Here is a 130462-nt window from a genome sequence, read left to right as displayed (position 1 = left end):
TGCGGATGATTTATTGCTGTATAATCACAGACCTGCTCCTTTATGTGGGGAAGATAATGAAGGTGCTTAGAAAGTTTCATTCCTTCTAAGGATATAGATTGAACGTGGACTGAACCCTCCGGGGAAGGGAGCTGATCTGGAGAGGCTACCGTTTCGAATAGCTAGGACTAGTTTTAGGTACCTGAGAATACGGGTGGCTCATGGTTGAGCCTTGTTCCATAAGTAGAACCTGACCAATCTGGTACGGGGCTGAAGCCGGACTTGAAGAGATGAGATGCCCTCCCCTTGTTCTTGGCGGGAAGGGTTCAGACGGTTAAGATGAACATTCTTCCACGGTTCTTGTTTGTTTTTCAATGTCTTCCAGTCTTTTTTCCTAAATCCTTTTTTTAGTAGGTTAACGAGTTAATTTTGACTTGTGTTTGGGCAGGTAAGCCCCACACCACCGCCACCCTCCCCTCGGGTTTCAGGACACTTGTTACTGCTCCTCTTCCGTTCTCTCTGCAAACCCAGTGGTAACAGCTTCTTTGAGAATCTGGAACCAATCCATACAGAGTCTATGGGTGCGATCTACTGGCTGCGTTGTGCCTGAAATGAAACGTGACGCAGCCGTTAGATGCCAGGAATCCCTCATCCGGGATCTATCCGGTTCACCACACCTCGCAAGATCCAACACAATCTCACAAGATGTTGCGATCTGAATCCCATCCATTGCGGGCAGGATCACTATTTCGCAAATCTGCAATTTAGAGTGAGACAGCTCTGAATGTAGGGAAAAGCGAGGTATTCCCGGTGAATGAGCTGGCACAACAGGCTATTTAGGGGAGATGCCATTTACGGCAGCGAGGGATAGGTTTAGGTATTTGAGAATTCAGTCGTCATGGGAATGGACGGGGCTCCATAAGTGGAACTTAACGAAACTGGTGGAGGAGGCGAGAGTGGATCTTAAGAGGTGGTAAAAATTGCACTTAATATTGGCGTGGAGGGTCCAAATGGTGAAAATGAATATTCTGCCAAGGTTCTTGTTTACCTTTGAAGCTCTTCCGATCTTTATACCAAAGGCCTTTTCTCGGAAAATGGACACGATCATTTCTGACTTTGTATGGGCGGGGAAGGTGCTGAGTGTGTGGAGGAACCTGCTACAGAGCCAGAGGCAGCAAGGGGGATTGGTGTTGCCGAACTTGCTTCATTATTATTGGGCGGGCAATGTGGACAAGGTGGGGCAGTGATGAGAAGGAGAAGGTGTAAAGTGGGTTAGGATGGAGGAGGAATCTTGTAAGGGATCCAGTTTGAAGGCTATGGTGATGGCTGCGTTGCCAATGGCTCCGAGTAGGTATTCGGGGAGCCCGGTGGTGAGGCCCACGATGAAGATATGGAATCAGTTGAGGAGGCATTTTAGGGTGGAAGGGATGTCGGTGCTAATGCCGCTGTGCGAGAATCATGGGTTTGAGCCGGGGGGGGGCTGGATACTGTATACATGAGGTGGAGGGAAGTGGAGCTGGTCAAGGTGAGGGATTTGTATTTGGAGGGAGGGTTCACCAGTCTGGAGGAGCTAAGGGAGAGGGTAGAGCTGCCGAGGGGGAGTGAGTTCAGGTATCTGCAGGTTAGGGACTTTGCGCGAAAGGTCTGGAGGGTGTTCCCTAGGTTGTCGGGATACACCCTGCTGGAGCGACTGCTGCTTCCAGATGTGGAAGGTGAGGGCAGAATTGGGGGTATATACAAGTGGCTGGGGGAGCAGAGAGGTGAGTGAGTGGTGAAGATCAAGGAGAAATGAGAAGTGGAGTTGGGAGGGGAGATCAATTGGGGAGTATGGAGTGAGGCACTGCGTAGGGTAAACGGGACCCCCTCTTGTGCAAGGATGAGCCTGATAGAGTTTGAGGTGGTGCACAGAGTCAATATGACTTGGGCGAGAATGAGTGGGTTCTTTCAGGGGGTAGCAGATAAGTGTGAGAGGTGTGGGCGGGGGCCAGCGAATCACGTGCACATGTTTTGGGGCTGCAAAAAATTGGGAAGATTCTGGGAGGGAGTGTTGGCTGTCTTAGCCAGGATAGTGGAGGAGGAGGTGGACCGGACGCTTTGATGGCGATATTTGGGGTTTCAGAGAAGCCGGAGCTCATGGAGAGGAGGAAGGCCGATTCTTGGCCTTTGCCTCTCTGTTTGCACAGCAGCAAATTTGCTGGAGTGGCGGTTGGCATCGCCACCGGGGGTAGCGGCTTGGTTGGGTGCCCTGTACAACTTCCTGCAAATAGAGAAGATAAAGTATGAGTTAAGGTGCTCTTCAGGGGGGTTTGAGGAAAGGTAGGGGATGTTTGTGACCGTGTTTGAGGAGCTATTCGTCGCGGGGGAGGGGGAGTGAAAAAGGGGAAAAATCTGCCCAGACTGTATTGTTGATTGTTGGGAAGTATGTTTATTTGCTGTAACCTGTTTTGATACATGTTTGTAATAAAATACATTTAAAAGAATAGAGTGATATAGCTCGTCTTGTTATAATGTGCACTCCCACGATCTATCCAAATGTGGGATCTAACTCCCTTGCCTCGGAGATCTCGGGCGAGTGCTGTATAGCGATGGTCCGCAAAACAGGGTTCAGATGGAATGGCACTTGTGGGGGTCTCGCAGGGGATCGAAGGCCCCCAGGTATTTGCCGTCTGGGCAGGGTGGCAACCTGCCACTGCTGGTGCTATCCGGGTACACTTGCACTGCCAGCCTAGCACCCTAGCACTGTCAGCCTGGCAGTGGGGATAGTTTACAAAAGTTGTATAATTCTGTTTGACCTTTTTGTATGTTATAAATTGAGCATATTCTGAATAAGAATATTTTAAAAAATAATTACTTATGATGCTTGAAGTTCACCAAGTTTTAATTGAAGTTCAACCGTTGCGAAGTTTGCTTTTTCAAGTTTATTCTTTAGACGGTTCAAGTTCTCATCAAATGTTCCACTTTCCCTGACTGATTCTCAATGTTCTCACCTTTTTTCATTTGCAAACTCTTCTTTCATAAACGAAAGTTGATTTTCTGTCGTAATCAGGTCTTCCTTCAATTGTTTTTATCTACAATATTTTCTTCACAGCAGTTTTCAAACATTTATTAAGATCGTCATTATTAACTGCCTGTTGCAATACAGTTGACATCACATTTATGTCTCCACAAGCCAAATCATTACCTAGAGTGAAATCTATTCCTCCAATTGGTAATTTAGGAATAAATTCCACCATAACAATTCCATTTACAAAGTTACTTATTAAAGACTGTGATGGGGTGGAAATGTTTATTGGACCATGCTTATGTTGTTGTTATTGTTATTATTATAAAAATTGCAAATACCCTAACAAAAAATATTTTAAAAAGATTGTCCACCATCATTCACGGCTGGATGTGGCAAGACTGCAGAGCTTAGATCAGATGTGTTCGTTGTTGAATAACTTAACTCTCCTGTCTAATACTTGCTGCTTATGCTGTTTGGCACACAAGAAGTCCTGTGTTGTAGGTTCACCAGGTTGACACCTTTGTTGGTATGCCTGATGTTGCTCCTGGCATGCTCTCCTGTTCTCTTCATTGAAGTGGTTTAGTAGTAATGGTAGAGTGGAGGATATGCCAGGCCATGAGGTTGCAGATGGTGGTTGAATACAGTTTAGCTGCTGTTGATGGCCCACAGAGCCTTATGGGAGTGCAGACTAGTCATAGAACATACAGGCAATGCTTCAGACACCACTATCACCATTCTTGGATACAACATTGACTCTGGGCCCGATGAAGTATCATGGCTTCAGGTTAAACATGAGCAAGGAAGTCTCCTGCTGATTACCACATACTGGCCACCATCAGCTGATGAATCAGTATTCTTCCATATTGAATACCACTTGGAGGAAAGACCGAAGGTGGCAGAATATGCTCTGGGTGGGGACTTCAATGTCCATCACCAACAGTGGCTCAGTAGTACCACTCTGGACTGAGCTGGCCGGGCCCTAAAGTACATAGCTGCTAGACTGAGACTGCAGCAGGTGGTGAGGGAACCAACAAGAGCGAAAAACATACCAGACCTCATTCTCACCAACCTGCCTGCTGCAGATGCATCTGTCCCTGACAGTATTGGTAGAAGTCACAACCGCACTATCCTTGTGGAGACAAATTCCCATCTTCACATTGAGGATACTCTCAATCATGTTGTGTGGCACTACCACTGTGCTAAATGGGATAGACTTCAAACAGATCTAACAACTCAGGACTGCTCATCCGTAAGTTACATTTGCTCCACACAAGTGCCAGGCAATGACCTTTTCCTACAAGAGAGGATCAAACCATCGCCCCTTAACATTCAATGGCATTACCATTGTTGAATCCCCCACAATCAACATCCTAGGGGTTACCATTGATCAGAAACTGAACTGGACTAGCCATATTAGTACTAGGACAGGTCAAAGTCTAGGAATCCTATTGCGAGTAACTTATCTCCTGACCCCCCAAAGCCTGTCCAGCATCTACAAGGCACAAGTCAAGAGTGTAATGGAATACTCTCCACTTCCCTGGATGAGTGCAGCTTCAACAACAATCAAGAAGCTCAACATCACCCAGGACAAAACCTGCTTGATTGCTACCCCTTCCACAAACATTTATTCCTTCCACCACTGACGAACAGTGGCAGCAGTGAGTACCACCTACAGGATGCACTGCAGAAACTCACAATGGTTTGTTAGACAGCACCTTCCAAACCCATGACCACTACCATCTAGAAGGTCAATCTCATGATTGAGAGTATCAAGCAGATACCTAGGAACCCCACCACCTGGAGGTTCCTCTCCAAGTCACTCACCACTCTGACTTGGAAATATATCAACGTTCCTTCACTGGCGCTGGGTCAAAATCCTGGAACTCCCTCCCTAGCAGCACTGTGGGTGTGCCTACACCTCTAGGACTGCAGCGGTTCAAGAAGCCAACTCACAACCGCATTCTGAAGAGCAACTAGGTATGGGCAATCAATGTTGGCCTAACCAGCGATGCCCACATCCCATAAATGAATAAACAAAACAAAAAAATTAGCATCACTTATTAATATTTTTTCCTTCATAAAGCTTTCTGGAATACGAATTGTATCATCAGTTGACATCAGCAAGTGATTTGCCCCAGTATCTCTTTGAAATTTTAATTTGTTTACTTAGGCACAGACGCAGAGGGAGGTGGCCCAGTCCCATAGGGAAATGGCTGATGTGACACAAACACAGAAGGTTTTGGCACAGTCACAGAATGATGTGGCACAATCCCAGATGGAGTTGGTCCACTCCCTGTGCTCCATGGCTGCCAGCGTACAGACTATGGTGGAGACCAGAGTGGGCCTCCAGCACTGCCAGCTGTAGTTGGCGAGGCAGCCTCTGCTTGCACCCACATCCCATGGAGTAGTCAGGCAGCCCGAGGGAGTAGGAAGTGATGGGGCCCACGCCAGTCACTCTGTCAGGGGAGGTGCTGGAACGCTGCAACACCTCGAACTCCTCCCCCCTTCCCCATCTTGTCCTTGGTGCATCTGGTGGGCAGCGGGCAGAATGGGATGGCACCTCGCCACCCGGGACACCCAAGCAGCAGCCAGGTCCATCCAGGCCCGGTGGCCCCAGATGTGCCCACTAACAGGCATTCAGGTCGCAGGGCAGGAATCACAGCATGCCGCCTCTACTCCTGCTGTACCACCTGAGGAACCACCTAGACATAGCTTTAGGGCCTGTAAGGCCAGGACATTAGACACGAGTTAAGTTGCCACAGGTGCAGGGCACAGTTTAGTAATGGGGCTAGGGCACAAATCTGTAAATATTCGTTCACGTTAAACACCTGTTCACACCATTACAATCTGTCTCGGTGATCTGTCGGATGAGTGTGAGGGGTGTGCTGGTCTGGGTTGGTCGGCCCGGGCGCGGGGGGGGGGGGGGGGGGGGGGGGGGGGAATAGGCAGACATTGGGGGAGGGAAGAGGTTGAATTTGGGTGACCTGGGCTCCCCACCCTCCCCTGACCATCAGCACCACCGCCACCCCAGGGATCCGATTGGACCATGTGGTGGAATGGTCAGCTCGCATGCAGGGATCACCCAGGTGGACGGTGGAAAGTGCTACCTTGGGCAGGAGTCAGTCGTTGTCAAACGATGTGAAGCACCAGAGCTCATTGTAGAGCGGGTTGTCACATCCTCCATCCTATGGACCAGACCCGCTGTTACTGCCAATCCAGGGGCCCGCACCCCATAGTATGGCCTGTAGGTAAGTATGTATCACGGACATAATTGCAGACGGGGGGGGATGGCCAGGCAGAGGGGGGATGCGGATGAGTGAGGGGGTGTGGAGTTGCGTGCGGTGTACGTGACCCTGGCCAGTTCTCCCCCCAGTCAGTAAATTGGAGGCGAGAGTGTCCTGTCATGGGGCCTTTTATGCCTGCCAGGCCTCATGTCCTGTCCAATCTCCCCCTCCCCTGCATCCTCTTCGACGGACGAGGCCTGAAGTTCCTCTTGCTCCAATACATCGCCCCTCTGCTGTACGATGTTGTGGAGGACACAGCAGGCCTCCGTGAGGTGGGAGATCCTCTCAGCTTCATACTGGAGGGCCTCTGTAGAACTGTTCAGGCACCTGAACCGCATCTTCAGAAGGCCGAAGCACACTCGATCACTTGCTGATCGCTGCATGGGCTTCATTGTAGCGGGTCTCCGTGACGGTCTATAGCCTCCGGACAGGTGTTATCAGCCACGACATCAGGGGATGGCCCGGGGGGGGGGGGGGGGGGGGGGGGGGGGGGGGGGGGGACATGGGGGCTTCTCGAACATGTCAGGAATTGTCGAATGTGCCAAGATGAAAGCATGAAGGCATCGACCACACAGCCCGGATATCGGGTGCATACGTGTATGATGCGCAGTTGATGGTCACTTATCAGTTGAATGTTCATCAAGTGGAACCCCTTTCGGTTAGTGTAGCGTGGCCTGTCATCTGCAGGTGCTCGCAGGGGGGACATGCATCCCGTAGATCACTCCCTGGACCCGGGGCATCCCGGCATCGGCGGCGAACCCCGCTGTCTGAGAATCCTGGTGGGCTCGGGCCACATTGAAGTGGATGTATTGGGCCAACTGTGCATACAGGGGCTCCGTGAAGGCGCATGTGCACCTGCGCACCAAGGTCTGTGAAATTCCGGACAGATGCCCACTCGGAGCCTGGAAGGACTCCACCACATAAAAGCTCAGAGCAGCCTTCACCCTGATGGCCACCAGGAGCAGATGTCTTCCTCATACCCACGCAGTGCCATCACCTGGCAGATATGTCGCACTGTCTCTCTGCTGAGCCGCAGTCGCCGATGGCATGCCCAGTCAGGCAGCTCCTCGAATGACAGGCGGTGCCGGTCAATAAAGTCCTCAAGCGGCGCCTCCTTGACATCTCCTCTTTGGCCTGTTGGCCGACTGGCTCTCCAAACCAAGCGACTGCCTCCTGTCCTTCTGGGACATGCTCCACTGCTGCACGCTCTGCGGCTACAGTTTCCTCCTCCTCCTCGAGCAGCTCCAGCTCGTAGAGCCGCAGGATATCCCCCAGGACTGCAGCGATTAGCAGGAAGGCCACCATTGCTGGTTGAATTCCAATATCCATTGTCTGCAGGGGGTTAAAGGCCGACATGTCAGCATGGTGCATATCCCCATGCCCAACCAGATCCAACAGGCTACATGGTGACCCCAGTTGGCACTGCGGGCTCTCCCCCGCTTGTCCCCCCTCCCCCATCCTCGCACCCCTGGCCCCATCGGTGGTCGGCACCGTGGGGGCCTCTAGCCCTGGTGTCCATCCCTGATGCCAGGGATACCGTTGCTGGCACTGCCCTCACCAGGGATCTGCACCACGTCCTCCATAGGGGCTACTATGGATGCCCTAGATGTGCCGGTGGTGGGATTCAGCTGGGTGGTGGGGGGTGGGGGGGGGGGTGGCATAGGGGTGTGGCGGAGGGAGGTGTGCGGGGATGAGGGCACCCATGCGGCCAGTGTCACTCTGTAGAACCAGGGGCCAAGTTGGATGGTCAGTGGGTATGCAGCAAGATAGCTGCGGTAATGGCGGTCCGTGCGTGGGCACTTCCCCGGTCTCGTGGGGGGGGAGGGTGGGGGTCACCTCGGCCTGTTCCCCCCCCTACCCCGCCTGTTCCCCCCTACCCCAACCAGCCCGGCCAGTGTCCGGCCATGAAGCCTGCAGTCACTCCACTCTGTGTCTACCACCTCTCTCACCGTTCGCAGCCACCATGCCAGTTTCATGATTGTTGAAAGCACAAGTGAACCACGCTGTCGGGAACTCGGCCCATTGCAGGTGGAGAATCGCGGAGGCCCTGGAGAATACTGGGTCGGGCCCAGTGTTTGCTGGAAGTACGTTCCAGTATGCATTTACGCCGCCATTGAGGTAATGGAGAATCACGATTTGGCGTCAAATTACACCCGCCGCGATTTTGGTGCCGGAATCTATTCTCCACCCAATCGCATTTTCCGATTTGGACATTGGCAAACTGAGAATCGTGCCCTCTGCTCTCCTGCTAGAGCAGAATTGCTACTGATTTGCGCTCCCATCACAAAGCAATTCAGTATCCCTCACCATGCAAATGTATGCATGCCTTGGAATATGAGGGAATCCCAAACGAATCCCAGTATTGGGCCACCATTTTGGGCAGCCCAATTGTGAAGACGCAAGGCTGGTCATCCTCCACCCCTGCACACCCCCCACACACCCCACACCCCCCGCAACGCAAATCAGCCCCGCCACATCAAAACCGTCCCACCCCTGGATTTTCTGTGTGAGCTCCCCCCCCACCTGCAAGTACAGGGTGGCATGACCCCCCCCCCCCCCCCACCCCACAGGGACTCCTTAAATAGGGGGACCCACAAAGGAACCTCCTAACTAAAAGGACCATCCCAAAACCACCTAACTAAAGGGACCCCCAAAGTGACCCCCAACTTAAGGGAACCCCCACAGGGATGCCCTAACTAAAGGGCCCCCCTCCTCACAGACCTCCTCCTAAAAAGGAGGTCCCTGTCTGGAAGCTAGCAACTCGTCCAGACTGGGGCAGTGAAAGAAATTACAGCTTTAACATTCATCTGGGAGCACCGCCTAGAAATAGTGGATGCATTGGTGGTCATCTTCCAAATTTCTATAGACTCTGGGACAGTTCATACAGATTGGAGTGTAGTTAATATAACTCCACTAGTTAGAAAGGTACGTAGAGAGAAAACAGGGAATTCTAGACCAGTAAGCCTGACGTCGATAGTGGGGAAATTCTAGAATCCATTATTAAAGATTTTATAGAGAGCACATAGAAAACAGTGGCTGGATAGGACAGAATCAGCATGGATTTATGAAGGGGAAATAATGCTTGACAAATCTACAGCAATTCTTGGAGGATGTAACTAGTAAAGTTGATGAGGGGGGCCCAGTTGATGTGGTTTATTTGGACCTTCAAGGGGCTTTTGACAAAGTCCTGAATAAGAGATTAGCAGTAAAAGTAAAGCGCATGGGATTAGAGGTAGTACATTGAGATGGATAGGAAACTGGTTGGCAGACAGGAAACAAAGAGTTGGAATTAATGGGTATTTTTCAAATTGGCAGGCAGTGGCTAGTGGAGTACCGCAGGGACCTGTGCTTGGACCCCAGCAATTCACAATATATGTATTAATGATTTAGATGAGGGAACAAATGTAATATCTCCAAATTTGCAGATGGCACGAAGTTGTGTGGGAGGGTGAGCTGTGAGGCGGATGCAGAAATCCTTCAGTGTGATTTGCACAAGTTGAGTGAATGGGCAAATGAATTCCAGATGCAATATCATTTGGAGAAATGCGTGGTTATCCACTTTGGTAGCAAAAACAGTAAGACAGACTATTATGTGAATGACCATCAATTAAGAAAGGGGAATGTGCAACAAGACCTTAGCGTCCTCGTACACCAGTCACTGAAGGTATGCCTGTAGGTACAGCAGATGGCAAAGAAGGCAATTGATGTTCTGCAGAGTTCAGAGTTTGCGGGCTGATGCGGAGGCATTCGGGCTTGAACCGGAACTCCATCTTCAAAATTGTAGTTTATTAAATTGATGAGCCATCAATTGTACGAGAGACGAGTTGCTTTACAAAAGTTAGGCTTTAATAAACTAGAACTTAGCCCTGCGGTCGTCTACAATAAAATGGACGACCGCCGGGCGTTTGACTATTTATACCTTGGCAAGGAGGCGCGGTTAACTCAGCCTCTCGACCAATCGGTCGAGAGGCACATGACCGACCAGGGCCAATGGTAAGCCGGTGTTCTGCCCCAATGGCAGACAGGTATGCAAATCATATCACCACAGCAATGTTGTGCTGTCCTTCATTGTGAAAGGATTCAAGTATAGGATCAGGGATGTCTAGAAGCAATGATACAGGGCCTTGGTGAGACCATACCTGGAATATTGTGTGCAGTTTTGGTCTCCTTATCTGAGGAAGGATGTTCTTATTATAGAGGGCGTGCCACGAACGTTTACCAGACTGATTCCTGGGATGGAGGACTGACATATGAGGAGAGATTGAGTTGTTTAGGATTGTTTTTGTTAGAGTTCAGAATGAGGGGAAATCTCAGAGAAACCTGTAAAATTCTAACAGGATTAGACAGGATAGATGCCAGAAGGATGTTCCCAATGGTAGGGGTGTCCAAGAACAGGGGTCACGGTCTGAGGTTACGGGATAGACTAATTAGGACAGAAATTAGGAGAAGTTTCTTCGCCCGGAGAGTGGTGAGCCTGTGGAATTTGTTACCACAGGAAGTAGTTGAGACCAAAATATTGTACGTTTTCAATAAGCAGTTAGATATGGAAAGGGGATCAAAGGATATGCGAAGGGGGAAGGTGGGATTAGGTTATTGAGTTGGATGATCAGCCATGATCATAATGAATGGAGGAGCAGGCTCGAAGGGTTGAATGGCTCCTATTTTCTATGTTTCTATGTGTCCATTCCTGGAAAGATAACAGCTGTAATCTGTGTTTAAACCCCTCAGATCCTCTAGCTACAAGTCACGCCCTTCCATGCTTGAATGATTTGAAAGTTCTGAGCTGGAAATTGACAGCACTTAACTCTCTTTGATGGGGGCCAGAGCAGGGGGCCAAAGCATTGTGGTTGGTTCGGCACCAAGCGTGAACTTCGATTTCGGTCAGACTCCCGATTCTCAGCCCAATCACGATTTGTGTTGCGGGGCGGAGAATCCAAGCAAATATATTTTAAACTATACAAACATACAAATTAGGAACAGGAAGAGGACACGAGGCCCTTTGACCCTGCTCTGCCATTCAATAAAATTATGGCTGAGCTGATTGTAATCTCAACCCCACATTCCTGCCCATCCTCAATAAACGTTCACCCTTGTTAACCAATAATCAATAATCTACCTAGCTCTGCCTTAAAAATATTAAGGACTCTGCTTCCATCACTTTTGAGGAAGAGAGTTCCGAAGATTCGTGACCCTGTGAGAGAAAAAAATGTATCCTCATCTCTGTCTTAAATAACCAACCCCTTATTTTTTTAAACATTGTGTTGGATTGTTCGCTTGTTGTTCCCTACTACATACAGCCAAAAAATGACTTGCGTTTCTTCTTTGTAAAAAGAATGACGAGAGAGCAATTAAATTTGAAGCAGAAAATACTTTTTTAAGGTGAAGAATGTTTTATTCAGATAGAACTGTCATTAATTAGCAATAAAAAGTATGTACAGGCCTCCCCAGATGTTGGGCTTTAAAGCTCATTACAAGGTGCAATCATGGATCAGAATCTGCAGCTGAAGTGTTGTGTATTTTAGGACCAATGCCAGAGTCACAGTGACGCTTCACGTAAGTGAGTCTGGGGTTCATGGGTTAGATCTGGGAATGAAGGTTGAAGAATGGCTAATAGTGAGGTGTGGAGGAGGAGGAACATGAGCTGGTAAGGAGATGAAGATGGGGGAAGATAGGGGGTCATAAACTGTAGTGATTGAAGGTGAGGTTAAATGCAGAACTGCTTCTCAGAGAAACACTGTATTGCAATGGGTCCTCAATCAAGATGTATGTCTCCTTATTTGCATATGTAGAAGGGGTCGTGCAGTCAAAATTATCTAATTTTGTTGTTTCCAATTTGGCAGGTAGTTGCGAGCTCAGTAGGCCAGTTTATGCCCATCTAATTCGATGGGCCAAGTTCTTATCAGAATAATAGTAATCTTTATCAGTGTCACAAGTAGGCTTACATGAACACTGCAATGAAGTTACTGTGAAAATCCCCTAATAGCCACACTGCAGTGCATGTTCGGGTACACAGAGGGAGAATTTAGAATGTCCAATTCAAACTACTCTTATGATGGTAATTGAGGTTGATCCCAAAGCTCAATAGAGTACATTGAAGTACATCAAGTGCAGTCATGGTTCTATTTCACCAACAGTAGGATTTTGTTTTCAATCAGTGTCATGGACAGAATGTATTTGCTTTGATACTGCATTTAATCAGTATGTTTTGTGTGGAAATAGGAATGTCTCTTCTTAACCTTGGAGTATATTCCAATTAAATCATTCAGCAGCAAGCCTTTGTGAGTTCAAAATAAAGGAGGTTATTTATTCTCACACATTTACCTCAATAATACAATGTTACATTATCCATCTCATACACAATACACTCACACACAAAGATTTGAGACAAATAAAGATAACACACTTTTAAAAAGTACAGGTAATTCAATCTCCCATGTTACAGGTTTCTTGAATGGATTTGGTGAATTAAAGTTGAAGTGATGGTCTTGTGAAGCAAAAGGTTCATAACAGGTTGTGAGGTACCTTGTAGGTGAATATCCAGGAGGTTGATTCAATTACAATGGAATGAAACTTAGTTCAGTAAAGGGACGGCATGGTAGCACAGTGATTAGCACTGTTGCTTTGCAGCGCCAGGGATTTGGGTTCGATTCCCGGCTTGGGTCACTGTCTGTGTGGAGTCTGCATGCTCTCCCCGTGTCTGCGTAGGTTTCCTCCAGATGCTCCGGTTTCCTCCCACAAGTCCGAAAAGATGTGCTTGTTAGGTGAATTCTCCCTCAGTGTACCCAAACAGGCGCCGGAGTGTGGCGACTCGGGGATTTTTACAGTAACTTCATTGCAGTATTGATGTAAGCCTACTTGTGACACTAATAAAGATTACTATTGGGCAGCACGGTGGTGCAGTGGGTTAGCACTGCGGCCTCACGGCGCCAAAGTCCCAGGTTTGATCCCAGTCTGGTTCACTGACCATGTGGAGTTTGCACATTCTCCCCATGTTTGTGTGGGTTTCGCCCCCGCAACCTAAAAATGTGCAATCTAGGTGGATTGGCCATGCTAAATTGCCCCTTAATTGGAAAAAATGAATTGGGTACGCTAATGTTTTTTAAAAAAGATTATTATTATTATTAGCTTGAAATAGCAGTGATTTAGTAGATAGATATAATGTGTTGAAACTAGATAATAGAGTAGTTAGAATAGAACCCAGGGAGGGAAAATAATGTTCCTAGAGGAAGTGTAGTTGAGGTGTGGAATATTTGTGGTTGTACAGAATGTGCACTGTGGTACAGAAAGCTTGTGACATGATTAAGAGCACACCCTCCTGTGGAATGTGTTTGCCAGAGTTCCTGATGTTGCTTTGGAAGTTGGAGCTCTCCTAATGTACATTTGAAAAACATTTTTGCACTGTACCAAAGTCTCTGCTGAGTCCTGTTATCACCACAACAGTTCTCAGGTGATCTTTGAAAACTGGAACAGGTTAAGTACTTTGGCTGCTTGATTGCCTGAAGCATATTTCCAAGTCTGGTTCACAGATACACTGAACTGATGGCTCTGTTGGATCTAATCATCAAATTGCTCTTAGCTGACCTTTTAAACAGTCAGAGAAAACATGGCTGTCTTCCCATCTGTCTGTTCGCCAGTTTAAAGTATTTTCCAAATAAGATGTGTTGTTCATCTTGACTACGCATCTAGCGTCATGAGTTAACATTTCTGAAGCCCACCCAGTTAAGTTTGGATGGTGGAGGCCATCATGACACAATGGAAAGTTGATAGTGGCCATTCTCTTCTGTCTTTCCTTTTGCCCAGTATCAAACATGAAACTAGGCACTGGAGAAAAGTGTTTTGTGTTGGCCCAACCTTAAACAATGAGGTGTGTGAATTCTATGGATGGCTGTGAGGTACCCTCACCTATGTCTATGTTTAATTAGGCTAAATTTCACATGATTCTATGATTTGCAGCAGCCATCTTAGCAGTTTGATTGTGCCTAATTGTCTAAAAATTCATAATATGACATGCCAGTTCTGGGCATGACACCAATTTATACCCTTGTCTCCAACTCAAGTTTTTTCTTGTGTTTATTTTCAATATTTTTATGGATTTAATAACTGAATCTTGTGGATTTAGTAACATTGGACTGCATATTTTCATTTTAATAAAGGTGAAAAGGGGACAGAAGGGTAACATTAAGAAGATGTTTATTTAAAATACAAACTATGTATAAAGGGGGCCCGGTGTGATGTTACCAGGTCCTCTCTCTCTCTGTCGATCAGTTCCTATCTGGCCGACCTTATATACACATGGTAATAGCCTCGTAATTAGTGGGGAAGCTCAAACCACACTGAGGAAACAATCAAGCGCTGTGTGCAGATTACAAAGTCCGAAGACCCCCAAGGGGAACGATGAGAAAGATGAAGATGAGGAGTGGATGAATATAAAGAGGAAGAAGAAGAAGTTAAAAATACCAACAACGAGGAAGACTCAGAAGAAACTGGTGGAGCCCTACAGTATGGTGGGCAATGCAGACGTTTTGGTCATGGTACATTGTTGGCTGGTGGTGGAACCGGATTAGCCGGAGTATTACGATCCAGAGAGCGACACTTGCGGCTGGACCGCCGAGGCGGAGAATCCTTCAAAGGTGGACAAACGATGGCATTTGAGTCAAAGATTCCTGACATTTGTGACTCCATCTTGGAATCAGATGACCAGACATCAGGCATTTTGGTATCACAAGAAGAAAATTACATAGTCGGTTGTGTATGCTGAGGAGCAACCAACAGAAATGGATCGGCATGCCCCCAAGGAGCCGTTTGAGGGACTGGCCAGAGAGGAGTATATTTCTCTTGAGGAATCTCCAGAGTGGAAGACTGCCAAGCACGAAGATGGTGAGGTGACGCTTCACTAGCTGATCTTGAACACGCATCTGGTACGAAACAGAACCAATTTGATGAACTACGACCCCAGAAAACCAACGTGCACCATCACCAAAGTTACAAACACTGACCGTCTGGTCAGATGTGAAACGCGGGAAAAACTACGCCTAGTCGGGCAACACCCTTGAAGGTCCCGCGTGCGGGGCTCCTTTGCACCTATGACGGATAGCAGCAACCCCAAACAAGTGCAGAGTCCACGGTCCATCAACATTTTGGCCAGGACCACGCATTTAACAAGTCATCCTGTATGAGAAAAGGCTAGTCGTCAGGGAGCAGAGTTGGCGAGAACTCGGGGAGGAGTAGTTTCGTAACAGTAATCATAAATAACTTACCTCAGGAATTTGCGGGGAGGAGTCAGCAGGGAGCAGAGTTGCTGTAAACTCGGGAGGAGGACCTTCATAACAGTAACTTACCTGTTGGGTACCAGGGATTGGAAAACAAAAACTGAAAAGTGACATCACAGTAAAGCTGATTGGCTGGTTGGGAATCTTGTAAATTTGAAAAACTGGAGTAATTAACTAAGTAGAGGAGTAATGAGGAGATTAGTGCATTCAATATTTATCGGAGAAATCTAGCACAAGGGACCATATAGTTCATTGTAACTTAAATTTAGTATTTATTTGAACATAATTGCTTAATTAGTGCTAAATTTAATTAATATTTATTTTGACATAATTAGTTAATTAGTGCTGAAAATGTCAGTCAGCGGGGTGCAGTGCTCTAACTGCGAGATGTGGGAGGTCCGTGGGACTTCCAGCATTCCGGATGACTACATCTGCAGGAAGTATACCCAATTGCAGCTCCTCACAGACCACGTGGTTCGGTTGCAGCAGTTGTTGGATGCACTTAAGAGCATGCAGATGGCGGATAGCATCATAGACAGGAGTTATAGAGATGTGGTTACATCCAAGATGGGTGACCGCTAGAAAAGGGCAGGCAGTCCCTCCATAGCTGTCCCCGTCTCTAAGAAGTATGCCGTTTTGGATACTGTTGGTGGGATGGCCCAAAAGGGAAAACAACAGCAGCAGCCAGAGCAGTGGCACCATGATGGCTCTATTGTTCAGCAGGGAGGGTCAAAGCACAGAAGAGCAATAGTCATAGGGGACTCCATAGTCAGGGGCACAGATAGGCGCACTTCTGTGGTGATGAACAAGACTTCAGGGTGGTGTGTTTGCCTCCCTGGTACCAGGGTCCGGGATGTAATTGAACTGCTGCATGGCATTCTGAAGGGGAAGGGTGATACGGCAGAGGCCATGATACATTTTGGTACCAAGGACATAGGTAGAAAGAGGGAGGAGGTCTTGCATCAAGAATTCAGGGAGTTAGGTAATAGACTAAAAATCAGGACCTCTAGGGTTGTAATCTCTGGATTACTCCCCTGCCACGTGCTAGTGAGTACTGGAATAGGAGGATAGCACAGATGAATGCATGACTTAAGAGTTGGTGCAGGAGGATGGGTTTTAGATTCCTGGACCATTGGGACCATTTTTCGGGAAGGTGGGGCATGTCTACATCTAAAATAGAGTGAGGCTAACATCATAGAATCATAGAATTTACAGTGCCGAAGGAGGCCGTTAGGTCCATCACGAGTACGCCAGCCCCTGAAAGAGCATCCGACCTAGATCCACACCTCCGCCCTATCCCCATAACCCAGCAACCCCAGCAATTTAACGTGACCAATCCTCCTAACCCGCACATCATTGGACTGTGGGAGGAAACCGGAGCACTCGGAGGAAACCCATGCACACATGGGGAGAATGTGCAGAGTCCGCACAGAAGTGATCCAAGCCAGGAATCGAACCCGGATCCCTGGCGCTGTGAATCAAAAATAATTGCACTCAGCCCACAACCTTGATTTTAAGCGTCTCATGCTCTACCGACTGAGCTAACCAGGCCCACCCGGTTTGTTAGTGCTTTTGGGAAGGGTTTATACTAGTTTGACAGGGGTGGTGGGGGGGGGGGAACACAGACTAATAGCAGAATAGGGACATAGTATAACATAGAAAAGCAATCAGGTCAGAGGGAATACAGCAGTACTAAGTTTCAAGGGAGTAAGAACAAGGCTGGATGGCCTCTGCTTTAATGCCAGGAGCATAAAAGATAATACGGATGAATGAAGGGCGATGATTGACAGGTGTGATTATGATACAATAGCTATCACAGTGGCATGGTTTAGTGAGGGGCAGGATTGGCAGCTCAACATCCCGGGATATAGAATCTTCATACAAGACAGAAGAAGGGGTAAAAGAGGAGGAGGCATTGTATTATTCATTAAGGAGACAGTTACTGCAGTAAGGAGAGATGATATCTTGGAGTGGGCATCAAATGAAGCTTAGGAATAAAAAAGGGGCAGCTACAGTGCTAGGTGTTAATTATAGACCCCGAAATAGTCAGCGGGAAATTGAGGAACAAATATGTGCGCAATTCTCAGAGGAGTGTAAAACTAATAATAGGGTAATTATATTAGGTAATTTCAATTTTCCCAAAATTAATTGGGATAATCATTGTGTTAAGGGTTTAGATGGAGTAGAGTTCTTAAAATACAGGAGAACTTTTTAGCTCACTATGTAGAAGATCCAACAAGGGATGGTGCAGTCCTTAACCTAATTCTGAGGAATGAAGTCAGACAAGGGGTTGATGTGTTGTTGGGGGAGCATTTTAGTGATAGCTACCCCAACGTGGTTCAATTTAAATTTGTTATGGGCAAAGAAATAGACAAGTTGTCAAAAAAGGTTTTGGATTAGATTTGAACAAAATAAGGCAGCACGGTAGCATGGTGGTTAGCATAAATGCTTCACAGCTCCAGGGTCCCAGGTTCAATTCCCGGCTGGGTCACTGTCTGTGCGGAGTCTGCACGTCCTCCCCGTGTGTGCGTGGGTTTCCTCCGGGTGCTCCGGTTTCCTCCCACAGTCCAAAGATGTGCAGGTTAGGTGGATTGGCCATGCTAAATTGCCCGTAGTGTCCTAAAAAGTAAGGTTAAGGGGGGGTTGTTGGGTTACGGGTACAGGGTGGATACGTGGGTTTGAGTAGGGTGATCATTGCTCGGCACAACATCGAGGGCCGAAGGGCCTGTTCTGTGCTGTACTGTTCTATGTTCTATGTTCTATCTGGCCAAGGCAGACCTGAAAGAGTTACCAGTGGGGAAATCTGCAGAAGAGCAGTGGGGGGCATTCAAAGATGAAATGGGAGGGCAAGGCCCAATATGTCCCCTCCAGGGTAATAGGAAGATGTAAAAAAAAACAGAGAAACATGGATGACCAGAGACATTCAGGATACGATGAGAAAGAAAAGAGAAGCTTTTAGCAAGTATAAGGGGAGCAAGTCTGCAGAGGCATTCGGGGAGTACAGTAAACGCAGGATGGAGCTTAAGAAGTCAATTATGAGAGCAAAGAGGGATATAAGAAATCTCTAGCTGGTATTCTATAAGTATATCAATGGGAAGAGGATAACCAGGGAAAGAATAGGGCCCATTACGGACCAAGGGGGAAATCTGTGGGTTGAGTCAGAGGACATTGGTAGGGTGTTGAACAAATATTTTATATCTATCTTTATCCAAGAGAATGAAGAGGCAGATATGGAACTCGCGGAGAGAGACTGTGAGGTTCTTGAGCAAATTGTCATTGAGAGTGACAAGGTATTGGTGGGCTTAAAAGTGGACAAATCTCCAGGTCCGGATGAATTGTGTCCCAGGCTGCTGTGGGAGGTAAGGAAGGAGATTGCCAGGCTCTGACCCAAATTTTTTATTCCTCTATGGCCTAGGGGAGGTGCCAGTGGACTGGAGAACAGCTAATGTGGTCCTACTATTTAAGAAAGGTTGTAGAGATATGCCAGGGAACTCCAAACCAGTGAGTCTCGCCTCAGTGGTTGGGAAAATACTGGAGAAGATTCTGAAAGAGAGAATCTATCTACACTTGGAGAGGCCAGGTTTGATCAGGGATAGTCAGCATGGCTTTGTCAGAGGGAGGTCATGCCAAACAAATTTGATTGAATTTTTTGAGCAAGTGTGTAGATGAGGGTAGAGAGTTGATTTTGTTTACATGGATTTCAGCAAAATGTTTGACAAGGTTCCACATGGGAGACTTATTAAGAATGAAAATGCACAGGGATACAGAATGATTTGATAAGGTGGATTCATAATTAGCTTAGTGGTAGGAGACATAGAACATATAGAACATAGAATGCAAAAGGAGGCCATTCAGCCCATCGAGTCTGCACCAACCCACTTAAGCCCTCACTTCCATCCTATCCCCGTAACCCAATAACCCATCCTAACCTTTTTGGTCACTAAGGGCAATTTATCATGGCCAATCAACCTAACCTGCACGTCTTTGGACTGTGGGAGGAAACCGGAGCACCCGGAGGAAACCCATGCAGACACAGGGAGAAAGTGCAGACTCCGCACAGACAGTGACCCAGCAGGGAATCGAACCTGGGACACTGGTGCTGTGAAGCCACAGTGCTAACCACTGTGCTATTGTGCTGCCCATCGACAGAGGGCGATGATATATGGCTGCTTTAGTGTCTGGAAGTCAATGATGAATTGCGTACCACAGGGATCCGTGCTGGGCCCCTTATTGTTTGTCATTTATATAGATGGTATAGATGACTATGTGGGGGGTAGGATCAGTAGATTTGCGGATGACACAAAGATTGGCCGGGTGGTTAACAGTGAAGTTGAGTGCCTTGGGTTACAGGAAGGTATAGACAAGATGGTCATTGGGCACTTAAGTGGAAAATGGAAATTAACCCTGAAAAGTGAGGTGAAACACTTTAGAAGGAGTCAATGACAAGGGAGAATACTAAGAAAGGTCTGACATTGGGACACTTGTTTTTGTCTATCGGGGCATAGATTACAAAAGCAGGGAGGTCATGATGGACCTGTATAGAACTTTGGTGAGGCCACAGCCAGAACACCTGTGTGCAATTCTGGTCACTACATTATAGGAAGCATGTAATTGCACTGGATAGGGTGCAGATTCACCAGAATGTTGCCTGGGTTGGAACATTAAAGTTATAAAGAGAGGGTGGATAAACTTGGGTTATTTTCTCTGGAGCAGAGAAGACTGAGGGGTGACCTGATCAAGGCGTACAAGATTATAGGGTCATGGACAGGGTGGATAGTGAGCAGCTATTCCCCTTAGTTGAAGGGTCAGTTATGAGGGGACACAAATTCAAAGTGAGGAGTGGGAGGTTTAGGGGGGATTTGAGGTAAAATGTTTTTACCCAGAGAGTGGTGATGGTCTGGAATGCACTGCCTGGGAGGGTGGTAGAGGCGGGATGCCTCACATCCTTTAAAAAGTACCCGGATGAGTACTTGGCACACTATAACATTCATGGCTATGGGCCAAGTGCTGGCAAGTGGGATTAGGTGGGCAGGTCAGGGCCTTTTATGCGGCGGTGCAGACTCGATGGACCGATGGGTGTCTTCTGCACTGAAGTATTCTGTGATTCTGTGAAGCATGCCAGCCTGGTAGCCATCATACCCGCAGTTTGTTTCATCAGGCCTCGCTTCATGATCTGTACGGCACATTCTGCCAATTCATTTGACACCAGTTGATAAGGCATATTGCGAACGTCACTCGTCTTTATGGAGGCAGCGAACCCCTCGCTAGTAAATGAGGCCCCATTGTCTGTAACAAGCACCTCCGGTAATCTGTGGGTGGAATAGGATTTGCATAGCCCTTCAGTGGTTATGCGAGAGCTGATGGACATCATTTTGTGGACCACCAGCCGCTTCAAATGCACAGCCATCAAAATGAGGAACATGGAGTCCAAGAATGGGCCAGCAAAATCTGCGTGAATACGGGCCCAAGGACATCCGGGCCACTCCCAAGATGCAAAGGAGCTGCTGCCATAAGCTTCTGATGGGCTTGACACACAAGGCATTGCCGGGCCACTAGCTCAATGTTCGCATCGATGTCGGGCAACCAGACGTAACTCCTAGCCAGCATTTACATTTTGGAAACACCCGGATGTGCAGCGTGAATGTCTTTCAAAACTAAGGGTTGGCTTTTCGTTGGCATGATGACTCTTGTGCCCCACAGGAAAACGGTCTTCAACGGTCAGTTCCTTGGTCGTAAAAGCCTTCAATTCCACTGGAAGCTGTTGCCGTGGTCGACCGGATAAAACCAAATGTTACACCTTCGCTAACACCAGATCATACTGCTCCAATCGTAGACGCAAGTAACCATCACTGGCAAAGTGTCCATGAAATTGAGTACTACCACAATCTCGTCGGCCATGAGCAGATCTAGCAAGAAGACAACTGGCAACAGTATTTGCATCATTATTGCCTGAACCCAGATGGTGACTGGGTGTGGGGCTGTCCTGGCCTACCCGGTAGCCTAAATATACCACCTCCTTCGCAGACGGACGCCATATTCTGAAAACCGCTGAGAAAATGGCTCAAGGTTTTTGAGGTGTTCCGTCTCCGTTGCTCCATTAATCAACACATCGTCAATATATACAGCAATGTGCGAGAGACCTCACAAAATACTCTCCATGACTCGTTAAAACAGAATACATGCTGAAAGGAAGTCAGGGATACTCATATAAGCCATTGTGGGTGTTGATCGTAACATATTTTTGTGAGGCCTCATGCAGTTTGAGCTGCAAATAAGCATTGCTCATATCCAATTTTGTGAAGGTAGAGCCACCTGGTAGTGTGATGTATGGGTCTTTGATACAAGGGAGTGGGTAGTGCTCCAAACAAGAAGCCATATTTATGAACAGTCCGATCCAGTTTCATGACCGGGACCACTGGCGCCGCCCAGTTGGCAAAACAAACCGGCTGAATGATACCGAGACTTTCTAACCCCTGGAGCTCAGATTCGACCTTGTCCACAATGGCGTAGGGGACTGGTCAAGCAAAAAAGAAAATGAGGGTGGACCTGTGGATCCACATGAATTTTCGCTATGGCTCCTTTTATTTCCTGAAATCCGAGCCTGAAAACTGTATATAAACCGCCTGTTTCAATCTTGAGGATACGTTGGCAGTCAAGCTGCAAATGGTACAGCCAATCCCGACCCAGCAGGTTGGGACCACGCCCTGCACATGATAAGGGGAAGACTCAAAGACTGGCACCCGTAAACCACCTGGGTGAGCGTGGAGCCCACAATCACCAAATGCAGCGGGCAGCTGAATCAGCTAGCGACAATTTACTCGCTCCATGTCAGATTCGGTCAAACATGTGGTGGGTATCACTGAGACGGCAGCACGTGTATCTAATTCCATCTGAATTAAGTGCCCGTTAACTCGCACGGGGTTTTGGATGGGAGCCTCTCATGGTGCAGCCACACAGCTCAGCTGCATTTTGGACTTGTCTCCCACTTTGGGATCATCCAAATTAAGGGCCAATGTCTACCTCATCCTGAGTCGTCAGGCACTGTCCCTCACAAAGCCAGAGGCTTCGACGACCTGAAGCCCACACTTCTCACAGGGGTCAGAGTTCGTCCCTCCCAAATCCAGGAAAGGGTGGGTGCCATGGCCTATGTCCTCGAGACATAGGACCTGCTGCGTTGCAGCAGTCTGGTCTAGCCAGAGAAAGGTGCTGGGGAGCGGGTGGGATGGTATCGAACAACATTAATTTTTTTTTAAAAATAATTTTTATTGAAATTTTTACAAAATATAAACATCTTAACTCTATTAACAAACAACCGCGGTCACACCCCAAGAACAATACCCCCCCATCTTCAAGAGCAACTTCAAACAAAACGAAAAAGAAAAACAAAAGAGCACCCAAACAACAAAAGGGAAAGAGATAGCACCCGCCACATCCCGCAGACCCATATACACAGTTCTTCCTCCCCCCAATCCAGACCCCCCCCCCCCCCCCCCCCCCCCCCCCCCGGGTTGCTGCTGATGTCGGCCTATTTCCCTACCGTTCTGCCAGGAAGTCCAGGAAAGGCTGCCACCGCCTGAAAAACCCTTGTACTGATCCCCTCAGGGCAAATTTCACCCTCTCCAATTTAATGAACCCCGCCATATCATTGATCCAGGACTCCACGCTTGGGGGCCTCACATCCTTCTACTGGAGCAAGATCCTCCGCCAGGCTACTAGGGACGCAAAGGCCAGAACACCGGCCTCTATCGCCTCCTGCACTCCCGGCTCCACTGCCACCCCAAAAATTGCGAGTCCCCAGCCTGGCTCGACCCTGGATCCCACCACCCTCGACACCGTCCTTGCTACCCCCTTCCAAAACTCCCCCAACGCTGGGCACGCCCAAAACATATGGGCGTGGTTCGCTGGGCTCCCCGAGCACCTAGCACACCTGTCCTCGCCCCCGAAAAACCTACTCATCCTCGACCCAGTCATGTGGGCCCTATGCAGCACCTTGAACTGTATGAGACTAAGCCTCGCACAGGAAGAGGAGGAATTCACTCTCTCCAGGGCGTCCGCCCATGTCCCCTCCTCAATCTCCTCACCCAGTTCCTCTTCCCATTTACCCTTCAGTTCCTCCACCGCGGCCTCGTCTACCTCCTGCATTACCCGGTTTATGTCCGAAATCCTCCCTCCTCCAACCCACACCTCCGAGAGCACCCTGTCCCGTACCCCACGTGGGGCAACAAGGGGAACCCCTCCATCTGTCGCCTGGCAAACGCCCTAACCTGCATGTACCGAAACATGTTCCCGGGGGGAGCCCAAACTTCCCCTCTAACTCCCCCAAGCTCGCGAACCTCCCCTCCACAAGCAGGTCCCTCAACCTCCTAACCCCTGCCCTGTGCCAGCCCAGAAATCCGCCATCAATGCTCCCTGGAACAAACCGATGGTTCCCCCGTATCGGGGCCTCCATCGAGCCCCCCATTTCTCCCCTGTGCCGTCTCCATTGCCCCCAAATTTTGAGGGTAGCCGCCACCACCGGGCTCGTGGTATACCTCGTTGGAGGGAGCGGCAACGGCGCCGTCACTAGCGCCTCCAAGCTCGTGCCCACACAAGACGCCGCCTCCATCCTCTTCCATGCTGCCCCCTCCTCGTCTATTACCCACTTACGCACCATCGCTGCGTAGGCAGCCCAATAGTACCCACAGAGGTTGGGCAACGCCAGCCCCCCCCCCCCCCCCCCCCCCCCCCATCCCTGCCTTGTTCCAGGAACACTCTTCTAACCCTCGGAGTCCCATGCGCCCACACAAATCCCATGAAACTCCTGTTGACCCTCCTAAAAAAGGCCTTCAGGATAAGGATGGGAAGGCACTGGAACAGGAACAAAAACCTCAGGAGCACCGTCATCTTAACGGACTGCACCCTCCCCGCCAGTGACAGCGGTAACATATCCCACCTCTTAAACTCCTCCTCCATCTGCTCCACCAACCTTGTGAGGTTGATCGAACAACATTAATATCCATACCTGGAGCTTCAGTATGCTTCAAGCGGCACTCTCCTGTGAAAAAGCAATCTTCAAAGCCTGCTGGAGTATTAGGGAAGTATCTCCTAGGAGCCTTTTTTTAATGTCGAGATTATTAATACCATAAACCAAGTGGTCGTAAAGCACATCCACCAATACAGTCCTATATTCACAATACTCTGTGATTTTCCACAACCGGGAAACATACTCGGCAACCGACTTCGCTTCCGACTGTTCCATTGTATTAAATCTGTAGCATTGCGGGGCAGCATGGTGGCTTAGTGGTTAGCACTGCAGCCTCACGGCGCTGAGGTCCCAGGTTTGAACCTGGCTCTGGGTCACTGTCCGTGTGGAGTTTACACATTCTCCCCGTGTTTGTGTGGGTTTCACCCCCACAACCCAAAGATGTGCAGGGTAGGTGGATTGGCCATGATAAATTGCCCTTCAATTGGAAAAAAATTAATTGGGTACACTAAATTTATTATTTTTTAAAAATCTGTACCTTTGCACAATGATAGACAGTGTCAGGTTGAAATTATTCCCCATCAGCGCGATGAGCTGGTCAAATGCTACCGTATCCGGTATTGCTGGAAACGTGAGGACCCAAAATGTGCCGAATGTGTGTGCACCACAGGCCATTAACAATATCCCAGTTTGGCACTCATTTTCAGTTATGTTGTAAGCCCAGAAAAAGTATCACAAACATTCTGTGTACTGGTTCCATAACTCAACCGCAGAGTCAAAGCATCAGTTCACCAAACAAAGGCATAGTGAAGACTGCAATGGCATGGAGGGATGGTGTAGGCGGCACAGTAGCACGTTGACAGTTCCAGTTTATCTTTGTCACCAGTTTAATAAAGGCGAAAAGGAGACAGACTAAGAAGACATTTATTTATAACACTTACTATGTACAAAGGGGGCCTGGTCAGACCTTACCGGGTCCTCTCTCTCTCTCTCTCTCACTGTCAGTCGGTTCCTATCTGGATGACCTTATGTACACATGATAATAGCCCCATAGTTAGAGGTGGAGCTCATACTCCTTGAGCCACGTGGGGAAAACAATCAGGCCAGCCCCGTGTGCTCCATGCAGGTTATTACACCTGCCAGGTGTGTTTCTGGCAGAGGGAGGGCATATACAATTGGGCAGGTGACTACCCCACCACCCTCCCTCCCAACCAACCCCCCCCCCCCCCCCCCCCACACACCACCGTAATAATGCTGGGCATATGTCATCCATAATAAAATAGGTAGCCAAGGAGAAGTTAGGCTTGTTGCCAAGCCAATTGACCCTGTTAATACGCTGCCCACATCATAAAATGTCTGGCATGGGCAGCCGGGCAGGGGGAGACAGCCAGAATTCTTCAGGGAACCTTCAAAGGGCAGGAGAGGGGTGTTCAATCTTCAGGGGCATCCCTTTGTGAATCAGTGGTAGTCACCCTAAGAATGAGTCCCCCTTCTTCCTAAACCTTCCCTCTGGTCTTAAACCCTCTCGCCCTCCATGACCAGCTGAAAGACAAAGACCTCGGATAAAGCAGCTTCAGGGGACTCTGGGACATCTCCATCTTCTTCTTGCAGTTCCGGCATGGCCATTCACACTCTATTGATGCTTCTAGGACTGATGGCGCCGCCAGCCAATTGGATTGGCCAGCAGCTGCAGAGGGAAGGACTTCCTCCCAAGTGAGGGGCAGAAGTCCACTTCGCCCTTTGTTATAACCCTACTGGAGGTCACATAGTCTTGACCATTAGGTTCCCCGTGGCTTCACCTGAGTATGGTCTCCCCAGATGAGGAGGTGGGGTTACACCCTTAACCAAGAGTGCCATGGGACATAAATACCCCGGCCTGAGTTTGGGTCAGAGTGCAGAAGTAGAGTGTAGAGTGAATAAGTCAAGTAAAACATTTTTGTTCTTATCCGTCATCGCTGCCTCTTGGTTGCTTGCCTGGCGACGAGAGTAAAGTGGAACTACAGGAGACTCTATTTCCTCAGGACCCAGCCCACTTCGGACAGGCCTCAAGAGGCTTCCAATCAGGCAATAGATATGCCACTTATTGGAAGATTAGAGGCGTTTGACGCCGAGACGGGCGATTGAACCAAAATACTGAGAGGATGCAGTATTTTTTTTTGTTTCAATGGCATTGTCAGAGATGAAAGACAGATGGTGACCTCACAGTTTGTGGAGCCACTACGTACAGCACTACGTAAGGTTTGACTTACTTGAAATCGCCCCACACATGTTCATTCGCAGAGTTGGTCTCATTGGTGAGTAATCACTTTAATCCATTGCAGCCCATCATATAGAGATGTTTTTGTTTCCACACTGCCAACTAGCACTAGCGGGAATTGGTGACTGAATTCCTGGCCCCTGTGCAAAAACTCGCCAAAAATTGCGAGTTTGACCCAACTCTATTGGAGCCACTCAGGGACCGGTTGGTCTGTGGCATCGGCTGGATTTACAAAGAGAAACCGCCATCGCCTTGTACAGGGAAGGAGCGGAGAAAGGAGTACAGGAGCTATGCAGGATGCCCACCCTGAACCTGGGTTGCCAAACGGAGAACAGAGCCCCCCCCCCCCCCCCCCCCCCTCCTCTCCCGGGCTGCTGAACGGGCTTCCACTTTTGGGGGGGGGTTTTCCTGGGACCTGAACTATCGTCAGCAGACTCCCGATGAGCGGAGCCAGAGTTCTCCCACTCAGGAGGACCTGTGGGCTGATAAAGTGCGGCTCCAGAGGGGAAGCCCACTTACCTGCTGTGATGCCTACGATCCCTTGGACTATGAAGGACAATCTGCAAATCTGCCATTGGTGGTAGTCCAAGGAATGGGCCCAGCCTGTTGGGATGAGATTGGCTAAAGCGTCTCCAGTTAGATTGGCAGAAAATGTGCCAGATGGCCACCGATGGCCCAGATGTGGTTCTGGCGAGATTTCCAGCTGTCTTTAAGGAAGGTTTGGGGGACCATAGAAGGGATCGCCAACAAGATATTTGTGCATTTTCACGCCTGCCCCATGCCCTATGCCTTGAAGCTGAAAGTAGATGCGGAGCTGAACCAATTGGAATAGTTAGGGATCACCAGCCCGGTGCAGTGCGTGGAGTAGGCGCCACCGCTAGTGCCTGTAATTAAATACGATTGGACCATCAGATTGTGTGGGAACAACAAAATGACAGTGAACTGTTCATCCTGTCTGGACCATTATCCGGTGCCCAGAATTGAAGACCCGTATGTGTGACTCAGAGAGAGACGCACTTTTACAAAGCTTGTTATGAGCCAGGATTACTTGCAACTAGTTCTGGACACTGCTTCACGGAAATACGTGATGATGAATATTCACCACGGCCTGCGCAAATATACCAGCTACCTTTCAGAGTCTTGTCCACCTGTGCAATATTCCAGAGAGTTATGGACAACATACTTCGGGGTTACCACGTCCGTCGCAGTTTACCTAGACGCCATTTTAATAACTGGGTCATCAGATCATGAGCACATGAAGAACCTCGCAGATGTACTTCGGCATTTTAAGCAGCAGAGGTCATGCTGTGCAGGGAAAAGTGCGCATTGCATGCTCAAGAGGTTCAGTCCAGTCAGATCGTGATAAGTTCATAAGATAGAGGGGCAGAATTAGGCCATTCGGCCTATTGAGTCCGCTCCGCCATTCTACCCTGGTTGATACGTTCCTCATCTGCTACGTACAATGTTACAGACCTGATTCCTTGGCACTATGTCTGAACACTGCAGGAAGCAACACCACAGATGCAGCAGCCAACATCTGAACATCCAGGGGATGGGCCCCAGCACTGGGGACATCTCTGCGACCAGAGAATTGGTGTGTGCACCAGAGAGGAGACCAGCGCCTGGTGCAGGTAAAGTTACATGCAGATGTCTGAGGTACAGGGTCTGGGGTCTGGTGACCAGCGGCCCCCACTGTGGCTGGGGGTGCTTTGGCAGGGTGTGTCGGATAGCAGGGGATATATGTGTATGGGGGGGTGGAGCCAATGGGGACTGGAGGATCCAGGTGGAAGACACCACTGGTCGCCAGTCTCATACTCTTTCCAATTCTTTCCAGATATTACACGGGATGGATGGTATCTTGGACCTGTGGAGTCTGCCCAACGCAGTGCTGCTGGCAGGCCAGGTGGCCAGATGCCAGAGAAGGCAGTGGCAGCAGCATCGACAGAGGCTCGAGCCGGTGGCTCATGGACAGGGCCCCACCCCACACCTTGCGGACCCAGCCGCCAATCAGCCCAGGGAGGGTCCCAGAGGGGGAGGCCGGCGATGACTCAAGGTGTACAAGCGTTGCTGGTCTTTCAAACAGATGACAAACAGAGTGTACCTCAGGAGGCTCTGCCTCAACAAGGGGACAGTGTGGCACCTGTACCATGTCCTTGTAGAGTGGACTTGGCACCACGTGGAGGAGGAGGTTACCCACTTCAGGTGGCCATTAAGGTCACAGCCGCACTGACCCTTTACACTTCAGGTTCATTCCAGGGCGCAAGCGGGGACTTGTGCAACATTTTACAAGTTACAGCCCACGAGTTCATCAATGAGGTCACGCCCTGTTTGCCCGGGCAGCAAACTATATAACTTTTAACATGGACTAGGCCCAACAAGATGCCTGTTCGTGGCCATTTTGAAGGCCGCTTGAAGCCGGCATTTTTAACAGCCGGCTGCTGTGGCTGTTGTGTGCAGATATGCACGATTGGGAGCACCGCGACGGACGGCTCCGCAACCCTCCTGACACCCGCCCGCGACCCACACGCGGGTCGCGCCCGTTAGTTTGACAATGCCTGCCCTAGAGGGTCGTCTACTTCATGGTGGTCTGCTGTGCCCTCCATAACCTGACACAGCAGCGGGGCGATGTGATGAAGGGGTAGGAAAATGTAGCCACATCCAAGGAGGACGACAAGGAGGAGCCAGAGCAGGAGGGGCTGGAGGACGAGCTCGGGGAGGACCCACAGGGCCAACTGGAGGATGGAGAACAGTCAGCAGCGGCGAGGTCCAGCCAGCCTGGAGGGTCAGGGAGGCCCTCGTCCGCTTCACATAGGATGTGACTTGTTCCTCCCTTCCCCATTCCCTGCCCCTGTTCTATCATCCTGTTCTACCCTCCCAGGGTCTGTGTGACATCACTGTGCTGGGACTGTGCGCTGTCAACGGGTCACTGTCAAAGGCAGTGGGGGTGATGATAACCCTGAGCGCTGGTGTTCCTCAATCTATACCATAGTCTGACTACTGCCTGTCTGCTGAGTGCGTGCTCACACCCATCACCTGCATGTGGTATCCCTTGGGAGGAAGGGGAGGGGGGAGAAATCCAGGACCGCGATGCCTGGGGGGCTGGGGCAGGGGATTGAGAGTCGGCCACTTTGCAGAAAAAGTGCCAGAGGCATTATATTTCTCGGGTGCAACTTCTCGTGCTCTCCCCCTGCGTCGAGGTGTGACCCCAGGATGCACATCAGAAGTGGAGGCACATCAAGTGGTCTTCGATGCCCCGGCGGGCATCCTCTAGGGTCCCTGGGGCCAGGGGGCCCACTTACCGGCAGCACGTGCATCGCCGTGACACCCTGTTCCGGGATCTGACTCCAAGATGCGCCATTGTCGGGGTGGGCGGGCAGGGGGCACTATGGGGAGCTGGTAGCCACCATTGCCACTTCATAAGATGGCTCTGGGTTGGCACCCAGCACCTCCTAGTCCTGGTTGGTGCCCTTTGGACCCTAGGGGTCACCTCGGGATGGAGGGACAGCTAGATTTAGCCATTACTGCCATTTAGCCACATGCTGGACACCTCCACCCGTTCTGCTGACGTCGTGCACCAGGCCCTCCACTGCTGTTGCCACCCTAGCAGTGTTGACCTCAGTGCCACGCATTACTGGTGCAATCTCCTGCACCCATAGCCTCTGGGACTCCTCCAATTGGCTATGACCCTGCTGGAGTGTCGTTGACATTCCCTGTGAATATCATGGCTGCACCCCATGTACTGCATCAGCTCCGGCTGAACCTTGTCCAGGGGCTCAGCATCTGACTGGGACCCAGCTGGGCGTTCCTGCCTCCGTCTGATGTGCATTGGCAACTGTGTTCTGCTCACCAGAATGTGCCCCAGAAACCAGAACTGGTGCCACGGGGCCAGTGCCAACCTACCCATGCAGCGCGGTGGAGGTCGATAATCTTCTTACGGCGCCGGGTGCCGGTGTTCCTGGTGACGCTGCCTGAGCTGACGGCCATTGCCACTTCCTCCCAGGTGACACTGGCTGCCCTGTGGCTGACCCTCTGAGCCCCACGGGGAAACAGGGAATCCTGCCTGCACTCAACTGTGTCCAACAATCTGGCCAGGTCGACATCCCCGAATCGTGGGGCTGGTCTTCTTGGCGCGCTATGTGGTGTTAACTCTGCAGGAACTGCTCCCACTTGATTGCAGGGAGTCGGCTGGCGCGGTCCCGATGAATCAGCTGGCGGGACCATCATTTGTGGAATGAAGCCCATGGGGATTGGGTAAGTGGACCAATTAACATTTGATACTGGTGACGGCCTCAGTGGGTCGAGTGACGGGAAGCTGGTGGCAGTTCCTGATCGCTACCACACTTTCCATTAAATCGTGCCCCCAATCTTCAACTGAGATCCATTTTGGATCAGGTGCAGAAGCTAGGTCAGTTTTTTCTTTCCCAATTCAGGAGGTTAAGACTTCTTATGCAGCACTGCAATCATGACTTAAATCAGTTAACTCAGCGAACATTCGAAATCAAACCTGTCTTTCAGTTCGGATGGCTCAGCGACTCGTTGCCTACTGGAAAAGTTGTGTTAACTTTGCAGCCTGCAATCAGTTACCCTCAGTGCGTAAAATATGTCACAGATATATTCCAACAGCCTTCAGGTGCATGAGATGCTCTTCAATTTGTCAAGAAGCTCAGTCAACAATTCAGATTTTCAAAGAACCATGATTTATTTAACTACTGAAAAAATTGGCAGAGGTCAGGTAACACTTCTGCATCTAGAACACTTCTATATATTTGTTACCTTTACAGATCAAAGGAACAGGAAGATTTCCTTTATGTGGTCTCCCTGTTAGGATGGGATATAATTTACACTTATGTTCATCCATAAACACCTCAGGAGCTCTTCTTCCCATTGCCCCTTTATATAACTTCCACTGTAAGTCCTTTAAACCAATGAAGGATTCATAATGTATTGCCCCTGAAAGTGAACAGAAACACATTAAATTAATTGACAGAAAACTGGGAATTTCCTCTGGGATTCTTCCGATTAGACACAATGAGTGGGATTTACCGACCAACCCACCACGTGTTTTTCAGCAGCGGACACGGCCCGTCAGCGGAATTTTCAGGTCCCGCCGTTGTCAACGGGATTTCACGTTGACTGCACCCCTCGTTCCCGGGAAACCTGTGCACCATCAGTGGGACTGTAATATACCACTGGCATGAGTAGCCGGTAAATTCCATCTAAAAATGTCTCTGTCAGATCAGTGTAGAGGTTGCTCGATCTATTTAACCTTCTAGGGGCTGGTTTAGCTCACTCAGCTAAATCGCTGGCTTACCAAGCAGACCAGCAGCACGGTTCAATTCCCGTACCAGCCTCCCCGGACAGGCGCCGGAATGTGGTGACTAGGGGCTTTTCACAGTAACTTCATTGAAGCCTACTCGTGACAATAAGCAATTTTCATTTTCATTTCTTTTATTTTTTATTTTTTAATAAACAATTTTATTGAGGTAGTTTTTGGCTTTATAAACAGTTACAGACATCATCAGAAAGAAAGCAAAAAAGGCAAAAATGTGAAAACATCCACGTACTTTCAATACTTCCATCGTAACATATTGCACAAGCCCGCTCCCCTCCCACCGGTACTACCCGCCATATTTTCCCTCCTACTCTACTCTACCCCCCCTTCCCCCCCCCACCCCCCTGCTGACGCTCACTCTCCCGCAAAGAAGTCAATAAATGGTTGCCACCTCCGGGTGAACCCCTGCACAGATCCCCTCAAGGCGAACTTAATTTTTTCCATCCCCAGGAAACTCGAAATGTTCGCAAGCCACCACTCAGTCTTCGGGGGCTTTGAGTCCCTCCACGCCAATAATATTCGTCGCCAGGCTATCAGGGAAGCAAAGGCCAAAACATCGGCCTCTTTCTCCCCTGGACGCCCGGGTCTTCCGAAACCCCAAAAATTGCCACCCCTGGACTCATCACGACCCTTGTTTTTAGCACCTGGGACATGACCCCCGCAAATCCCTCCCAGGACCCCCTCAGCTTAGGGCATGCCCAAAACATATGAACATGGTTCGCTGGTCCTCCCGCGCACCTAGCGCATTTGTCCTCTATCCCGAAAAATTTGCTCATCCGAGCCACCGTCATATGGGCCCGGTGAACGACCTTAAATTGGATCGCCCGAGCCTAGCACATGTCGCGGTCGAATTTACCCTACTCAGGGCCTCTGCCCACAGCCCATCCTCCATTTCCCCACCTAGCTCCTCCTCCCATTTAAGTTTCAGTTCCTCTGTCTGGGACCCTTCCTCCCTCATGAGCACCTTATATATACCCGAGACTCTGCCCTCCCCTTCTTCCCTCCTAGAGACTATTCTGTCGAGGATCCCCATTGGCGGGAGGCGTGGGAAAGATGGGACCTGTCTACGAACAAAGTCCCGCAACTGTAGGTATCTAAAATCATTTCCCCTTACCAACCCAAATTTCTCCTCCAAGCTCCTCAAACTCGCGAAGCTCCCTTCCAGGAACATATCACCCACCCTTCCCGCCCCTGCTCGCCGCCATACTCGGAACCCCCCATCCATACTGCCGGGGGCAAACCGATGGTTGTCGCAGATTGGCGCCCAGACAGATGCCCCCATCTCCCCCACATGCCTCCTCCACTGGCCCCATATCCGCAGGGTCGCCACCACTACCGGGCTGGTGGTGTACTTGGCCAGCGGCAGCGGTAGAGGAGCCGTGACCAGGGCTTCCAAGCTGGAGCCCCTGCACGAAGCCGCCTCCACCCGCTCCCAAATAGACCCCGTACCCACCATCCACTTCCTTATCATAGCGATGTTGGCCGCCCAGTAATAATTGATCAGACTCGGCAAAGCCAGCACTCCCTCGCTGCGGTTCCTCTCCAACATCGCCTTCTTCACCCGCGGGGATTTTCCCGCCCAGACAAAGCTCATGATCAGCCCGTTAACTCTTTTGAAGAAGGACTGTGGGATAAAGATCGGGAGGCACTGAAAAATAAACAAAAATCGAGGGAGGATTGTCATCTTTACAGTCTGCACCCTCCCTGCCAGCAACAGCGGGATTGCATCCCATCTCCGAAACTCTCCCTTCATTTGCTCCACCACCCTGGCCAAATTTAACTTATGCAGCCTGCCCCAGTCTCGTGCCATCTGGATTCCCAAATACCGGACATTTTCCTCAACCAGCCTAAACGGTAGCCCTCTCAATCTGTTCTCCTGGCCCCTTGCCTGGACCACAAACATTTCACTCTTGACCGTATTTAATTTGTATCCTGAGAACTGGCCGAACTTCCTCAGCATTCCCAGTATAGTTCCCATCCCGGCCACTGGGTCCGACACGTACAGGAGCAGGTCGTCTGCATAAAGAGAAACCCTGTGTTCAACCCCGCCCCTCACCATCCCCTTCCATCCCTCTGCGGCTCTCAGCGCAATCGCCAGCGGCTCTATGGCCAGCGCAAACAGCAGCGGGGAGAGCGGGCAGCCCTGTCTGGTCCCTCGGTATAACCTAAAGTACTCCGACACTTCTCTGTTAGTCCTGACGCTGGCCCTCGGGGCCTGATATAATAATTTGATCCAATCCACCAATCCCTCCCCGAACCCAAACCGTCCGAGCACCTCCCATAGATAGTCCCACTCCACCCGGTCAAAGGCCTTCTCGGCGTCCATTGCCACCACTACCTCCACCTCCCTACCCGCCGGGGGCATCATTATCACATTGAGTAATCTCCTCAGATTGGCCGCTGCCTACCTTTCACGAACCCCGTTTGATCCTCCCCAATCACCTCCGGTACACAATCCTCCATTCTACCCGCCAGTACCTTTGCCAGGAGCTTGGCGTCTACATTAATCAGGGAGATTGGCCTGTAGGACTCGCACGCCTCCGGGTCTTTACCCCGCTTCAATATCAGAGATATGGTGGCTTGTGACATTGTCGGCGGCAGGGTCCCTCTGTCCCTTGCCTCATTGAAAACCCTCGCCAAGACCGGGCCCACCAGCTCAGAGAACTTCCTATAAAACTCTACTGGGTATCCATCCGGCCCCGGGGACTTCCCCGACTGCATAGCCTTAAGGCCCCCCAATACCTCCTCTACTCTAATCGGGGCCCCCAGCTCTTCCACTCGCCCCCCACCAACTGTTGGGAATGTTAACCCGTCCAGAAACCTTTTCATCTCCTCCGGTTCTTCCGGCGGCTCCGAAGTATACAGCTTACGATAGAAGTCCCGGAATACCCTATTCAATTCTGCCGGGTCCTCCACTTTGCGCCCCCCCCCTCGTCCCTCACTCTACCTATTTCCCTGGCCGCCTCCCTCCTCCTGAGTTGCTGCGCTAACAGTCTGCTAGCCTTTTCCCTATGCTCGTACACCACTCCCCTCGCCTTCCTAAGCTGTTCCACGGCCCTACTCGTGGATAGTGCCCCCAGTTCCGCCTGTAGTCTCTGCCTCTCCCTGAGTAAAACCTCCCCCGGGGACTCCGCGTGCTCTTCATCTATCCGACCCATTTCCCTGACCAATCTATCCATCTCTGCCCGGTCTGCCTTGGCTCTGTGGGCCCCAATTGAAATCAGCTCCCCCCGCACTACTGCCTTTAGCGCCTCCCACAGGGTCGCCGCTGAGACCTCCCCCGTGTCATTCACCTGCAGGTAATTTTTTATACATTTCCGAAGCCTCTCGCAGATCCCCTCCTCCGACAGCAGTCCCACATCTAGCCTCCATTGCGGGCGTTGATAGCTCGCTCCCCCGAACTGCAGGTCCACCCAATGCGGGGCATGGTCTGAAATGGTAATTGCTGAGTATTCCGTGTTCTTTACCTCCCCCATACAGTCCCTGCTTAGTACAAAGAAATCTATCCTGGAATATACTTTATGGACGTGCGAGTAAAACGAGTAGCCCCTTCCTGTTGGCTGTCTATCTCTCCAGGGGTCCACTGCCTTCATTTTCATTTCTGACAATTTTCTGCTGAAGTTATCAAAGCTAATCGGCAGATCCCTCCCCCACCCATGAGGGAATTATTTTATTAAATAAATGTACTAGCCTGGAATTTCCTGGAATTTTGGTGTAACTATAGGACGATAGTTTCAGAGGAAGTCATGTATGTTTTTATTTTCACCAAGGAATTCAACCCATAACTGATATACTTTGGTTTTATATCAAATTCTCACTATGGCTGAATTTCCTTCATTATTGATCATTGAAAATATATCACCATTCCTTCACCATTGCTGGGTCAAAATCTTGGCACTCCCCTCCTAACAGCACCTAAGTAATGATGCACCTAAGTTAAAGAAGGCAGCTCACCACCAGCTTTTAAGGACAATTAAGGATGGGCAACCAATGACGCCCACATCAAGTGAACAAATGTTTAAATATTTGCATTGAGACTAACAGTGGTGAAGAATATACTCATTTGTAGTGCCTTTTCTGTGAATTTTTTATTATTAATTTTATTTTAATTTTATGAAGTTTACAATAGTCTTTTCCTTCCCACATTTCTCCTTGTTGCCCCTGTGTTCCTAATTGGGTTACTTAAGCAAGCAGCAAAATAAAACATATGAATAGTGTATATTTTAAAAACAAAATCAAAGGGATTTCATGTAATGCAAGTTTTATTGAAAAACCTTTCGGCGCCTTGAAAATCTATTCTCATGATGCACTTCTATTTTATAGTAATGAAGATTTGCAGATGCTGTTAACACTGCATATATTTTTTTTCTAAAAATGCAACTGAACTTACAATCAACTTTTTTTGTATGTATTTTCCTGGCGCCGGAATGTGGCGACTAGGGGCTTTTCACAGTAACTTCATTGAAGCCTACTTGTTACAATAAGCGATTATTATTATTATTACAAACATGTATCAAAACAGGTTACAATCAATAAACACCCCAGTAACATACTTGCCAGCAATCGACTATATAGTCTGTACCAATTTCCCCCCCCTTTTACACCCTCCTGCTTTCCCCCCCTGAGACGAACAGCCCCTCAAACACCATCACAAACATCCCCCACCTTTTCTCAAACCCCTCTGCTGAGCCCTTAACTCATACTTTATCTTCTCTAATCGCAGGAAGTCACACAGGATATCCAGCCATGCCGCTACCCTGGTGGTGATGCCGACCACCAGTCCAGTAAAATCTGCTGTCGTACAATCAGAGAGGTGAAGGCCATGACATCGACCTTCCTCCTCTCCATGAGGTCCGGCTTTTCTGAAACGCCAAAAGTCGCCAGCAAAGGGTCTGGGTCCACCTCCTCCCCCACTATCCTGGCGAGGACCACGAACACTGTGGTGAATGTATTCACCTAAGTATGAACTGTCTGTATAGTGCTGTGACCTATGACCTTGTACTGGAACCCTGGTGGGCTCCGCCTCATGCTCCGCCCTCCCCGGAGCGACATATAGACCGGCCACCTGTGGGTGACACTCATTTGTACAGCAGATACTGGCAGGCAAGTTCCTGAATAATAAAGCCTTATATTCACTTGTTCTCACAGTCTCACAGTGAATTGATGGTATAACAATTTATTATCTAGCGACAGCACCATGGAAGCCACTCTAAAGCCAGATAAACTCGAACTCGACGCACGAGCGACAGATGCCAAGGAGATCTTCTCACATTGGCTTCGCTGTTTCAAGGCCTACCTCGACTCCTCCGCAATGCCTCCCTCTGAAACCCTCAAGCTGCGACTCCTCCATGCTCGGGTGAGCCATCGAATCTCCGTGATGATAGAGAAAGCTGCCACGTACGAGGCGGTGGTCTCGTCCCTCAAGGCGCATTTCGTGAAGCCCGTAAACGAGGTGTTCGCGCAACACCTCCTCACTAATCGCCATCAACGCGCCGGGGAATTGCTGGACGAGTACCTGGAAAATCTGACCCTACGCGCGAGGAACTGCAGCTATCGAGATGTGACGGCGGAGGAACACATGAAGCTACAGATCCGGAACACCTACGTGGCTGGGGTCCGATCAAACTACATCAGGCAGTGCCTGCTCAAAAACTGGACCACTGACCTGCAGGACACGGTACAACTAGCCACCTCGTTAGAGGTGGCCTACCAGAGCTTCAGTGCGATCCCCGCGACCTGGCGAACCCCTCGTGGACACCATTGTCGCGGCCCCCATCGGATCCGACTACTTCACAGGCACGGCTGCCCGTCCAGACCGCGGAACCGCTACTTCTGCGGCCAGGGTCAACTCCCCCGGCAGCGTTACCCAGTCCGCACAGCGACGTGCAGCGACTGTGGCAAAAAGGGACACTTCACCAGAGTCTGTCTGGGCCGACCTAAAGCCCAGAAATCGAAAACCCACCAGGCCCGACCCATGGACTCACAGGCCCTCAGACCCCACAATGTAGCTGCATGCCAGTCGGGAACGCCCCCTTCAGACGCGTCATCAGCCTCGTGCGACTCGTGGGGGCCGCCATCTTGGCCACCGGCTCCAACACCGACCGACACATGCGACTGATGGGGGCCGCCATCTTGGACGCCATCTTCGACCCAGCCCAACACGTGCGACTCATGGGGGCCGCCATTTTGTGACCCCAATACCGCCGACCACACAGGCTACCCGCAGCTTGGCGCAGTCACCCTTGACCAGTCGCAGCCAAAGCACCTGAAAAATTCCATGATGGTCGTCCGGGTCAACGGGCACAAGACCCCCTGTCTTTTTGACTCCGGGAACACGTAGAGCTTTGTTCACCCTGACACGGTAAGGCGCTGCTCCCTTCACCTCTACCCCACATCCCAAATAATCTCCCTTGCCTCCGGATCCCATTCGGTTCAAATCCGGGGGTACGTATCACGGACCTCGCGATGCAGGGCACCAAGTATGCTTTTTTAAGCTGTACATCCTCAGTCACCTCTGCGCCCCCCCCCCCCCCCCCCCCCCTACTGCTTGGATTAGACTTCCAATGCAGTCACCGAAGCCTGACCCTACAGTTTGGCGCACCCTTACCCCCCTCACGGTATACAGCCTTGCGACCCTCAAGGTTCCCACCTCTTCGCTCTTTGCGAGCCTGACTCCCGACTGTAAGCCCGTCGCCACCAGGAGCAGGCGGTACAGTTCCCAAGACATGATTTTTTATCAAGTCGGAGGTCCAGCGACTGTTGAAGGAAGGGATCATCGAGGCCAGCAACAGACGAGCACAAATGGTGGTCGTCTGGACCGGGGAAAAGAATCAGATGGTTGTGGACTACAGCCAGACCATTAACCAGTTCACACAACTGGATGCGTACCCCCTCCCCCGCATAGTGGAGATGGTCAACCAGATCGTACAGTACGGGTGTTCTCAACGGTCGATCTGAAGTCGGCCTACCGCCAGCTCCGCCCGGAAGAGCGCCATTACACTGCCTTCGAAGCAGCCTGCCGACTCTTCAACTTCCTCAGGGTTCCTTTCGGCGACACTAACGGGGTCTCGGTCTTTCAGAGAACAATGGACCGAATGGTGGACCAGTACAGATTGTGGGTTACATGCCCGTACTTGGATAATGTTACCATCTGTGGCCATGATCAGCAGGACCATGATGCCAACCTTCAGATGTTCCTCCAGGCCGCCCAATCCCTCAACCTCACATATAACAAAGAGAAGTGCGTTTTCCTCACTACCCGACTAGCCATCCTCGGTTACATCGTGGAGAACGGAGTACTGGGGCTCGACCCCGACCGTATGCGCCCTCTCATGGAAATTCTCTCTCACCACAGCCTCAAGGCCCTCAAACGATGCCTGGGGCTGTTCTCCTATTATGCCCAGTGGGTCCCCAACTATGCGGACATAGCCCGCCCACTTATTAAAACCACAACATTTCCCCTGACGGCTGAGGCCCGCTCGGCCTTCAGCCGCATCAAGGCCGACATCACTAAGGCCGCAATGCACGCGGTGGATGAGTCCATCCCCTTCCAGGTAGCGAGTGATGCGTCAGATGTCGCCTTGGCCGCTACCCTCAACCAGGCGGGCAGGCCAGTAGCATTCTTCTCCAGAACCCTCCACGCTTCCGAGATCCGAAACTCCTCCGTCGTGAAGGAAGCACAAGCCATAGTGGATGTTGTGCGGCACTGGAGGCACTACCTAGCTAGTAGGAGGCTCACCCTCGTCACCGACCAGCGGTCGGTTGCCTTTATGTTTGACAACACACAACGAGGCAAAATTAAGAATGACAAAATCTTGAGGTGGAGGATTGAACTCTCCATCTATAAGTACGATATCAAGTATCGTCCTTGGAAGCTTAATGAGCCCCCGGATGCCCTGTCCCGCGGCACATGCGCCAGCGCGCAAGATAGCTGACTTCGGGCTATCCACGATGACCTCTGTCACCCGGGGGTCACCCGGCTTACCCACTTTATTAAGGCCCGCAATCTGCCCTATTCCACTGAGGAGGTCAAGGCCATGACCAGGTCTGCCAAGTCTGCGCGGAGTGCAAACCGCACTTCTACCGGCCAGACAAGACCTACGTGGTAAAGGCCTCCCAGCCCTTTGAGCACCTCAGTATTGTCTTCAAAAGGCCCCTCCCCTCCATCAACCGTAATGTATACTTCTTTTTTCAAATAAATTTAGTGTACCCAATTCATTTTTTCCAATTAAGGGGCAAATTAGTGTGGCCAATCCACCTAGCCTGCACATTTTTGGGTTGTGGGGGCATAACCCATGCAAACACGGGGAGAATGTGCAAACTCCACACGGACAATGACCCAGAGCCGGGATCGAACCTGGGACCTCGGCACCTTGAGGCTGCAGGGCTAACCCACTGCGCCACCGTGCTGCCCTTAATGCATACTTCCTAACCGTCGTTGATGAGTACTCCCGCTTCCCCTTCGCTGTCCCCTGCCCCGACATGACCTCGGCCACGGTTATAAAGGCACTGCACAGCATCTTCACACTGTTCGGTTTCCCTGCGTACGTCCACAGCGACCGGGGCGCATTGTTCATGAGCGATGAGCTGCGTCAGTACCTGCTCAGTAAGGGCATCGCCTCGAGCAGCACTATGAGCTATAACCCGCAGGGAAACGGGCAGGTGGAGAGAGAGAACGCGACGGTATGGAAGGCCTCCAGTCTAGAAGTCGCCCGATCCCCCGCTGGCAGGAGGTCCTCCCCGACGCCCTCTTCTCCATTAGATCACTCCTCTGCACAGCCACGATCGTGACCCCTCACGACCGTGTGTTTTTCTTCCCTAGGAAGTCCACCTCCTGGGTCCCGCTTCCATCTTGGCTGACAACTCCGGGACCTGTCCTTCTCCGGAAGCATACGAGGAGCCCAGCTGCTGCACGCCAACCCCCAGTACGCCTACGTCGCGCACCAGGACGGACGTCAAGATACAGTCTCCCTACTGGACCTGGCGGCAGCTGGTTCCCCTGCCAACGCGACCCCTCCCACTGCCTACCGTAACCCCCAGCACCCCTTACGGCCTCCCTGGGTTTCCTGTATTGTCCCGCGCCTGCACTGCCACCACCCAACACCCCCTGCCAACCCCTACCCCTCAACCATCTCCGACACGCCGGACTGAAGCTCAAGCTCCAGACACCACACCCCCCGAGTCACCACCTACAACAACCGTGCCCGCCGCATTGCCAGAGCTGAGGAGGTCGAAGAGAACGATCCGGCCTCCAGACAGACTGAATATTTGATGACCCCACGTCACCCCCGCTGGACAGGGGGTGAATGTGGTGAATGTATTCACCTAAGTATGAACTGTCTGTATAGTGCTGTGAGCTATGATCTTGTACTGGAACCCCGGTGTGCTCCGCCTCTGGCTCCGCCCTCCCCGGGGCGATATATAGACAGGCCACCTGAGGGTGGCACTCATTTGTACAGCAGACACTGGCAGGCGAGTTCATGGATAATGAAGCCTTATATTCACTTGTTCTCACAGTCTCACAGTGAATTGAAGGTATAACAAACACATCTGCCAGAATCTACCCAATTTTTCCCAACCCCAAAACATGTGCGCGTGACTCGCTGGCCCCCGTCTACACCTCTAACACTCATCTGCTACCCCCTGAAAGAACCCACTCTTTCTTGTTTGAGTCATATGCACCCTGTGCACCACCTTAAACTCTATCAGGCTTATCCTTGCACAAGAGGAGGTCCCGTTTACCCTACGCAGTGCCTCACTCCATACTCCCCAATTGATCTCCCCTCCCAACTCCGCTTCCCATGTCTCCTTGATCTTCACCACCCTCTCGCCTCCCTGCACCCCCAGCCACGTATATATCCCCAATTCTTCCCTCCTCTTCCACATCCGGAAGCAGCAGTTGCTCCAGTAGGATGTATCCCGGCAGCCTACGGAACCCCCACCAGACCTTTTGTGCAATGTCCCTAACCTGCAGACACCTGAACTCACTCCCCCTCGGCAGCTCTACTCTCTCCCTTAGCTCCTCCAGACTGGCGAATTCTTCCTCCAAATACAAATCCCTCACCTTGACCAGTCCTGCTTCCCTCCACCTCCAGTATACACTATCCACCCCCCAGACTCAAACCCATGATTCTCGCACAGTGGCATTAACACCGATATCCCTTCCACCTTAAAATGCCGCCTCAACTGATTCCATATCTTCACCGTGGTCTGCACCATCGGGCTCCCTGAATATATACTTGGAGCCATTACCATAGCTCTCAAACTGGATAGCTTGCAAGATTCCTTCTCCAGCCTAACCCATTCTACCCCTTCTCCTTCCGACTATTATCCACATTCGCCACTCAATAATAATGAAGCAGATTCGGCAATGCCAACTCCCCCTGCTGCCTCTGCAGCAAGGTCCTCCCGAATCTCAGCACCTTCCCCACCCATACAAAGCCTGAAATGATTGTGTCCAATTTTTGAAACGAGGCCTTTGGTATAAAGATTGGGAGAGCATGAAAAATAAACAAGAACCTCGGCAGAATATTCATTTTCACCACTTTGACCCTCCCCACCAATGTTAAGTGCAGTGTATCCCAGCTCCTGAGATCCCCCCTGCTTCCTCCACCAGCTTTGTTACGTTCCATTTATGGGCCGGGATTCTCCGCCCCCGTGCCGGATCGGAGAATCGCCGGGGGGGCGCGAGAATCGCGTCACACTGCTCCGATGCCGGCCTGCCGATTCTCCGGCGCCGAATGTCGGGCGCCCATGGGTTCGCCGCCACGCCAGTCAGGGGCCTTTGCCTTTGAAAGCGTCCCCCCCCCCCCCCCCCCGGCTATTCTCCAGGCCTCGACAGGCCGAATGCCCGCCAAGTTCAGCCGAGTCCTGCTGGCGTGGGTTACGTATGGTCCCACACAGCGGGACCTCAGAGTTTTGGCTGAGAGGGCCGTCCTGGTTGGGGGGAGGATATCCAATCCTGGGGGGGCCTCCACAGTAGCCTGGCCCACGATCGGAGCCTACCAATCGGTGGGCGGGCTAGTTCTGTGGGGGGCCTATGTTCCTCTGCGCCGGGCCTCTGTAGGGCTCCGCCATATTGCCCGGGGGCTGGTGCGGAGATGGGAACGCACGCGCATGCGCGGACCCGGGCCGGATGTGCCGGACCCGCGCCGGCCGTGGCGCGCCGGTTTTCGGGCGCTGAAGCTGCGGACAGCACTCTGGCGCCGTACTAGTCCCCTAGGAAGGGGTGGATACCTGCCGCTTGAAGCCCGTTGACACCAGAGTGGTTCGCGCCGCATTTTACGCCAGCGTCAGAACTTGGTCGCGAGATTGGAGAATCTCGGCCATGGAGTCCCGTCCATTCCCTCGCAGCTTGATCCCCAAATACCTAAACCTGTCCCTCGCTACCATAAATGGCACCACCCTAAATTAGCCCGTTGTCCCAGCTCATTCATCGGGAAAATCTCGCTTTTCCCTTCATTCAGTTTATACCCCAAACATCCACCAAACGTCCCCAGAAGGCCCATAATCCTTCCCATACTCTCCAGCGGATCCAAAACATACAGCAACATGTCATCAGCATAGAACGACACCCAATGCTTCCTCTGTCCCCTCATAATACCCTGCCACTCCACCGGCCCCCTAAAAGCCATTACTAATGGCTCTATGGCAAGTGCAAACAGCAACAGCGACAGCGGGCACCCCTGCCTCCTACCCCTGTGTAAGTCAAAGCTTCGCAAACTCATATTATTCATCCTCATACTAACCCTTGTTGTAACATACAGCAACCGCAACCATGCTACAAATCCCGGGCCAAACCCAAAGCTTCCCAAAACCTCGAAAAACTGCTGCCACTCCATATGATCAAATGCCTTATCCGTGTCCATGGACACCACCACCTCTGGTTCCAGATCCCCCGACGGATTCATCACTACATTCAACAAACTCTTATAATACTCGCAAGCTGCCTGCCCTTCACTAAGCCTATTTGATCTTCTGCCTCCACCCCAGGGACACAATTGTCCATCCTCCCTGCCAACAACTTAGTCAATACTTTCACATCTATGTTCAATGGTGATATGAGCCTATATGACCCACATTCCACTGTGTCCTTCCCCTTTTATTGGGATTAGCGTGACTACTGCCGCTGCCATCGTCTCCGGCAGTTCCCCCTTTTCCAGTGCTTCGTTAAACGTCCCCAACAGATGTGGTGTCAGGATCATTGCAAATTTCTTAGAAAATTCCACTGGGTAGCCATCCGGGCCTGCAACCTTCCCCAACTTCATACCCCTGATTCTATCCAGCACCTCCCTCAGCCCCAGGGGCTCCTCCAATGCCTGCCTCTTTGCTTCCTCCATCTGGGGAAATTCCAGCTCGTCCAGAAACTGCCCCATGTCCCCCTCCTTTCCCTCTGTGTCCGCCTCGTACAATCCCTGGTAGTACTCCCTAAATGCCTTGTTTATCTTCCCCAGCTCCGACACACATCCCGAACCCCAGTATCTTCAGTAGTTCCCTGGACGCAGCTTGCCTCTGCAGCTGGTGCGCAAGCATGCAGATCGCCTTCTTCCCATACTTATATTGCACCCCCTTTTGGCCTACGCAGTAGCCCAACCACCCTCCACATTGTCAACCTGTCAAACTGCCCCTGCAACTTTTTGCTCCTTGCCAGTCCCTCCATGGTGGGCACCCTCGAATACTCTGGATCCACCTCCACTATCTTGCTCACCAGACCCTCATATTACTCCCTCCTTTCCCTATCCATATGAACCTTAATCAAAATAATTTCCCCCTGACCACTGCCTTCAGTGCTTCCCAAAGAATGGCCACTGACACCTCCCCATTATGATTCAACTCCACATGCTTCTTAATCGCCGCTCACACCACCTTATCACAAAAATCTCCATCGACCAACAACCCCGAATCAAACTTTGTCCCGATCTAAACCAAATCTCCAGCCAATGGGGTGCATGGTCCAAGGAAACTATCCTCGCCTACTCTGCCCTCTCCACCCCAACCAAAATCTTCCGGTTCACCACAAAGTAATCAATCCTCGAGTACACCTTATAGACGTGTGAAAAGAAGGAATACTCCCTTCCCCCTGGGTTCTGAAAACGCCATGGATCCACCAAACCTATCTTCTCCATAAAACCCCCAGCTCCCTTGCCATTCATACCCTACCCATCAACCTAGGGCTCGACCTATCCACCCTCGGCTCCAGAACACAGTTAAAATCTCCTCCCAAGATCAACTGGTGTGTGGCCAAATCCGGGATCACTGCCAGCAACCTGCTCAGAAAACCCACATCATCCCAATTTGGGGCATACACGTTTACCAACACTACCGGTGCCCCTTCCAATACCCCACTCACAATCAAAAATCTCTCACCCGGCTCCCTCATCTCCTTCGCACTCACAAATCCCATTTTCTGTTCATTAAAACAGCCACTCACCTCAATTTTAAATCACCCCGAGTGGAAAATCTGCCCAACCCACCCCTTCCTTAATCTAACCTGATCCTTCAGGCGGAGGTGCGCCTCCTGCAGAAAGACTACCCCCGCTTTCAAGCTCCTGAGGTGCGTGAACACCCACGACCTTTTAACCAGCCCATTCAGTCCCCGGACGCTCCATGTTACCAGCCTTACCGGAGGCTTAAGCCTCCAATCCCCTCTACCATCCGTCATCTTCCCCACTTAACTCGAGCCCCCTTAGTTCCACCCTATACCTAGCCCATCCCAGATGGCCCCCTACTCCGCCTCTGACCATATCATCTCTCACCCCCTGCCAGGTTGCAACAACAACTCTCCCCCCCCCCCCCCCCCCCCCCCCCACCACCCCTCCTGGCCTTCTTCCCCATCACCTCACTTCCGTTCGCCAGCATTACTTGCTAGCATGGCAGCCCCTGCCCAAAGGCACCTCCCAATGACTTCCCCTCCCCACACTCCTCAGCTCACGGAAGAAGGCTCCCTGCTGGCCTTACCCTTCCCCACCCAAACAAAGACTCCAATGAACTCCAGGCCACCTCCCCCAAAAGCGAACAAACAAATGCAAAACACAAACAACCCCATAAAACAGGAGGGGAAGATGGGAACATCCACATCCATCCATCCCCACATAAATGCTTCACCCTTACCCTTACATTGGGCAGCACGGTAGCACAGTGGTTAGCACAGTTGCTTCAGAGCTCCAGGGACCCAGGATTCCCGGCTTGAGTCATTGTCTGTGCAGAGTCTGCACGTTCTCCCTGTGTGTGCGTGGGTTTCCTCCGGGTGCTCCAGTTTCCTCCCATAGTCCAAAGATGTGCAGGTTAGGTAGATTGGCCATGATAAATTGCCCTTGGTGTCCAAAACAGTTAGGTCAGGTTACGGGGATAGGTTGGAGGCATGGGCTTAAGTGGGGTGCTCTTTCCAAGGGTCGGTGCAGACTTGATGGGCCGAATGGCCTCTTTCTGCACTGAAAAATCTATGATTCCAAGATCCCAACAATAAACGGCAAACTCACGCACCCACCATCCACTTCCTTATCATAGCGATGTTGGCCGCCCACTAATAATTCAGTGCCTGACACTTTTGAGGCGATGCCTTGGATGAGGTGCACGCTACAGTCGTGGCTGATGACACGTATCCGGAGGCCTCAGACCGATGCGGAGAACCGCTATAACGATACCCATGCAACGACCAGGGGTGTCATTAAGCAATACACTGGCGTACTGAATGTGTGTTTCAGGTGCTTGGACCACTCCCAGGCTGCTGCATCCTCCACAACATCATGCTGCAGAGGGGGGGCATGCTGGAGGTGGTGGAGGAACGCAATGCCTTGTCCGATGAGGAGAATGTGGAGGAAGGCTTGGATGGGCAGGACATGCACCCGACCAGGCACAGGAGGCCACATGACATGTACGCCAGTGCCAATGTGCTTTCTGTAACTTGGATCGCCTCTAGGTTCTCGGCGAAGAGGGGGCCTGGCCACTAGCAGCTCAACAATCCCATCCCATCCCCACAGCCTCCACTCCCCCTCCTTCCTGCACTCCATTCCCCCCCCCCCCCCCCCCCCGCCACCTCAGCACCCCGAACCCCCTTTGAGCCCCCCACCAGCTGCGCCACAGGTTGCTGACCCTGGGTCGGCAGTATCAGCAGGTCTGGTCCATGGGGTGGAGGATGACGACGACTCATTCCACACTGAGCTCTGGTGCTCCGCATCCTATGACAGCATCTGACCCCACGCCCCAGTGCCACATACCACTGTCTTCTGAGTGATTTCTGCATGCATGCTAGCCATTCCATCACACGGTCTCAGGTCCTTATGTGGGGAGTCGGCAGTGGTGAGCGGTGATAGGCTCTGCCACACAGCGCAGCCACATCTCTGGCCCAGGCCCCTGCCACATCTGAGGACGGCGATTGGGGGTACCCCAACTGCCCTGGAAGCCCTAACCCATGCTGGCCTCTCATCACCCCCTCCACCACCACACACCCCCAACCAGCACAACCTTTGCACCCAGCCCAATGCTTCCCCCAAACCCTGCAGACAGAGGGCCGAGGCAGTTCGGAACATCGATATACAGGTGTTTATTTGTGACAGTGCTATGTACAATAACTGTGCCCTAGCCCCTAACGCTATCCTATGTGCTGCACCCATGCCAACTTAACTGGTGCCTGTCTTTCTAACCTGACGTATCCCAATGCTCCTTCTAGATGGTCCCCCAGTTGCTACATTAGCCGTGGAAGTGGTCTGCTGCGTTTCCCGCCCTGTGACCTGGGTCCTCCTTGGCGACCACCCTCTGGAGCTACTGGGCCCAGCAGTCTTTCAGGTGTCACAGGTGGCGTGGTGCGATCCGTTTTGCCCACTGTTCATCGGATACGTCAGGGGCAGTTGGGGGTATTCAGAGGTGCTGCGGTGTTCTGGCAACTCCCCTGCGGATGCCAATGGCATTGGCTCCATCACCTCCTCCATCGGGGTGCCCAATGGCCCCAGGGCTACACCTTGGGACGGTGGCGCGGCTGGAGTGAACTCCAGGAGCTCTGCCGTTAGCTGACGTTGTCGGTCATGGAGGCCCGCTTTCGTTTGAACAGGGTGTCCATGCTCATCGCCATGGAGCACAGGGACTGTGCCACATCCTTCTGGGACTGTGCCACATCCCTCTGGGACTGTGCCACATCACTCAGCGATCGTGCCAGGTTCCTCTGGGACTGGTTCAGGTCAGCCAATGTCAGGACAATGCTTTTGACGCCTGCAGCCATGGCCCGTTATGACTGGGACGTACTCCAGAGTGCTGCAACAATGTTCATATGGCCCTGGTATGTGGCTACCTCTGACATCGCTGTCTTCTCCTGTGCCTCGGCCACCACCCGCACAGCATGCCTCAGGTCTTGGACATCCTGACATCAGGGGCGACATATTCGCACCCATGGCCTCTACCGCAGATGCTACCCTTGCGGGGTTGGCCTGTCGGCACATTGTTGGACTCCTCCAACTGTACATGCAGGTGCGGATGGTTGCTGACACTCTCTCATGTAGTTCCCGAGTCTGCAGCTGCAACTCATTGATGGGACCGCCCAGAAATCTGACAACTATCTGGACAGCAGCTAGTCTCTGGGAACAGGCCACCTTCTGGCCATCCACCCCCTCAGGGATTTCTACCTCCACCTGATGCACAGCTGCATGTGTGTGGTTATCTGTTGGAGTCAGCTGTGACAGAAAATCTGCGTCATCCTTGGACTCAGGCTCCAGGGTGTCTTGGGTCTCAGGTCTATGACCCGCGTCCGTGCTGCTTCCCTTGTACTGCTCGGCACCTGGGGCTCCAGCTGTAGCGCTGGCTCGGGGCGCACCATCACAAATCACAAGACACAATACATGATTAGACTTTGGGCGGGGTGGGGGGGGGTTGTTGCTCATTATACTTTCCCTTAATTTGCTCTGTTCCAATTACCTTTGCTCAAGAGTCGACAGGTATCTTTCTGATACCACCACAAGGTTCAAAGCCAAATACTGATCAATGACTCGATACACCAGTTAGTAAGTTTGAAATCAATGCACATTTATTTACACACAGAGACAATTATTACTCATGCATAAACTCTACTCGCTAAACTACAACTACGACTAGAAGCCTATACTTAGCTTCGAGTGGCCCACTCAGGAACAATGGCCGTTGTCCGGTTCTGATACTGTTGGCTTCGAACTGGTATGGAATAGTAGCTAGGAGCGTCTATCTTGTAGTGTACGTTGACCTTAGACTTACTTACTTGGCTGGTGCTTGGTGGGCCTCTCGTCGCTGAGAGCCAAATGCCAAGGTGAAGATGACGAAGAGGAGTAAGAGTAAGAGAGCGAACTGACCTTGGAAACTCTGTTTTATAGCCCCCAGGGTTTCGCGCCCTTCTGGGCGGACCCTGGACTTGGTCCCAATTAATTGGACCATGTCCCAATCGTTTGTATTGTTTCTCTCCAATAACGGGGTCGTTCCCCCATCGTTGGGCTGGCTCTAGGTAACCGATGGCCTGCCTTTGGTTTAGCTTCCACTAACGCCGGGGAGTCTGTCCTGGTTCCGATTGTTTCAATGTTTCCTTTTTGTCCCCGGAGATAGCTCATTACTATGCTAATGACTTGTAGTTTCAGTTCTGTCTGGGTTCTGCAAGTTCCAATCCACAGGAAACCTTGCACCTGCTTGTTTTTCTAGTGCTGTCCATTTTTCCCGGCACTCTTTGCGAGTATCCATTTTGGAATCGGGACGTGGCCACCCCAGGTGGCTACAGGGGGAATTGCGGGTTCTGTGGGATGGGGTCGGTGTTGCTGGTGGCGCTCACCGCCTCTGCCACCTGCGCCCAGGTACGGTGAATGGCGGTGGGTGGCACCCTCCTTCATGGGCCTGGATACAGGGTGGCCTGCCTCTCCTCCACTGCGTTCAGCAGGGTCTCCAGCTCGCCGTCTGTAAATCGTGGGACCGTGCATCTTGCTGCCACCTTGTTGGCTGGGATGGTGTGTGTGAGGAGTGAAGTGCGTTTATGCGGCTGCAACTTGTCAGCCTTCTGGGTGTCAATCGCAAATCCTGCACCATTTCTTAATGGTATCGATTGTGTTCCATGTGGTGCCGGTGCTAGCCCCTCAAGGGTCACTGAATCGGTCCAGGTGTGGCCCCAGTTTTGTTGTTGTTGAACTCCAGGAATCCTGCCCCGGCGTCAACATTTAGTCTCAGGAATGGAGAATCCAGCCCAATGTATTGACAAGGTTAGATGAAGTAGATTGGAAAAAGGTTCATGTACAACATAAATACTAACTTGGGTGAGTGAAAAGAACAAAGAGGAGCAAGTGGAAGAGCACAGAAAATTCTCCTTGAGTTCTGAGGACACAAGGCACCTGGAAGAACATTCTAGTATTTCAGGTTTCCACTGCACTACATTACCTTGGAATTTCTGTAGGTAATTCTACGCCTCTACATTACGTGCAAGCCAAGCAATGGCATGTTAATAAGGTGAGGAGGTGAGGAATTACACAATCCTCCAACTTTAGTTTCCTCTATCTGCTCTTGGATGGTAATGTGGTGGTGTGGTTTATACCAGTTACTTATGTTGACTGGAAGGACTGCAGGTATTTCTGAGGCAATTTCAAGAAGAAGGCTTGCTAAAAATAAGTTCATTTCTTTGCTAATGAGATTGTCTTTGGGCCCAAGATGTTTCTGCAGTGGCCTGAAAACTGCAATACTGATGATCAGAAGCAAAACCGGAGACCTGTAAAATTTGCTATTGTAACCAAGTATTTTCACCCAGGAGTGGACTTCTGCTAACACCCAGACTGAAATCATAGAATCATAGAATTTACAGCGCAGAAGGAGGCCATTCGGCCCATCGAGTCTGCACTGGCTTTTGCCCACGCCATCATCCTATCCCCGTAACACAGCAACCCCATCTAACCTAAGGGCAATTTATCATGGACAATCCACCTAACCTACACATCTTTGGACTGTGAGAGGAAACCGGAGCACCCGGAGGAAACCCACGCAGACAGAGAGAGAACATGCAGACTCCGCACAGACAGCCACCCAAGCGGGAATCGAACCTGGGACCCTGGCGCTGAGAAGCCATAGTGCTAACCACAATGCTACCGTGCTGCCCTAGTTAGTAAGGGTGAAATGATAAGTGTCAGTAAACTTTCACCTATTCCTTCCTCATTATTTGTCTGATGCTTGATTGTGGAGAGGGAAGGAGCAAGGGAGGCAGATGGTAATCAATCCTATGCTTGATAGCTATAGTTTACCTGCTAATGCTGACTGTTTAAAATGGCGACGCATTAGAAATGACCTAATGTTTGGACATGGGCTTCGGACTTGACGTATCTTTTCAGCTTCTGGCTTTTGCTTTCTAGTTTTTTCTGGTGGAAATGGTATTAATTGAGATGGATGAATGTTTTCTCCACCAACTACATTCAAAAGTTTCTTCTTTGATGACCCAATTGCACGATCAAATACATTGTCCAATTTAGGTTTCTGGGGCCAATCACATACAAGCTTTGATTTTTTCTGAACTTGCAGCTTTGTGTCTATGTTCCATTTCAGAGATTTTGCATCCAAACTGCATTCAAAAATGCTTTGTTGACGGCATGATGCAAAAGTCAATCTTTTGGATGAGCCAGATCTGACATTGTTAAGTTCTGGCGATTTTGCGGTTTTTATAAGATGATTCTCATTTGTAGTTGGCAGTTCCATATTGGGTAATTGGAGCCTCTGTGCTTCTATTATTTTCTTCACATGTTTCTGTTCATTGTACAACTTCAGCCATCCCTTGGTTAAACTTTCCATAGCAAGCAACAATTCTGATACCTAAAGAAAAAAAGATAAACAGCAGGCTTTCCATTAATTAAAATCTTGATAGCTGTGCAAATTGTTTTGAGATTGCAAATCTTTTGTACCAGCTGTGGCATTATAAAGAAATTCTGACATATTGTTAGGTCATCTGGCAACTAGCTAATGTACAACATGTAAGAAATTTAATTCTTATGCCGATACTTCTGGGAGACATGCATTTGGATGGGAATAATCTTATGATCATAGAAACAAGACAGAAGATGACTATTCATTCCATCATGCCTGTGCTCGCTATTTGAAAGAGCACTTGCACTAAATTTCACATCCACATTTTTTGCCCCAAACTGTGCAAGTTCCAAATCCTCAAGAACCCTCAGAACCATAAATTGATAACAACACAGAAGGCGTCCATGCGGCTCATCATGTATCTCCTGGCTTTCTGAAAAAGCAATTCACCGAGTGCCAGTCTTCTGCCTTTTTCCTGTAAGCCTGAAATTTTTCCTTTTCAAATAATGATCCAATTCCCTTTTCAAAGCCTCAATTGACTCTCGGGCAGTGCTTTCCAGATTCTAACCACTTGCTGAATAAAAAGGTTTGTCCTCATGTTGGCATTGCTTCTTTTGCCAATTATCTTTAAAGTGACCTCTGACTCTCAATCATTCCATCAATAGGAACAATTTATTTTCCTGCCTACATTGTCCATACATTTTACGATTTTGAATACCTCTATCAAATCTCCTTTCAACCTTCTCTTCTCCAAGAGAAAATTCCAACTCCTCCAATTTTGCTACATAACTGAATTCCCTTAATCCTGGAATCATTCTCATGAATCTTTTCTGATTTCATATCCTTCCGAAAGTGTGGTATCCAGAACTGGAAGCAATACTCCAGTTGAGGCCAAACCAGTGTTTTGTAACAGACATAACACAACTTCCAAGCTTTTGAACTCTATGCCCCTACTGAAAAAGCCCAGGAGATTATTTGCTTTATTTTCTTTCTTGAAAAATATTTCATTGAAGTATTTATATCATAACTTTTAACAAAATGTACAACCACACACCAAGCAAAGCTAAACCCAGCCAACATGGCTTACATAAACAACACCCCAACAACAATTCCCCACCAAGCTACCCCCACCTAACCTATCTCCCCCTCCCTCCCCTTTTTATCCTCACCCCCCACCCTGCTGACAGCTTAGGTTTTCCAAAGAAATCGATAAACGGCTGCCACCTCCTGGTAAACCCTAGCATCGAGCCCCTCAGGGCGAGCTTAATCTTCTTGTTATAACCTGCCTGCTTACCATTGGCTGAGGACTAATGACAATCCCACAATCCTATGGGAGTATGAGCTTCCCCAATGAGAGGGGGGGGGGGGATCATTAGCAGACTCCCTGCATAAATAGAGCTGGCCAGTTTGGAACCAGCAGAGAGAGAGGAGTGAGCAGCAAGGGAAGTTGCTGCTGCTGTTGTATATATATGTTATTGTAAATAAATGTTATTTCTTTCTATCCTGAAACCTCATGCTGGTTTCTTCGTGGCCCTCACAAAACTTGTGACGAGGGTTAAAGTGAATAGCTGCCTACACTGCTGAAGCCACCTCCCTAGATTTTTGTTGGATACAGGTTGGAAGTTATTTTCTATTACACTATGCCTCTGTATGGACGTTTGGATGTTTTTGATGCTGCGCTGGAAAGCTGGAAACAGTACGCACAATGGATGCGTTACTATTTCCAGGCAAACAACATCACCGAAAACGAGTGCCAGGTGGTCATATTGCTCACTGTCTACGGCCGTACCTTTCATTTGGATGAACTACTCCCGAGGACGTGGAGACAGAGGATGACTGCCTGCAGCTGCATTGTGTGGTAGCTCCCCGTGTGGCCCCCATTAAAGTGACAGTATGGGTCAATGGTCACCCGCTTGAGATGGAGTTGGACACTGGCGCAGCGGTCCGTGATCGCCCAGAGGACATTCGACCGCATCAAGCAGGGTATACAGACCCATACATTAACCAACACACAGGCCAGGTTGGCCACCTACACGGGGGAACCATTGGACATTGCAGGAACTATGATGGCCCCTGTTGTTTATGGACATCAGGAGGGGCGTTTCCCACTTATTGTGGTGTTGCGGCCATGGGCCCAGCCTGTTGGGTCGGGACTGATTGCGCCATTTGCGGTTGCAGTGGCAGCACATCCCCCAAACAGTTTCTGGAGGGTTGACTGAGGTGCTAGGACAATACCCAGATGTATTCCAGCCCGGTTTGGGGAAAATAAAAGGGGCTGTAGCCCGTATCCAAGTCGAACCAGGAGCCATGCCGCGCTATTTCCGGGCGCGCCCAGTGCCTTACGCCTTGCTCGAGAAGGTAGAAGGGGAGCTCACGCGTTTGGAGACTTTGGGTATCATCAGGCCCGTCCATTTCGCTGACTGGGCAGCACCAATTGTACCTGTAATGAAGCCAGATGCCACAGTTCGCTTGTGCGGCGACTATAAACTTACAGTGAATACGGCTTCCCAACTCGACCGATACCCAATGCCTCGCATAGAGGATCTCTATGTGATGCTTGCAGGCGAACTCTCGTTCACAAAATTAGATATGATTCACGCCTACCTACAGTTGGAGCTGGACCCTGCCTCTCGGCCATATGTAACGATTAATACACACCGGGGCCTGTATGAATATACACGTTTGCCCTTTGGAGTATCCTCTGCCTGCGCTATTTTTCAACGGGTTATGGGGGGCATTTTGAGAGGTTTCCCGCATGTTGCTGTCTACTTAGATGACGTTTTGATCACAAGGACGTCGGAGCAGGAACATTTGGAAAATTTGGAGGCTGTCCTTAGACGCTTTTCGGAGGCTGGAGTCCGTTTACGTTGCACAAAGTGCGTCTTTCAGGTGAAGGAAGTAGCCTACCTGGATTAACGGGTGGACCGCGAAGGTTTGCACCCCGTCGCAGAGAAGGTGCGCGTGATTCAACAGGCCCCCGCCCCGACTGACACTTCGCATCTTTGTTCGTTTCTCGGCCTCGTAAACTATTACGGAAAGTTCCTCCCCAATCTGGCAACTACGCTAGCCCCATTGCACCTTCTGCTAAAGAAGAATCACACCTGGGTTTGGGGTCAGCCGCAAGAAACCGGAGGGGGGGAGGAGGGGGGGGGGAGGAGGGAGGGGGGAAGAGGGAGGGGGGAGGAGGGGGGGGAGGAGGGTAAAACAACAATTGTCGTCGTCTGGGTTACTAACCCACTATGACCCTGGAAAGCCTTTGCTCGTCACATGTGATGCATCCCCGTATGGTATTGGGGCCGTCCTGTCCCACAGGATGGAGAACGGGGCCGAGCGGCCAATAGCTTTTGCCTCCCGCACATTGACTGCAGCGGAAAAAAAGTACACGCAGATCGAGAAGGAGGGCCTGGCAGTGGTCTTTGCGGTGAAACGTTTCCACCAGTACGTGTATGGCAGCCACTTCACTATCGTGACTGAGCATAAGCCTCTGCATTGACTTTTCAGAGAGGATAAGCCAATACCGCCCATTGCTTCCACACGGATCCAGCGCTGGGCTTTGTTGCTCGCTGCAAACGAGTATTCTCTGGAGCACAAACCAGGAACCCAGATAGGGAATGCCGACACACAGCCGATTGCCTTTATCACCGGCCCCATGTCGATCCCCACGACCGGTGAGGTGGTTGCAACCCTAAATTTTATGGACACCTTGCCTGTCACGGCATCACGGATCCGTGAGTGGACCCTGACGGATCCAGTCCTGTCAAAGGTTCGGCACATAGTCCTGTATGGTGGGCAGCATAGACAGCTCCCAGGCGAGTTGCGGGCATTTTCCTCCAAGCTGTCTGAATTCAGCGTGGAAGACGGCATCCTTTTGTGGGAGACGCATGTGATTGTCCCGGAAAAAGGACAGGAGCTGATACTGGGAGACTTGCACAATGGCCATCCAGGTGTGACCAAAATGAAAATGTTGGCCCAGAGTTATGTCTGGTGGCCAGGCCTCGACACCGACATTGAGAAGGTGGCCCAAAACTGCTCCATTTGCCAGGAGCAACAGAAGCTTCCGCCGGCCACGCCCCTACATCACTGGGAATGGCCAGGGCGGCCTTGGGCACGCTTGCTTGCGGATTTCTCCGGTCCTTTTCAAGGATCCATGTTCCTTCTATTAATCGACGCCCAGTCTAAATGGCTAGAGGTGCATAAGATGGGAGGCACAACATCCTGCGCAACAATTGAGAAGATGCGTTTGTCTTTCAGTACGCATGGCCTCCACAAGGTGCTGGTCACGGACAACGGCACTCCGTTCACAAAGAGGAGTTTGCAAGGTTCATGAAGATGAACGGCATACGCCATATCTGCACTGCCCCTTACCAACCGGCTTCAAATGGGTTGGCGGAGCGCGCAGTGCAAACATTCAAACAAGGCCTAAAGAAGCGGTCTTCCGGGTCGATGGACACGAGACTGGCTCGTTTTTTATTTTCATATAGGACCACCCCCCATGCGGTGACTGGGGTAGCTCCCGCAGAACTCCTAGTGGGCCGGAGACTTTGCACCTGCCTTAGCATGGTTTTCCCGGACATTGGCGGAAAAGTACGTCGCACACAAGAACGGCAGGGACATGGTTTTTCTCGGCATCGGCCGTTTCGGCAGTTTACGCCCGGTGACCCAGTGTTCGTTCGGAATTTTGCTGGTGGTGCCCGATGGGTCCCTGGCGTAATCTTTCGCCAAACGGGCCCTATCTCTTACCAGGTGCAAGCCCAGGGTGGTCTCCAGCGCAAACATGTAGACCATGTTCGGTCCAGAAGACTATCCCTTCCAAAGATTTCCTGCCCCAGGAGCTCATTTCTACAGCCACAGAGACCAGACACAATGGAAAGTATTCCTCACAATCTTCCTCTGGTGCCTCACTCAAAGCCTGCGCAGGTCGTGACAGAACCGCGTGGAGATAGGGACGCCGAGATGACGGAGGCAGCAGACTCTGACTCCGAGATGGAGACACAAGACACCTCAGAGGGGGAATCCTTGGGCCCACAGGCCGTGGATGTACAACCGTTACGCCATTCATCATGGAAGCGCCAGTCTCCATCTCGTTACACGCCGCCCGATCCAGCGCCTCGTGCAAATAGTCTCCGGCCTGCGGCAAAACGAGTCCGACGCCCTCCTTCGCCAGGGTCTTCGGTGGATTCCTTGGACTTTGGGGGGGAGGATGAGGAATTGAACAAACAAATGTGATACAAAATGGGATAATTACCTAGGATAATGTAGAGGATAGACCCGGGTATAGGAGCCAGAGAGTAGGGTAATGAGTTTATCAGGGAATGAACAAAGGAACTGAGCAAAGCATGGCCAGGAAGGGGGGAAGGGCCAGTTGCTAGGACGAAAATGCTGAGCCCCCAAGGGCTGAAGAATGTGATGTGCGCCCAGGCCTGAGGAATGTGAAATGAGCCAATCGGGGTATATGGCCAGGTCAGGAAGTGTACAGAGATGACCTATGGGAATCTTGCATTCATTACTGTTGCCTTATTTGGTCGTATGTCTGTGAAACTTGATGCAACTTGAATGTATCTGTCCAGAAATGCTTTGTGCTTTTTGCTCACTCTCGCTGTTGAAGATCCAGGAGACACAGGTTGTGTCCTGTGCTTTTTAATAGGGAAAATGGGCCCATAATGTGAGTAGCTGGAAAATGACCATGCCGGTTTTCCTTTCTCTCGTAGTCTGATTACAGTCTGATCACTCTCATTTGATCAGGTAAGATCGTCTCGACTAAATCAAAAGTCAGTCTGGCGGATTAGAAGAATTAATTTCAGTCGATGCAGGTACGGCTGAGGGGTGGAACGTAACTGAGGGAATACAGGGGAACAATTCAGCTGGTGACTGATGGAATGTTGCCTAGTAAGTCAGTTGCATGTGAGTTGGAAATTAAAATTGGTTATATTAAATTACACTTTAATTTGGTTAAGGTCTTTAACGGGTTGAGGGAATGTCACAGAGACAATTCAGTTAAGACCGCTGATGGAATGTTCTGGAGACAATTCAATTCCGTACAATTAGAATTGACTAAATTAAAATTTATTCTTGGGAATATGAGTGAAACAAAGAATTGGGAGATGAATGGCCACTAGGGGGAACCAGAAGTTTAGAACCGTATCGGAAAGTGGAGCGCTCAGGATTTGCTAAAATCATATTGTGTTTTCTTTGCAAATTCAAACTTTTATTGTCCCTTTGGTTGAGATGAATGAAAGTATAATGCTTTGAATTCCTCTTGTTTGAATGGAGGTCTCCAGCGAATGAATGAGTGTGTTTAATAAGAATTTGTGAACTTCTTCTGGTATTCCTAGTTTTTAAAATGTTGTGTTCTGCAATATGAAGTTGCATATCAATTAGGAGGAGTGAATACACGGCAGTTAAAGTGAGATTTAAAACGGGGTAAGTATTTGAAGTTCTTTAGAAAATCAGTAATAATGATTAACATTGTGGGAGTTAATTAGGACACAATTCTCAGGAAGTAAACAAAAAGCGAAATCAAAATGTATAAATTGGGATTTGTAAATGATTAGTTTGAACTCGGCATAGTCCTGGAACAAAGGGATCTAGATGAGTCTGAGGCGATGGAAGTTATATGGCACAGCTCCACCGGGTCCTAGTGCCCGCCTTCTTGCAAGAAAATCGCGAGCAGAAGAAATGAAGTTTAGAATGTGGACTACATTGCAGATGGAGCTTTAGGGAATAAAGGTATGGGACCGGAGCTTAGATTGGGAATATTACTTGCAGTATCAGGAAATGAGAATCTGATGGCAGGGAAAGATGAATAAAAATAGATGCATAAAAAAACTAAGATATAAAAACCGATTGGTAACTGGAGGAAATAGTGAAAGCAAAACTAGCAATAGAAAGAATGACACAGGGTTAATCAGCACACAATTCAGGGAAACCGACACAGGCCGTAAAAGCAATATCCCTTGACCCGAGGTGCCAAATGCGAGCTGGAGATAATGATCAAAGAGTTAGAACAGCAGGGAGCAGACAGCTTTTCCCTTTGCCACTAAACATTGCGTATACTGCAAATTGCCACAAGGATATGTTAATTCCCCGAACCACTTTCAGGCAATAGTAAGGGAGTTGATTAAAAATGATTTGGCTTTAGTATATATTGATGATGTGTTAATTAGAGATGCTGATCAGGGGGACACATGTTGAAAGAGTGACTAAAATTATTAAAACACTTAGTGAAGTAGGATTTAAAATAGGGGTAAAGAAATGCCAGATTGGCAGGAGCGAAGTCGACTATTTAGGGTGTTCAGTGTCAAAGGCAGGTAGGGAAGCCAGTGTTGGGATGAGAGAGAAAGTTACTAGAATCACAGCGCCCATTTCATGAAGTGGGGTTCAGCACATCATGAGAAAGTTGGGGTATTTGAGACCAGTAGTGGAAGACTTTAGTCTTTATGCTAGACCCATTCATGAAACTTTAGAAAAGGGATTTTAGGTGGACCAGTGAAGCACAGTTTGGACTAGTTAAAAACAGCTGTAGCAACATCCAGGCCATTAGAGGAGAGACATGAAGAGGACGATTTGAGCATTAAATTTGATCTGTACGCAAATGGATATGGTATGGTGCTTGCTAATCATAGTACTCAGACACCTATCAAAATTTGATAGGAAATTGGGCAGGGCTGAATAAAAGTTTTTGGACATCGCAAAATGTCTGGTAGCCATAACAAAAAAGGATAGTAGAGGGTTACAACTGAATTTTAGAATTGACAGAGTTAACCAAGAGACAGGGTTGCCAGCAAGGCGCGAATACAGCTCGATGGGAAAGATGGGAAATCATTCTTTCACACCCTGCTTTAATGTTTATTCATAACATTACAAAGGGACAGAAACTTGATAAATTAGTTAGCAAAACAGAGTTGGTATATACGGATGATAGTAAAGTTAAGGAGGACGAAAACAAGCATCCATTTTAAACATTTCAGGAAAGAAAATGGTGGAGAAACAGGGAGTAGCATAGAAACTCAGACACCGATGGAAGAATGGTCATGAGAGTATGCAGGCCCTCTTTTTCCTAGGAGCAGCAAAAGTAATTTGTACTTTTTAATCATAGCTGATAGAAGCTCGGGGGAAGTTGCATTAGAGAATTGGTCCCCAGTTTAAAATGATTCATTGTGAACATAATGAAACATCGTGTCAAAGGTGTGGCATGTCCTGTAGCCCAGTAGTTTGGACAAGGAGTAATCATATGAAACCTAGGAGAATGACAGATATAGCGTAGTCAGACGATTTGATATTGCATTTAGAACAACAGAAATGGGGAAATGCTTCAGCTCAAAGCAATACTGATGATTGAAGTTTGTGACCACAAGATAAATTTTGACCATGGGATGGTGTGCTAATGACAAATTGTAATTGCTGCAGAGAAAACCTAGCTGATGACAAGTGATTGGGAAAGGATGTGCAAGCTTGTGGACAAGTGACAAACTTGTGGTATCGATTAGTGAGGGAGTACGTAGTTTATGCTGTTGGGATGACCTGGGGACGTAAAATTAGCCTAACAGTGTTAGAGACTGTATCACTGCAATGATGCCGTGCCACAGGATAGATCATATCCCCCAACCGCTTGGACAAGGGAAAAAGGAATGTTTGGTTGTGGGTGTCAGGATGCCAGTGAATTGAAACCTGTTAGCAGCATCGATAGGACAGATGATAAAGTGAAAATGTCATGTTCAGAACTTAGCTTTCAAAAAAATCCTGCCATAATCAGAATTTAAAACATTGAAGTAGATGCAGTAGCAATATCCGAAATGTATCATGGAAAGTTTCGACCTGATTGAATCACTGAGTTAGCAAAAGAGGAATGGTGGCAATGGAAATCCGGAAGTCCTGGAGAGGGTACTTCTGGAACATCCAAGCGAGAATAGGAAGATACAAATCAAGAAATAGGGCCCTCTCCGCCTTTGACCTGTTCATTTGGGTTTCAGATGAAGCAACAATAATACAGATGAAGAACCTGAACAACGCTCCGGAGAATAATGTTTCAGACAGTAGGGGGGAAAACTAATGATACAATTGGCTATATATTTGAGGGAATTAAATGATAGAGCCCGGAAGAAAAACCTTACGGGTTAGGAACAAATTAAAATATCAAATTATTACTGAATAGTGAAACCTCCGGTCAGACATCTCTAACTGGACGTTCGCTGATGGATGATCTGTGGTCTCCATGAGGTGCATATTACGCGGGGGAGTTATTAAGGGTCTCGGCAGACAGCAACGACTGGCGAGGAACCCCCGTATTTTAAATGACAATAGTTTAAGAATCTTGGCAGCTTGATGCCACAAGGGGAAATTTGTAACCAATGCAGCAACCAATATGGCATTGGAGAGTATAACAGTTATTACAGACAAAATATCCTGTAAGTTGTTAGGGACTGTTATGTATGGATTCAATTGGGTTGTAACCCCAAAAAAGTTAACTGTATTAAATGTGCGAGTAGTGTTATTGCAAAGTTTTTTAAAAAAGACAAACAAACAAACAAATGATGGCAAGTATACACTTCATGCTGTAAGGAAAATTATAACGGACGAAAGGTGTTTGAAGAAAACTGAGCTATTGTCTCAAGTAAGCCAGGGCTGGCAGATTACATGGTTCAGTACAATGTTCGACGTTAGTGTAAGGAAGTCAGGAATAGAAACAGGATCGGTTGAAGCTCCTGCAATTAATAAAGCAAGATAATCAGTAGATAATACATGATATCATAAATTACCGTTCAATGAGAAACGGAAAGCACTTCCTATAAAAAAAAACAGTGAGGGATAAAAGACCTTTTGGTCGCTGATGGACTGAGTTGTATGCTGTTTCTAAGGGACATGGGGAAGCTTCTAGGGTGCTGCTACCCCAAGGTAGTCAGATGCCTTGGAGGTAGTGGAACACACGGAAATAGCTATTGTTTTACCTTCCTGAGCGACGACAGCTATGGTTCACTATGATTGGACTTGAGGAAAGAACAATACAAAGGGTCTATCGACACTGGTCTGCAAGATGGATGCATTTACCATTGATTTCCGTGCACAGTTTACAAATCATGACATGTGCACACAAATGACAAGGATCAGGGATAGCTGCTAGTCAGTACAACTATAAGAGGGATATAAATCCTACAGCAGGATTCAGCTCAGAGTCAGCTCTCATAGCTCGGTCATGGGGTTTTCCCTGATGCATGGATTGATAATACTTGTTATTATGATTGTATACTGTATAATCATTGGATGTCTTAATATGTGTTGTAAGCTGGCTATGGCTCGGATGATGCCGATAGACTCGGCCCACCACCATTCACCAAGATGACATCCCGTTATTGGTGACCATCACACCAGAAGGAACCTGGACGGAGAGCCAGTGGCTGCAAAAATGTGATGAGGTGTTTATGTATGGAATACCAGCTCAGTTAAGTTCTGATAACGGGCCCCATTTTATTGGACAGATTAACGAAGAGTTCTGCTCCCAGTTGGGCATACGCCAGCAGTTCCACTGTGCGTACTGGCCACTGACGGCTGGCTTGGTTGCGAGACACAATCAGACCCTCAAAACCAAATTGGCCAAATTACGAGTGGACAGGGGGTTAACATGGCTTAAGTTGCTACCCGTTGCCCTCTTCCAGCTGCAGGTAACACCTGCGGGATCAGCCTGGCTCTCTCCTGCTGAGATCTTTTATGGCAGGCCCATTAGAACCCCATGGAACCTGCCTGTTCCCAGGCTGGTCCAGTTTTACCATATGACTGAAGAAAGGACTAACTATGTTCTAGCCCTCACTAAAGCCCTCGAGGAACTCCATAGCCAGGTTCAAGTGGCTCACCCGTCACCGTCCCCATTACATGGCTCACTTTTAGTGCAGCCTGGTAGTTATGTCATGGTTAAGAACTGGACTCGGAAATGGTTGGAGCCACAGTGAAAGGAGCCCTTCCAGGTTCTCCTTACCACCCCCACTGCAGTTAAAGTGGAGGGGCGGAGTGTTTGGGTCCACCTCCACCACTGCAAAAAGGTTGGTCACTAACCTGCCTCCTTTCCCCAGCGCTGTTTTACAGGTGTGGAGCATGACGGGTTGGATCCGGGCCACCTGTGCTGTCCTCGGCATCGCCTCACTTGGAACACCATCTATACCTGTAATCCCGACCAAACTACAAGGACATTTCACTTAAGCAGAGGTGACGTTCTCCGCTGCCCCCATATACGAGGGCATAGTATCAACTCATGGAAGGTTATCAAGTTAACGGACAATGAAGGACTCATGAAACAATTATATCGGTCCCGGCGATGGGAAGGGAACATTGCATGGACATCGCCTTGTTTTTTGGAGTAAATGTAAATTTGATTTTGGATGTGATAAGACTGGTGCCATAAAGGTAAAATCAGACCGTGCGGAGTGGGTAGGAAAAGGTTGTAGGGGAGAGAGGAGGAATAGCGAGAGGACGGAACGAGTAAGAAAGGAGGCACGACGAGAACACAGGTTATCAGGAGGTATACTTACTTCAGTTAGGACCCAGAACGAAGGGAACCTGGGCAGCATGAATCTCTTCTACCAAATCTACCACCGCATGTATGGCCAGGGACGGGTTGTCTGCTACCCGAACCCCGCATCGGTGTCTAGGTTATTTTCCGTCTCACCGTTTTGGGGAATTCCCCAAATGGTGGTTCACTTTCAGCGTTCTGAGCCACCGCCCGAGCAAGTTACTCTTCCTTACGATCCGGGTTCGGCCCCACCAGCTATTTGCCTTCCCCTTCCTCGGGATAACTCCCATTCACAGTATGATAAGCTTCAACGGTGGAGGGCGTTCACTCCCAATAGAGACTCCCAGTCGTACGAGAATTGTTTCAGCAGTGAGAGGTATGGCTGTTTGTTGGTAGAGGTAGAAACAAATATAACATGTCTGTTCTCCACTTGTACTGATCGGAAGTGTCACGTAACCCTGACATCAGGTCAATGTGTCTGTTACAACGCCATCTGTGTCCCGCTGAAGGCAGGCCTTCAGCTCCTTTGTTGCTGGGCAAATGCCTCTCATATCACTGTTGGGACTAGGGCTTTCCGCATTGCTCGGAAGCCCGAATGGGCATTCCACGGTTGGATAAACTGGGCTACTGGGGGATTCCTGCTCAACCATATACTGATTGTGATGCTAGCCTGTACACGGATCAAGGATACTACTTCTTTAATGGCACAGCGACCAATGTTTTGTCACCTCCATTTCCCCACCAAATCGCAATCGGGACTCTAGTCCCTACCACAGTCGCCTGCACCTCTGCGTGCGGGCAGTCTCAGCAGAATTCTGTGAGAGGGGAATCCTGAGCACAGCTAGGGATTGGACCAATAGGTTATCATGAAATGATAAAAGGAGTAAATAAGGAATTGAACAAACGAATGTGATACAAAATGGGATAATTAGTTAGAATAATGTAGAGGATAGACCTGGGTATAGGAGCCGGAGAGTAGGGTAATGAGTTTATCAGGGAATGAACAAAGGAACTGAGCAAAGCATGGCCAGGAAGGGGGGAGGGCCAGTTGCTAGGACGAGAATGCTGAGCGAAAGGGGCCCCCAAGGGCTGAAGAATGTGAAGTGAGCCCAGGGCTGAGGAATGTGAAATGAGCCAATCAGGGTATATGGCCAGGTCAGGAAGTGTATAGGGATGACCTATGGGAATCTTGCATTCATTACTGTTGCCTTATTTGGTCGTACGTATGTGAAACTTGATGCAACTTGAATGTATCTGTACAGAAATGCTTTGTGCTTTTTGCTCACTCTCGCTGTTGAAGATCCAGGAGACACAGATTGTGTCCTGTGCTTTAAATAGAGTGAGTCACCCCAGCTAGCTGGTTAAAATAAACAATAATTGATACCTGCAAATTCGTCTCAAATTTTATGGAGACCAGACTGACAGCAAAAGAATCAGGATTATCAGGGATGTTATAACCTGCCTGCTTACCATTGGCTGGGGACTAATGACAATCCCACAATCCTATGGGAATATGAGCTTTCCCAATGAGGGGGGCGGAGAAATCATTAGCAGACTCCCTGCATAAATAGAGCTGGTCAGTTTGGAACCAGCAGAGAGAGAGGAGTGAGCAGCAAGGGAAGTTGCTGCTGCTGTTGTATATATATGTTATTGTAAATAAATGTTATTTCTTTGTATCCTGAAACCTCGTGCTGGATTCTTCGTGGCCCTCACAAAACTTCTCCAGCTGGAGAAACCTGGCCACGTCACTAACCCACACCCCCAGCTTTGGGGGTTCCGAGTCCCTCCATGATAGCAAGATCCGTTTCTGGACTACCAGGGAGGCAAAGGCCGAGACATCGGCCTCTCTCGCCCCCTGGACTCCCGGGTCTTCTGACACACCGAAAATTGCCACTTCTGGACTCGGGACCACTCTTACTTTCAGAATCTCTAACATAATGTCAGCAAACCCCTCTCCAAATCCCCCAAGCTTTGGACACGCCAAAAACATATGGACATGATTCGCGGATCTACCCGCACAACTCCCACCCCTATCCTCCACTCCTTCAAAAAACCTGCTCATTCGAGCCACAATCAGATGTGCCCTGTGGACCATCATAAATTGTATTAGGCCAATCCTGGCACACGACAAGGACACATTGACTCTTCTCAGGGCGTCCTCCCATAACCAAGCCTGAGAACTCCCAACCCAACTCTTCCGCCCACTTCCCCTATCGGGGCTCGCTCCCAGTCCATTAGTTCCTGATAGATTTCTGATACCTTCCCCTCTCCACTCCCACTTTCGATACTACCTTAACCTGCAGCCCTTGGGGCAGCAGGTGCAGGAAGGTCAATACCTGCCTCCACACAAAGTCCCTCACCTGTAAGTAACGGAATACATTCCCACCGGCAGTTCAAACTCCTCCTCCAACTCTTCTAAGCACGGAAAGCCCCTGTCTATAAACAAATCCCCAAACCACTCGATCCCCACCCAATGCCACCCCCGACACCCCGCATTCAGCCCCCCCGGAGCAAACCAATGGTTGTCACATATTGGCACGCACACCAACCCCAGCCCCATATGCTGTTGCCACTGTCCCCACACCCTCAGGGCCACCACCACGACCAGGCTTGTGGAGTACATGGCCAGTGAAAACGGCAGAGGGGCCGTTAACAATGCCCCCAAATTCATGTCCTTACATGAGGCTTCCTCCATCCACTCCCATACCGACCCATCCCCCACTACCCATTTTTTGACCACCGCTATATTTGTCGCCCAGTAGTAATTTATAAAGTTTGGGACAGCCAGCCCCCTCCCCTGACCCTGCTCCAGCAGCACCTTCTTCACCCACAAGGCTTTACCCGCCCACACAAAGCCTGAGATCACCGTGTTCACTTTCCTAAAGAAACGCCTTGGAAATGAAGATTGGGAGGCTCTGAAATACAAACAAGAACTTCGGGAGGACAGTCATCTTCACTGCCTGAACCCTCCCGCCAATGACAACGGGAGCGTGTCCCACCTCCTAAAGTCCCTCTTCATCCGCTCCACCAACTGAGCCAGATATAATATATGTAGCTGCTCCCACTCCCGCACCACCTGAATGCCCACATATCAAAAACTCCCCCCCCCCCCCATCACCTTGAACGGCATCTCCCCAATCTCTTCTCCTTCCCCCTCGCCTGGATCAGAAAGACCTCACTCTTCCCCATGTTCAATTTACACCCCAAAAACTGGCCAAGTTCCTCGAAGATCCCCATAATCCCCCTAATACCACCCAACGGATCCAAAATATACAGTAACAAATCATCCATGGAAAGGAAGACCCTGTGCGCACCCCCCCCCCCCCCCCAGGACTATCCCCTGTCAGTTCCTCGACGCCATCACCAGTGGCTCTATAGCCAATGCAAAGAACACTGGGGAGAGTGGACATCCCTGCCTCGTTCACTGGTGCAGCCTAAAATAGTCCGAACTCACCCGGTTTGTCCGCATGCTCGCCACCGGTGCGTGGTACAGCAGCCGGACACAACCACAAAACCCTGCCCAACCCCAAACATCCCCAAAACCTCCCACAGATAGTCCCACTCCACCCGATCAAAGGCCTTTTCCGTGTCCATTGCAACCACCACCTCCACACCCGATAGCGTCGGGGGGAGCACCTCCCGCTCACTCGCCTTGTCAAACGCCCTCACCAACAAGGGCATCAGGACCCCCAAAATCTTTTTATAGAACTCTACTGGGTATCCGTCTGGGCCCGGGGCCTTACCCAACTGGGCAGCACGGTAGCACAAGTGGATAGCACTGTGGCTTCACAGCACCAGGGTCCCAGCTTCGATTCCCTGCTGGGTCACTGTCTGTGAGGAGTCTGCATGTTCTCCCCGTGTCTGCGTGGGTTTCCTCCGGGTGCTCCGGTTTCCTCCCACAGTCCAAAGACGTGCAGGTTAGGTGATAAATTGACCTTAGTGACCAAAAAGGATCGGAGGGGTTATTGGGTTACGGGAATAGGGTGGAAGTGAGGGCTTAAGTGGGTCGGTGCAGATTCGATGGGCCGATGTTAAAAACTGCACCACCTCCAACTCCTCCACCACTTCCACCAGCCCAATGGGGGCACCCATCCCCTCCACCAGACCCTCTTCCACCCTCAGGAACTCCAACCCGTCCAAAACCCACCTCATCTCCTCCACCCCGGCCGGATCCAAAACCACAGTCCCCCTCCCGACCTTTGCTTTCCCGATCTCCCTAGCTGCCTCCTGCTTCCTCAATTGGTGTGCCAACATCCTGCTCGCCTTCTCCCCATATTCATAAAGCACACATCTCGCCCTCCTCAGCTGATTTGATTTGATTTGATTTAGTGTCACATGTACCGAAGTACAGTGAAAAGTATTTTTCTGCGGCCGAGGGAACGTACATAGTACGTACATAGTAGACAAAAGAATAATCAACAGAGAATATTGACAAATGATACACCAACAAACAGTGATTGGTAACAGTGCGGAACAACGGGCCAAACAAAGCAAATAAATGGCCAAGAGCAGCATAGGGCGTCGTGAATAGTGTTCTTACAGGGAACAGATCAGTCCGAGGGGGAGTCGTTGAGGAGTCTTGCAGCTGTGGGGAAGAAGCTGTTCCTATGTCTGGATGTACGTAGCCCAAAGTAACAACCCCGATCCTCAATCACCCACTAACCACCTGCTCAGCCCCACTACGCTTCCGTGAACTAGCCCACCCAGCTAGCCTGGTAGCCCCCGCCATGGCGCCTATCCCCCCACTGATTCCCCTTCCCCCTGCTCAAACATTATCCTGGTGCAAACGTAACAACACCAACCCAAACACAAAGAAAAGAGCAACCTACCATCCCCCAGCAAGAACAAACGCAGAGCAATGGTCCCAAACACAATACAAAAACAAGCCCAAAGGAACAGAAAGTGAACATCTCCTCAAAGGTTCAGTGTCCTCCTGCTTCTGCCAGTTTATTGTCCCTGACAAAATCCATTGCCTCCTCAGGCGTCCCGAAATACAGCTCCCGACCCTTATAACTCACCCACAGGTGCGCCAGGTACAGCATGCCAAATTTCACCCCCTTCTTAAAGAGCCTTCACCGTGTTGAAGCCCGCTCTCCTCTTGGGCAGCTCCACACCAAGGTCCTGGTACACACGCAGCCCATTGTCCTCCCAGGTACAGTGCCTCATCTGCCTGGTCCATCTCAAAATCCGCTCCTTATCCAGGAACCGGTGTAGGCGCACCACCATTGCCCTTGGCGGCTCGTTCCCCTGCGACTTCCTCATCAGCACCGTGTGCCCGGTCCATTTCCAAGGGTTGTTCAAGTATCCCCTCTCCCAGCAGCTTCTCGAACATCCAAGCTACACGTGCCGGCATCCGCTCCCTCACTGCCCTCTGGCAGTCTCACGATCCTCACGTTTTGCCTGCGAGACTGATTCTCCAGGTCCTCCACTTTCTCCTGCAGAGTTGGATGATCAGCCATGATCATGATAAATGGCAGAGCAGGCTCGAAGGGCCAAAAGGCCTCCTCCTGCTCCTATCTTCTATGTATGTATCTATGTAGTCGCCTTTGATGATCCCGCATCACCCCCATCTCTGCTGCCATCAAGGCAAGCTGCGCCTCGTGCTCCCCCACCATCTCCTCCACCTTCTGGATCGTCTGGCTCTAGGCCATCCAACCTATCTTTGTGCAAATTTACTGATTCTAACCCCCACATAGTCATCTAAGTAATTTATATAAATGATGAATAATAGAGGACCCAGCATAGATCCCTGTGGGATGCCACTGGACACTGGCTTCCAGTCACTAAAGCAGCCGTCTGTCATCACTCTCTGTCTCTTACAGCTCAGCCAACTTTGAATCCACCTTATCAAGTTCCCCTGTATCCCATGCTTTGCTGAAATCCATGTAAACTACATCAACTGCACTACCCTCATCTACACACTTAGTCACGTGCTCGAAAAGTTGAATCAAATTTGATAGGCATGACATCCCTCTGACAAAGCCATGCTGACTATTCCTGATCAAATCTTGCCTCTCCAAGTGGAGTTAGATTCTCTCCTTCAGAATTTTCTCTATTAGTTTCCCCACCACTGACATGAGACTCACTGGCCTGTAGTTCACTGGCTTATCCCTACAGCCTTTCTTAAATAGAGGGAACACATTCATGGTCTTCCAGTCCTCTGGCACCTCTCCCATGGCCAGAGAAGAATTAAAAAATTGGATCAGGGCCCCTGCAATCTCCTCCCTCACTTCCCATAGCAACCTTGGAGACAATTCGTCTGGACCTGGAGATTTCTCCACTTTTAAGCCTGCCAACCCCTTGTTCTTCCCTATGACAACTTGCTCAATAACCTCACAGTCTCTCTCCCCGAGTTCGATATCTGCCTCCTTGGGTGAAGACAGATGTGAAATATTCATTTAACACCCTACCAATGTCCTCTGGCTCCACCCTCAGATCCCCCCTTGGTCCCTAATGGACCCTACTTTTTCCCTAGTTATCCTCTTCCCATTGATATACTTACAGAATATCTTGGGAATTTTCACTACTTTTACCAGCTCGAGATTTCTCATATCCCCTAATTGCTTTCTTAAGCTCCATCCTGCACTTTCTGTACTCCACTAATGCCTCCATTCATTTTCTGCCCTTGTACTTATTAAAAGTCTCTCTCTTCCTCCTCATTGTATCCTGAATATCTCTGGTCATCCATGGTTCTCTAGGCTTGTTATTCCTTCCTATTACCCTAGAGGGAACATGTTGGGCCTGTCCCCTCCCCAATTCCTCTTTGAACACTCCCACTGCTCTTCTGTAGATCTCCCCACCAGTAACTTGTTCCAATCTACCGTGGCCAGATCCTGCCTTATTTCACTAAAGCCTGCTCTCCCCCAATCCAAGACCTTTTTCTGCAATTTGTCTATTTCCTTGTCCATAAAAAAACTTAAATTGCACCATATTGTGGTCGCTATCACTAAAATGCTCCCCCACAATCACATCAACCAGTTGTACGGCTTCATTCCCCAGAATTAGGTCCAGGACTGCACCATCCCTTGTTGGACCCTCCACATGTTAAGCTAAAAAGTTCTCTTGTATACATTTTATGAACTCTGCTCCATCTAAGCCCTTAACACAATGACTATCTCTTCACATTCACATTCACATTGTATCTGACCTGGCGGAATTTCTCAGGCTGGAGAACATAAAGTTCACCATCCATGGGTCAGAAGAAGGCTTTCACAGGACATGCAAGCTGTTGACCAACTTGTTTCAATCACCCACTATTATTATTTTTACAAACTTCTGCAAATTGCACACATATTTGCTCCTCAATTTCCCGCTGACTATCTGGGGGTCTATTATAAACACCTAGCAAAATAGCTATCCTTTTTGTATTCCGAAGCTATACCCACAAAGCTTCATTTAATGCCACCCCCAAGATATCATCTCTCCTTACTGAAGTAATTGACTCCTTTTACAGTAACTTAATTGCATGTTAATGTACGCTAACTTGTGGCAATAAAGATTATTATTATTAACTAATAGCGCAATGCCTCCCCCTCTTTTGCCCCCTCAACCTGTCACTCCTGAAGATTCTGTATCCCAGGGCTGAGTCTAAAGCACTTAAAGGTGGTGCACAGGACGCACCTAACCAGAACACGCATGAGCGGGTTCTTCCCAGAGGTGCAAGGGGTCAATGTGAATGGTGCCAGGGAGGCCTGGCCAACCACACCCACATGTTCTGGTCTTGCCCCTGAGTTGGCAGGTACTGGATGTCCTTCTTTGAGGCCATGTCCAGAATTGTGGGAGTGAGCGTGGAGCTGTGCCCACTCGTGGCGGTTTTCAGCGCATCGGAGCAGCCAGAGCTCTTAATGGGGAGGGGGGCTGATGCCCTAGCCTTTGCCTCCCTGATCAGCCACCAAAGACTCCTGCTTGGCTGACAATCAGCAGCACCACCCAAGGCTACAGACTGTCTATCCGACCTCGCGGAATTTCTCAGGCTGGAGAACATAAAGTTCAACATCCATGGGTCAGAAGAAGGCTTTCACAGGACGTGCAAGCTGTTCACCAACTTGTTTCAAGACCTGTAAATTACTGCCTGAACCACAATGAACCACCTGGGTTACATTAAGGGCAACCCAATATTGTACAGGGGCCGAACGCAGTTAATGAAAAAATGAAATGAAAATTGCTTATTGTCACAAGTAGGTTTCAAATGAAGTTACCGTGAAAAGCCCCTAGTCGCCACATTCCGATGCCTGTTCGGGGAGGCTGGTACGAGAATTGAACCGTGCTGCTGGCCTGCCTTGGTCTGCTTTCAAAGCCAGCGATTTAGCCCTGTGCTAAACCAGCCTAATGGATCTCTTATTTGAAAATGTAAACAAACAACAATTTCAAGCATGGACCAAGGATGCCCATTTTCTGACTACAGCACTACCGTGGATAGCCCACTTGTCAGTTGTAATGAGCATCTACTTCCTGCATGCTATATTAGAGACTTAGGCACCTCTTTAATGCATGAAAATGAGTTTCATGGCCATCAGATTTCCTGGCCACAGTTCCTTAACCAAGTGGATGGATTCAGGGCTCAATCCATTTTCTATTCAACAAGAAGGTCTGTAGTGCAATGATGATTGACTTGCCATTTGAATGTAGTATTTATTTGTTGTTTGTAGGCCGAGTGGTCATGTGATGACATGATGTCGTGGCTACAAAAATGGTGACCTGTCGGGACCATGGGAATTCCGCCCAACAGCGTGAGTAGAGTACAAGCATGAAGTAATTGCTAGCTTGTGAATAAAATACTGTTTATTACAAGTCCTTGTTGTCACTGTTTCGGGAACTCTACACATTTACATGGTGTCAGAAGTTGGCAGTATGGCACAAGGACTTCACCACATCAACCTGCTCATCTTTGATGAAAACATTGCAGACAGTTGGGAAAAATCTGAGAAGAAGTGGCACATTTACTGCAGTGCTACATTATTTGACAAGTGAAAAAAGGTACAAGTTTGCACCTTATTCAAATTAGCAGGCCACGAGACTGGAGAGAAATTTGAGTAATTTGTTTTCCAGATGGAGGAGGAGAAAGGGGACCCTGAGATGATTCTAAAAAGTTTTTCTTTCGGTCAATAATATAATCCTTGACAGGCACGCCAAATTTGACAAGGCAGATGCAATGTTATACAGCCCCTTGAAAGTCTTTACAAAGAAATGTGCATTTGTGACCCTCACCAATGGGCTAGTCAGAGATCGACTAGCCTGCGAGGTCAACAGTGATCTAGTCTTCAAGCAGCTGCAGCAAGAGAATGATTTAACATTACAAATAGCCATTAGCAACTGCATGTTGAACAAACAATTTTAAAATACAGAGATTCTAGATGGGAAACAGAAGTATTCATAGTACAGGGGGAATCCTGCTCAACTGCAGTAGCCATCACCCTCAGAACACCATCTTTCACGTATGGTAAAGGATGCAACATATATGGAAAATGGAATCATTTCGCTAAATGCTGCACATCAAAATCACAGTGGCATTCCTCGACCATCAGCAACACAGCAAAACTTCAGTTCTCCAGCGATAGGAGCATCAAGGTGAATGAACTGGAGTTCAGCCAAAGCAACAAAACCACACAGCTCCCAACAACATTCTATTGTGAGATCGTTGGCACCATTATAGAAAAGGGTGAGATCTTCACCACCTCAACACGATTTGAAGGTAAAGTTTGACACTGGAGCAACTTGTAACGTATTGAGCAGCTGAATATTACGGGAACTAGACTCATATGCAGGAGCAGACCTCAGTACCCAGGTGGATTTTGTGGTTTATGGCAGACAAACCATCCGTACCGAATGTGTGGCTACTCTCCACTGCACTCAGGACAGGTTCAATTTCATATCGTTGACCAGAACGCATGGCCACAATTTGATCTTCGGATCAGCATTACATTGGGGCACCTCCACCTTGGTCCAGAAGTGCATGCTTTACAACACCAGGCCCCAGGAATTGCAGCATACAAATAGCTCTTCAACTGTACAGCCACTGGTATGCGACCAGTTGTACACAATATGATTCAGTACCAAGAGATTGTGAAGCAAGAAGAGTACCAGTAGCCATGAAGCAGACCATAATCAATGAGCTGCATCAGATGATTACACTAGGAGTCATAACGCCTACCGACAAGGCCACAGAAGAGTTTCTGCAATGGTGGCTGCAGGAAAGAAAGGTGGCATGGTCAGGATATGCATTACCCCGGTGCACTTGAAGAAAGTTCTGCTCAGACCTTATCACCCTCTGAAGACAGTGGAGCAGGTAATAGTGCAGGAAGTGCAGCATTAAGTAGCTGATCAGCAGATGAATAAACGATTGTTTGTGACAAGTCCTTGTTGTCAGTGTTTTGGGAACCCAACACATTTAAATTGTTAATTTAAAAAATTATCAGAAAACCCATGTCTTTGGGTAATATTGACTCTTCCAGGGGCCTAATTTTCTTTACAATACTGAGACTGAAAATTAGGAATGGTGCTGCAAGATAATGGCAATATGAGTGTGTTAGTGCACTGTGCCACACATATTTCAATACACTGCACAAATGCAATTATTAGTAGATTCAGGAAACACATTAACACATGTCAATTTGTTATTTTCATTTTCCCTTTGATTCTTACCTTAATGGGGGTGCTTTCAATTTGAGGGTTTCCTTCATTTTTCATCTTAGAATTCTGCAGATATTAAGCACAATGTAGAAATTCAACAGCTTATTTTTTAGCAAGCTGTTAATATTATAACCCAGAAACATAAATACTTTTGCTGCTCTGTTTATCTTCTACTTTTAATAATTGAATTATGAAATGTTAATACACTCTACATTCCTATTTCTTTTGTGAAAAACGTAATTGTAATTCAGACAATATTTAACTTCAGGCTTTTAGTTTCATTTTATAAATCAATTAGCTGATGCTTGTTGATACTAAGTGCTGACAGTGACCCATCAATCTGATGTAGAAGCAAAATACAACTTCAACGCCCATCACCGAGAGTGGCTCGATAGCAACTGACTGACTGGCCGAGTCATCAAGGACACAGATGTTAGACTGGGTGTGTGGCGGGTGCTGAAGGAGCCACCAAGAGGGAAAATCATGCTTAACATTATCCTCACCAACCGGCTGCAGATGCATTTGTCCATGCTGATATTGGCAGGACACCATGACACAGTCCTTGTGGAAATAAAGTCACATCTTCAAGTTGATTATACCCTCCATCGTGTTATGTGGCACCAGCCCTGTGCCAAATGGAGTGGATTTCAAACAGATCTGGCAAATTAAAACTGAGCATCCATGAGCCACGGTGGGTCAGCAATCAGCAGGACTGTACTCAACCACAAATCTTTAGCCTCATGCCCCGGCATATCCCACACTTTAACATTACGACCAAGCCAGGGGGTCAACTCTGGATCAATGAGGAGAAGCACCAGGTGTCAGCTTGAAGAAGTTATAGCCGAGGATTATTGAATTTCAAACAGCAGAAGCAAAAGCAGAAGCTAAACGAACAGACTAGATTTAAGCTCTGCAATCCTGCCACATTCTGCCGTGAATGGAGGTGGATAAACACATCATTACAAAAAACAAAGTTCGTAGGTAGAGCTAGTGAAGTGTTTGCATCACTACCAGAGGAGGTATCTGAGACGTATGAGGAGGTGAAGAAATCCATCTTAGGTGCATGTGAACTAGAGCCTGAAGCCTCCAGACAAAGGTTTAGAAATTAAGCAAAGAACCTGGTCAAACATACATGGAGTTTGAAAGGATCAAACAGAGTAATTTTGATAGGTGGATAAGGGCTTTGAAAATAGACCAAACGTATGAGAAATTATACTTTTAGAGGAGTTTAAAAATTCAATTCCTGATGTAGGTGAGAACTCATGTGGAAGAGCAGAGGGTTAAAACTGTGAGGTTTGCAGCAGAAATGGCAGATGATTTTGAATTAGTTCATAAATCAAAGTTTAGTTTCCGACATCAGTTTCAGCCTGTGAGGGATAGAAACTGGGGAAAAGAGAAATACTCAAGTGGTAGAGGTCAAGGTGATCTGATGGGAGATAATAAGGAGAGTGTACCGCAGTTTAAAAAAGAAATCCAGGAGAGTGGAAGAGTGGAAGAGAAATGAAACATTTCAAATGTTTTCATTGTAATGAACTAGGCCATGTAAAGTCATGTAAAGTCACAGTGTTGGTGGTTGAAGAAAAGCACTGGGAAAATTGAAAGGAAAATCGCATTGGCAATTTCTTTTGAGCTCGCTGAGCATGTAACCAGCCTGATCAAGTGGTGATTGATAAGAAGCTGCCAGATCTCTTTAAAGAATTTACTTGTGTGGGTATAGCTTACTCATGTGTATCAGGAGGAGCAGGTAAAGAAGTCACAATTTTAAGAGATATGGGAGCTAGTCAATCTTTAATGGTAAGAGATGAGGAGTTATGTAGTTTGGGAAAATGTTGCCAGAAAAAGTGGTAATATGTGGAATTCAGGGTGAGAGGAGTAGTGTTCCATTATATAAGGTAAGGTTGGAAAGTCCAGTGAAGAATGGTGAAGTGGTAATAGGAGTAATAGAGAAACTATCTTGTCCAGGAATACAGTTTATTTGGGTAATTAAATATCTGGATCGCAGGTAGGGAGTGATGCCTACTGTGGTTGGTAAGCCAGTAGAAAATCAGACAATTGAAGTGTTGAAGGACAAATATCCTGGGATTTTTCTGGATTGTGTAGTAACAAGGTTGCAAAGTCACAGGATAAGACAAGAGGAGAAATCAGAGAATGAAGATAAAGTTGAAGTGCAATTATCAGAAATGATTTTTGATCAGATGGTTGGAAAAAAACAGGTGGAGGATGAGGCGGATATTTTTAGTTCAGGAAAATTGGCTGAATTACAACAGAAAGATATCAGAAAGCATACACGGAAGAGGAATCTGCGTGTATACCAGTGTGTTATTACCGTAAAAATTATGTCTTGAGGAAATGGAGACCTTTACATATGCAGGCGGAGGGAAAGTGGGCAGAAGTTCATCAACTGGTATTGCCAATAGGGTATAGAAAGGAGGTATTGTGAGTAGCACATGAGGTACCAGTGGGAGGTTATTTGGGAATAAGGAAAACTCAAGCTAAAATCCCAAAACATTTTATTGGCCTGGACTACATAAAGATGTTGTTCATTTTTGTTGATCATGACACACATGTCAAGTGATAGGGAAACCTCAAGCAGTGATAAAACCAGTGCCTTTAATACCCATTCCAGCATTTAAGGAACCTTTTACAAGGGTCTTAATTGATTACGTAGGACCGCTTCCTAAAACGAAAAGTGGGAATCAATATCTTTTGACTATAATGGATGTGTCTATTAGGTTTTCAGTGGCCATTCCAGTACGCAATGTTACAGCTAGAAAGATTGTGGAGGAATTACTTGAATTCTTTACGAGATATGGACTACCCAAAGAAATACAATAGGATCATGGATCAAATTTTACCTTTCAGTTATTCAAAGAAGTTATGGATAGTTTAGGAATAAAACAATTTAAATCAACTTTAATTTAAATCCAGCAGAGGGCAGCAGAGCAGAGCTACTGATTGGCTGTTCCAGGGAAATTTGCATACGTGCAGTGCGGTCAGCCTAATTTGAAGGTGTACCTGCAAAAGAGACCTGAGGAGTTCGAGTGAAGGCAAGCATCCAGCAGAGGGCAGCAGAGCAGAGCTACTGATTGGCTGTTCCGGGGAAATTTGCATACGTGCAGTGCGGTCAGCCTAATTTGAAGGTGTACCTGCGAAAGATACCCGAGGAGTTCGAGTGAAGGCAAGCATCCAGCAGAGGGCAGCAGAGCAGAGCTACTGATTGGCTGTTCCAGGGAAATTGGCATACGTGCAGTGCGGTCAGCCTAATTTGAAGGTGTACCTGTGAAAGAGACCCGACGAGTTCGAATGAAGGCAAGCATCCACCAGAGGGCAGCAGAGCAGAGCTACTGATTGGCTGTTCCGGGGAAATTTGCATACGTGCAGTGCGGTCAGCCTAATTTGAAGGTGTACCTGCGAAAGAGACCCGGGGAGTTCGAGTGAAGGCAAGCATCCAGCAGAGGGCAGCAGAGCAGAGCTACTGATTGGCTGTTCCAGGGAAATTTGCATACGTGCAGTGCGGTCAGCCTAATTTGAAGGTGGTTTGTGGAGGGGCTGTTGTCAAGTGACAGTTAAACCCGAAACACTTCCTCAGTGTTTCCCCCCCTACCTCCTCCTGTAACCAAAAATAAAACCACGGTCGTTGGGAAGCGGGAGCAGGGGCCTGTCGTGAAGGTGAGTGAGTGCCTTTAAATTTGCTTACCTTTCAGCGGGAGCAGGGTTTGAGGTAATAGCAGGTAAGCTCTTCCTTTCTTTTTCTTGTTTTTTTTAAATCTAGAGGTGATGTCAGGGAAGGCAGTACAATGCTCCTCCTGCAGAATGTTTGAGGTGAGGGACGCCGTCAGTGTCCCTGCTGATTTCATCTGTGGGAAGTGCACCCAACTCCAGCTCCTCAAAAACCGTGTTAGGGAACTGGAGCTGGATGAACTTCGGATCATTCGGGAGGCAGAGGGGGTCATAGATAGAAGCTTCAGGGAGGTAGTTACGCCAAAGAATAAAGATAGATGGGTGACGGTGAGAGGGGCTGGGGGTAAGCAGTTAGTACAGGGATCCCCTGTGGTCGTTCCCCTTAGTAACAGGTATACCGCTTTGGATACTGTTGGGGGGGGGGACTAACCAGGGGTCAGCCATGGGGTACAGGTCTCTGGCACAGAGTCTGTCCCTGTTGCTCAGAAGGGAAGGGGGGAAAGGAGTAGAACATTAGTCATTGGAGACTCCATAGTTAGGGGGATAGATAGGAGATTCTGTGGCAATGAGAGAGACTCGCGGTTGGTGTGTTGCCTCCCAGGTGCCAGGGTCCGCGCTGTCTCAGATCGTGTTTTCTGGATCCTTAAGGGGGAGGGGGAGCAGCCCCAAGTCATGGTCCACATAGGTACCAACGACATAGGTAGGAAAAGGGATAGGGATGTAAGGCAGGAATTCAGGGAGCTAGGGTGGAAACTTAGAGCTAGAACAAACAGAGTTATTATCTCTGGGTTGTTACCCGTGCCACGTGCTAGCGAGTCGAGGAATAGGGAGAGAGAGCAGTTGAACACATGGCTGCAGGGATGGTGCAGGAGGGAGGGTTTCAGATTCCTGGAAAATTGGGGCTCATTCTGGGGTAGGTGGGACCTCTACAAACGGGATGGTCTACACCTGGACCAGAGGGGTACTAATATCCTCGGGGGGAGGTTTGCGAATGCTCTTCGGGAGGGTTTAAACTAGTTCAGCAGGGGATTGGGAACCTGAATTGTAGCTCCAGTCCACAAGAAGCTGAGAGTAGTGAGGTCATGAGTAAGGTTTCAAAGTTGCAGGAGTGTACCGGCAGGAATGAAGGTGGTCTAAAGTGTGTCTACTGCAATGCCAGGAGCATCCGGAATAAGGTGGGTGAGCTTGCGGCATGGGTTAGTACCTGGGACTTCGATGTTGTGGCCATTTCGGAGACATGGATAGAGCAGGGCGAGGAATGGTTGTTGCAGGTGCCGGAGTTTAGATATTTCATTAAGTTCAGGGAAGGTGGTAAGAGAGGGGGAGGAGTGGCATTGTTAGTCAAGGACAGTATTACGGTGGCTGAGAGGATATTTGATAAGGACTCGAATACTGAGATAGTATGGGCTGAGTTAAGAAACAGGAAAGGAGAGGTCACCCTGTTAGGGCTTTTCTATAGGCCTCCGAAAAGTTCCAGAGATGTAGAGGAAAGGATTGCAAAGATGATTCTGGATAGGAGCGAAAATAACAGGGTAGTTGTTATGGGGGACTTTAACTTTCCAAATATTGACTGGAAACACTATAGTTCGAGTACTTTAGATGGATCCGTTTTTGTCCAATGTGTGCAGGAGGGTTTCCTGATGCAGTATGTAGATAGGCCAACAAGAGGCCGTATTGGATTTGGTACTGGGTAATGAACCAGGACAGGTGTTAGATTTGGAGGTAGGTGAGCATTTTGGTGATAGTGACCACAATTTGATTACGTTTACTTTAGCGATGGAAAGGGATAGGTATAAACCGCAGGGCAAGAGTTATTGCTGGGGGAAAGGCAATTATGATGTGATGAGGCAAGACTTAGGATGCATCGCCTGGAGAGGAAAACTGCAGGGGATGGACACAATGGAAATGTGGAGCATGTTCAAGGAACAGCTACTGCGTGTCCTTGATAAGTATGTACCTGTTAGGCAGGGAGGAAGTGGTCGAGTGAGGGAACCATGGGTTACTAAAGCAGTTGAAACACTTGTCAAGAGGAAGAAGGAGGCTTATGTGAAGATGAGACGTGATGGTTCAGTTGGGTCGCTTGAGAGTTACAAGTTCGCTAGGAAGGCTCTAAAGAGAGAGCTAAGAAGAGCCAAGCGAGGACATGAGAAGTCTTTGGCAGGTAGGATCAAGGATAACCCTAAAGCTTTCTATAGGTATGTCAGGAATAAAAGAATGACTAAGGTAAGAGTAGGGCCAGTCAAGGAAAGTAGTGGGAAGTTGTGCGTAGAGTCCGAGGAGATAGGAGAGGTGCTAAATGAGTATTTTTCGTCAGTATTCACACAGGAAAAAGACAAAGTTGTCGAGGAGAATATTGAGATACAGGCTACTAGACTAGAAGGGCTTGAGGTTCATAAGGAGGAGGTGTTAGCGATTCTGGAAAGTGTGAAAATAGATAAGTCCCCCTGGCCGGATGGGATTTATCCTAGGATTCTCTGGGAAGCTAGGGAGGAGATTGCTGAGCCTTTGGCTTTGATCTTTAAGTCATCTTTGTCTACAGGAATAGTGCCAGAGGACTGGAGGATAGCAAATGTTGTCCCCTTGAACAAGAGGGGGAGTAGAGATAACCCCGGTAACTATAGACCAGTGAGCCTTACCTCTGTTGTGGGAAAAGTCTTGGAAAGGTTTATAAGAGATAGGATGTATAATCATCTGGAAAGGAATAACTTGATTAGAGATAGTCAACATGGTTTTGTGAAGGGTAGGTCGTGCCTCACAAACCTCATTGAGTTCTTCGAGAAGTTGACCAAACAGGTGGATGAGGGTAAAGCAGTTGATGTGGTGTATATGGATTTCAGTAAAGCGTTTGATAAGGTGCCCCACGGTAGGCTATTGCAGAAAATACAGAGGCTTGGGATTCAGGGTGATTTAGCAGTTTGGATCAGAAATTGGCTAGCTGATAGAAGACAAAGAGTGGTGGTTGATGGGAAATGCTCTGACTGGTGTCCAGTTACTAGTGGTGTGCCACAAGGATCTGTTTTGGGACCGTTGCTGTTTGTCATTTTTATAAATGACCTGGAGGAGGGCGTAGAAGGATGGGTGAGTAAATGTGCAGATGACACTAAAGTCGGTGGAGTTGTGGACAGTGCAGAAGGATGTTCCAAGTTACAGAGGGACATAGATAAGCTGTAGAGCTGGGCTGACAGGTGGCAAATGGAGTTTAATGCAGAAAAGTGTGAGGTGATTCATTTTGGAAGGAATAACAGGAAGGCAGAGTACTGGGCTAATTGTAAGATCCTTGGTAGTGTGGACGAGCAGAGAGATCTCGGTGTCCATGTCCATAGATCCCTGAAAGTTGCCACCCAGGTTGAGAGGGTTGTTACGAAGGCGTACGGTGTGTTAGCTTTTATTGGTAGAGGAATTGAGTTTCGGAGCCATGAGGTCATGTTGCAGTTGTACAAAACTCTGGTGCGGCCGCATTTGGAGTATTGCGTGCAGTTCTGGTCGCCACATTATAGGAAGGATGTGGAAGCATTGGAAAGGGTACAGAGGAGATTTACAAGAATGTTGCCTGGTATGGAGGGAAGATCATATGAGGAAAGGCTGAAGGACTTGAGGCTGTTTTTGTTAGAGAGAAGAAGGTTAAGAGGGGACTTAATTGAGGCATACAAGATGATCAGAGGATTAGATAGGGTGGACAGTGAGAGCCTTTTTCCTCGGTTGGTGATGTCCAGCACGAGGGGACATAGCTTTAAATTGAGGGGAGATAGATATAGGACAGATGTCAGAGGTAGGTTCTTTACTCAGAGATTAGTAAGGGCGTGGAATGACCTGCCTGCAACAGTAGTGGACTCGCCAACACTAAACGCATTCAAATGGTCATTGGATAGGCATATGGACGATAAGGGAATAGTGTAGAGGGACTTTAGAACGGTTTCACAGGACGGTGCAACATCGTGGGCCGAATGGCCTGTACTGCGCTGTAATGTTCTATGTTCTGTGTTCTAACTGCGTGCCATCCAGAATTGCAGGGAGTGTTAGAAAGTTCGCATCAGACATTAAAGACAATGTTGAGGGCTTATTGTCAAGATTATCCAGAGGATTGGGATCAAGGAATTCCATTCGTACTCTTTGCCCTTTTGAACTAATTTTTGGTTAGGAGGAAAGGGGACCACTTAACTTGCTTAAGGAACAATTGGTGAGTGAGCAGTCGAACTTACATTATTGGATTACGTGTCAAATTTTAGGAAACAATTAAATAGAGCAGGGGAATTGGCTAGACAACATTTAAGCATTACAGACGAGATTAAACAGGTAGCGGACAAGAAAGCAAAAGTTCGTAGTCTTGCCAGTGGAGATAATGTTTTAGAATTATGACCAGTGGTAGGTGAACCTTTAAAAGCAAGGTTTTGTGGACCTTATCAGATTGAAAGTAAATTAAGTGAGGTGAATTATGTAGTAAGAACGCCAGATCGAAGGAAAGTTCACCGAGTGAATCATGTGAATATGCTTGAAAGGTACTTTGGAAGGGAAGGAGAGCAAAAAGAGGAGGTTTTAATGATTCTAACTCAAAGTGAAGAACCGAATGCTGATGACTTTGAACTTGACATTCCTCAAATTAAATTGGAAAACTAGGATGTTCTTAAAAATTGGGACAAATTGTTGAGTTACCTTCCAGAGGAAAAACGAACTGTCCTGAAAGAGTTTTGATGTCACATGGGCAAGTATGTGGAGATAATTTGAGAAGTACTAAAATGGCTATACATGACGTAGATGTGGGAAATGATGTTCCTATCAAACCACATCCATATAGACTTAATCTTTTAAAATTGGCACTGGTTAACAAAGAAATTTAAAATAAGCTTGAAAATGGCATAATTGAAGTGGGTTGCAGCCAATGGAGCTCACCCATAGTGATGGTACCGAAACCGGAGGGTACCCAGTGGTTGCGTGTGGACTATAGAAAGGTTAATGCAGTTACAAGAACGGACTCTTATCCTATCCCATGCTTGGAGGATTGCATTGAGAAAGTGGGACAATCAGCTTTTATTTCCAAACTGGATTTACTTAAAGGTTACTGGCAGGAACCTTTATCTGAATGGGTGAAGGAGATTTCAGCTTTTGTTACTCCAAATGGTATATACCAATTCAAAGTTATGCCATTTGACATGAAAAATGCACCAGCCACATTTCAATGGTTAACTAACAAAGTTGTTTCAGGATTTCCCAATTTTGCTGTATAGATCGATGATCTGGTCATTTTTAGCCAGATATGGAAAGAACATTTGAAGCATCTGATGGAGTTACTTGATTGACTTCAGGAGGCGAGTTTGGTAGTAAACCTAGCCAAAAGTGAATTTGGAAAAGCCCAAGTCACTTTCCTTGGCCATACAATCGGACTGGGTCCCAAGGGATGTGAAATGGTCCCAAGGGATGTGAAATCAAAAGTTATTGGGGAGTTTCCAATACCCTCGACACAAAGAGAAATAACCCAATTTCTTGGCATGAGTGGATTTTAGCGGAAATTTGTGCCAAACTTTAGCAGTGTGGTTGCTCCACTGATAGACTTGCTAAAGAAGCATAGCAAATTTAAGTGGACAGCAGAGTGCTAACAGGCATTTGATGGCCTGAAGGCTGTGTTAATCACTGCTCCTGTGTTAGCCATCCCAAATTATACAAAACCATTCAAGTGCTGTTGATGCGAGTGATGTGGGCGTTGGTGCGGTGCTTCTACAAGATGACGACAAAGGACTAGAGCGGACTATTGATTATTTTTCTAAGAAATTAAATACACACCAGAAGAAGTATTCAAAGATTGAGAAGGAGACTTTGAGCTTGGTGCTGGCTTTGCAACATTTTCACATTTATGTGACCAGCAATCCGTCTGACACAATTACATATGCTGATCATAATCCATTGACGTTTTTGGAGTGATTCTGGAATAACAATGCCAGACTGTTTCAATGGATTTTATTGTTACAGCCATTTCATTTAAAAATAATACATGTGGCAGGATGAGAAAGCGTGTTGCCAATGCTTTGTCACGAATGTGATGAAGACAAGCAGGCTCGGTAGAGGAAGAACTAAAATGGACTATGTTATTGTACCTGTTTGCATGTTTTGTTTGTGAAACGAAAAAGTATTTTACTGTCAGTATTTCTTAAAGGAAAGAAAAAAGGTGAAAAATGAAACCATCTTGAATTTGATGGGTTTTCTTTTCTTGGGAGAGGTGTCAGGTGGATGAAATGAGTGTTTATCAAATAGCTGCAGTGATTTCAGTGTGTGGGTGGAGCTGGGCTGTCTGTCTTTTTACTTTTCTTTTGAGCTGTAAAGCTGCTTTGTGGCTCTGTTTTTGGTTTTGTTTTGAACTGGAGAGTTGCGTTCAGACAAGAAGCTGTATATCTCTCTCTCTTTAAAGAACGTTGCCAGATCACTTGGTGATTTCAAAGTAATACCTGTTTCTGTAGAGAATGTAAACCTGCTGTCTTTGTTAAAAATGGGTTTAACCTATGGATGTTGCTAGGAAAGATATTAAGGGTTACCTATAGAGTATCATATCTGTGGGGTTACGTGTGTTGGTAATTGATAAGATGTTTACTGTGTGTTTATAAAATGTTAACTGGGTTCATAGAATAAACATTGTTTTGTTTTAAAAATACTTTAGGGGCACGATTCTCCGAGGCCGCGCCGGTTGGGAGAATCGCCGGCCGTGCCAGTTTTCCACGCAACGCCGGTCCAACGTGCTCCCATGATTCTCCCAAGAGGCAAAATCGGTCCCATTGGGTTCCGCGAGGCGCAAACTGGAGAATCACCTGAGACACACAAAATAGCGATTCTCCGGTACCCCCGCTATTCTCCGGCCCAAATGGGCCGAAGTCCCGATGGCGTGACCCCAGTCCACGCCGTCGCCGTTCACACCTTCTATATCCAGTCGTCAGCCAGTTGTGCTGGCTAACGCTGAGCACGGAGGAGGTGAGCAGACTGTCCCGGAGTCTCCGCAGACTGGGAAGGCTTCCCCGAGAACGCTGCGGCCAACGGGGGAGGGGGGAGGAGGGGGGGAGTGAGGTGGGAGGGAATGGAGGTGGGGGGAGAGAGTTGGGGGGGAGGGAGTGAGGAGTGATGGGGTGGGAGAGAGGGGGAAGGGAGGGAGTGAGTGGTGGGAGGGGGAGAGGGAGGGAATGGAGGTGGGGGAGGGAGTTGGGAGGGGGAGGGAGTGAGGTGTAAGGGGGTGGGAAGGAGGGAGTGAGTGGAGGTGGGAGGGGTTGAGGGAAGGAGTGGAGGTGGGAGGGGGAGAGTGAGGGAATGGAGGGGGGGGGCGTCCATCTGCGGATGCCACATGTCAGCCGCCCTGCCCTGGCAGGACGGTGACGAGGATACGCCCGCAGGTTGTCGTGTGGCTGATGGGCAGAGCCGACTGGCGCACCGGTGAGGAGGACGGTGTTAACTGACCGTTGGACGCAGACAGTGACCAGGGGTTAGGCTGGCCGCGTGTCAGCAGCGCGACCAGGTCACCGGGGCACACAGGTATCCCATGGCAGCTGGCTGCCGAGGTGTTGAAGAACCTCCGTGTAACATGTCGTTTATCTGCCCCCCCCACCACCCTTCTGCAGGTCACCATGTATGCCAACCAGACAGTGATGTTCACCGCAGTGGTTGGAGCCGCTGCACTGCAGTTAGCCATCCAGCAGCGTCGACTGCGACAGCCCACAGTGGATGTAGATGCAGGGGCTGCTGCTGCAGCAGAGGGGATGGCCGCGGAGTGGCCCATCGTCGCCGCGCAGGCCGCAGGCACTCATAGCCGGTATGTTCAGGGGGATGCCGAGGGGAACATTGACTCCCAAACGGTGAGGAAGGCACAGGACGTGGGCACTGATATCGAAGTGCATGGGGGGAAGGAGGAGGAGGAGGAGGAGCCACTGATGGTGGTGCTAGGGCGCCACAGGCGGCCATCAAAGACTAGGGTGTACCGTGACCGAATCTCGTTCGAGGCCCTACCGGACATCACATGCAGGAGGAGACTACGGTTCAGGGAGACTATGGTTCAGGGAGACAGTCGCACATATCTGCCACCTCGTGGCGCACCTCGCACCACGTGGAACGGGAGGAGGACACACTATACCGGTATCCATCAAGGTGACGGTGGCCCCAAACATCTACGCTACCGGTTTCTTCCAGACTCCGAGCGGGAACCTATCTGGGATATCACAGATATCAGTCCACAGGTGCATCTGGGACGTGACCGACGCCTTGTTCGCCATCGCGGATCGTTACATTACATTCCCCGAGGACCGAGCACATCAGGAAGCACGAGCCCGTGGATTCGCCAAGGTGGCCGGGATACCAATGGTCCAGGGAGTGATCGATGGTGTTCGCGTCCCCACTGCCCGCCTGCAGACAACAGGGAAGTGTTCAGGAAGAGAACATCCAGGTGGTCTGCGACCTCCACATGAGGATCATGCACATGTGCGCAAGGTTCCCCAGGAGTGTGCATGACGCTTACATTCTTGCGCAGTCGTTCATCCCCGCAATGTTCGAGGGACGCCCGCCCGCCACCCCCCCCCCCCCCCCCCCCCCCCCCCCCCCCCCCCCCGGCTGAGGGGCTGGTTGCTGGGCGACAGGGGTTATCCGTTGAGGTCATGGCTGATGACACCGATACGGAGGCCTCAGACCAATGCAGAGACCCTATACAACGAGGCCCATGCAGCAACCAGGGGTGTGGTGGAGCGGTGCTTCGGCTTGCTGAAGATGCGATTCAGATGCCTGGACCGCTCCAGAGGGGCCCTGCAGTGCCGGCCCGACAGGGTCGGTCACATAGTTGTGGTCTGCTGTGCGCCGCACAACATTGCTATGCAGAGGGGAGATGCCCTGGTGGAGGAGTCGGAGGGAGAAGCCGATGGCAGTGGTGCTAACGCTAACGAAGAGGAGGAGGATGAGGAGGAGAATCTGACTCATGGCAATAGCTAAACCATCCATCTCGGTGGTCACTGCGTTCGTCACGGACACTCCATCACGTGCCCGTGTGGGGTAGCTGGTGTCGGAGTGCCGAGGACTACGGTGTCCGACTGTGGGACAGAGGGGGGGGGAGGGACTGCACACCCGGCACAGACGTTGAACCGCTCGTCAACCCCAGCGGCACTCTGTCACCATCAGGAGGTCCATGGCACCGGACACAGCACAGAGTCGTACAAGTTAGGTGCAACAGTTCATTCATTCATTCATTCATTTTTCATTTCAGTGAGTTTAATAGTGAAAGTAACATACAGATGCCCTAGCCCCTACAACTAAACTGTGCCCTGCTCCCATGCCAACTTACTATGTGTGCAACTTCCTTGCCTGACGGGCCCTACCACTACGTCTACGTGTCTCCCCAGATGGTACAGCGGGAGTGGAGGCGGACTGCTGAGAATCGCGCCCTGCGACATGGCTCCCCGTCGGCACGCGTTTCCTGGGGTGACCTGGCCTCGATGGGCGTGCTGGATAATGTGTGCCACCCTGCTCTACCCGCTGCCCACCAGATGCGCCAGAGGCCAAGTGTTGGGGGACGCCCTGTGATGGAGTTAATGGGATGGGCCCCAGAACCTCCTCCTCCCTCGGGGACCCCGGGCCTCACTGTGGGACGGAGGTGCGATCGGAGACATGCTCTATCGCACCACCGACACCTGGCGCTGCCAGTCCTGGAGGCGTGCAACGGTCTCCACCAGGGTCCGAAGGTTTGCAGAGACGGAGTCCAGGGAGTGCGACATTACTGGCAGGGACTGTGCGACCTCAACCTGTGAGTGCGCTACGCCATCCAGCACGTGCATCAGGCGGTCGATGCTCTCCACGACTGACTGCTGGGACTGTGCCATGGCCTGCTGGCACTGTGCCATGGCCTGCTGGGACTGGGCCATGAGCTGGTGAGACTCGGCCAGGGCCCGGAGTGCGGCGCCAATGTTGTTTTGGCTCTCGTGCATGGCTGCCTGTGAGAGGGCAGCCCTCTCCTGGGCCATGGATGACGCGTGTGTGGTGATCCACTGTGTGCACCTGTATTAGGGGATGTAAGGTAGGACCTGCACTACACGTTCGCCGGTAGCCCCTGCTGGCTAGCTCCGCCCACAAGGAGCCGTATAAATATGCATGACCCTCTCCTGATCAGCCATTTCGCCAGCTGCAGGAGGAGGCCACGCATCTGACTGTAATAAAGCCACAGTTGTACCAATCTAAGTCTTTCGTGCAATTGATAGTGCATCAATTTATTACAGTCAGATTTTTCTACATTATGGACATCAGGATCAAACCAGATCGCCTGCAGCTGGATCTGCACTCGCCAGACGCCAGAAAGGACTTTCTCTGGCTGGCTTGTTTTGAGGCCTACATCAACGCTTCGACCCCCACGCCGACGGAAGCTCCAGGTTGAGCTCCAGCATGTTCCCGTTGATCCAGGACGCCCCGAGTTACGCGGAAGCGATATTACTCCTTAAAGAGAACTATGTTCAGAAGACAAACACACTCTTCGCAAGGCACGTACTCGCCACTCGCGGACAACTACCTGGTGAGTCGATCGAAGACTTCTAGCGGGCTCTTATCCCACTCGTACGGGACTGTGACTGTCAGGCCGTCACGGCCACTGAACATTCCAATCTCCTCATGCTTGATGCATTCGTGACGGGGATTGCGTCGGACCCCATCCGACAACGACTGCTGGAAGGGGCATCGCTCGACCTAGCGAAGACGAAAGCTTTAGCGCTCTCCATGACGGTCGCATCTCGCGACGTCCAATCCTACCCCGCTCGCTGCGCGGCACACCCATCCTACCCCTCCTGGACCCCAAAAACGACCTCCCCGGCTGGGGCCTCTCCTACTCAATATGCCTGCGTGGCCCGCCATACCACGCACCCTGAGGGTCCCCGCTGCTACTTTTGCGGCCAGCAGAAGCATCCCTGCCAGCGTGCCCAGCCCGCGCCACCACTTGCAAATCCTGCGGTAAGAAGGGCACCTTTGCGGCGGTGTGCCAGGCCCGCGCAGTTGCCGCTATCACGCCCGCAATTGCCCCCTTCCCCCAGCCGATCCCACAATGGGCACCACCATCTTCTGCTCCCAGGGCCACGCGCGACCAGTGGGCGCCGCCATCTTCTCCCCCCAGGGCCACGTGCGGACCGGGGGCGCCGCCATCTTGCCCCGCCCCCACAATGTGCACTCCATGGACGCCGCCATCTTGCCCCGGCCCTACAACGTGCGCTGCATGGGCGCCACCATCTTCTCCTCAACAGATCCTCCGGACCCCGCCATCGCCGCCATTTTGTCTCCCCCATGGGACTGGTTTCCACCTCTACGTCCTCCCCAACCCCTGTTCTGACGTCCTCCCCAACCCCTGGGTCTGGATTTTCAGTGTAATCTCCAGAGCCTCACCCTCAAATTCGGCGGGCCCCTACCCCCACTCATCGTTTGCGGCCTCACGACCCTCAAGGTTGACCCCCCTCTCTCTTTGCCAATCTAACTGCGGATTGCAAGCCCGTCGTCACCAGGAGCAGACGGTACAGCGCCCAGGACAAGGCCTTCATCAGGTCCGAAGTCCAGCGGCTGCTTCGGGAGGGTATTATTGAGGCCAGCAATAGCCCCTGGAGAGCCCAAGTGGTAGTGGTTAAAACTGGGGAGAAACACAGAATGGTCGTGGACTACAGCCAGACCATCAATCGGTGCACGCAGCTCGACGCGTACCCCCTCCCTCGCATATCTGATATGGTCAATCAGATTGCACAGTACTGGGTCTTCTCAATGATTGACCTTAAATCCGCCGACCACCAGCTCCCCATCCGTAAATCGGACCGTCCATACACCGCCTTCGAGGCGGACGGTCGTCTCTATTATTTTCTTAGGGTTCCCTTCGGCGTCACTAACGGTGTCTCGGCATTCCAAAGAGAAATGGACCGAATGGTTGACCGGTACGGACTGCGGGCCACGTTTCCGTACCTGGACAACGTTACCATCTGCGGCCACGATCAGCAGGACCACGACGCCAACCTTGCCAAATTTCTGCACACCGCCACTCTCCTCAACCTCACCTACAATAAGGAGAAGTGTGTGTTCAGTACCAACCGCTTAGCCATCCTCGGCAACGTAGTCCAAAACTGACTCCTGGGGCCCGATCCCAACCGCATGCGCCCCCTCATGGAGCTCCCCCTTCCCCAAGGCCCTCAAACGCTGCCTTGGGTTCTTCTCCTACTATGCCCAGTGGGTCCCAAACTACGCGGACAAGGCCCGCCCACTTATACAGTCCACTCAATTTCCCCTCACAGCCGAGGCACAACATGCCTTCTCCTGTATTAGAGCAGACATAGCCAAGGCCGGGATGCATGCAGTTGATGAGACTGCCCATTCAAGTAGAAAACGACGCTTCAGATGTCGCCCTCACTGCCACGCTAAACCAGGCAGGCAGACCCGTGGCATTCTTTTCCCTCACCCTTTATGCCTCTGAAATTCGACACTCGTCTGTTGAAAAGGAGGCCCAGGCAATCGTTGAAGCGGTGCGGCATTGGAGGCATTACCTGGCCGGCAGGAGATTCACTCTCCTCACTAACCAACGGTCGGTAGCTTTCATGCTTAACAACACGCAGCGGGGCAAGATCAAAAATGATAAAATCTTGCGGTGGAGAATCGAGCTCTCCACCTACAATTACGAGATTTTGTATCGCCCCAGCAAGCTCAACGAGCCCCTAGACGCCCTCTCCCGAGGTACATGTGCCAGCGCACAAGTAAACCAACTCCGTGTCCTGCACGACAGCCTTTGTCACCCGGGGGTCACTCGATTGTATTACCTCGTCAAAGCCCGCAGTCTGACCTACTCCGTCGAGGAAGTAAGGACAGTCACCAGAGACTGCCAGGTCTGTGCGGAGTGCAAGCCGCACTTCTACCGGCCAGACCGTGTGCACCTGGTGAAAGCATCCCGCCCCTTTGAACGCCTCAGCGTGGATTTCAAAGAGCCCCTCCCCTCCACCGACGGCAACACATATATCCTCAGTGTGGTCGATGAATTCTCCAGATTCCCCTTCGCCATCCCATGCCCCGATATGACATCTGCCACCGTCATCAAGGCCCTCAACTGCATCTTCGCTCTGTTCGGTTTCCCCGAATACATCCACAGTGACAGGGGATCCTCATTCATTAGCGATGAGCTGCGTCAGTTCCTACTCAGCAGGGGTATCGCCTCCAGCAGGACGACCAGCTATAATCTCCGGGCAAACGGGCAGGTAGAGAGGGAGAACGGGATGGTTTGGAGGGCCGTCCAGCTGGCCCTATGGTCCAGGAACCTCCCAGCCTCTCGCTGGCAGCAGATCCTCCCGGATGCACTGCACTCCAACCGGTCTCTACTGTGCACCGCCACAAATAATACACCCCATGCACGTGTTTTTACCTTCCCTCGGAAGTCCACATCCGGGGTGTCGCTCCCGGCTTGGCTCGCAGCTCCAGGACCGGTTCTTCTACGTAGGCATGTCCGACTCCACAAGGCGGACCCCTTGGTGGACAGAGTACGCCAGCTCCACGCCAACCCCCAGTATGCCTATGTGGAGTTCCCCGACGGCCGCCAGGATACAGTCTCACTCAGGGACCTGGCTCCCTCAGGTTCCACTCACACACACTTCCCCACCCACGTGCCACCCTCCCCTCCCCCAGCGCTCCCAGCATTAGCCCCACCAGGTCCATCCCTCCTTCCCCTGCCCACGCTAGAGGACGAGGAAGATTTCGGCACGCGTCCGGAGTCATCCAACTACTGGCCAGCACCAACGCCGACACCGCCAGCACCGACATCGCCATCACTGCTACGTCGCTCCCAGCGAACCGTCAAACCACTGGACAGACTTAACCTCTGACGGGCACCCGACTACAAGATGGACATTTTTTTTTCCCCCCTCCCCTCTGTAAATTATTTGTAAATCTGATTATAGTTCCACGCCACCCCTGCCGGACTCATTTTTAACAAGGGGTGAATGTCGTGATCCACTGTGTGCACCTGTATTAGGGGATATAAGGTAGGACCTGCACTACAGGTTCGCCGGTAGCCCCTGCCGGCTAACTCCGCCCACAATGAGCTGTATAAATATGCATGACCTCCTCCTGATCAGCCATTTCGCCAGCTGCAGCAGGAGGCCACGCATCTGACTGTAATAAAGCCACGGTTGTACCAATCTGAGTCTTTCATGCAATTGATCGTGCATCAGCGTGCACGTGAAGCCCGACGCCTTGCAGAACCTGACAAATGGCCGAAAACATTTCCACCATTGCCTCGACCGCGGACGCCACCCGTGCGGTGTCGGCCTGGGTGGCTGTGATGAGCGGCACCACTCCCTGCTCCTGGACGCAGATGGACTCCTCCAACTGCGTCTGCAGCTGCTGGAAGATGGCCCTCATCTCGTTATTGTGTCCCTGGGTTTCCACATGCATCGGGTGTCCGGGTGGGTCAAGTAAATCCAGGAACCCGGGAACCGTCTGGGCGGCAGCTGGATGCTGGGCCTGGGCTGCCCTCCGAGTGTCCAGCCCCTCGGCTGCTCCGAACTCCGCCTGCTGTACCGGCTCAGCTGTGTGGTGCACACCAGACCATGACCCAGGAGCCTCATCACTTATGTGCCCAACAGAGGGGAGTGTCACTGCGATGGTGGATGGTGTGGGAGACAGCAGTGCCGCAAGCTCTAGTTCCTCATCCATTAGGAAGTCCGATGTGTCCTGGTCCCACTCATGGGCCACGTGCGCCCTGTGCCGGGCCATGTAATGTTCCGCACCTGGTGACTCCGTCGACTGCGTGGCCGTCCTCTGTGCGTCTGCGTCCACTATCCCCATCCTGTCCCCGTCACTGTCGTGACTCATGGCCCAACCTTCGGGCAACTCACAGCCATGACCATCGTCACTGTCCATCCAATGGGCAGCAGTATCGTCTCTGTCCGTCCTCTGTGCGTCCCCCTCCAGAGTCCCGGATTGAGAGGATGGCCCTCCTGGCCGACCTCCTGCCACCCTCTGGTGTGCGACCCTGGCTGTGGGTGACGTTGCGAATGGTCGGCGCTGTGTTGGCCGAGATGGCCCTGGACGTTCGGCGGCTGGGCCTGGCGAACACAATGATACGGGGTTCGTTAGACACGCTCAGCCGGGCGTACGGTGCTCCAGTGGGCAGAGTGTGAGGGGGGAGAGGTAGGGTGTTCCAGCGGGCAGATGGTGAGGGGGGAGAGGATGGGTGGTCCATTGGGCAGATGGTGAGGGGGGAGAGGATGGGTGTTCCAGAGGGCAGATGGTGAGGGGGGAGAGGATGGGTGGTCCAGAGGGCAGAGTGTGAGGGGGGAGAGGATGGGTGGTCCAGAGGGCAGATGGTGAGGGGGGAGAGGATGGGTGGTCCATTGGGCAGATGGTGAGGGGGGAGAGGATGGGTGGTCCAGAGGGCAGAGTGTGAGGGGGTAGAGGATGGATGGTCCATTGGGCAGATGGTGAGGGGGGAGAGGATGGGTGGTCCATTGGGCAGATGGTGAGGGCGGAGAGGATGGGTGTTCCATTGGGCAGATGGTGAGTGGGGAGAGGATGGGTGGTCCAGTGGGCAGAGTGTGAGGGGGGAGAGGATGGATGGTCCATTGGGCAGATGGTGAGGGGGGAGAGGATGGGTGGTCCAGTGGGCAGAGTGTGAGGGGGAAGAGGATGGGTGGTCCAGTGGTCAGAGTGTGAGCGGGGAGAGGATGGGTGGTCCAGTGGGCAGAGTGTGAGGGGAGAGAGGATGGGCTGGGGGTTGGGCATGCAGGGTTGTCTCACTTGCTTCTGCGCCACCAACCTCGCATTGCGCGACCTCCCGGGTGGCGGATCCCCCAGCGAGGTCCAGTGCCCTCTGTTCGTAAATGATTAGGGGGTGCAGCACAGGCGAACCCCCTCCGGTTCTCATACGCTCGCGATTGTTGTGAGCTGTCTTGTCCTGTTGTGGGGGGGAATGGATAGAGCATCACAATTAGGCGGGTATCATCAGGGCGTTCAGATGTAGGCTACATTAATGCTGGGTGGGGGGGAAAGTTGGACCCACACCATGGCATCTCTCCAGAGGGCTGTGGTGATCATGTGGGTCGGGTGCAACGTTGTCCACCCCCCTCCACTCACTCTCGCACCCCCCCCCCCCCGTGCCCGGAGGGGTGGGGGGGGGGGAGGTTGATGAGGGACATGGCGGGGGGGGTTGGTTGTGACCTGGGGGCACCCTTGTGGCACTTACCCTGGCAGCCCTGGTGAGGTCTTGGAGCTTCTTCCTACATTGCTCCCTGGACAGAGAGGTCTGCCCCACAGCACTCACTGCGGTGCCAACCTCACGCCAGGCGCGTCTCACTGTGCTGGGCGGCTGGCGATGCCCACGTCTTGGGCAGAGGATGGCCCTACGTAGCTCCACCTCATCGAGGAGGGTGTCCAGGTCCGTGTCCCGGAAACTCGGTGCGGCTCTTCAGGGCTCGGCCATCTCTCCTCCTTCTTCTGCTCCCCGGCTCTTCTGTGCGCAGATCGCGCCTTTTAAGACACGGCGCGGCGTCATTCGGGCGTCGCGCTCTGACGACACAGATTTTGCACCACGCCCTAGCTTTCTGTTGCATAACACCTGGAGAGTGGAGCCTTGTGCTCCCCATAACCAAAATCTATTAAAGGTCGTGGGTCAGGTGAACTCCATGATATACTTTGGAGTTTTCTAAACCCTGGGCCATTATACAGGACAATATCCTCAATCCCAACCTTCATGTTCGTAGCATCACGGAAAAAAATATAGGTTTGAGATCATTAATTTTGTCTAGATTACCACTGGTGCTTTTGGTCTGTGTTAGAATAATGTAAAAGGTTCCGGTTGCGGCTATGCGGAGCTAAGCCGCACGTTCGGCAGCTCCCGCTATTTAGGGACTTTTGGGCTGTTTCGAGGGCCCCAAATGGCGCTGTTTCTACGCATCCCGGTGGGGGAAGGTGCCTGGAAGAATTTGCCCCACACTATATGGTGCTCACCTGGAGTGGGAAGAAGAAAAAGGCTGCAGTAACTCCCCCAAAAAAACGGGGGACGAAAAACAAAATGGCGGCCGGCACTCCTGCTATTTAGCGACTTTTGGGCCGTTTTGAGGGCCCCAAACGGCGCTGTTTATACGCATCCTGGTGGGGGAAAGTGCCTGGAAGAACTTGCCCCACATTATCTGGTGAAAAAGGCTGCAGTAACGCCCCCCAAAAAAGGGAGAAAAAAGCAAAATGGCGGCCGGCGCTCCCGCTATTTAAGGGCTTTTGGGCCATTTTGAGGGCCCCAAACGGTGCTGTTGCTACGTATCCCGGTGGGGGAAGGTGCCTGGAAGAACTTGCCCCACACTATATGGTGAAAAAGGCTGCAGTAACTCCCCAAAAAAAACGGGGGAAGAAAAACAAAATGGAGGCCGGCGCAACACCCGAGGGCTGGTGGAAGTGGGCGCAGGAGCAACAGGCCTCGCTCCTACGTTGTTTTGCTGAGCTGAAGGTTGAGCTGCTGGACTCCATGAATGCAACTACGACCAAGCTGCTTGGGACCCAGGCGGCACAGGAGGTGTCTATCCGGGAGTTGCAGCAGCAGGCCGTTGAAAGGGAGGAGGAGGCCGTGGTCCTCGTGGGGAAAGTGGAGTTGCACGAGGCACTTCATAAAAAGTGGCAGGACCGCTTGGAGGAGCTGGACGTTCGCACGAGGCGAAAGAATCTGAGGATCCTGAGCCTGGCGGAGGGGCTGGAGGGGTCGGATCTCCCGGCGTATGTGACCACGATGTTGAGCTCGTTGATGGGAGCGGGGTCCTTCCATTTGCCCCTGGAGCTCGAGGGAGCGCACAGAGCGATGGCCAGGAGGCCCAAGGCAGGTGAGCCCCCGAGGGCGGTGCTGGTGCGGTTCCACCGATTCAGTGACCGGGAGAGTGTGCTGCACTGGGCCAAGAAAGAGAGGAGCAGTAAATGGGAGAATTTGGTAGTGAGGATCTACCAGGACTGGAGTGTGGAGGTGGCTAAGCGGCGGGCCGGATTCAACCGGACGAAGGCGGTGCTTCATGCTAAGCAGGTCAGGTTTGGAATGCTGCAGCCTGCGTGCCTGTGGGTGACATACAAGGACCGGCACCATTACTTCGAGTCCCCGGAGGAGGTGTGGGCCTTTGTACAGGCGGAGAAGCTGGACTCGAACTAGGGCCTGGGAACATACTTTGGCCGGCGTTGTTTCCGCTGTGGCTGTTTTGTTCCAACTGTTTCAACTTCGACATGTGTGTTATGTATGCTGGTTTTCTGTTTGCTCTGGTTACGGGTGGGTTTGTTTGTTGGGCATGGTTGTGGGTTAGGTGGGGAGTGTTGGGGGTTTGTGTTCTATATGTTCTCTTCTGTACGGGGCTGGGGATTGAGGGGAAACTGGATTTTGGGGAACTGCGTCAGAAGGGTGGGGTGTGGCAGTGTGAAAGCGCGGGCTTTCCTCTGGTTTCCCGCGCTGTGGGGCAGGGGGGGTGGAGCTTGCGGTGGGGCCAGGACCTCTACGGGTCTTTTTTCCCACGCTGCAGCAATGCCAAGGAGGTGTGGCAAGAGGGGGATGACCCCAAGCCGGGAGGGGATAGGTTTTGGCGGGAGCTGCCGGGGTCAGCAGAAGTCAGCTGACTCACGGAAGTACCATGGAGGGTGCGTCGTGGCTAGGAGGGGTCCTAGCCTGGGGGGGGGAATACCGCGTTGCTGCTGGAACGACGAGGAAGGAGCCGATGGGGGCCTGGGGGGAAGAGGAGAGGCGCTATCGCCATGGGGAACGGGTCGAGCGGGGTGTGCTGGCCTGGGGCGAACATCTGCCAAGCTATGGCTAATCGGCGGGGGAGGGGGGCGGGTTACCCTCTGATCCGGCTGATTACCTGGAACGTGAGGGGGCTGAACGGGCCGGTTAAGAGAACCAGGGTGTTCTCCCATCTAAGGGGGTTGAAGGCGGACGTGGCTATGCTCCAGGAGACCCACCTGAAGGTGGCGGACCAGGTCCGTCTGAGGAAGGAGTGGGTGGGGCAGGTTTATCATTCAGGATTGGATGCGAAGAACCGGGGGGGTGGCGATTCTAGTGGGGAAGAGGGTGGCGTTTGAGGCGGCTGAGGTGGTGTCGGACAAGGAGGGCAGATATATCATGGTGAGGGGTAGGCTGCAGGGAGAGAAGGTGGTGCTGCTGAACGTATATGCCCCGAATTGGGATGATGCTGGCTTCATGAGGCGATTGTTGGGCCGCATCCCGGACCTGGAGGCAGGGGGCCTGATCATGGGGGGAGACTTTTAACACAGTGCTGGATCCCACACTGGACCGGTCCAGTTCAAGGACGGGTAGGAGACCGGCGGCGGCCAAAGTGCTGAGGGGATACATGGACCAGATGGGAGGGTTGGATCCCTGGAGGTTTGGGAGACCGAGAGCGCGGGAGTATTCCTTTTTCTCTCACGTCCATAGGGTTTATTCCCGGATAGACTTTTTTGTCCTGAGCAGGGGATTGATCCCGAGGGTGCAGGATGCCGAGTATTCGGCCATAGCGATTTCAGACCATGCCCCGCACTGGGTTGATCTGGAGATGGGGGAGGCACGGGACCAGCGCCCGCTCTGGCGCCTGGATGTGGGGATGCTGGCGGAGGAGGAGGTGTGTAAGAGGGTTCGGAGAAGCATTGAGGGGTATCTGGATACCAATGATACGGGGGAGGTCCAGGTGGGGATGGTCTGGGAGGCTCTGAAAGCAGTGATCCGGGGAGAGCTGATCTCCATCCGGGCCCACAGGGAAAGGAGGGAGAGGAAGGAGAGGGAGAGACTGGTGGGAGAGCTTCTGGAGGTGGACAGGAGATACGCGGAGGCACTGGAGGAAGGGTTGCTGGGAGAACGGCGCAGGTTGCAGGCCAATTTTGACTTGTTGACCACCAGAAAGGCGGAGACACAGTGGAGGAGGGCGCAGGGCGCGGTATATGAGTATGGAGAGAAGGCGAGCAGGATGTTGGCGCATCAGCTCCGTAGGCGAGATGCGGCTAGGGAAATTGGGGGAGTGAAGGATGGGGGTGGAAATGTAGTGCAGAAGGGGACAGAAGGGGGCTGGTTTAGCTCACAAAGCTAAATCGCTGGCTTATAAAGCAGACCAAGCAGGCCAGCAGCACGGTTCGATTCCCGTACCAGCCTCCCCGGACAGGCGCCGGAATGTGGCGACTAGGGGCTTTTCACAGTAACTTAATTGAAGCCTACTCGTGACAATAAGCGATTTTCATTTCATTTCATTTTCATTTCATTCATTTCATTTCATAGAAGTAAACGGGGTCTTTAGGGACTTTTACGAGGGATTGTACCGGTCGGAACCTCCGAGGGGGAGAGAGGGGATGGAGAGGTTCATGAACAGGCTATGTTTCCCAAGGGTTCAAGAGAGGCTGGTAGAGGGGCTGGGGGCGCCGATAGAGTTGGAGGAGCTAGTCAGGGGGATCGGGCAAATGCAGTCAGGTAAGGCCCCGGGGCCGGACGGGTTCCCGGCAGAATTTTACAAAAAATATGCGGACCTGGTGGGTCCCCTGCTGGTGCGAACTTTCAATGAGGCGTGGGAGGGGGGGGGGGGCTTTGCCCCCGACGATGTCGCGGGCACTGATCTCTTTGATCCTAAAACGGGATAAGGACCCCTTGCAGTGCGATAGGCCTATCTCGCTCCTTAACGTAGACGCTAAGTTGCTGGCGAAGATCCTGGCTACCAGGATAGAGGATTGTGTGCCAGAGGTAATTCATGAAGATCAGACAGGATTTGTCATGGGGCGGCAGCTCAACACGAATGTGCGGAGACTGCTCAATGTTATCATGATGCCGGCAGTGGAGGGGGAGGCGGAGATAGTGGTGGTGCTGGACGCAGAGAAAGCGTTTGATAGAGTTGAGTGGGGGTACCTGTGGGAGGTGCTGGAGAGGTTTGGATTTGGGGAGGGATTCATCAAATGGGTGAGGCTGCTTTACGCGGCGCCGATGGCGCGTGTAGTCACAAATGGAAGGAGATCAGAGTATTTTAGGCTTTATCGTGGGACCAGGCAGGGGTGTCCCCTGTCCCCCCTGCTCTTTGCACTGGCGATTGAACCGCTGGCCAAGGCGTTGAGGGAGTCAGGGAAGTGGAGGGGTCTGGTGCGGGGTGGGGAGGAGCACCGGGTATCGCTGTATGCGGACGACCTGCTGTTATATGTGGCGGACCCAGAGGGGGGAATGCCGGGGGTGATGGAGCTGTTAGCGGAATTTGGGGGCTTCTCGGGCTATAAGCTGAACTTAGGAAAGAGCGAGGTATTTGTAGTGCACCCGGGAGATCAGGAGGAGGGAATTGGGAGGCTCCCCTTCAGGAGGGCAGTGAAGAGTTTCAGGTACCTGGGGGTGCATATGGCCAGGAGTTGGGGGGCTCTTCATAAGCTTAACTTCACCAGACTAGTGGAACAGATGGAGGAGGAATTTAAAAGGTGGGACATGGTGCCGCTATCGCTGGCGGGCAGAGTGCAATCCGTCAAAATGACGGTTCTCCCGAGGTTCTTGTTCCTCTTCCAGTGCTTGCCCATCTTTATCCCTAGGACCTTTTTTAAAAGGGTGACCAGCAGCATCATGGGATTTGTTTGGGCGCATGGCACCCCGAGGGTGAAGAGGGTCTTCTTGGAGCGGAGTAGAGATGGGGGGGGCTGGCGTTGCCCAACCTCTCGGGGTACTACTGGGCAGCCAATGTATCGATGGTGCGCAAGTGGGTGATGGTGGGGGAGGGGGCAGCATGGAAACGGATGGAGAGGGCGTCCTGTGGAGATACAAGCCTGGGGGCCCTGGTAACGGCGCCGTGGCCGCTCCCTCCCACGAGGTATACCACGAGTCCGGTGGTGGCGGCTACCCTCAAGATTTGGGGGCAGTGGAGGCGACATAGGGGAGAAGTGGGGGGCTCGATGGAGGCTCTGTTAAGGGGGAACCATAGGTTCGTCCCGGGGAACATGGATGGGGGATTTCGGGGATGGTATAGAGCGGGCATTAGACAGCTGAGGGACCTGTTTATCGACGGAAGGTTTGCGAGCCTGGGGGAGTTGGAGGAGAAATCTGGGCTCCCGCCGGGAAACATGTTTAGATATCTGCAGGTAAAGGCATTTGCTAGACGGCAGGTGGAGGGATTCCCTGCGCTCCCTGTGAGGGGGGTGAGTGACAGGGTGCTCTCGGGGGTCTGGGTCGGGGAGGGGAAGATATCCGATATCTACAAGCTTATGCAGGAGGTGGAAGAGGCGTCAGTAGAAGAGCTGAAAACGAAGTGGGAGGGGGAACTGGGGGAACAGATCGAAGACGGGACATGGGCTGATGCCCTGGAGAGGGTTAATTCTTCCTCCTCGTGTGCGCGGCTTAGCCTCATCCAATTCAAGGTGCTGCATAGGGCCCACATGACTGGGACGAGGATGAGTAGGTTCTTTGGGGGTGAAGATAGGTGTGTCAGGTGCTCGGGGAGTCCAGCGAACCATGCCCATATGTTCTGGGCATGCCCGGCATTGGAGGAGTTCTAGAAGGGGATGGCGAGGACGGTGTCAAGGGTGGTGGGATCCAGGGTCAAGCCAGGATGGGGACTCGCGATCTTTGGGGTTGGGGTAGAGCCGGGAGTGCAGGAGGCGAAAAAGGCCAGTGTGCTGGCCTTTGCGTCCCTAGTAGCCCGGCGAAGGATTTTGCTACAGTGGAAGGACGCGAGGCCCCCAAGCGTGGAGACCTGGATCAATGACATGGCGGGCTTCATTAAGCTTGAGAAGGTTAAATTCGCCCTGAGAGGATCGGTGCAAGGGTTCTTTAAACGGTGGCAACCTTTCCTCGACTTTCTGGCTCAACGATAGGGTACTGGGACAGTAGCAGCAGCAACCCGTGGGGGTGGGGGAGGGGGGACGTTGATTATGTTGGCTTATTTTATTTAAATTTGATTTTTAAATTTTAATTTATGGTTAAGTTCTCTTGTTGGGGGGGTGGGGGGGGGGGGTGGGGGGAGTGTGATACATGTGATGTTACGGTATGGGGGGAATTGTCGGTGTTATGGGGCTGTTAGTTGCATATTACTGCTTGTTGCTATACTTGTTGTTATATTTTTATATTTTCTGTAAAAAATTCCAATAAAAATTATTTTTAAAAAAAAGAATAATGTAAAAACATAGCGATACTCTGGCATACACTAATATAATTGAATTAATGTATGTAGGTGCTTTTTTACCTTTTAGTGTTTCATTGAATTTTTTTGATCGGAGGGTTTTACATTTCCTCTTCCAAAAGACTAAGTTTGGACTGAGAGAATGATTTAACATTACAAATAGCCATCAGCATCTGTATGTCGAACAAACAATTTTAAAATGCAGAGATTTTAGGTGGGAAAACAGAAGTATTCACAGTACAGTGAGAATCCTGCTCAACTGCAGTGGCCATTACCCTCAGAACAGCATGTTTCCCATATGGCAGAGGATGCAACATATGCAGAAAATGGAATCATTTTGCAAAATGCTGCACAACAAAACCACAGTGGCCTTCCTCTACCATCAGCAACACGGCAGAACTTCAGTTCTCCATGGGTAGGAGCATCAAGAGGAATGAACTGGAGTTCAGCCAAAGCAGCAAAACCCCAGAGCTCCCACAACATTATATTGCAGGACTGTTGGCACCATTATAGAAAAGAGTGAGACCTTCATCATCCTCAACATGATTTGCACTGCACTCAGGACAGGCTCAATTTCATATCGTTGACCAGAACGCATGGCCACAATTTGATCTTCGGATCAGCATTACATTGGGGCACCTCCACCTTGGTCCAGAAGTGCATGCTTTAAAACACCAGGCCCCAGGAATTGCAGCATACAAATAGCTCTTCAACTGTACAGCCACTGGTATGCGACCAGTTGTACACAATATGATTCAGTACCACCAAGAGAAGAGTACCAACTGCAAGAAGAGTACCAGAAGCAGACCATAATTAATCAGCTGCATCACATGATGACACAAGGTTTCATAACTCCTACCGACAAGGCCACAGAAGAGGTTTCTGCAATGGTGGCTGCAGGAAAGAAAGGTGGCATGGTCAGGATATGCATTAGCCCGGTGCACTTGAAGAAAGCGCTGCTCAGACCTTATCACCCTCTGAAGACAGTGGAGCAGGTAATAGTGCAGGAAGTGCAGCATTAAGTAGCTGATCAGCAGATGAATAAACGATTGTTTGTGACAAGTCCTTGTTGTCAGTGTTTTGGGAACCCAACACATTTAAATTGTTAATTTAAAAAATTATCAGAAAACCCATGTCTTTGGGTAATATTGACTCTTCCAGGGGCCTAATTTTCTTTACAATACTGAGACTGAAAATTAGGAATGGTGCTGCAAGATAATGGCAATATGAGTGTGTTAGTGCACTGTGCCACACATATTTCAGTACACTGCACAAATGCAATTATTAGTAGATTCAGGAAACACATTAACACATGTCAATTTGTTATTTTCCCTTTGATTCTTACCTTAATGGGGGTGCTTTCAATTTGAGGGTTTCCTTCATCGCTCCATTCCTCTTCATTTTTCATCTTAGAATTCTGCAGGTATTAAGCACAATGTAGAAATTCAACAGCTTATTTTTTAGCAAGCTGTTAATATTATAACCCAGAAACATAATTGAATTATGAAATGTTAATACACTCTACATTCCTATTTCTTTTGTGAAAGTGGCTCGATAGCAACTGACTGACTGGCCGAGTCATCAAGGACACAGATGTTAGACTGGGTGTGTGGCGGGTGCTGAAGGAGCCACCAAGAGGGAAAATCATGCTTAACATTATCCTCACCAACCGGCTGCAGATGCATTTGTCCATGCTGATATTGGCAGGAGACCATGACACAGTCCTTGTGGAAATAAAGTCACATCTTCAAGTTGATTATACCCTCCATTATGTTATGTGGCACCAGCCCTGTGCCAAATGGAGTGGATTTCAAACAGATCTAGCAAATTAAAACTGAGCATCCATGAGCCACGGTGGGTCAGCAATCAGCAGGACTGTACTCAACCACAAATCTTTAGCCTCATGCCCCGGCATATCCCACACTTTAACATTACGACCAAGCCAGGGGGTCAACTGTGGATCAATGAGGAGCAGCAGCAGGTGTCAGCTTGAAGAAGTTATAGCCGAGGATTATTGAATGCCAAACAGCAGAAGCAACATGCAATAGACTTAGCTGTATGAACAGATGAGATTTAAGCTCTGCCACATTCTGCTGTGAATGGAGGTGGATAAACAACTAACTGGAGGAGGGGGCTCCACAACTATCCCCATCCTCAGTGTTGGGGTATGCAAGCACATCTGTCCAAAAAACAATGCTGAAGGATCTGCAGCCATGTCCAGCCAGATTGTCAAATGATGATCAATCTCAGCCTCCTCCTGAGGTTCCCAGCTTTACAGAATCCAGTCTTCAGCCAATTCAATTCATTCCACCTGATATCAGGAAATGGCTCAGACACCAGAAACTGCAAAGGCCCTGACAACATTCTGGTAATAATACTGAAGACTTGTGCTCCACACCCCTAACCAAGCTTTTTAAATACAGCTACAACACCGGCAACTACCCGGCAATGTGGAAAACAGCCTAGGTATGCCCAGTCCAGAAGAGGAAGGAACAGTCGAACCCAATCAATTACCGCCCCATCGGTCTACACTCGATCATCAGTAAAGTGATGGAAAGGGTCATTGTGGTAGTCTGTGTAGAGGTATTACGGTACCTAGTAATGCTGGAACACCATTGGTAGATAATGTATGCTTTCCATTGGTCGAGCCTGTATGGTAGCTCCGCCCTACAAGGCGGGGTATAAGAGCCTGTGCCGCCCCAGCAGCTTCCTTTCTGTACCTGAGCTGCCTGTGGAAACATCTAGCTTATTAAAGCCTTCAGTTGGACTACAACCTCGCTTTAGTAATCATTGATCATACATCAATTAATAAGCTAGATTTAAAGAATGGAGCTCCGAATCAAGCTGGAGTGTCTGCAACTCAGACCCCATGCTGTAAACTCGACGGCGACTTTCAAGCACTGGCTGGCGTGCTTCAACGGCTACCTCAGAACGGCCGAAAACACACACACAAGAAAACAGAAACTGCAGATCCTGCACTCGAGGGTGAGCCCAGAGGTCTACACCCTCATCGAGGACGCGGACAACTTCGATACCGCGATGGAGTTGCTGAAAGGACATTACATTCGCCCTGTAAATCAGGTCTACGCCCGGCATCTACTAGCGATGAGGCGACAAATTCCTGATGAGTCACTGGAAGAATTCGACCATGCGCTCCTAATGTTGGGGAGAAACTGCAGCTGCTCGCAAGTTCCAGCAAACGACCACACTGAACCGTTGATTTGGGACACTTTCGTTGCAGGTATGCTGTCCTCTCAAATCCGCTAGCGTTTGCTGGAGAAAGAAACTCTAGGCCTCAAGGAGGCATGAGCCCTTGCCGGCTCCCTGGATATGGCCTCCCGAAACGCCTGCGATTACGCCCCTGACCGCGCGGCAGCCGCCTGGGCAGCGTGGAATCCCTGTGCAGCCGACTCCGAGGCAATGCCCCACATACCCCCACAAACTTGCGCTGCAAGACGGCCCGGCAACTCCGGGGGGCCCCGCTGCTATTTTTGCGGGCAAGCCAAACACCCCCGGCAACACTGCCCAGCCCGTTCGTCCATGTGTAAAGAGTGTGGCAAAAAGGGCCACCTCGTGGCGATATGCCAGGCCGGGCGGTCGCTGCGGTCTCCGGAAGCGAATGCGGCCCGCCACTACAACCCCACTCCACGTGCCCCGTGCGGCCAGCGAGCACCGCCATTTTACTCCTGCAGGGCTACGTGTGGCCTCCGGGCGCCGCCATCTTGTCCCGCTGACGGCGCGTGTGATGGATGGGCGCTGCCATTTTGTGCACCCACAGCCACGTGCGACCAGTGGGCGCCGCCATCTTGGATGGACTCCCAGGACCTCGTGCAGATGACCACACACCGCCCGACGACAACACCCAGCTGCTGCCACGATTTAGCCTTGGTGACCCTGGACCAGTCTCAGCAACGAGCACTCTCAACTGCTACAACAATGGTGCTAATCAATGGACATGTCCTGCTTAATCGACTCTGGGAGCATGGAGAGCTTCATACACCCCAACACGGTAAGGCGCTGTTCTCTCCCCGCCCATCCGGTCAATCAAAAAATCTCCCTGGCCTCTGGTTCCCACTCAGTAGAAATAAAGGGGTTCTGTGTAGCAAACCTCACGGTCCAGGGAAGGGAGTTCAAAAATTACCGGCTCCACGTCCTTTCCCACCTCTGCGTGGAAGTCTAACCCACACTCCTAGAGTTACACTTCCACTGCAATCTCCAAAGTCTAACTTTCAAATTCGCCGGCCCTGTACCCCCATCACTGTCTGCAGCTTCGCGACCCTCAAGGTCAATCCACCTTCCCTGTTTGCGAACCTCACCCCAGACTGCAAACCCGTCGCCACCAGGAGCAGATGGTAGTGTCCAGGACCGAATCTGTATTAGGTCAGAGGTCCAACGGCTACTGAGGGAAGGAGTCATCGAAGCTAGCAACAGTCCCTGGAGAGTTCAAGTAGTGGTGGTAAAGACCGGGGAGAAGCATAGGATGGTCATCGGCTACAGTCAGACCATCAACAGGTTTACACAGCTGGACTCGCACCCTCTCCCCCGCATATCCGACCTGGCAAACAGGATCGTGCAATACAAGGTCTTCTCCACGGTGGACCTTAAGTCTGCCTACCACCAGCTCCCCATCCGCATGAGTGACCGCAAGTACACTACCTTCAAGGCAGATGGGCGGCTCTACCACTTTTTAAGGGTTCCCTTCGGTCTCACTAACGGGATCTCGGTCTTCCAGCGAGAGATGAACCGAACGGTTGACCGATACGGTTTACGGGCAACATTCCCATATCTCGATAATGTCACCATCTGCGACCACGACCAGCAGGACCACGACACCAACCTGCGAAAACTCCTCCAGACCGCAAAAATCCTTAACCTTACGTATAACAAGGATAAATGCGTGTTTTGCACCGACTGCCTAGCCATCCTCGGCTACATAGTGCAAAATGGAGTGATAGGCCCCAACCCTGAATGTATGTGCTCCCTTATGGAGTTCCCCTCCCTCACTGCTCCAAGGCCCTGAAGCGCTTCCTAGGTTTTTTTTTCTTACTACGCCCAGTGGGTCCCCAACTATGCAGACAAGGCCGTCCTCTGAACCAATCCACAGTTTTTCCCTGTCGATAGCGGCCCGCCAGGCCTTCAGCCGCATCAAAGCAGACATTGCAAAGGCCACGATGCATGCCATCGACGAATCCCTCCCTCTCCAGGTCGAGAGCGACGCGGCTGACGTAGGTCTGGTGGCCACCCTCAACCAAGCGGGCAGACCCGTGGCCTTCTTCTCACGAACCCTCCATGCTTCTGAAATCCGCCACTCCTCAGTCGAAAAGGAGGCCCAGGCCATAGTAGAAGCTGTGCGACATTGGAGGCATTACCTGGCCGGCAGGAGATTCACTCTCCTCACTGACCAATGGTCGGTCGCCTTCATGTTTGATAATGCACAGCGGGGCAAGATAAAAAAAACGATAAGATCTTGCGGTGGAGGTTCGAAGTTTCCACCTATAACTACGAGATCTTGTATCGTCCCAGGAAGCTAAACGAGCCTCCTGATGCCCTGTCCCGAGGCACATGTGCGTAGTTAATTGTAAACTTGTAAAATTGTAAATAGTTACAATAATAAGGCAAAATGCTGTACGGAGGTATTACGGTACCTCCATAACCATAACCTCTACCACGTTACCATGTTGTAATACCAAGCCACCACCCCCGCCGGACTCTTTTTTTTAAAAAGGGGGTGAATGTGGTAGTCTGTGTCGAGGTATTATGCTACCTAGTAATGCTGGAAGACCATTGATAGATAATGTATGCTTTCTATTGGTCGAGCCTGTATTGTAGCTCCACCCTGCAAGGCAGGATATAAGAGCCCATGCTGCCCCAGCAGCTTCCTTTCTGTACCTGAGCTGTGTTGCACGTTTTACTATGGGCGTAAAACGCGTTTATTGGAGTGTATTAACACGCCTCCGGGTTCGACGTGTGCTTAACACTGCTAGGCTCTGTTCTATGTAATTATTTAAGCTCTGGAGTCGCCAGCTGCCGTATAGGCAACGTCACAAGTATTCCAAGGTCAAGTTCAAAGTAATAAAGACGATACACCGATTAGTCAAGTTCAAACGATCAATATTTATTATACAGTTAATAATAAATACTCATGCACACACACTAAGAGACTAAGCTACAACTAAACATAAGCAAACAGAATACTTATCTAACAGGAACAGGCAAGGTCAGAGAACGAGGCCTTCGTCCTGGTTTTGTCTGCAGCCTTCAGCAAGCGTTCTGGCACTTGGGAGTCTAGCGGGCTTGGATCGCGTAGCGAGCGTTGAACTTACGGTTTCGGCGGCTGGTGCTCAACGGCTGGAGTCAGGATACCAGGTGTCAGTCGGGGCCGGAGCACAGGTTTAACAGACCGGACAACACGAGGTCCCTATCTTTTATAGGGGTTCCGTTGTCCTTCCCTCTTCTCGGGCGGGCTCTACCTATTGGATCAATTTCTTATCGATACTGGATTAATTCCCCAATGCGAGGGGGTCTCCGTGATGGAGGGGGCGTTTCTTATGTCCTTTTGTTCGGAGGTTTCTGGTGCCTCGATGTCTGGGTCTTGATTGGAATGTGTCCATTCAGAACCAAATGTATCTATTGTGTGGGTGTTCAAGTCTGATGGCCTCATTAGCATGCAAAGCGTTTTGCCATTTGCACCTAGCTAAGGTCTCTTTACCTGAGCCCAAACTGGTTTCTGCTGCTGCAGAATGCAAACTGCTCTTTGCAGACTGCTGTTCTGGCTGAACTGTCTGTTTCCCAGCAGCCTTCCATTTTAGTTTGGCTCAGTGTCCATTTTGCGTGGCCAGCATGGCTACATTCCCTCCTTGTGATCCTCACAATCATACTATTGTGAAGGATCACCTATGTACTTTGCCTCCTTGTGTTCTGACCTCTTGCCAGTTCCTGTTCTACTCTGTTCTAAACTATGGGAAGAAGAGAAAAAATTTTTTAACTAACATCTCTACTTGGCCCTATGTCAAAAGGGACATGCATTACTACAATTGGGAACCTCTACCTATCACTATTAACCTTAACCTTAACTTAAACATTTAATCACTCTAAACCTTAACCATTCACACCACAACATCACACTTCCCAACTCGGCAGTCGAGTATGGAACAATATAATACATGGCTGAATTTTATTTACAGAGTGTTGTAATCAGTGAGGGGTTGAGGGGTTTGGTGGAATCCGAAGATGGGGGATTGCACTCTATAGATGGGTGAGGTGCTGGAACGAGAGGCTCTCCTCTTCCATTTCCTCAACCTGAGGGTCTGCACTAGGATGGTGAGGATCGCAATCACCAACAGTGATTCGATTATGTAGGACATGGAGTACCACGTCATGAATTTAGTACACCAGGTCTGAACCTCGCTGATCAGAGCTGAGCACTGGGGGTTTGCTGTACTAACATTTACGGTGGGGGTTGTGGGGGAAACGTGTCTTGTTTCCACACATATACATATGACATTAAATAGTAATAAGTGGGCTTCCATCATTTTGCTGTTCTTCTTCTTTCTCTTCCTTCTTCCTCCGGTATTGACAATCCTGGCTTCGACCTCTGTCTCGTCCTTTGAAACCTTTGGGATCAAGCACAGTATCTGTCAATACACAGTTTAAGACCTTTACTTGTTAGTGCATCTGTCTTTCAAAACCCAATTGACCCTTTAAAATGACTGGCTAAGTCACACCCTGTGACTCCCCTCATTTTTTTTTTTCAAAAAGCGAATTTAAAGACCAGCATACACCTAACAATCCTTCCTTCTGCGAGCCGTCTCGCAGGCTTTGCTGATTTACCATCCGAATGTTCCCGGATGTAAATAGCATGTGGGATGGTGGCCGAAGGGCTACCTAACGTAAAATGAAAACAAATTTGGAAACAAACATCCGAATGAGTTGCGTATGGGCCGCTACGGGTACGAGTTGGATGGAATCCCCGGGTAGGGCGTGCTGTGCCATACCCGAGCTTGGCTGACCAAGGGTTGGTTCTCAGACAGGGCGGGTCCTCAGTGCCGTTTGTCCACTGCCTGAGTAACCTGGAAAGAAACGGGTACGAATGTGTTGACCATGACTTGCAGCCTCTATTTCGCCGAATAGAGGGGCACCTAAAAAAGAAACCAAGGGAGCCAAGATGCTCCAACTGAGGACATGAGCTGGTCTTCAGATATTTTAGACGATACGGTGAGCTGCTCACCAGGCTGCCACAAGTGTTACAACTTTGGAAAAGATCTCCAATCAAACCGAAGTTCTCAGAAGTATCTGCGGACAAACTAACGTGCATGTGAGGTGGTCACAATCTTTTCAGCTGAAAAGAAGATGTCCATCCTCCAACTGAAACATTGTACAATCCGGAGACAAACAAACATAAAACGAAGACAAACATACGTGCAGGTTCCATCAGAAAGGACATCGTTTCCCTCAAACGATTCCTATCTTACATCATCTGGACACCTCACTTTGATTCTGCCTCTGTGAACAGGGTCACAAAGGGGTTGCCGTGTCGGGAGTCAGACACCGTGTCGTCCTGCTCTCCCGGATCCCACACCCTTGTGTGGATCAGGCATGCTATTTTGGAGTTGTGTGACCGGGGGTCACTTTCGTCATTGCGGACAAGTCTGTAGGAATTGTCCCTGTGCCATTGGGTAGCGTCGAGTGTGTTGTCGGGGTAGTCGGGGTCGGGGGGTGGTTCGGGGTTTTTGAGGTAAGTGACTTCCATGGGGTCACTGGAGTCGGGGTCGTAGTTGGTGCAGTGTGGGCTGTATGGCTGTGTGGTGTCGCTGTCTTCAGAGTCAGTGTCTGTCCTACTGTCTCTGCTGTGGCAGCTTGTGGGCGTGTCGGGGCGTGGTCTGTAGTGGTCAGTGGGCGGAGTCGTGGGCGAGTCCGTTGATGAACTGGTCTGTGAGGGGGATGGTGGAAAAGTGTCTCTGGTGGGCGGGGTGAAGTGTTCTGCTGCATCCAGCAGGACATGGTGAGCATGGTTGGCCTGTGTTCCATATGCCTTTAACTGGTTTATATGGAACCACGCGGTCTTCCCATTAGGATACTTTATCCTGTAAACGGAGGGGCTAATTTTGTCCGAAATTGAGTAGGGACCGGAATATTTTGGAGCCAAAAAACTGCTGGGGTTATAAACAGATAACATTACCTGTTGCCCAACCTGGAATTCTGTGGTGTGGACGGTCTTATTGAAACAGGCAGTACGTTGCTGTCGGCGTTTCCCTAGCTGGACTGCGGCTGCGAGCTGTGCAGACCTCACAGTCTCAACTAGATCTTTAACTGCCTTTTCATGTGTGAGGGCCGTCACTTCGGGGCTTGTCATGTCCAGTCCTAAAAGGAATTCTGTACCTTTCATAGGGCGTCCGGTCATGAGTGTGTGTGGTGTGTATCCTGTCGATGTGGAGACAGTGTTCCTTATGAACATAAGTGCAAAGGGGAGCACTGAATCCCATGTGGAATTGTTCTGTCGAACCATTTTCCTAAGGGTAGTTTTTAGGGTCCGATTCATGCGCTCCACAATCCCGCTGGACTGTGGATGATACGCAATGTGGAAGTTCTGTTTGATTCCGAATATTGTCAGGACGTTCCTCATGACCCGTCCTGTAAAGTGAGATCCCTGGTCCGAATCGATACTTCGGGGTAAACCCCATCTCGTGAAGATGTGGTGGGTCAGGATCTTTGCAGCTGTCTTAGCTGTGTTTGTTCGCAAGGGAAATGCCTCTACCCACTTGGTAAAGGTATCTATCACCACCAGAACGTATTTATAGCCATTCCGACAAGGGGGCAATGGACCTATAAAGTCGATCTGGAGGTTTGTCCAAGGGCCGTTAACTGGGCGAGTATGCCGAAGTTGTGCCTTCTTAGAATACCTGTCCGGGTTATTCTGAGCACAAATCAGGCAATTCTCTATGTAGTGCGTTACATCATTCCTGAGATTAGGCCACCAACAGAGTTGCCTGAGGTGCCTCGTTGTTGCATCAATTCCCTGATGCCCGTGTCCGTCATGGAACAAGGCAATCATCTGATTCCTGTCCTGCTGTGGGACCACATAAAGTCGGTCCTTAATGATCACACCCTCATGTGTGGTCAGTGCGTGTTTAAAGTGCTCGTAAGCAGGCACAAAGTTTCCCTTGAAAACCTCCCTGAGGTCTCCGTCCTGTTTTTGTGCTGCCACGAGATCTTTAATATCAGTCTGTGAGACTTGGACTGCGCTCACAGGGGCGCTAGCTGGTGCGCTAGCTGGGGGGGTCCATAAGTGTCCTCTCCTGGAACCTGCCTTAGCCAATGCGTCGGCCTTTACGTTCCCAGGGGGTGATGACCTATGGTGGCTTCGAACTTTTATAATGCCGAAGGTCCTGTCCTTCGCTTTCTCTAGGATATGCTGGAGTAAAGGGGCTGATGGAAGGGGTTTTCCGTCTGCGGAGACAAAACCTCGTGTCCTCCACAGGGGCAGAAAATCTGTCAAGCTATTACAGACATATAAGCTGTCTGAATATATGTCTGCTGGGCTGGGGAAAGAATCGGGGTGGTCCACTATGTACGCTATGGCTGCTAGCTCTGCTGCCTGCGCGCCTAAGTGACCTGGTAACTTAAGAGCGATTTCTTCGAGAGCGCGCCCCTGCGCGTCCTCTACATAGATGCCGCATCCTGTGATACGCTCACCATTTAAAACTGTGGAGGAACCGTCTACATAAATCCTCAAGGGTCCACACGTGTCTGTGGGCTGGGGGCTTTGTTTTGGGTTCCCTATCTTCCTGGGGGGTGTTTTGGCTAAAAAGGGTCCTGTGTTATGCAGGGGAGCTACAATTTCACAGTCATGGGGCTGTCCGGGGTATTGGAGGTTGTCGGCTAAGTATGTGTGGGTGCGTGTCCGTTTTACTGTAATGTCCCGTCCTTGTAAAAGTAGGGTCCACCTAGCTGCCCTAATCTGGCTAACTGAACCGTCCTTCAGTCGACCGTCTAGGAGTAGCTGTGTGGGTGTGTGTTCGGTCAGAATAGTGATGGGGTTTAGTCCGGTTATGTAGGAAAAGTACTGTACTGCCCAGAAGACAGCAAGGAGGTGCCTCTCACAGGCTGAAAATCCTTGTTCTACTGGGTCTAACAGTCGGGAGGCATAAGCCACTGGTCTTAGCTGCTCGTGCCGTTCTTGAAGCAACACGGCCGAGAGGGTCAAATCGGTGCTCGCTACCTCTATTGCGTACGGTGAAAGTTGGTCGGGGACTAGCAGCGCGGGTGCTGCACTAAGGGCTCGTTTCAACTCTTCCACAGCGCCTGTATGCTGCGGAAGCCATTCCCAGGGGGCTCCTTTCTTAAGGAGGTCTGAAAGTGGGGCGGCTTTTGTCGCGAATCCGTCGATGTGGTTCCGACAATAGCCAACCAGTCCTAAAAACGACCGGAGGGCTGAAACATTCTGGGGAAGGGGCAATTTGACAATCGAATCAATTCTTTTGAATTCGATCTCGCGTTTGCCGTGCGTGATGACTGATCCCAAATACATCACTTTACTTTCCAATATTTGGGCCTTTTTCGGGTTAACTTTACAGCCAATTTCAGTTAAGAGTTCTAGGAGTTCGGCCAGAAGCGAAATGTGCTCTGCCTTTGTGTCTGTCTGCAGTAGTAGGTCGTCTACATACTGTACCAGACAATCGGGTCGGGAAAATTTTTCTAATCCACTTGCCAGCTGTCGGTGGAAAATGGAGGGTGAATTGTGGAATCCTTGTGGGAGGCATGTCCACGTGTACTGCTGAGTTTTGAAAGTGAATGCGAATTTGTATTGGCACGCTTTTGCCAATGGTATTGACCAGAATCCATTACTGATGTCCAATACCGTGAAGTACTTGGCGTTGAGACCCTGCTTGAGCATGGTCTCGGGACTAGTAGCTACCGTTGGGGCTACTGCGGGGGTTACTTTGTTGAGTTCCCGATAATCGATGGTCAGACGCCATGATCCATCGGGCTTCCTCACTGGCCAAATAGGGGCATTGTTGGTGGAGGCTACCGTTCTCAGTACACCTTGGTCCAACAAGCTGCCTATAACCTTTTCTATTTCCACCTCTGCCTCGAGGGGAAATCTATACTGCTTTTGCGGTCGGGGGTCCTGTCCGGTAACATGAACTTGTCCAGTCATTCTGCCACAGTCATGACGGTGACTTGCAAATGCTGTCCTGTGTTTGTTTAGTAGGGCCTTAATTTGTCGGTCGGTGTGGAGTGTAGTCAGGTCGAATGAGTACTCTCCCACTGCGCTAATCCGATTAGCGTAGTCTCCTACTGTGAGGGTGGCTGGGGCTCTGTCTGATCTCGCCATTCGCCAGACACACTGGTTCACTGGGTCGAACGACAAGCTGTGTGTGTTCATAAAGTCTATCCCCAGGATGTGTTCTGCTGTCCGGGGAAGATTTACTAAAACTACGGGGTGCCTTGTGCTAATGTTCCCTAGCTGGATCGCTACGGGTGCTGTGATATGTCCCTGCTGCGAGTGTCCGGTGAACCCGCTAAGTGTGATGGTGGAGGTGGTCGGCCACGTGTCTGCGTGTGCCGTGGTTGTGGAGTTAATGGTGGTGCGGGATCCTCCTGTGTCCCACAATAACTCTATGGGCTTCCCTTTTACTTTCGCCGTGACTACGGGCCTCCCTGATGAGTCCCATAGTGTGTCACAGACCCAAGTGGGGGAGCCCGAACACCGTCAGTTCGTCTCGTCCACATTGGTGGGTCCTGACTGTACTGCTACATTGTGGATGGGTTTTGCTTTGTTGCGGTTCAGAGTGCCTGTCTGCTGGCCTCTCTGAGATCGCTGGGGTGCTTGGCATTCTTTTGCCCAATGCCCTAACTGTCCACAGTTATAGCATTCCTGTCCTTTCTGTTGAGGGCTGCTCTTGCCTTCATTTACCCATGCGGGCTTCTGGTGCTCTCTGACTGCTTGGATATCTGCAGCAGCCTGAGCCTCTTCTGGGGATCTAACCTTTGCTTTTGCCTGAAGCGATTGCTCCCAAGCGCGGGACAATCTTTTGAGGACCCATTTTTCGTTATGGGCCTCCTCTGAGGGGTCGTAATTATTGCAAGCGCTCTGTCCTGCTTCTGTTGCGTGTGAGATAATTGTGCGCGTCCACTTAACCATGTTTTCGCGGGTTAAATGCGCTCTGTCTAACTGTCCGAAAACTGCGCTGAAGTGAATCCACAGCCTTCCGGCGAATGCTGTGGGGTGTTCAGATCTCTTCTGCCTGCACTTATTCAAGCCTTCTACGGGGTCACCTCTATTGTACCCGATGGCATCTAAAATAGCAGTGTGCATCTCCTCTAGGCTGCCTCCTGCCACGTTTTGTGGGTCGGGGAGGGCTGCCACTACACTCTGGTCTAAGCTCAACACGGTGAGCTTAACCTGCTCTCTCTCATCCAGGCCGTACATGGTAGCCTGCTGTTTTACTTTCGCGAAGAACTGGTGGGGGTCTGCGGTGGGGAGGAACGGAGTGATCTTTTCACAAGCGTCCCTTAGCTGGGTTACTGTTAAAGGGGTGGTGTAAGTTATGTCTGGGGCGCCTTCTGATTCGGCTTTCCTCTGTGTGGTTACGGGATTCATGGGTGCGGTTATGATCTGAGCTGTGGGGGGTTGGGGTGCCTGTCGTTTCTGCTGAGCTGCGGGCGCACATGTTCCCTGAACATAACGCTGCGCTGTCTCGCTTAATTCCTGCCAATCTGGGGCGTTTTCCCCATCTAACTGAGCTCCAAAGGTGCTTTGGAAGCCATTCTGCACCGAAAGCAGAGATTGCAGTTCCGCAATCTGTTTTCTGCATTTCGCGTGGTCAACTGTGCTTTGTCTTTGTTCGGTTGTTGCAGCATGGAGTGCTCTCAAAGCTGCTTTGAGATCGGAGCATTGCCTCTGCAATGCCTCCACCTGCTTCTCCGATTCCTGTCTTATCAGAACGGCACGTTGCACGTCCTGATAGGCTTTCTCATACTGGGTCTGGGAACTGTTCAGATGAGCTAGACAAGACTGGTGAGCCCTCTTGGCATCATCCACCTCTCTACCCTTCTCTGCCAACTTCCCTTTTAATTCCAGGTTTTCTTTCTCGATGTCCCTGACATCGACCTTACTCATTCGGTTCCTTTCCTCTAAATCTGCCCGGAGCGTCCTGATGACCTCCTCTGCGCCTCGCAACTGTGCCAAGCAGGACACAATCGCCATCGGCTTGCGTGCTTTACTTAAACTCTTTTTGTGTATCTGAGAGAGGTTCTCCCACCAAGTATGACCTATACTTCCGGGACCTGTCTCCTCATTTGCACAAAACTCTTTCCAAAGGGGCCATCCCTTTCCCTGCAGATATTTGCGGAGTTCCAGCTCCCACGTGGGACACTGGCCTACTCTGCTACTGCTGCTGGTCGCTGCGACCACAAACCTTTCTGGGTCCATCAGACGTTCCATTGCCTGCATGGCCATTTCCTCTGACTCTCTTTTTATAATTTGGAACAGGGGGTTGTTGGGGTGGTGTTTCGTAAAAAGGGTACGGCTTACGCTATTTTCCGATCACAAAACTACCGAAAGTTTGTCGCAACAAAAAGCTTTCAGTTTTACCTTACAGCCCTGTTAGTACGCATGCACTAAAACACACTTCCGAATTTCGCTTATTATTTTGAACACCTTGAATACTTGTGATCTCTTTCTTTCTCTGCAATTTGGAGTTCTAATTCAAATTTCAGGGTCCTGGACACTGTGGTGTTTCCACTTACAACAGGGTCCCGGCGGATGTCGCCACTAAATGTTGCACGTTTTACTATGGGCGTAAAACGCGTTTATTGGAGTGTATTAACACGCCTCCGGGTTCGACGTGTGCTTAACACTGCTAGGCTCTGTTCTATGTAATTATTTAAGCTCTGGAGTCGCCAGCTGCCGTATAGGCAACGTCACAAGTATTCCAAGGTCAAGTTCAAAGTAATAAAGACGATACACCGATTAGTCAAGTTCAAACGATCAATATTTATTATACAGTTAATAATAAATACTCATGCACACACACTAAGAGACTAAGCTACAACTAAACATAAGCAAACAGAATACTTATCTAACAGGAACAGGCAAGGTCAGAGAACGAGGCCTTCGTCCTGGTTTTGTCTGCAGCCTTCAGCAAGCGTTCTGGCACTTGGGAGTCTAGCGGGCTTGGATCGCGTAGCGAGCGTTGAACTTACGGTTTCGGCGGCTGGTGCTCAACGGCTGGAGTCAGGATACCAGGTGTCAGTCGGGGCCGGAGCACAGGTTTAACAGACCGGACAACACGAGGTCCCTATCTTTTATAGGGGTTCCGTTGTCCTTCCCTCTTCTCGGGCGGGCTCTACCTATTGGATCAATTTCTTATCGATACTGGATTAATTCCCCAATGCGAGGGGGTCTCCGTGATGGAGGGGGCGTTTCTTATGTCCTTTTGTTCGGAGGTTTCTGGTGCCTCGATGTCTGGGTCTTGATTGGAATGTGTCCATTCAGAACCAAATGTATCTATTGTGTGGGTGTTCAAGTCTGATGGCCTCATTAGCATGCAAAGCGTTTTGCCATTTGCACCTAGCTAAGGTCTCTTTACCTGAGCCCAAACTGGTTTCTGCTGCTGCAGAATGCAAACTGCTCTTTGCAGACTGCTGTTCTGGCTGAACTGTCTGTTTCCCAGCAGCCTTCCATTTTAGTTTGGCTCAGTGTCCATTTTGCGTGGCCAGCATGGCTACAGCTGCTGGGGGAAACATCAAGCTTTGTAGCCACCGAAGTTGGCCATTCCCTAAATACAAAATGGAGGAACGCAAAGCATACAGGTTAAAATGGACAATGTTGGCAGCACCAACAGGCTGCACCAAGCAAATGTGGATTCTGTCTGCTAAGAAAGCAGACAGCACCAAAACGAACATTCCGCATACTAATGAGGCAATCTCCGAGGCAGTTAGCATAGTAATGGAACGATCCCAGAGACAATGGACACAAATGGGGAAGTAACTGCAACATTGTATAGGATACCAGACACCCCGGCACCAGCGGGGTCCGAAAACAAAGCACCTGAAAGCCCGCCCAGTAGCCAAGGAACCGCCTCAGTATTGGGGGGATTCAAACATATCGATTGGGAAGGGACCCAATCGATTCCGAGCAGGTAAAGGGGTCCGCCCAAAGGGGCGCGGATCCCTGGGACCTATAAAAGACAGGTCCCACACTTAGTTCGTTCTTCTGAACCAGCCCTCCTCTCCTTGACCAGCCCTCCTCTCTGGACCAGTGTTTCGACCAGCTTTTGCCAAGAAGACCCTGAACAAGAGAGGAGAGGTTTGGGACAGCAGCCGCCAGTAAGTAAGTCTCACAACGATCGCTACCAGAGATAGACACTCCTGACCCCTTTTTAACCCGTACCAACCTGAAGTCTGAAGATCAGAGCAGAGCAAGAGGCCTTGTCCCCTGATCCGGCAGTTCCTTTGAGATAAGTATTTGTTTATTTAGCGGTAGGAATAGTTTAATCCTCTTAGCGTGTGCATGGGTAGGACTATAATTGTATTATAATAAACTCAGTTGTTTGAACTTACTAATTGGTGTATGGTTTTATTGCATTGAACTTAACCTTGAAACTTGTGGCAGTATCTTAACGATACCTGGCGACTTCAGAGCTAAGTAACGAAACAGAGCCAAATTGAGTGTTAAGCACACTCACCCAGAACGAGCAACAGCTTATTAAAGCCTTCAGTTGGACTACAACCTCGCTTTAGTAGTCATTGATCGTGCATCAGTCATCAACTGTGCAATCAAGCAGCACTTGCTTAACAATAACCTGCTCACCGATGCTTGGTTTGACAACCACCAGGGCTACTCGGCTCCAGATCTCAATACAGTCTTGGTTCAAATAAGGGCAAAAGAACTGAAATCCAGTGATGAAATGAGAGTGACTGCCCTTGATATCAAGGCTTTATTTGACCAGATATGGCATCAAGTAGCCCTAACAAAATGGAAGTCAATGTGAATCAGATGCAGCACTTTGCATTGGTTGGAATTAGCAAAAAGGAAAATGGTCTTGGTTATTGGAAATTAAGTATCTTAACATGGGACATCAATGTGCTGTCACTACCACCGTCCTGGGGGTTATCATTGACCAGAAACTGAACTTGACCAGCCACATAAACATAGTGGCTGCAAGAGCAGGTCAGAGGCTGGGAATACTGCAGAGAATAACTCACCTCCTGACTCCAAAGCCTGTACATCATCTACAAGGTACAAGTCAGGAGTATGATTAAATATTCTCCTCTTGTCTGGATATGTGCAGCTCTAACACCACTCAAGCAGCATGACACTATCTAAGTCAAAATAGCCATTTGATTGGCACCCCATCCATCTTCAACATACACTCCCTCTGTCACTGGCGCACAGTGACTGCATGTGTACCATCTACGAGATTCACTGCAGCAACTCATTAAGACTCCTTATAAAGCATTTTCTCAACCCATCACATCTACCACCTAGAAGGGCTAGACACATGGGTGCACCACTGCCTGGAAGTGCCCTTCTAAGCCACGTACCATCTTGACTTTGAAATATAGCACCATTCTTTCTCTGTTGCTGGGTCAAATTCCTGGAACTGTGGGTGTACCTGCACCACATGGATGGCAACGGTTCAAGAAGGGAAATTAGGGATGGTCAAAAAGTGCTGGCCTAGCCAGCGACATCCACATCCCATGAATGGAAAAGGAACCTCACATCTGCATTTCATAGCTTTCACACACTGTCGGTTATTCAAAAAGACAGCCACATTATCCAAACAAACTGTACTATATTCTCTGACACAGTTTCATCTCTCTTGCAGGATAATCACTGGAGGTGAAAGGGCATAACTGGCACAGGTGCAAATCCTTACATCCATGGATGAGACAGTATTCTCCTTGGACTGAAAGGACAAAAGTGGAAATATCCTCTCCACGTCCACTCTGTCCAGGCCTCAGTATTATTATGGGCCAGGGTTCAGAGAACACTAAAGTTATATCATAGAGTTCACCTGACCCACAACTTTTAATAGATTTTGGTTATGGGGAGCACAAGGCCCCACTTTACAGGTGTGATGCAGCAGAGAACTAAAAGTATTTTAAACCAAAACAATGGGCGCGATTCTCCGCCCCCCACGCCGGCTGGGAGAATAGCGGGAGGGCCTCCCGACATTTTTCACGCCCTCCCGGTATTCTCTCCCCCCCCCCCCCCCAACGCCCGATCCACGCCACGAATTGTCGCTCGCCGTTTTTTACCTGCGCTTGATTTAGAGGAAGCTTAGAAGCAGGATCTCCACCTGGTAAGATTATGAGCACAAATGATTTGTAGCCAGGGTGGGGTATGGGGGAAGGGCAAAGATCATGCAGCTGCCAGGTCCCCACAGGGCAAGGTCACATACAGTTTCTGCTGCAGTGAACATCCAATGGGACAGGCTACAGAAAGTGATTGACGGGTATGCACAATATAATGCTTGATGCCTGCAGCAATGTCAAAGACTATGAAGCAACAATATCTTTGCACAATGTTCTATGCCAATTTTGGAACCTATTCTTTCCAGCATTGAAGTAATAATCAGCACCATTAGCATGCTTGCGCCCACACATCTCTAGGCTGTGGCAAGAGCACAGTGAATAGATCCCGTTGCCCAGTACTTTGCTGTTGTGACTCAAATGCAGCTGATGCAGCAGACTGCCAGGAAATTAAAATATCATGAATGCTACCATGTTACCAGGCACTGACCTGCATGAGTGCCTGAAAATGGTCACACACCAGCAGGATGTTGAGGAGGTGGAATAGTTTTCTGTTGCGGTATATCTCAGAGTTGACATACAGCATCGTAAAGTGATCTGTGTGCAGCCATTGGCACACTGCATCATGGGAAACCAGAGATCTTTGCTAAGCTGCATCTTTGTTCAATCTGACTGTTGCTCTCCGGCAAAAAAGAATGAAATGTGGAACAGTTTCTTTAAATAGACTTTCTGGAACATTGGATGGCAATTTGTGAGATGTTGCAAATATCTCCAGCTCCAGCCGAGAAGAGGCATAAATGTTTGTTGGCACAGTCACTGGATCCTTGCCTTGTGGTTGCAGTTTGGCTGCAGCATGTGACAGATTTCAGTGGGGACAGATGTGAAACATGCTATTCCTCACGGAGGGTGAGGTAAAAGGATTGCCCTGAACACCTTAATGGAAATCCTGAGATCCTTTCTCCCCTTCCTCTTCCCTCTTTGCTCCAATTATGCTGCATCGATATCAGTAAGCAGGTAGTTTGTTGAGAATCTTTAAAGTGAGGATAAAGTCCTTCAGTACATGCCACACAACTTTCTTAGACTTACCAACTTTAAAGAAGTCTGGAAAGAACCAAACACAAAATCACAGCAACAAGAAGAAATGAATCAGCAACTAATCTGAAAGTAGTTGATGATTTATTTAAAGCACTCGTAAGGTCAGGGTGGACCGAGTCATTCCATCTGCTGAATGCTTATTTAACCATGTGTGATTAAGAAAGGGCATTAACTGGACCACTGAGCTTCAAAATGGCAGTGCTGATGTGTCCTGCCTACTCAGCATACTTCTGCAGAATGCTTACTGTGCGTACACAATGCATTTGCCACAGACTACACCTGAAGTGCATGCGCATGCTGCAGTTGTCACTTTGAATCTCTTAAGGTCACTTGTAGTGCCAAAGAAATTCATACTAAATATTTCCATGCTGACAGCTCTTTAAGCACAATATCATCAAGGTGGTGTTGTAGTGGTATTATCACTCGATTATAAATCCAGAGACACAGCGTAATGCTTGAATTCCTCCATGGCAGATGGTGGAATTTGAATTCAATAAAAAAATCTAGAATCAAAAGTCCAATGATGACCATGAAACCATTGCTTTGATAAAAGGGGAGGCGGTGATATAGTGGTATTGTCACTGGACTAGCAAACCACTGCTGATGGTGAAATTTGGATTCAATAAAAATCTGGAATGAAAAAAACTCAAAACGTTAGCTCCAATCTTTCACCACATGTGTTGTCAGATCGGTTGTGATTGTACAGCATTTTCTGTTTTTGGTCCAGATTCCAGCATCCACAGTAATTTGCTTTGATCTTATGAAACCTTTGTTGATTGTTGTAAAAACCCATCTGGTTACTAATGCCCTGCCTTCAAAGTTTCATATTAACTATGTTTTTTCATCTTTAAAATCATTATTTGCAACACCCCTCTGAACTTAACTGTCTTCAAATATTTTAAAATATCATGTTCTCTATTTCACCCACTCCTGTGTTAAATAAAAAACTTAATAATATTTCCCATGTTCAATTATGTGCTTTTCCAAGTTGTAAAACCTTTTAGTTCCATTTGAAAGTTGGGAACTGTAATCCAAACCCTAACCATCACCTAATGTAAATTGCAACCCATGTCGTATTTACCTGCAGAGAATCCAACTTTGCCCTATTCACTTCAAGTGCCTCTTTTTTACACCTCACTACTTTGATGTTTTAAACTCTGTAGGCAGTCATCAGTCACACATCGACACACAATCACAAATCTGCTTCCCAGAATACCACAGTAAACCTAAAAATATTAACAAACAACATTTTAATCACAACTCTGGGTAAGGATCTTCAGTGTCCATCACCAAGTGTGGTTCAGTAGCACTACTGCAGACCGAGTTGGCTGAGTCCTAAAGGACTGGGACTGCAGCAGGTTGTGAGGGAACCAACAAGAGAGAAAACATATTTGACTTCATTTTCACCAACCTGCCTGCCACAGATGTATCTGTCCATGTCAGTATTGGTATGAGTGACCACCACACAGTCCATCTGGAGACAACATCCTGTCTTCACATTGAGGATACTCTCAATCGTGTTGTGTGGCACTACCACTGTGCTAAATGGGATAGATTTCGATCTAGCAAATCAAGACAGGGCCAACATGCGATTCTGTGGGCCATCAGCTGCAGCAAAATCGTACACAATTGCAATCTGTAGCTTCATTGCCCAGCATATACCCCACTCTACCATTACCACAAAACTAGGGGATTAACCTTGGTACAATGAAAGTGTAGGAGGACACGCACGGATAAGCGCAAATTATATTTAAAAATAATGTCTCGACCTGGTGAAGCTACAACATAGGACTACTTGCATGCCAAACAGCAAGTGATAGACAGAGCTAAGCAATTCTACAACCAATGGATTAGATCTAAGTTCAGCTGTCCTGCCATACCTAGTCGTGAATGGTGGTGGACAATTATTCATCTAACAGGAGGAGGAGGTTCCACAAATGATGGGGAGCCCAGCAAATCACCTCAAAAGGTTTCCCATGTTCAATTATGTGCTTTTCCAAATTGTAAAACCTTTTAGTTCCATGTGAAAATTAGGAACTGAAATTGAAACCCTTACCGATCACTGAATGCAAATTTCAACCCTTGTCTTATTTATCTATGGAGAATCCAACTTGGCCCTATTCACTTCAAGTGCTAGCAGCACAGCACAGGACTCGGATTCAATTCCAGCCTTGGGTAACTGTCTGTGTTGTGTTTGCACGTTCTACCCATGTCTGCATTGGTTTCTTCCAGGTGCGCTGATTTCCTCCCACAATCGAAAGATGAGCAGGTTAGAGGAATTGGCCATGCTAAAGTGCCCTTTAGTGTCCAAAGACGTGGTTCGGTAGAGTTATGGGGATAGGGCAGGGGATGTAGGCCTAGATGGAGTGCTCCTTTGGCGGGTCAGTGCAGACTTGATGGGCTGAATAGCCTCCTTCTGCACTGTAGGATTTCTATGATTTCTATGATAAAGCATTTTCAATAATCTGTCCGATGGCACAGTAGCACAGCGGTTATCACTGCTGCTTCATAGTGACCGGGGCCTTGGGTGACTGTGTGTGAAGCTTGCAGGTTCTCCCTACATGTGGCATATGGAAAATAAGGTGATTTGACCATTCTAAATTGCCCTTTAGTGTCCAGGGATGCGCAGGCTAGGTTACGGGGTTAGGGTGGGCAAGGGGGTGGACCAGAGTAGAGGGCTGTTTCAGAGGGTTGGTGCAGACTTGATGGGGTGAATGACCTGCCTCTTCACTTTAGGGGTCCTATGATTATATGAAAAGTACCAACTTGGCTTCCTCCTGAGGTCCCCAGCATCACAGATGCCAGTCTTCAGCCAGTTTGATTCACTCCACATGATATCAAGAAATGGCTGAAGGCACTGGATACTGCAAAGGTTATGGTCCTGACAATATTCTGGCAACAGTACTGAAGACTTATCTTCCAGAACTTGTCACGCCCCTCGCTGATCTGTTCCAGTATATCAACAACACTGACATTTACCTGGCAATGTGGAAAATATTCCAGGTATGTCCTGTGCACAAAAAGCAGGACAAATCCAATCCAGCCAATTCTGCCCCACCGGTCCACTTCTGATCATTGATAAGGTGATAGAAGGTCATCAACAGCACTCTGAAGCGGCATTTGCTCAGCAATAACCTGGTCAGTGTTTGGTTTCCACCAGGGTCACTCAGCTCCTGACCATTTTACAGCCTTGGTTCAAAGATGGACAGAGGTGATGATCTCAAGAGCTAAGGTGAGAGTGACTGCCCTTGAAATCAAGACAGCATTTGACCGAGTGTGGTATCATGGAGTGCTCGAAAAACTGGGGGTCAATGGAATCAATGGGAAAACGCTCTGTTAGTTGGAGTCATGCCTGGTACAGAGGAGGATGGTTGTGGTGATTGGAGGTCAATCATCTCAGCTGCCGGACATCACTGCAGGAGTTCCTCTGGTTAGTGTTCTAGGCCCAACCATCTTCAGATGCTTTATCAATTACCTTCCTTCCATCATAAGGTTAAAAATGAGGATGTTCACTGATGATTGCACAATGTTCAGCACCATTTATGACTCCTCAGATATTGAAGTAGTCAATGTCCAAATGCAGCAAGACCTGGGCAAAACCAAGGCTTGGGTTGACAAATGGCAAGTTACATTCATGCCATCTTCAACTAGAGAGAATCTAACCATCACCCTTGACATTCAATGGCATTATCTTCACTGAGTTCCCAACTATCAACAACCTGGGAGTTACCAGAAACTCAACTTAAATACCATGACAAGAAGAGCAGATCAGAGGCTTGGAATACTACGGCGAGTAACTCACCTCCTGACTCCTCAAAGCCTGTCCACAATCTACAAGGCACAAGTCTGGAGTGTGCTGAAATCATTTTCACTTGCCTAGATGAGTGCAGCTTCACAACACTCAAAAAGCTTGACACCAACCAGGATAAAGCCATCCTCTTGATCGCTCCCCCTTCCACAGCATTCATTCTCTCCACCACTGACGAACAGTAGCAGCAGTGTGTACCATCTACAAGATGCACTGCAAGAACTCATTAAGGTTCCTGAGACAGCACCTTCCAAACCCACGACCACTACCATCAAGAAGGATAAGGGCAGCAGACACATGTGAACACCATCACCGGGAAGTTCCCCTCCAAGTCACTACTCATCCTGACTGAAATATATATATCACTGTTACTGAGTCAAAATCCTAGAAATCCCTCCCTAACATCACAGTGGGTATACCTAACCTCATGGACTGCAGTGATTCAATAAGGCAGCTCACCACCACCTTCTCAAGGGCAATTAGGGATGGACAATAAGTATGGTCCTTGCCAGTAATGCCCGCAAGTCATGAATGAATTTAAAAATTCACCTTCTCTATTTAATTTTCAATGTTTTATTCATTTGTTGCCTGTCCCCAACTGTCCTTGAGAGCAGTTAAGTGTCAAGCCCATGGCTGTGGACCTGGAGTCACATGAAGGCCAGACCAGATAAGGATGGCACGTCTCCTTTCTGAGAGGACATTAGTGAATCAGATGAGATTGTATGGCCATCAATGATAGTTTTATGATCATCATTACTGAGATTAGCTTTTAATTCCACTGTTTTTAAAAATAAATTCAATTTAAATTCCACCAGCTGCCATAGAATCAGCCTGGGCCTCTGGATTACCGGTCTAGAGACATGACTACCACAATATTTCCCCTGAATAACAATTATGTGCCTATCTTTACAGTATATTCTCACCCCAACATTCGGGTTAGTAGCATCACATAAATATAGGTTTGAGATTACTAATTTTGTCTCCATTACCACTGATGCTTTTGGTCTGTGTTAGAATAATGTAAAAACATATCGATACTCTGACATACACTAACATAATTGAATTAATGTATGGAAATGCCTTTTGATTCTTGTGGCGCCAACAATTATACTCAAAGACGAGAGACAAGTATAATAGAGGCTTTATTGCTGTGCGATGCTATTCCTCCATCTGCAACTGTAGACTAGGGTCTGAGTGACTTACACGCATATTTATACACAAGCTCCCTGTGGGCGGAGCTAGCCGGCAGGGGCTTACCGGAGGAACCTGTATTACAGGTACAGCCGTACATCCCCCTACTGCAAGTACACATCACTACAGTGGTTATATCACCACAATTCTTTTCATATTTCATTGGTTTTTTTTGACTGGAAGATTTTACTTTTCCTCTTCCAAAACCCTAAGTTTGACCCCCCCCCCCCCCCCCCCCCAGTTTGTGGGCAGCTTTCTCCAACTGTTTCTCGGTCGTCGACCGCAATATCTAGGTGGTTACACATTTGTAAGCAGAGACCTATGTGAGAGTATGTGTATATGTATGTGGGTCAGTGAAATGGTTCACGCTGTCTTTTGTGTTTGTAACATTTAGAAAGCACATAAACCAATATCCCTCGTCCCAATGTTATTCGTGTGTTTTTGTTTAAAAAATAACTTGAATTTAGAAGCACAGCAAAAACTGGTATTTTGCTGGCTTGAAAAATACAAACATTCGTAAACTTGAGATGGACTTGAGAGGTGGAGAGGAGAGGCAAATAGAAAATCTAAAAAGTCTTTCCTCGTCCAATAGAGAGATACAGAAGTAGAAGACAAAGCGATTGGAGCAGCAACAGCTAAAAACAGACAAAAGAAAAACTATATTTTCTGACTTAATATACACTATTATCACAAGTTATTATAAATGCCACTAGAAATGTTACATCTATCCACTTTGTTTCTCACTCTCAATAGTCATTAGTTAAACGTTAGTGCTATACCGACTCCACAGCATCACCCATACAAGCTTTTGGCAAATTTGATGTTGACAAACGCTGAGAACTGCCTGTCTGTTCAGATTTAACCCAGACTCAATCTGTCACTGCTGAATTTACCACCAGCCTGCGCGCTCCCATCCAAATCAACCAATCAAGCCAGAGTGTCGTCACAATCAAATCTTTCTCGCGCCCTGTAACTGCCCCCGCCGCCAGTTCAATGGTGACCCAGAGTCACAGTTGTTAGATACACCAGTTCTGTTATTGACGTTTGTTCTTGATATTTTGTTATTATAGTTGCTGTAATCTAACGAGAAAAGGGGAGGTATTTGCAGCGAGATGTAACGCCGTAGTTCACCGATTAATTTAATTGAAATTATAAGGAAAGGTGAAGTCCCAGTTTCCAACCTTCCACGGAAAACCCGGACAACCGCTTGAGGGCCAGCCAGGTAAAATGCGGGGAACAGCTCAAATTGTAACTGTGATAATCCAAATTATACCCCTGAACTTCTACCCTGAGAGGTGGATGCCTGGTGGCATCGCAGCATTTGCATTGCTTCAGGCGAAGCCGCTGAATGGATTGATAATCTAGATATAAATCTATAACTGCTTCCCTAGCCACACAAATTTAAAAAAGGAAAGGTGGAACAATCACAATATTGTTCTTCTTCCTTGATTAAAAAGAGTTCAGGCTTTTGGTTATGAATCTTTTGTTGCTCAATTCGTGGTTGACTTCTGCATTAGAACTTTTGACTTTTCAACTTTTAAGAAAATGTACATCGATTTTAAATCCCTTCTGGAACTCAGACAGATCTGGGATATAAATAATAAATTAAACAAGAACAACCAGGATTTGTTAAAAATGCAATATTTGCTTTGCCACTTGCTCAGTAAATCTTTTGCAGTTTAAACGGACAGGGAAATGTGTTAATGGTACTTGCATCATTGACTCAAAACCCAATCGCAGTGTTATGTAGTTATATTCAGTAACTGAGGGTGGTTTGGTGGGGCAGTGGTTAGCACTGCTGCCTTACAGCGCTGAGGACTCTGGTTCAATCCTGGCCCCGGGTCAATGTGGAGGTTGCACATTCTCCCCGTGTCTACGTGGGTTTCATCCCCACAACCCAAAGATGTGCAGAGTAGGTGGATTGGCCACACTAAATTGCACCTTAACTGAAAAAAATATATTTGGGTACTCCAAATTTATTTTAAAAAAATATTCAGTAACTGAATCCATGGCAGGATTTGATTTAATAATTTGTATGTCAAGAAATTTAGCAAAAGCAAAGCATCGAAATATGAGGGAATATTTGAGCAGCATTCTGAAATAGGAACTTTTGAATGAACTTGCTCCATTTCTATTACACAGTGGCTAATGTTCGCCAAGAACAGGTTGAATTTTTTATTTCAAAACCAAGCAATTGGAAATTTAAGAGAATTGTTTCTGCGTCATTAAATATTTACTTGTTTTGGATAATGGATTCAAAAGCCAATATCCAACATTTAGAAATCAGTCATTAAGACAAAAGCCCACATTTTTTTTGTGGTATTATTGGGATGTAATGGCAGCAGGCGACTCATGATCAAAACTCAAATTGGTCAAAATCTGTTGCCCTGACTTCCGCTTGTGACCATGGAGTGATTGATCATATAAAGGGCTGTTCCTGTTCAAAGTCACAGAAAAAGGCTCTTTTTACCCAGATCCGGGTGGAATTTTGATAAAAAGGCGTCGGTGAATGTTAGAGGAGTAGTTTACCCCTGGAATGGCATGTCTTCTGATCACCGGACCCGGCAGAAAACAGTGAGAGGTTTGGCTGGAAAATTGAAACAGTCTTGTGCTTCACAGATAGTCTCTTCCAGCATACAGGCGGGGGAGGGGCAAGCTGTAAGGCCCCACCCAGATACAGGAATTGATGACTTTTATCAAGGAGGAATTCCATAAACAGAGGAAAGAAATGCATGAGGATCATGCAGAGGCCATTGCAGAAGCTGTGGCACCCCTGAAGAGTACTCTGGAGCGGATGGAGAAGTGTTTGGAGGTGCAGGGGTCACAGATTCGGGAGATTGAAGGAGTGATCTCGGACCACAGCGATCGTGTGGTGACTCTGGAGGCGGAGGTGGGGCTCCTAGGAGACCTTTGTAAAACGCTGAGGGCAAAGGTTAAGGAGCAGGAGAATACCTCAAGAAGACAAAACCTGCGAATAGTGGGCCTGCCTGAAGGAGTGAAAGGTGTGAGTGCCACAAGGTACATCTCGAAGATGCTGGCGGTGCTGGAGGCAGAAGGGGTGCTACATAAGGCACCTGAAGTGGACCGAGTGCATAGGTCTCTGAGGCAAAAGCCTAGAACTGGGGAGCGGCAGCGGGCGGTGATCGTGAGACTCCATACATTTGTGGAGAAAGAGAAAATTCTACGGTGAGCCAGGGAGAAGTGTAGCTGCGACTGGGAGGGAAATAACATCCGGATTTATCAGGACATCGGAGCCGAGTTGGCAAAACAGCGGGCAGGTTTCAACAAGGCCAAGGTGGTGCTGTACCGGCGGCAGATCAGGTTTGGGGTGCTCTACCCGGCAAAATTATGGGTGACGTTCGGAGGCCGGGAGTATTATTTCGAGGCTTCAGAAGCGGCCGAAGACTTCATTAAGGAGCATAAACTGGGGGAGAACTGAGTGGGCAATGCTTGGGAACCAGGGTACTGGCACTATGTAATGGTCAGGAGCATGTTTGAAGTGGGTGTAGGGATTGGGGGATTTTCGCCTTTTTTTGTAGGGGGGGGTTTCTATTCAATGTTGAGATTGTAAGGAGTTGTAGGGGTGAAAAGTTAATGTGGGGATGGATGTTCCCATCCCCCCCTCCTGTTATGGGACTGTTTGTGTTTAACATCTCTTTGTTTGCTTTTGGAGAAGGCTACCTGTAGTTCAGAAGAAGTCCTTGTTTGGGTGGGAGAGGGTAAGGCCAGCAGGAGCCCTTCTTCTTTGAGGTGAGGAGTGAGGGGAGGGGGGAGGGGTCATTAGGAGGTGCCTTTGGGCAGGGGCAGCCACGCTAGCAGGTCATGCTGGTAAATGGAAGTGAGGTAGGGGAGGAGAAGGCCAAGAGGGGTGGTACTTCTTCCATCGGGCAGGAGATACAGAAGTCTGAGAACACGCAAGAACAGACTCAAAAACAGCTTCTTCCCCACTGTCACCAGACTCCTAAATGACCCTCTTATGGACTGACTTCATTAACACTACACCCTGTACGCTTCATCCGATGCCAGTGCTTATGTAGTTACATTGTATATCTTGTGTTGCCCGATTATGTATTTTCTTTTCTTCCCATGTACTTAATGGTCTGTTGAGCTGCTCGCAGAAAAATACTTTTCACTGTACCTCGGTACACGTGACAATAAACAAATCCAATCCAATCCGGGGGAGGGGGGGGAAAGGGGAAGTGGGGTGGAAGAAGGGGAAAAGCGGGGGGGTGAAGGAGGTTGAAGGGGAAAAGCGGGGGAGGTGGGGTTTTTGCGATGCGGCAGGGGGTGAGAGATGACATGGTCAAGGACGAAGAAAGGGGCCATCTGGGATGGGCGAGGTACAGAGTGGAATTAAAGGGGCAGGAGTTAAGTGGGGAACATGACGGACGGTAGAGGGGATTGGAGGCGCAAGCCTCCAGTAAGGTTGGTAACATGGAACGTCCGGGGACTGAATGAGCCGGTTAAAAGGTGGCGGGTGTTCGAGCTTGAAAGCGGGGATTGTCTTTTTGCAGGACGCACACCTCCATGTGAAGGACCAGGTTAGGTTAAGGAAGGGGTGGGTTGGGCAGGTTTTTCACTCGGGGGTTTGATTTGAAATTGAGGGGTGTGGCAATTTTAATGAGCAAAAAAATGGGATTCGTGAGTGCGAAGGAGATGAGGGATCCAGTTGGGAGATATGTGATTGTGAGTGGGGTATTGGAAGGGGCACAGGTTATGTTGGTAAATGTGTATGCTCCAAATTGGGATGATGTGGGTTATATGAGGGGGTTGCTGGCAGCAATCCCGGATTCGGCCACGTACCAGTTGATCATGGGAGGAGATTTTAACTGTGTCCTGGAGCCAAGGGTGGATAGATCGGGCACCAGGTCGATGGGTAGGGTACGAATGGCAATGGAGCTGGGGGGGGGGGGTTAATGGAGAGGATGGGTATGGTGGATCCATGGCTCTTTCAGAACCCAGGGAGAAGGGAGTATTCCTTCTTTTCACACGTCTATAAGGTGTATTCGAGGATTGATTACTTTGTAGTGAGTCGGGAGATGTTAGTTGGGGTGGAGGGGGCAGAGCATGCGGGGGTAGTTATCTCGGACCATGCACCCCAGGTGGCTGGATATTCGGTTCAGTACGGGACGAGAGCAGAGGCCAGGGTGGAGGTTTGACTCGGGGTTGCTGGCGGATGGGAGGTTTTTGTGATAAGGTGCGGTTGGTGATAAGGGATTATAAGGGGCTGGTTTAGCTCACTGGGCTAAATCGCTGGCTTTTAAAGCAGGCCAGCAGCACGGTTCGATTCCCGTACCAGCCTGCCCGGACAGGCGCCGGAATGTGGTGACTAGGGGCTTTTCACAGTAACTTC

General features: G+C 49.7%; 1 protein-coding gene across 3 annotated transcripts; it reads right to left on the bottom strand.

Moving 5' to 3' along the window:
• Nucleotides 1-31441: 31441 nt before the first annotated feature.
• Nucleotides 31442-125960, bottom strand: LOC119970356. Of its 3 annotated transcripts, none has more exons than XM_038804829.1 (5): nt 125854-125960; nt 102100-102171; nt 74002-74055; nt 51311-51872; nt 31442-31705 (listed from the first exon to the last, which is right to left on the bottom strand). In XM_038804829.1, exons 2-5 carry the CDS (start codon nt 102160-102162, stop codon nt 31503-31505), a joined length of 882 nt encoding a protein of 293 aa, XP_038660757.1. In that variant the 5' UTR covers nt 102163-102171; nt 125854-125960; the 3' UTR covers nt 31442-31502. The 3 variants fall into 3 exon arrangements, with proteins under 3 accessions (XP_038660757.1, XP_038660754.1, XP_038660756.1); XM_038804826.1 differs by having other exon boundaries at nt 125889-125960; XM_038804828.1 differs by lacking the exon at nt 125854-125960 and adding an exon at nt 119506-119574.
• Between the last annotated feature and the right edge of the window lie 4502 nt (nt 125961-130462).

This window comes from Scyliorhinus canicula, chromosome 8, assembly GCF_902713615.1.
Source record: "Scyliorhinus canicula chromosome 8, sScyCan1.1, whole genome shotgun sequence".
NCBI lineage: Eukaryota > Metazoa > Chordata > Chondrichthyes > Carcharhiniformes > Scyliorhinidae > Scyliorhinus > Scyliorhinus canicula.
This window is presented reverse-complemented; position numbering and strand designations above follow the sequence as displayed.

Bases quoted from the DNA above. Each gene is read 5' to 3' on its own strand.
- LOC119970356 (XM_038804826.1), bottom strand. From the start codon at position 125,909: ATGGGTGATGCTGTGGAGTCG. The intron at 102,172-125,888 runs GTATAGCACTAA...TAATACCTGCAG, and splicing joins TGGGTGATGCTGTGGAGTCG to AATTCTAAGATGAAAAATGA. The intron at 51,873-74,001 runs GTAAGAATCAAA...TTTTTTCTTTAG, and splicing joins TTGAAAGCACCCCCATTAAG to GTATCAGAATTGTTGCTTGC.